The sequence below is a fragment of the Temnothorax longispinosus genome, chromosome 10, assembly GCF_030848805.1.
Source record: "Temnothorax longispinosus isolate EJ_2023e chromosome 10, Tlon_JGU_v1, whole genome shotgun sequence".
Classification (NCBI taxonomy): Eukaryota; Metazoa; Arthropoda; class Insecta; order Hymenoptera; family Formicidae; genus Temnothorax; species Temnothorax longispinosus.
In genome coordinates this window covers 19,358,389-19,502,567 of record NC_092367.1, presented here as the reverse complement: position 1 = coordinate 19,502,567, position 144,179 = coordinate 19,358,389, and the positions used below count along the sequence as shown (strand labels likewise).

Sequence of the window (144,179 nt, the reverse complement as noted above, 5' to 3'; positions counted from 1 at the left end):
TGCGCCACTGTAATAATACCATAAAATGTACTGACATTTAACCATGTTGTAGAGTTTTCATAATAATAAATACTTCTTTTGTAAATTTTAATGATCGCCTAAATCGTACGCACGTTTCACAATAGTGAATAAATTTATTAGCAGCTACGTTTACATTATTTTACATTTATTACTTTGTGTTCACTTACATGGACGAACTTGTTGCTCATTCCAGGTTATCGTAATGGAATGTAAGTAAACCAGCAGGTACCACGGAATATTTTCCAATAAGATTACATCTAACGCCTGCCAGTGATTGTTATACAGTTTAGTTACTAAACTGCCTCTTTCTTGGCCATATCCTAAAGAATTACGTAATTGTATATGAATTTATTACTACGTGGATATATAACATTGATTAATAAATTCAACCTTTTAAAATTATTTTTCAAATTATGCATTATGAATATATGATATATATGTATAACACAGTGGATTTATTTATAAAAGCCTTCTATAGAACATACCGATAATATATCTATTCGCGTAGAGGATTGAAGGATAATTTATAGCGTTACTCTTTGGTGCACTATGTACAGCAGCAATATTAAATATTCCTCTGCTGCTATGAGCCCTGATATCATATACCGCTATTTCATTTTGTTGTCCACCACGCAAGCTAACAACTTTTGCACTTGGCGGTGGCGTTAATTCATATATGTGATTCGTATTGTTGCCCGATATATCCACATAAATATTACTTAATGTTGCAAGCGGACATGCGCCTTTAAGACCCATTCCAAAAAATTTTCGTATTGACCAATCCTGTGCGAATCGGAGACGTGAATAATCGGCGAGTATTATAATTTGTAATACAATGACTTCATATTGATCGACTTACCTGATTTGTATCTGCCATTGTATCGTATATCAAGGAAACGGTTTGTCGCAGTTCTAAAGATGGCCTTGTGCAAGATGCGTCGCGACATATTGACCGAAAATGTATTCCAATGGAGTGGTAATTTGTATTGTGAATATGCGCAGAATTTAACAACGTAGCCAGACCTCTCTAGAAGAAAAATCAGATGTTTGACTAGGCAATGAATCAATTCACTTGGAGCAATATGGGAAGCAATGTGCGAGTACCTTGGAGTTGCAAGGCAACAATTTTTTAAATGGCGTTAGATTCTCGGTACAAACTATCTCCCTTGGTAACGATGAATAACGCAAGTGACTAGAATTCACTGGTCCATCCGTGACACCAGTGGGACGGAAGGTAAACTCTGGCGACATACTATTCGAGGCGTCAACAAAGTTCAGAGATGCACAGAGTAATCCAGCTAAGGCGTTTGTGAGACCTTTCCATTCATCGTCTATGCTAGAAAAGAAAACTCACACGTTACATATTACTATGTTTTTATAACTTTGTTTCTTACTCGATAAAATTTGTAACACAAGTAATCAAATTTATGTTTGACAATTCAGGCTACAGCGAGATATCGAAAAAAATTCAAGTCGTGATTACTGATCTCATATTCAATCACCTTATAATATAACTTCTGATATTTATCGTTTGTATAAAAAAAAAGTATAAAACTTCAGGACTATATTTCTCACTTTGTTATATCCCTGTTAAACCAGGCAGTTACTTCAGCACCAGGTCCAGCGTCGTAGAAAGGATATCCCCACTTTTGATAATTCCATAAGCCTTCCGTTAAAGTAACATGTAGCTCATCAACATTATGACGGCCTATGATCTCACCCAATCCCCTTGGAAAAAGATGCGAATGTTGAACTAGAATCATTATCATTTGTTAATCACAAATATCTCAAGCTTGTTCAGCAAAAAAATAATTTCAATTACTGAAATTATTATCTGCTTCTTATAGGAGTAATATATAATAGCATATAGGATGTTTTTATAAAAGATTATATTAGAGAAAAATTAAGTATTAAATATTAGTTATTGTCATTCTTTAATCATTAAATAAATATTAAGTGTGTAGAAAAAAATAATAGTACAAATTTGTCGAATACCAACGTGTTTCTACATGGTTCGCTGTCTCCCATATCGTAGTAAATTGGAAGTAGGCATAGACGTGATTACTCGACAGAGGCTTCAGCATTAATTCCTCGTCAAAGAAGTCGTTATACGCATTATTAATATTATTACAGGTTCCGATACCAATCAGGCCGGTAAGCAAGACGAGTACGTGCGAGGTTATCATGTCGCTTTGAGGTTAGGTCGCGTCGACTGACTGCTCACTTGAATCTTGAATCAAATTATTGCACTTTCTCGCGCGGCGAGTAATCATTCGAATATGACATTTCAACGATAGAAAATCATGCTGTCCCTAAATCGGCTGTGCTCCAAGCCGAGTGTTTGTTTGGCGCACGTGTCACCCACCAGTCGATCCAAGAACTTCAAATCAGGGCAGTCAGGGCTGTCAGCTGTGCAGTATAAATTTCAATAATTTACTGATAATTGTAACAATTTTATTTTTATTTGTTAAAACATTTATATAATTATAGTTAACAGGCAAAAGACTCATATGTGTTATATGTATTACTGGTATTACTAATCATATAAATGTGTTATGACAGACAAGATTTTTGATGCGGATCCGTTCTTTGTTATTTTACATTTACGTGATTCAAGCTGAATGAGGTTAGATTGAATCGGACTCACCTGGACTCACCTGTGACAGTACTGACAGTAGTGACAGTGCGTGGCTATTATTCTCTTGCCGACGTTTCCGATAATCGTTAACGACTAGAATGGAGTCCGACGAGATCGAGGTGGCCTCGAAATCGTCAGGGACGAATATACGAAATGATAAGAACGCTGTTATCGACTACGACGAAGACAGAGTAAGGTTAGAATTAATTGTGTCCGAGGATTGAACGTTTACGAACTTGCGTGTCCGCGTAATAATTGTCGTAGCATATGCTCTTTAATCAACAACCGCTTTTTGCATTTATCCATTTGAGACATTCAGATAAAGCAGATTTTCAAAACTTAGCTTACTGATGCTTGTTCGTAAATGTTCAACACTGCGTGCATTTGTTTAAGGAGACCTAAAAGGAAGATTAAAAAACGTCTAATTTTTGCCTCACTAAAGGACAAGCAATTGTTTTTTAAATTATCTTAGTTTGAGCCTTCTTTTAATAGGGTAGGAATGATAGTCAGAGGGAATAGTATATAGGGAATATCATATTAGAATAGTCATGTTAAAGAAGATTTCTTTTATTAACACGTTCAACGTTCAACGTTCAATTTTGTCATCAATGGCTTTGTTGTTTCAGCTGCACGAGATGACAGCGTCTTATTCCGAGATATCATTTGACTCGCAATCCTCACCACCCATCTCAGAACTGAGATCGCTTATTGATTCCCCGGACATTGACAGTGGAAAGTTTCTGGACGATAATTTAGATAGAATAGGAGGAACCGGCCACAGACCGGATCAATTGGATTTGAGAAGTAGGGATGACAGTCCGACAGAAGGTGACGATCTCGATCCACCAAGCTATCATAAAGCTATGGGTTACTTGCAACTGGAAGGAAGGGTAATGCAGGACGGAGATATGGTGTTGTTTGTGACGGAGGATCTGGAGAACAAGATCAAATTGTCCAGTCCTGTAACCAAGAAGGGAGAAACCCCGTCGTTCCCGGGATCTCGGAGTTCAACCCCATGCTTGTACAGGCAGGCCTTAACTCCGCAACTACCACCTCTTGATCACAATGTATTAAACGAGTTAGAGATGGAAGCTAGAAAAGTTGCAACTTCTGTGGACGCGCTGACTGAAAATCTAGCCGCGATTTTACAAAACGTGAGTCACTGGCCATACCGAGTTATATTCTTATTATATACGCCATGCGATTTTATACGTTTAAATTATTCGTTCTTGCTTCCAGGCATCAGCTCTTACAGTTGGTTGTTTAGAAACGTACAGAGATGCAGTGTGTAAGACGTGCGACGCTGTGGATCATAATATAAAGTCGATGTATCAATTAATGGCTAAATGCGAGGAACTATCCAAGTCGATGGGACCAATTTATAAGTTAGCAGAGCAGATGTGAGTATCAATTGTTGGCAAATATTTTTCTTTTAATTTAATCCAGGCATGTAAGAAATTATTCATAATTACGGAACATCCCGAAACTTTGATCATAAACTGTCATTAGCATTCTTATGAAATTTCTTATGGAGGCAGCAAGACTTATTTATAAAGTCAATCAAGAGCGTCTAATTGTAAATTACGATCTTAATCTGAGAAGAGAGATTTTGTTTTAATCAAGTACTAACAGCATCTCGAAGGGTGAAAATGAGGGAGAAAAGACGAGAGAGATGCTCTTTACAGAAGAAGGAGAACGCGCGTGTTTATTAAAACTTTCTTTGCTAGATGCTGGATCAATTATTAATCTTTAGAGTATCTGGAAGTTACCATAACGAATTCTAAACTCAGGGTTTCCTTAAGGGTTGTTATCTAGTCAAAAGAAAAATATAAAAAGAGAAAGATGAAAAACTTTCCGCGCTTCTCCTTTCATTTGTCCTTTATTATGAAGATTAACGTAGTGAAGATAACGAAAGTTCTTATTCTCGGAATACCCATCGTATTGGTACATTAGTATGGATATTTATGAAAATCTGTTATAATGTGCGATTATCTGAGCAGCAGTCAAGAAACAGAAAAAACTATGTTAACTAATTTCGTTGCGATGAATTGTCGTGAATATTGGAGTATTTCAAATATGAATTAGGTCATTCTTTACACGTACACACACATATACATTCTTAATTCTATCTTGACTTTCAGCAAGGAGATGAAGAGAATGCTGGAGCTGTTTGAGAGCGCGATGAATCTGTAAAGCAAGGAGATGCTACATGCTTATCACGATCACTATTAATTATACTATCACGCGCTTTTAGGTTCATAATGAAATGCAGCAGTTGTCATACGTTAATTTTTAATGCTCTAAAGAATATGTTGATGTATTATGACAAAATAGGATTACCTGCTGTACCTTGCCTTTTTAGAAAGCACGTGTGCGTATATGTGTGTGTATGTATATAGTTAATTTAAAAAAATGCTGTTAAAAAATAATGTTCATAGTACAATTATCGTTAAATGATACGTTTTAATTTATACATATTATGCAATGTTATTAGTTTTTCTATCATTATTTTAAATATACGCTGAAAAAATAAACGTTAAATAAAAAGCAAGCGATTCGATTCTGTTATGGTCATTCTCATTTGAAAGAAACAAATACATATTTAGTGTAATTTTTATTTATATAACCTGGGGTGTGTAAAATTGTAGCTTGTTGAGATCAAGGATTGAAATTCTATAAAAAAATAAAATGGAAGAAATAATAGCAACTCTTGAAGCACTCGTAACAACAAATGGGGGTGACAAAGTATACTGGCGAGTGGGAGGGAAAGAGAGAGAAAGAGAGAGAGGAAATTTGACAAGAAGCGAAAGGATGGGGATAAAACCGGGGGTGGAAAATGTTTCGGAAGGGTAGTAGCGACGTCTACTTTGTAACTGTAGACCAATACAGCGTACGGTGAAAGCGGCTCCGGATATCATATTCCAGGATGTGCATTAGAGGCGTTGAGTCGCCCGCGCCGTCGTAGCCGTCCCGTTCCATCCCGTATCCCATCGTCGGCGAGCAACTAAATACAATAACGGGATGGATGACTTGGAGGTTGATGTCGGGGGGTTAACGGCTTTCTCGACGGCGGCGAACCACTTTTCAGTCGCCTTTCTCGCCCCCCCGAAGTGATAGGAGAGAGGAATGGGGGAACGGGGCCGGTTCTCTCTGCTTTCCCCTTTTTGCACTCGAGGATCTCTCTCTCTCTTTTTCTCTCTCTCTCTCTCCTCCAACATTGCCTCGCACAAAAGCTGATATCAACGATATCGCGGTCGTTTCTCCGGCCGAGGTGCTTCGTATATGCAGCGCTTGATAAATGGAAATTTTGAAAAGGACCCATTAATCGTGACTGCGAGCTGAAAAATTGAGTAGCCCTACGAGAGAGTGATCTATGCCAAAGGAAGTGATTTCTGAAAAACAGATTATTACTAGGAAATTTATATTAAAAGATTTTCGTTCTTTTCTAATTGATTGTGTTCATGATGAGCCGAGAAACTATATAATTATGAATGTAATTTTAAATGTGTCAACTTTATTATTCCAAGATAACATACATGAGAAGAGGAAAATCTCTCCCCTTCTCTCTCTCTCTCTCTCTCTCTCTCTCTCTCTATTAGATTTATGTTATCTCTATCGTATTTATTTACTGTCGTGATATTTTTATTGCATTTTGATTCTTTTCATGTTCTTTTAAATTATATGGGATAGTTCCACTCTCTCAGTATTACTCGATTGGGTATCTTAATTGACAAATTGGATTAGTATGAGTTTTTTAAAAAGATAAACAGCAATAGTATACGAATCACGACTCTTATGCTTCGATGATTTCTTTTCTTTTAGTTTGTCTTATCGCGAATGAATTTTTAGAGAACTTGTGGCTCTATATATAGAACCACAGCGAGTAATTGCACGAAAAGGATAGTAAACTACTAACATTAAAGTTTAAATTTAATTTAAATGGTTCTTTTTAATTCAAAGATTTGTTTCTTTTAACTGTTTACACGATTCTTTTCAGAACTACCAAATTATTTAATACAGGAACGCTCGTGCACGCATAATTTTGTTATCAGTAAAATAAGTTGAACTTTGAGAAGTTATTTTTTCAATTCTATACGCTTATTCTTTCCCACGTTTCTTTCTATTATATTTACACATTTTTATATGAATTTATTATACTATATATGTGTATATATCTATCTTTCATTACTATTTTGCTGCAAAGACGTTTTTTTTTTTACGCACCGCGGAGGCTAGGCGGTGCACCACCATGCCGCTATAGAACGGCTTTCACGTTTTTCCCATACTCTGCTTCGTTTGAAAATTCCGCATTTATCTATTCTCGACGCGGCACAATGTCAGCGAGGAACGAGTAAACTGGTTTCGCGTCGTGTCCCAGCCGTGCTCATTGTAGACTCGGGCTGTAAATAATACCCGGCAAAAAGCCGGGCCCGGTCTGCCGCGTCGCGTCGCGACGCGCGCCTCATTTAACACATTCGTCCAGCGGTAATTATTAAAGCCACGATGATTTTAATCCCCGGGAACGCGCCAGAGAGGAGAAAAAAAGGAGCAGCGGGCTGTGCACAGCATGTACTGTGCCGGTGGCACAGCTCTGGAGAAGGTTCTCCCCCAGAGGGTGCAATCTCCAGAACTGAAATAGGGGCGGTTGAAATGGTGCAATTTACATTAATGCCTTACATAAACTCATAAAAGGATGTAATACATGTTGAACTTGAATCCATTAGGCCATTAGGGCTTACCTTTGGAATTCCCTCTTCTGTCCGACTATACCAATTTTTGAATTTTATAATTTTATTGAACCGCTTAGTTTTTCTTAATTAAATAAATGCAATTGACTGCACGCGAGATCACGTATTAATAAATATCTGATTCGGTACTATATCAGTAAACTGAAAAGGAGAGGATTATGCGATCTCTCTTTCTACAGTTAAGTCTCTAGCATTTAGTGAAACGCCATTTCAACAAATTACGAGATGTGGTTGCGGGGTACCGCCAAGGTGTCAGACTCCGACTCCATGCGTCATCATAAAACGAAAAAATTATATAACTACTTGCGGTTAATTTCCTCGAGCACGGTAAAATTAAACGTAGCGGTGGATTATGTCGCCTGATGGCATCGACCACGGCTCGAGTGTCTCTATAAATGCACAGAGTGAATGCGGGTCTGTGAGAAGAAGCTGGGTAGCTTTTGCTGAAGCAAGTGGCCTTGCATATCCACGTACAGAACTCTCTTTTTCTCGTTCTCCTCTTTTACTCTCTCTCTCTCTCTCTCTTTCTCTTTCCTAAGTATAAAGTGGTGCTGCTGCTGCTCGGCTCGGTCGACAATGTGCCTTCCAAAGGAAGAGAGAAAGATGAGCGTAATGACTAAATAAAAGATGGGACGACAGATAGCCGCCCCGTTTATGTCAGCTTCGGCCTCCACATTGTGCGTGTGTCGATCTGGCTTGGTTTCGTGGCCAGCAGAATAAAATCGCGTACATTATCTAAAATCTCTTTCTTCTATGTACCGAGGAAAGCTTATCACGACTTCGATTAAAGTTTAGATTTGAAGGAATGTTGCAAGGTATATTTTTTGCGAGCTAAGAAATTTGACATTTGAATTATTAAAAATAACATTTCCTTGAAATTAAAAAAATTCTTTTCTTCTAGATTCGATGTCTCGTTTAAATGCCTTCGACATATGTTTACCCCATATTTTAGAAATTAAAGCGTCGCCAAGCAAATACCATAATTCCTACACACACACACGTTATTTTTATCAATACTCTACATCTGCGAGATTCAAGTATTGTAGCTCGGAGAACTGCTGATCGCAATAAAAGTGTATCATTAACGCGAACGCGAACCGTTGTGTTATTTGCAACTATCAAATCAGATAGAGGTCGAGCGAAACTGCGAGTTACGTCTCTCATCCTCGATCGTAAAGTTACTCATTTCACCGCTTTGATCATTCGCCGTTTCAGCCGAGAGACTTTCTTAGTAAATTACTCAGAGACGATGCGCGCGAGTGTCCTCCCGAGGGAGCTCGCCCCTCCGCCCGCCTGGATCTCGCCAGAAGAAGATGCGAGATGAGGGGAAGGCGACAGAATCGGGACCGCATCTCTGAAGTGAGGATCCGCAGGGGAAGGGTTTGAAGAAAATGAAACGAATGGAGGAACGTGATGGTCGTAGAACGAGTCGGTACACGCGTTTCCGAGCCTCGTCGTGTCATTCGCGCGAAAAGAGCGGAATCGTCGCGTGCGAGGAAGCTTGCAAAGACAGGCAGGGCGAGGACGAGTTGGTGGAAAAAAAGGAAAAGGGGAGCGAAAAGAAAATCGCTCGACGGATCACAGACTGCTAATTAAAAAAAACTCGGCGTCGCGACGTCCCAACTCGCTCCCGCGCGAAAGGGTGGCGGCCGCGCTTCCCTTTTTGCGAGGCAGCAGCGTAAGAAACCTTTCGCCTTCTCCCTTTCATTTCCCCGTCGGCCTACCACCCTCTTTCGTTCGCCACCCTCTCACGCGCGCCACACACCTGTCTCGTCCAATAGCCAATGAATTACGAGAGCCTATCTCTCTTTTCCCGAGGAACTCCGTGTGCAGTCTCTCTTTCCTCTCACGCGTCCACGCAGACCGAGAGGAAGGGTAAAAATGTAGGGATCCCGTGTATGTTGCGTTATCCTTTTCACACCCTTCTTTCAAAGGCTTCCACCCTTGAAGAAGAAGAAAGTAAAAAAAAGGATTCTCCCTTTAGGATCCTCTTTAAAGGGAAATCCCTTAAACCGATTATACTATATAATAAAAGAGGCGCATCATTTTTGCGCGAAATTATGACGTCGATCTCGATTACCGTGTATGTCAAAGACTGATGATTTTTGTAAGATATCCATGTATAGCATCATGAGTAAAAATACGTTATTTGCAAAGTTGAAGGAGAAAGCAACATTTATTTAATCATGTATTACGTACGGAACTATGTTGAATAAAAATCATGTTACGTGACAGTTATACTTATATATTTATAGAAAACTAAAACATTATTAGTTAATACATAATAAAAATATTTATTATATAAATATTTGTCATTATTCTTACAAATAATAAATAATCCAAATATTATTTGATCATTAATAATTCAATAAACCCTGTTGTTTGAAGAAAAATATCTTATATCTTTATCAATTATAAATTACAAATTACATTTTTCTTCATTATCTGTCGTTCGAATATAATTTTGCTCGTTCCAGATTTTTTACTCTAAACTCGGATCAGTAATACATATAACAACGATACTTCTCTCAATATTTTAAAGACAGTCTATTAGAAACTCACTAAGAGATAATCGTAATGTAAAACTGTAGTATCTTATACTGCAAGAAACGCATATGTGTGTAAAACAATTAGGAAAACTTTATAAGTATATTAACAATAATAATGTCACACAATTAATTGATACTATTAGACACTGATATTTAAACATTAGTTATCGAATAAAGATTAATATAATAAATATCGTTTATATACAAAAATACATCATTTGGAGCGTTCAATTATTAGAACGAGCTAGATGCAATCTTTCAAGAAGATTACGAAATGTCCTTAAGTAATTATTTCTAACTAAAAAATTAGAATGTTATACAACTTTTTTTTTAAATCATTTTCAAAATTTATAGGAAAAAAGACGGATACGTTAATTGATAAACGCAACATTTTAAAGGCTAATAATTCTATCACATAAATATTTTGGATATTTTGGTCCAATGATTATCGATTTTATGATGATTACATTCATAGAAAATAAATCTTAAAAATAGCTATTTATATCTGAATTCGTAAAACATGATCAGTTAGATATTGATAAATGAAATGTGACTCATTGAATCAAAGATAAACCTAGAAAAGCGGCTAGTGGAAGGAAAATTGTTACATACATAAAAATATAAGCGCGCAAGTATTTACAATATATATACATGTTAAATATAAAATATATGTATATACATATCACACACAATAAATATATATATGCTCACACACACACATACACATCCTTATTTAAGTGTGTGTATTGCATATGTATGTATATATATAATATATATATATATTATATATATACATATGTATATATATATACATATGTATATATGTATATGCATATGAGCATGTAACATGCACAGTATATTAAAAAGTGCACTTGATAGTATTATATATACATATATTATATATTAAATATTACATACACACATACATACTCTCTTTTTCTCTCCCTTTCTTTCTCACATACACACAGATATATTACATTAAATGTGCATGCATGAGCATATATTACTTTTATTTGTACCCTATGTAACTCAAAAGGAAAAAATTGTAGATTATATGTAACTATTATTTATATTTTATACCATTTATGAGTAAGATATGCTCATTGATGCCTGAGGTAATTCTACTTTTCAATCAAGCGGAAATCTTGAATTTTTAACGCAGGGTGTCTATTAAATTTTTTCAGTTATAATACTTCTATCTGTTTATCTTTATTCCATGAGTCTTTTTTTATTATAGTCTAATTTATAAGCTAGAAAATAGCATTTCTTCTATTAAACACTTTTTTGCAATCGCAAACTGATCTGCTGATTTCCGTCGTTTATATCTGTGTCGATAACCATCGTTCCTTGTTAAATATTAAAATTCCTTTAAGTATCAGGATTATTATGGTCGAGATAAATTTATTTTGCAAACAGTTGGGATTTTTGCAAGTTCGCTGTCGTGTCGTATTACGAATTTATTCAGCCATACATGGTCTGCACACTGATTTGTGTCCCATAACAGAGGATATGGATTTATCTGCCCCCACGCTCTTTCATAAGCTAGTAATTTTAATTCTTCCAATACGCACGATACACAATCGCAAAATCCTTTTTCTGCTAGTTCTTTTACTTCTTTCAATAACGATCGTTCCTCCTCCATTGTAAAAATTTCTTCAAGTTCCTCCTCCAATGTAAAAATTTCTTCAAGTGGGGACCGTTGTCGGTTCGTCGTCTCTTGAGATAATTCTGCTTCGCAAATAGGTGATAATTTTAAAATTTCATCTCTGTTTCTTTCTTCAAAGCTTTTCAGCCAGTCACGTCCCGCCTGTTTGTCTGCATCCCACGACTCTGGATAATATTTCCCCATTTCGCGAGCTATTCTATAAGCTTCAACTGCTATTTTTTTCATTATGCAATTTTTGCAAATGCAATTCTTTTTTATCAGTTTTATGTATGTCAGCATCGCTTGTTCTTGCCCAAATGTAAACATTTCTTTAGATGAGAATTGTTGCTCACTCATCAACGCCTGAGTAAATTCTACTTTACAAATAGGCAAGAATAATTCTGCAATTTTATCGCTGTGTCTGTTTTTAAATTTTTTCAGCCACTCTGAGTTTGTCTGCTGATTTTTATTCCACGATTTAGGATATGGCCTTTTCTTTTCACGGACTATTTGATAAGCTAAATTTTTTAGCTCGTTCATTGAACAAGATACGCACATGCAAAGTGATTGTCTACATTTCGTTATCTGCTTCAGTAATGACACTTCTTCCTCCTCTGTGAAAACTTTTGATGTAGATACATTTTTTTCGTCTTCGTCCATTTTCTTTTCGTGGATTATTATAACTCGCAAATATTTTCAAGACAATAAGAAAGATGATCTGTTCGTCGACGACTGGGATGTCGTCTTCATTCAGTAAAATTTCCAATTCTAATGTATTTGCAGGATAACTGCTCTGTCATGTGTCTCAACAATAATTATTTCCCCTCAATTATGAAAATATTTCGAATATATTCCTACCGTGTGCACACGTTTCCTGTCCTGCGTCTACAAAGATGATTTTGTTTTACTTCAAAATGCTTCTTTATGTTCGCTGTATCTTTGGATACTATAGCCTCTATATGAAAAAAAAAATAAAAATTGTATCAAACTGTATCAAAATAAAAGTTTTATAATTATATATAAAAAGTTATATATCGTAAGATGAAGAAAATCGTTGGATGTTTACAGTATATATTTTATCCATGACTATATAGGCACTCAAAGATATGGTCGGCGTCAAAATGATTCAGCTCTCGTTTAGTGGTTCTACTAACGCGTTATCTGACATTTGATAAGAGAAAACTGTTTCCTACTTGTTCTAAAAGACAATTTTTCCAATGGATATCGGATCCATTTGAAGGACTGTCCAAAAAGGGTGTCTCAACCATTTTAACACGACGTGTCACTGAGAGAAAGAAAAAGGAAAAGACAGAAAGAAAAACAACAAAACTTCATAAACTTATAATATATAATTATATTATAACTTCAGATCTTAATTATTTTATAATATGTATAAATCTTTTCATAGATATTCCTTAATGAATAATTAGAAAGATTTAAAAATGTATAAGATGTTTATATGCTTACGAGATAAGGCGGCAAATTAATTTTGCTGATCAGCTGAACGCAGCACTGATACGTATGAACAGACAGCGAGTGAAATGTTGGAAAGGTAACTAGAGGTTTTCGCTCGCCTCTGTTTATTTGGTATGGAGACGAAGGTTATTCGAATATAGATAACTAACGTTAGGATTGCTCTGTTTGTGTTCTATACCCTAATACATCATATAACATATATTTTGCTTTTCTATAGGAACGGTAACTGCTTGTAATCTTGAAGAAGCATGCGCACGCGGAGCGAGAGATTGACGAACTTTAAGGAACCTTCAAGAGCCAATTAAATCGTTATTCGCAAATTAAGTTTTGTAATTATGAGTGGGCTTCGAGAAGTGGTCCCGACGTAGAAGGGTTGGTTGGTTGATTGGTAGTTGGGGATTGCAACCGACGTAACTCGAACTTTGCAACTTCTCAGTCGCTTTTTGTACAACTTTTCTTGTTAAGATCGCGATTATAAATTTTTGACTCGAAGCCAAGTATTTCCGACAGTCGTATATAACGACATGCACGATTTTTTTATAAAGATTTTTAAAAAATTCATGAAGAACTATAGTTATTGGCATGTACGTGTATATATATAATAGTTTTACCATAAGTTGTATTTGTGGAATAAGGAAAGCGTAAATGGCTCCTGAAAAATGGAGAAAATTATTTTTATTTATTTTAGATAATCAAATATAAGAAAGAATTATCAAATGTCAGAAGTATATCGATATGTTGATATTGTAAGATATTTAATTATGTTTTCAAAAGGTATCAAGTTATCGTTGACAAGAATATGGGACAGTTCTTCATAATTTATTGATGTTGCAATATCAAGAATGTGGTCATTTTCTTCAGATTTATCGAATTTCAATTAATTTGTTTGTAAACGCTTAATTGATTATGTTTTCTATATCTTAATTAATCTTATGGAGGCGATGTCTCGGTTCTAAATCTAAATCTAAATCTAAAGTGTTATATTAAATATCAACGCTTTGTTACTTCCGTTGGCTTCAAAGAAATCCGTGAGAAAAGCTTCAGTTTCGCGTTATGAAAAACGCATCATTAATAACTCGTTACATATATATGAAACATGTTAAAGCGTGTTAAGTTACAAAACATTCAACACCATCACAGTCGCCCAGCATCAAGAGAGGATCAAAAAGTGTCCCTATCACGTCGCAACTGGGATATTCGACGAGCACGCGGAACGTCCGAGGAACAACCGTTGCCGCAACGTGAAAGGGAAAAAAAAGGAAACAGACAGACGAGAGAGAAAGGGACAGGGAAACAGCGGTCACGCCGGGTGCAGGCGGGATGCATTGTGCAGGTCGGAGCGGCGGCGGCGAAGCGGAGCAGGGAGAGTCCGCTCGGTCCCTCGCATTTTCCTCCTTTTTCCCCCACGCTCGCGCGTCCTTCGCGTCTTCGCTCTCGCCTCTCGCCTCTCCGTCGCTCGCGGCAAGCCGCCGTCGCCGCCGATACCCCACAGAGTGGCACAGAGTCCCTTCGCCTTCGGTCCTATCTTCCACACGCCGACTTTGCCGCCTCGCTGCAACCGCCGCCGCGCCGCACGGTCGTCCCACGTTTCCACCGACCGCCTTTTTCAATCCGCTCTTTTCTCGCGGCGCATCGCATCGCATCGCATCGCATCGCACCACGGCGTGGCGCATTTTCCCGCCCCGCGGCTTTTCCTCGCTGAAACCGAAGAGAGGAAGCGGCCGTCGGATAGAAAACCACATGTTGCGGTTTTTCATGCCGCTCTCGTCCTCTCTCTTCCTCTCTCTCGTAACGCGCGAGATATCTCCGACGTGCCCTCTCCTCAACCCAATAGGTAAAACCTAATGGCATTTTTTATTTTCCCGGCTATACGAGCTGGGCGGGTCTAATGAGAATCCGACAAGCCTTCTATACGCGCCGAGTCGATCTTTTCAGAGAAATGCGCATTTTTTTTTATCATCGCGCGTTTGTCGAGCGGTTCTTCCTCGTGCAATTATTTCCGCGTTTAATTCACAAATCGCTGCGAGCTTTCCCCCGACCCTCTTCGATTCTATCGCGGGCGTAAACTGCATTACAGTTTATTATTCGGTTCAACACGCGTGCGTTCGTCGATATCCCACGCCGCGTGTAAAAGGATCTTTTTATCCCGTTCGCGAATAAAAGTGTTATTTTATCAGAAAAAAAATGCCGATCCTTTTTTTTGTACGACCCAGCCGAAAATGATCGAATCGACGTCGATTTGTGATATCGACGATGAATGGTCGCTGTCGGATACCGCCGCGGTCGATATTTTTAATCTTATCATAATTGTTTTGAGCGTTCTGTAAAAAGTTACAATCAAAAATACATCACGTCGATATTGAATTGGCCGCGTCTAAAATCACAAAATTATAAATCAATACCGACATTCGATATCGGCCATCGGCCGTATAATCGATGTATCGACGTTGATTCGATCTAATCGTTTCTAGCTGGGAACTCTGGGCAGTGCGACGAGAGAGCGAGCGAGAGAGAGTAAGTACTGTCGAGAAATCGTTCCTTTTGTCTTTCTTATTTCTCGATTTCGACAATTTGCTACAAGGATGCCAAGGATGTATCGTTATAGCAGCAACTGTAGGACACATTGCATTCAAATGCTTTCTCCTCTTCGCTCCTTCCTTCGTTGTCTCGGCTAACATCCTCTTACGTCCGCTTTGCTTCCACGAATGGAAGATAGCTCCGAGCTCCGAGTTCCGAGCGTTCCCTGCTCTCCTACGTTTCTTCCTCCTCCCTCCTCCGCCACTTTCCGTTCTTCTCTCTCGCTCGAATCTACGCCTATTCCGATTTCGGAATTGTCTTTTCTCTCTCTCTCTCTCTCACAATCTCTCGCTTTCTTCTTCGCGCCGCGCTTGGATGGTCACACCGTTCACGCTCCATTGCTCTTTCTCACTCTTGAATCACGCGCGGCCGTCTTCGTCGCGCGCGCGCTTACCTTCTCCCTCTATCCCCACCTCTCTCGCTCGCGCCCGCGCTCGCCTGCGCAGTGCTTCCCATTCCATCGTGCTCGCGCGGCCGGCACTCACTTCAGTCCACATCGAGTCGTCGCGCGTGTTGGTCGAGATTCTTTCTCCGCTCCGCTGCGGCGTGTCGCGCGTCGTTCGTTCGCCCGCTTGTGTTCCGCGTGACGAAACGGTCGGCGAAAACGCGCTAAGTACTTTCGGTAAAGACGCGTTCGATTTTGGGACGTAATCGAACCACCGTCGCGATCGTCGTCGTCGCCGGCGGCGGCGGCATGGATCCGCGGGGTGACGATCCGGCAGCGCGTTCCGCGTGAAGTGCGTCGCTCTCGATTTGGCCAACCGTCGCCGGATCGGCCAACAAGTGACTCAAAGTGAGACGTGAGCGTGAGACGTTCAGTGACGAGTTGTCGGCGCGCTTGACCGCTCCTCCATCGTTGCCGTTATTGTTGGTTGTTACTTGCTCCGCACCGCTCCGCTCCGCTTCGCTCCGGAGTCCGGCCTGTTGCGTCGCAGTTCATCCCGTGACACGGATATTTCCCGGGATCTTGGAGGATCGTCGGTTATCGGACAGCAGGACCGTCGACCAGACGTCGGGCCGCGCGACATGGACTTCGTAATATTAAAGGTAAGTTTTTTTCTCTCTCTCCCCCCTCGCCCTCGTTCGGTTCGCGGAAGCGCGCCGCGTCGCGCGCGCCACGCATAAAGGACGTCGTCCACCCTAGGCCCTAGGACATTCTTACTATCGCAACAAGTCGCGACGTACGTTTTTTTATCGCCGCTCCGCTATGGGCGCCAAACTAATTTTGAAATATCGCCGCACGTCGTTTGTCGTTCGTCCCCCTACGCGGAAAAAAAGTGTCAAATCAAGACTTACGGAGAGACCGTATGTACATGCGTACAACGTATAATCTCGAAACGAGGCTAGCTTGAATAAAGACATTTATATAATTAAACCAAGTTTTATATAGTTCGACCAAAAGAGAAAAATTAAAATTCTTATAAGAAGATTATAGATCGTTGCGCATATACGAGTATAAAAGTTTTGATTTGACACTTTTTTTTCTGTGTATTTGAGATAATCCTATCTCTCCAAGTGCATTGATATAAGCTAACTTGATTCGAGAATATTGCAGCGCGTAAAAAATGTGCGTGTTCCATTTAAAATATTCTTGCTATATATCGTGACATGCATTCCTCTTATCATCGTTACCGCGTAGTTATTTTAAATTGTTAAATTTAAAATATCGTTGCGCGTATAAATAATTTGTCTGCCTGTTCATATCATAATATTTCTCCCATCGCGATTATACGTTTTTCATTAATACAACTGCATCAATAGGATGCTATTTTGGAAAATTTTCGCCTGCGCTTATTCCACTTTAGTCGTATTACACGTATTTTATTACCCTCACTTTATAGTATAATAACAAATGAATGAACGATATATGTAATGAGTTGATAAATAATTCTTTACTCTTGTGGCTGTTTATACATATTTATTGTTGGGATATATAGCTTTAATTACATATCAATAAGAAGTACGTGATTTTTTACAACTGTCGTCGTTTTTAAAAGTGTTGGTCCTGTCGCGGTCGAGCACCTTTTTTCCGCTATCTCCGCAATACGTATCGGAAGGAAAACCGTTTCATTTAGCGAACGTCGCGTGGAAGCCGAATCGTCGAGATCGTCGTCCGTAGTCTGTTGATCTCTCAACGAGCAGACGCGACAAGAACTTGCCCTTGGAGGGCAACGGGACGCGATGCGACGCGACGCGCGCGTTATATTCTCGAGTGTTCATCGCGCCAAACGTGCCTTATCCTCGGTCCGTATCGCGGTACTCGAGACGAGTCGTGCGCGCTCGGCCTGTGTGTAGGAAGTTACGAACACGTTGCGCGAACAAAAACGAGCACGCCGCCCGTTAACTCGTTTGTATCGTGCCGGGCGCGACGCGATATCGAGCCTCGGTGTCGGTTACTATATCGAAACGCTTGTACGCCAAATTTATTTACTCCAGCAACGCGCTCCGTTCATTCCTTTGTACGGCTTTATTGAAATTTGTGCGTATTAACGTACTCTCTCTCTCTCGCTCTCGCTTTACTCATTTGTTTTCTAAGAAAAACGAGAAACATTGAAGGCGATTCAGAAATAGACTATCACTTGAGAATGAGCATCGTAACGGCGATACTCCGTTTCGCAAATTAACGCGAACGAGAGAAAAATACATGTCGTATATTGAGAAAGTTTACGTTATACTGTTAATTTTGCAGGAGAGAATGGTTAACTGTAGACATTTTTATATACGGCTCGCGATAAAATTGCGGTTTTCGCGCGTGTGATCGCGAACGTGAACGAGGGAGCGAATATGGAGCGTCACATTTCGCGGCGTGTCGCGCTGTATTAAGCAACAGCGAGTTATCAAGCGCCGTTGTTTCGAACGTCGACTGTGTGTCGGCGTTAAAGGCCGGCCCGGCCGGGCGCACCGTAGACAAGGACGAAATCGATTAAGCGCTGATCACATCCATTTCCGCGTTGCGATTTCAATGACGGTCATTCGGTGACACGTCGTCCATCTCGGCGAGATTACATTTTACACACACGACGTGCGCGCGTGCGCCCCGCATGCATCCCCAAAGTGTTCCCGGCCCGGCGCGGCGCGCAACGCATTACGATGCATTTACATCGCGAGTAATAATACACATGACGTTTATAGACGTAAATACCGCGGTCCAGACGTAAATACCGCGCCATTAAGCGACCCGCTGCCATTGGCGCGCCGAATAAGCTCCCGAAAGCGCGCCGATATAAAATGAATATTTGTATAACGTATTGCACAAATACGAATCGTGAGAGATCGGTGACGAGTGCCTCCCGCGCGCGCGCTTTCTCTCTCTCTCTCTCTCTCTCTCTCGAGTTATATATCGGATCCAATATACCCACCTACCGCCCGCGTAGCTCGCCGAGAAAAGATCCGACCTTATTTACCTTTCGCCAGTTGGAAATTGACACGGCTCGCCAGAAAACTATCGTTACTACGCGGTGATACAGTTACGGCGGCGCACGCGTATGCCCGTGACAGAAAAATATTGGACGGAATTACCGTGAGATTGATGCATTCGATAAAAATCGTCGCTCGTAATGGAAACTCTCCTATTTCCGTTTCCTTGCGAGAACGATATCTTGCGTAAATGTTCCGGAAGCAATTTTTGTGTAAATTCTCTTCTGGCTATCTTTTACTTCTAAAAGATTTTTGTTCAACATTCTGTGTTTACCTCTATATACATTATATGTTTTATATTAGAAATGAAATTTTTGAAATAGAGTTAATATTATTCATGCCACGATTAATTATAGCGCCAACGGTTGATATATTGAAGTGTTAATGTGTTTAACATATTAAAGGTTCTATTCTCTCATTCATTTTAATCCTATCCATCCATGCATGGGAAGGAAATTCCAGAGTTCTTATTGTTGTCTCCGTGCCGTTTCTCTTCGAACTCGACCCGGATCTTCGCGTGTATTTTTTTCCTCTACGTAAAAAAAGTTAAGGTGATCCAGATCTTGTGGGTGGGCGCGGCGGCATCGCTGGGAAGGGTTAAAGGTCCCAAACACGCGATCGTTTGCGTCGATGCGCGCCGAAAACGGCCGTTTCCAGACCGCGGTGCGAACAAGGGGAACGATTTTACGTCCCATCGCAGATAAAACGGTCCTCCGTTGGGTGGGTCAAGAGGTCAGGGAGCTCGCACTTTGCGTTCTGCCTGTCCTGCCACCTCTCCTTTTTTTTTCGTTAATTCTCTCGTGCACACCGCGGCGTAATTACTACCGACCGGACAGCGCGATGCTCCAGTTATCGTTGCATTTCCCGTCGGAATTTCTCCACAGCGAACATCTGCGTTTTCGGATAACGCGTTTCGCCCTCCCGTTCGCGCGCCGTCGCTAATGTATATTTCATGGAAAGCCCGGACAGTTTCAGTAATGTTACACAATTTTTTGTTCCTCGTGGAATCCTGCGTGGAAATATTTCTGACACATGAGCTTTCGAAATGGTGAAACATTTGCGTTAAATCCAGTTGCATGCAGAAGTGCCGAGGGATAATTTTATATGAGCACTTGGTTGAAATTTATCACTTCGTACTTCACTTGATAAAAATAATGCCACGCTCTTACGAAATGATAATTAGAACTATTTTAACATTTTTAATACTTTATTAACCAGCTTATGCAACTGATGCTCAACTATATTTAATACTTTATAACCATTGAATCACATGACACATCAAATTGCGCAAGTTTTAATTATAGAATACTCATAAAATCTTTTATAGCATTTTTATAAATACTTTTAACCGAATATTATTTTGTTGTGTTAAAGCGATATTTTTGAAAGAGTATGTTTCAATTTTTGCAAAATGATTATAATATTTTGAGCCATAATAAATTATGGAACAAAAGAACCGAATAATTTTTATAATGCTATATACACTCTTTATGATTTTAAAATCAGATACGATACTGCAGAAACAATTCTCAATAAAATATATGTAATAATCATGTTTACGTTATATTTAGAATTATGAATGCTATAAGAAATAGATATCCGTGATATAAAGCTGTTTTGATTTTTAATCTTTTATACTTTTAAATTCTTTCAATACTTTTCTATAACGTTTGATCGAAATGAAATTATAAAAGTAGCTTCTTATTTTGGGAGAAATGTTAGAAACATTGAATGTTTTTGAATTATATATTATTTTAGTTATATATTTCCTTTTCTTCTCTGTCCTCGGAAATTATCTGAAAATTGTCGATACGAAATTAAACATTTCATGTGGAACGACCTATGACATAGATGAAAGATGAAAGCTTGATTAATCACGGTTAATTCTGAATGACATTGATGCATCCCATTCTGACATTTTCCATAAGCTATCTGTAATGCATGTTTCGAGATATGGTTATATGTTATATGTGTAACTCGAAACCAAAGTATCACATATTTCCCCCAGCAGCGACTTTCCAGTTTTATGGATATTTTCGACGCGCCCCTCGGCAAGTCGTTTTGCGATACCAATACCTACTTCATTTCCAAGGGGTGCTGCTCCCGGATATAACCGCGAAAGTTGGTCGTACCGTCAGCGACGACGATGATACCTCCTCAGCGAGTTCGCGAATCCTCCCTGCAAATTTCTCTATAGTTGACGCGAACGGTTCTTACTCTGAAGGAAACGAGGAACGTACGCAAAACTTCTTCGTATAATGTGTCACAAAAATATCGCATCGCGATATTTCTGTTGAGTATCGTTCAGTACAAATCGTTCAGTACAAATATCGTTCAGTACAAATTACGAGGATGTACGCGTTGATTTATATTTTAAAATAAATTAATATTATAATATCACATTACGTCTCTGAATTTTACATAGTCTTGTTAACTAAATATATCCTATAATATATATATTTTTTTAACAATACATGTTAATAGTTTTATTATAATTTTACTTGGGTGGGTAAGAAAGATATATTTATTTGACAAAATATTTAAGTAAATCAATAACTCGGTGCAATTAGAAGAACATGAACTTTTATTGCCACTTTTTTACGATCAAAATAAAATTTCTTTAATGTTAAAATTAAATAGATGTGATATTTTGTATGTGAAGATCATCCTTCAGAATATTTTTAAATACACATTTATTTTTTATTGAGGAAATTTATATTTTAATAGGTATCATTATTCTGTTGCGCCTTCTTGTATTTAATCTTGAAATTACGATATTCGTAAAGTTTGTGTCAAATCGATAGAAGAGAGAGAGTAAAACGTTTGGTTTAAAGAGTTCCGTTACTCTGGACATGTGAAAGAGACGTGTCACGATTACGTGCTAGGATTCTGCAATGAGATACATAATTGATCGCAAAGGTCAACGCGAAGTTGCCAGTGGAAATTCGCAATTTCCGTTCAACTCGAATAGAAAGTTACGACCAGCTTGATAGAGTTTCTTCCTGTCGACCCCCCAAGATTTGCAGTCGCGAGTTCGTTGGAATTTCGAAGCTCGTCCTTGCGTCGCAATCGCAAATATGCTACGACATGGTATCGCAGTATCCACGAGCCGAGTGCATTTGCCTCGGTAAGTACGTTGCCATCATTATGGTTCAACCCACGCTTATCATTCCGAGAAACCAGGTGTACGATAAACAATGATAAACGGGCTTCCACGCGGAGCTGCCGGTGGTTTACCGCATATCAGGCCATTCGTCACGAAGCGAGATATAGAAGGGGGAGGAGCGTGACCGTTTTTTTTGTGGGGATACCTTACCGCGTGTTTCTTTTCATCCTGCGCATTATTATTTCCTTCGGGGAGCTAATGCTATTTAAATAAGGTATCCAAGTGCGATTTGTGTGTATACGCGCGTTTACTCGTGTCTCGTATAATTATTCGACAAATTCAGTACAAAATGCTGACGTTTTTAAAAAATTGAGTATATCATACGCATAAATTAAATATTACTTGTCTGAAGCGCTTAATTCTCCCAAATGTAATGCAGTCATTTATGCTTTATGCAGAAGATATAGACTTTCCTCCGCGGCGTGTACACAGTCGTGATCAAATAAAAAAATACACGGCCGAGCGCTTATATATACATACACAAGCACGATCTATAAGCGAGTATATGAGAAGGTTTAAATCTAGGATGAGAGCATTTATAAAAGCGAGGAACTCCGTGCACAGGGATACTCACCCACCACGTGCCGCATGCACACGCGTGTGCACTATCTCTATTTATCTCCGACTCGATCACGGCGCATTTATCATGCGGCTTCGTAGCCGCGGTCCCCTTTGAGGCGTCTGTGCCCTCAAGTTTTGCGCAAACACAGAGACTTTTTAATCGACGCGCGTCGCGGTTCCGCGAAAATTTTTCAAGGTAGACCGCTCTTTATACCTGAGAGTTGGCCCGATTGGCTAATCTTTTTTTATAAATCCAAATTAATCCATTTTTCAAAAGCTTAATTTTTCAAACGCTGTAATAATAAACATGCATGTTATGCAACATATGTTTTTAGCATATGTATTAGAAACGTTGAGAAAAATGTGAATAGATAAACAAATTCAACGCGTTATTTGTATAATTACTTCGCGTTGTGCTAAATTTTTCTATAATACATTTCAAAAATTAATAGGGGATGATAAATTCCTCAGAGGGAAATTGGAGGACGCTGCTTAATGTATTATTCGTCATTAGTTTTTGTTTGACGATCTGTCTCTACTTAATTTGTTTAGACTCTCGATCTTTTACGAAAGTTTCGAGAACTCGCAGATGTCGGTGCCGAGAGCGAAAGGGGATATAGAAGTGAACGACATAAATAAAATTTCCCGACGTACATAATGGGTCAAGAGCGAAGTGTCCTGTGGAGCACCACCGTTGGCGATAAACCGTTTAAAATAAGTGCCTGGCAATAAATGCTTACCCTCATGCACGACCTTATTGTGGCGTACAGTCAAGTGCGTTCTTTATTTCTTTCGTTTGCTGACGGCGGGAGTGATGTACTCGGGATTAATTATCGTTTCCGTCAGTTTGTCGCAATAAACAAATTGTTGACGATTGGTCATTAATATGCGCCACGCCCAATTCGCGGATTATAACTCCTCTGCTATGCAAATATTCAGCAGTCAGCTTGAAATTATTTTCGTCCGTGTCCGAGCCTGACGCGCGCGGAAAAATAGTATTCTATACGTGAATTAATTAAAATGGTGTGACACAAAAAAGATAAATTTACATAATTGTAATTTATAATATAATGTTATGCATAATAAAATATGCGTAACACATAAACATATTGCGTAATTATATTTATGAACGTGCGCAAATCACTTCAGAGAGATATTGTCTTTTATTAATCATACAGATTTAATTCAAAATTAAGAGTTTAACAAGATATACTCTCCCTTGAATTTTTGTATTAAAAAGGAAGTAATAATAATAATAACTTTAAATAATGTGCTCTGTTGGGAGCAGCATTATTACACATTATTTATTCGGATTGGCGCGTACGCACGTACAGCTGCCAGTCGCAACATCCGGCTTCCAAATTAATGAGGGTTCACTCGACACCTAATGAACGAAACGACGTGCGTACTCGCGCATGGTGTTTCGTGGTCTGGGGCGAGAAAAAAAAAGAGGAAATACGGGGTTTCGTAATCGGGACAATGTCGATCGGGTACGTTCGTAACGAGAGGAGAGAGGCGATCTTTCGACCCGCGTGCTTAAAAATGATCGTTAACCTTTAGAGGATGGGCAGATTTTTCATGACTTTTTATGATTTTTATTTATAACTTTTATATATGTGTTATACTACGAAAAATAAGCGACCCCGTGGAGTCCAAAAATAGTAGTAGGCTTTCCGTCCTCTAAAGGTTAAGAATCCGCGCACGTTGTTTCCGAAGTGGTGCACAATAAGGCAGGAAAGGTGCGGCGGACAGAGGGGAAGGAAAGGGAGGAAAGAGCGGATAAGAGGAGGGACGAACCGGGGGATAATGAAATGAAAATTGCCGCGCGAGAATCGTCACCGCGTGGCTTTCGAGGTGCCGCTGATGCATGCCCGAGAGTTACATGCCTCGTTTCGCGTTCTTCGCCGATTCGGACGATTACCCATCGTAATTTTCATAATGGCCATCATACCGATGGTGATTTTTATGACACGCTGCTCCTCTCTTGCCAGTCTCGCCATCGCCGTGTCGGAGTGTCGGCCTTGCCGCGTCGTCATCCGAAATCTCTCGGGGGCGACGTTCGAAGGGCGAGCACTCGTTTCAGCGATGCCCCGGAGACACTTTAACAAGGTGACGTTCTGCATAGCACGATAGTTATCCGTACTTATCCTCGTAGAATCCGTGCCTTAGGCACGTATATCAATTGAGATTTCTATTTTAATACCGTTATATTTATATAATTTAATATATAAAGATTAATATTGTAATTCAACTATAACGCTGTTTAACAAAAATGCACATGAATAAAGATAATTGTTTTTGCAGTTTTTTAGGCGGAAATATATGATTCCGTTTGTTAAATTGCTGTACGTCACAATTTTGAGAAATTTGCGGTTAAAGTTTACAAAAAAGAGCTGTTATATAACTTTGTATTAGTAAATATATTGCAAATTAAAATGATATCATATAAAATATGATAATTATATACTGTCAAATATCTGGACATCGTGCAATTAATATTTAAATTTGTCGGCAGCTTATTACTCGAGGCGAATAAACTGTTTGGTTCTCGGCATGACAGCAGAGTTGCTTAAAACACGAGGAAAATAAATAACTATGCGGGCTTTTGTTATCTTGTTGACTCTTTATGGATCCCTGGCATAACAGCAGTTCACCCTTATTGCCATAAAGTAAACAGCGTGTAATATTCTTCCTAACTGGAGAGAACATGAAAATGTTTCATCCAAGTTTATTCCATTCATCGAGTTTTATTTAATAGAAGGTAAAATAATTTATGCCAAAGTATGTCCTTAGAAATTTCGCATTTGCAAATTACTGCATTGCGCTCGTCCGAAATAACGACGGTGAATTGTGCTCAGTGTTTCCACGAGTATGACAATTTCTCGCATTTGTGCCGGGAAATGAAGCGCGCGCCGCGCGAGCGAGGATGTGAACAAACATCTTTTTTCCTAGAGAAATCTGGCGCGCCATTGAAACGAACATAAAAACAGTTGGTCATGAGAGATGCGGTTGCCGGCTGTAACGATTGAGTCTTGGCAACGAGTAGAATGCCCTTTTTTTTTAAGAAAATATGGCTCGCGTACCTGGCATTTTATTTATCTATTTCTCTCTTCCGCCTCGTTTTTGTTTAATTATCAAATCGTCCGTTTCGGCGAAAATCTTCATATGGTGTTTGTAGTATCGTTAACGGCATTTATTGACAATTATGTATTGGCTTGTGCAATAACTTATGAAATATACTTCTCGATGACAATTAGAAATTATTGTTAAAATTAAAAAAAAAAAAGATGTAGAAGATGTAGAGATATTAATTTGGAAGGAATAGAAATTTCATATAAATTCAGAACTTTTTGTTTACTTTTCTCTTATTGTTAGTAAGTTTTAAGTTTAATATTAATTGAACATTTTAATGGAACATTTTTCAACAAATTTTAAAGTATAGAAACATCGTGAAATTGGTTTCTTTAATCTCTCTCTTATATTCTGTACTTTTAACGTGAAATTATTGATAGAAAAAGATTTTACACTCATCTACCTTTTTTAATAGAAAAAGACAAATTAATCCACGATTAACAACCTCGTCTTTCTGAATTAGACTGATAACTCCTAAAGTGAGACTGGTATTATCAAGCGGTTACTGTATATGAGACGATGATTACAAGTTTTGACAAGATCACAAACAGGGATTTGACAGTTTTAATCGGAAAAAACTTGTTTACACAGGGCATACGTACACTTTTCGCCTCTCGGTTCGTTGTCCCAAAACGTTCGCGATTGCGAGGGGAGAACGGACTAGTAACGAAGGGTTACGACCCTGTTTTCCCGCGACGACGATGTCGCTAAAAATTATTAGTTCCATTCGCACCTCCGCTCCCTCTGGCCCCGTCCCCGTCGTTGTTTACGAGAAGCAGTAAAACACACCATCGCTTGTGCATACAAATGCGTTTTACGGATGTACGATATTTTCGCCGATTTCGAGACGACAACGGGAACCAAGGGCTGAAGACGGTGGAGAAGAAGGAGAGGAGAGTGCGCATTAGCCAGAGATGTTGCCGTTCCGGTAAGGAGTCGCACGTGACACCGTTGCATAAGAACAAAGGGATATGTAATAAGCGCAACGGCGCGCGGAAAATCTCCTCCGGCTTTGTTATCACCGAGATAAGCGGAAACGCGTGAGATTTGCGAGCTCCTCCAGAGCTACGTTTAATTTCTGCTGAGCGCGTCTTTGCTGTAACGCAACCGGGCGCACTCTCGACAAGCGCGTCGCTTGCATTTTGGAAAGCGCTGGATATTCTAGGTCTCCAGGAGATGGATTTTTTCGTTATTTCCTCTAGCTTACCGCGTATGAACGCGAAATTGTTGAATTTCCCGGAATATACGAGACGCGGGGCTGTACATATAAAAATTGCTTGCATTTATGATTAACTCAAACGAACAATTGCGAATTTAACGTTAGGAGAACGATGAATGACTAATACGGGGATTCGTTTGTTTTGCCGGCGATTTTTCAGTGAACATTCCCGAGACTTTTACAGTACTTACACCGTTTGGAAACTTCCGCACCGCTGCAGTTTCTCCTCGCGCCGATTCGATCCCGCGTAGAAAATTGTAATTTACATGGATTTAATCTTCGCAGGCGGGCGGCGCCGCGTGGTCAGGAATCTCCTCTCTCTCTGTTAATAAGATTTAATATCTCACTCGATAAAGGGAATCCTCGCTCGGGAGGGCTCGAAAATCATTAACATTATTTCTCGGGGGTTTCTCTACCGTTCACGAATTGCAACAAGTCAAATTAGAGACCGAGCGGCAGCCCATGCCGCACCCGTTTCTGCGCTCGCGCGGGATACGCGGGATATACGGGCGCGCACGTATTAAAACAGTGTCTCCCAACTCCGCCGACTTGTTATTCCGCCGACGTCTTCTGGGTGGTCTCGAAGTAGTCTCACAGATAGAAAGAATGTAACTTTATTACGACGCCACATGGCCGGAATACGAGAGTCGAAACGTGTCATGGCCACCGTTTTCCTGTACGTATAACCGACTGAACACTCTTAAAATGACCAAAACCGCGTTTAAAGGACAAGAAAATACGTGCACGCTTGGATGCACTTGCGTAGGTTTAGGTACGTGCGCACACGTATCGTAGCGGTAATCGCATTGAGATGTGAGTAAAACTCAGATTAAAAATACTTATCGATCTTCACACGTATAAGTCTCCAATTAAATTGAAGTTTCCATAAAGAGCGAAGAGAATTGATTTCTTATCTATTTATATCGTTTGATACTATATTCGCAAATAAGATTCTTTAACTTCTTACGTTAATCATCATCAATAAAATGACGGAATCCGTAAATTGCAAACCTTGCAGTCTCACGAGCAGAATTTTCTCTTCTCATTTTAAGTTAATGGATTAGCGTTCGGTAATTGAAGGTTCGCTCGATCATTGCGTCGACACGATGAGAGACTCTGGGGAAGTGCGAGCCGAAAATACGCGCGGGCGCGCGCATCGGTATGTCCATAAGTTTCAGAGCGCGTGCTGCGTACGCGAAATTCATTAGACGACGGGATCCACACGCCCGCTTTAATATCGAGACGCAATTTAAATGCATATCACGTGCCGCGTTGAGACGCGGCGGCCGCCGTCGCCGCCGGGATTATCATAACCGAGCAATTATCGTGCGGGAGTTTAGGACCGTTCGCGCTCGTTCACTCGCTCGTCCGCAGACACACTGGCGCCGGTTTACCTATCTCTCAGATCCGTCCATGCCTGACCATAAATTCGCGCTGGCGAATTTCCCAAGTTACACCCCAAGTTTCACGAATGACTAAGCACCGATAAATCCCCGTCGCGCGGCATTAATCCCACCGCGGACGAAGGACGACCGACATCGCGTCTCCGCGATCGACGTAAACGACTATATACCATTAGAATTATCGCTGATATAATTTATCGCCGTTTGTGTACCTTTGCGCTCGCGTGCAGTAATACCTGTGTGATGTTATATGGATATCTTGGGATTAAGTCGGGAAACGAAGAGAGAGTATATAGCGACTAGGGAGCAATAAAGGATCACATGAAACATTTATAAAGTCTGCTTTTAACATTATATTGCATTTTTTGAAAATTGATAATCTAAATAGCGTATAAATTGTGAATAAATAATCGTATTTTTTTCTCTTTTGTATAAAACAATATCGTTTTAATGAAAAAGTATTTTATATACAACAGTTTGTAAGCAAATGCCTAGAATTTATTCCCTTTTTTCGTTACGTTCAAGGATATTATTTGTATTATTGAATTGTCATACTTTTGATAAGGACTCGGTATATATCTGTGACGGGCGCGACGGTTGATCGATCGCGTGATATAGTTTTTCAGGTGTAGCTATATTGGGCTTGATTTCACAGTAGTTTCCGGCAGTAGTTTCCGCCACAACTTATGTGGATATGCGTGTTGTTGTGCGCTGACTCAATGCAATAGTACATATAGATAATTCCAAATTAATTAAAATAATTTGACAATATTTTTTGGCACAAGTTCTTTTTATTTATATATATATATTCACCCATTATTCAATGTAGAATATGTTTCCATATACGTATATATATGGAGATTGAGTCTTTAAATATTTCTATATCTATATACATAACGCTTTATTAATACATGATATGTTATAATTAGTACATTACATGTTAATTATTAATATTTTATAATATCCTTCGAAGGACGGAAAATCGTATTACTGCAAGCAAAACGAAACCGTGTGTTTTGCAGTCGTTCTTATGCAGCACGTGGTACACGTTATACAGACTGGATTCGTATTAGATTTAGCGAGGGGGCAGCGATGTGGCGCACGCGGTGCGACCGTCGACGATCGTATGCAGCTGGCGTTTATTATTACTCTAATTATCGCGTGGCGATGTCAACGCCGATTGTCGCTCTCGTACGTACGTACCACCTTGCCGGGGCGTCGCATTTCGACGCGGACGAAAATCGCTGATGAAATTTCGATTCGCGAAATGAGGAGAACGGGGTGACGAGCTGTGCGCACGACCACAACGGTATGAGCCATTGTTACCGCCTGAATTTGCCTGGCTGAGCAGATGCGAATTCCGCGCGTTTAACGCTAAACGTGCCAGAGCAAACGAACATAATCGAATGCCGCGTGTACTCGACTCGAGCTCCCTTGACCCGGCCATTTTCCATTAAGGGAAATACACGCATTGATATCCTTCGTATTTAACGCTCATATAAAAAATATCTTTTCTTATAAAGATTACTTACAATTTGTAATGATTTAGTTCTCCGTTATAATTTTATTGAGCATGGAAAAATTATCGTGCTCACGAAAAGTTAGTCTTCTAATTTTATTAGTCATAACTTTGATATCTTAGCGTTGTAATTTTGATATTTCAAATTTATTAATTCTCTGTTTGATTCTTGCAAGATTTTATTATTCTCGTTTTTATGAATGGTCGAAGCTGTGATATGTGTTATTGTTTTCCGCGCATTTTTGTATACAGTCTTAGAATCGCACATAAAAGCTTCGATAAAAGCATAAATTGTAAATCGTACATATATATTTAGCATTCCTCACGATTCTATTATTTTTAATTGTCGTTGCTGCAGCCGCAAACACAACCGAATACGCACGTCGATGTGTAAAGAGCACGCCGCTGGATCTGCAATTCATTTGCTGCTTGTCTTATAACAGGGGCGCTACATGGTACCGTAACAGACGGGGTGACGAGGAGGCGCGCAAGGTTCGTTAGATCGAAAGGAGATGATGAAATTATGTGTTTTAATTATTTTTTCGCCAGACGCTCTTGGGACTCTCGAGCTAATTGCCATTTGCTCCAATAAAAGGGGTATCTTGGGGCTTTGCCCCTCGCTTTCCGGCCCCCTTGAACCATCTCGCTTCTCTCAGACCACTCATCGTATCGACAATAATCACCTAATGATCACGCGAATGGTGTCTTTGCCGATTGAAAAATGATTGGATAAAAGTGAATCGATTTCTTCCGAAGGGAAGATATCATATTCTTGCTGCCCTTTTTTTTTGTCTTTTTCAAAGACAATTTTCTTAAACATCGATGAGCTAATGTTACTAGAGAATTTTTAACGTTAAATTTTTATTCGAAAATCTTTTTACCCTCAAGACGTTTTTCTTAGAAAGATTTTTTCAAATGTGTGAATATAATTTATAAGTTGAATTAATATTTCTTTAAATAAAAATGACAATAAAGCAGCTAGAAGAGATAAACGGGTTAGCTCTGAGTCACTTTGCGCGTAATAATAGACATAAATAAACCTTTAATAGAATCGTTCCCTTTGGTTTTTGTGATAAGTTGTTAATCATAGAAACGTTTACAATCGAGGCAAAGCTGGCTCCTCTGGTAATCTACTTTTGATACAGGAATTTATACCGTCGTCGGACAGTAACCTAATGTCTCCTCGTCAACGAATCGGCCAAAACTCTTGCATATAGCGCGGCATAAATTCAGTGCAATGTTGCTGGATAACGTTAAATCGCTGTTCGCGCGCGATCTTAGCTGGAATCGCCGATCGTTCGTTTCATTTACGATTGCGAGCATTGAAACTGGGATTGAAACCTAACACCGCGTTTTATCGCGTCGCGCGAGCGCAAACCATAACTTCATTTTACACTCTACCCAGAAGCGAAACCGACGGTAGTTCGACGTTGTCGACCGTAATCGCGCCCGCCGTGGGTAAGATCCAAATCAGCCGCTATCTTGAACTCGTTTTCTCGCTACGTCTATTTGAAGACCCGACGTAAATAGAGACATGAGTGTCGCATTTTTAGGAACTTGTTCTCCTCTTTGAGGAACGAAATTACTGTGAAGACATTGTTTATAAGACAATAATATTTATGAAGCAAAGTACCTAGCATTAAACTTTATATTTTTGATTCTCGTGGCAACTTAATTTTGTTTTTCGTCGGTTCCTTGGAAATATTCTGTGTATCCGCCCCTGATTTTGACCCTACATTTCTTCCCTCGTGTCTAAACCGCCCACGGCTAAGTGCGCTTTCGTCGGAGCGAAAAATTCAGCCCGAGCTATACGACGGTTGAATCCTCCTCCCGTTATTCTCGGAAAGAGGATTCAAGACGCGGGACGAGGTAGGTAATACACATAACGACAATCGTTTTCGCCGTCTTTCTCGTTTCAAAATCGGTGCGCCATTGCGTACGCTTTCGAACTCCTCTCCGAGACGCCCGTTATGTTATCGTATACGACGATGCTCTTCGAGAGAACTTGAATTTCATTAGGATAAATCTTTCACGATGAATACTCGGGGCTGCAATTCTGTAGAGTGCAATTTTCGTGCCACGCATATGCCTGCGTAAGTTGCGCGAGCCTTCGTATATTACATGTTCAGCGCGAGCTTTATCAATTACTATGTTAAATGAACTTTCAGTTTATGAATCAAGCATGCGCAAGATTAATAGTGTCGAGCTTTAAACGTCTAGGATACCTACTGAGCATGCCATCGATCGTGCAAAGTGGCACGGGGCTCAGGGTAACGGTCATGATTAACTCGAATATTAGCATACTTGCCCCGAGTTGCAAATTTGCCTCGAGTTACAAAAACAAATAGATACAACGGGACAAGTGTTATGTACATCGCGATTATTTATTCTAGACTATTCTAGAGTACAACGACATAAAAGGAATAGAGATATACCAGCAAATGTATAGTCATTGTCAACTAGTTTAGAATTTAGAATCGATGAATCAACGATCTTTTAAATTGAAATCGTTAATGATATTAACTAGAGGCGATATTTCCAATGGTCGGAGATCTCGACGAATATCAATGTAAATGCGCGTCTTTCACTGCGTCATTATTGCCGCGTCGCGAATTTGAGCGAAGATCACGATCCGACTAGCCGAGAACTTGCTGCTCTCACGGCACTTTGCGACGAGAAGTCGATCGATCTTGAAACACGACGAGGTCGAAGTACAGCAATTTTGCGCGATTAACCTCGCTGCCGGCTGACACATCGTCGTCGTCGTCGTCGTTGTTGTCATTATGCTTACGGATCGCCCGCGCTCGCTGATTAGACCCCGAAGCGTCAGCTATCGAGATAAAGGAGCGCGAGGAAGCGCAGGACGGAACAGTTTGACGAGCATCTCAAACGCGGGCGTATTAGACGCCCTGCCTACTAGTTAGACGTTGCTCCTCGTCTACTCTGCACGTACGGGATAATTACTAATTAACGTAACTGCTGCGGAGAGCTGTTGCCCGTCCCCGCGCAGCCATACCGCAACGGCTGCGAAAGCCGGATGCAACCATGTGCAAAACGGTGGGAGAGAGTGAGAGCGGGGGGAGGGGGAAAGGGAGGGATGCAGAAAGCTGATTAGATATATTTTCGTACGAGGTTCCTAATTACACAGATTATCCGCCGTTTACCGGCCGAGAAGCTAAGAGAGATTGCATTATGTCCAGTTCGAGGTTTGCCGAACGGTTGCCTCGTTTTCTCTTGAATTGCACCCGCAGGGTAACATTTGTTTGCAATACCTCCGTAATACCTCGCTCTCAGGTACTAACTTACATTGATAATGATCATAAAATTGATATAAATATCTATGATATTCTTAAGTCGTGATATCTGCGATACATTTAAGAATATATAGATTATACATAGTACCTATAGGATTATAAATAGTAGATTTAAATTAAAAAACGTGACAAAGGGTTAATGAATATTATTTTACTCGTCAGAGAATAAAATTCGCTGTAGAGAAATAAAATAATATTTGCAGCATTATATACATTTTTTTAAATATTATTTTACTTCTCAGTTATTAATAGATATAAATAATGTTGAACTTGACATTTATTTTTTTATTTTATTAAATAATGTAGAGATATGTGTATTTGACGAATAACAGTCTTCCATCTGTCTTTGAGTTTCTTGATTGATTTACCAAATCGACGTGAACCAATCGATTAATTAAAGCTATTTCTATTAAATTCATTAAGCAAAAGTTTAGCATTCGAGGAATAGAAGCATTCCTATACGTCATTCTTATTACTCTTACAAAATTTACTTGTCAAGATTTTTAATATTCAAAACAAAATATTTTTTAATGATAAAAATAATATTTTATTAAAATATTAGAAGAAATCATGATTTTGTGATTTTTACGGTTATTATGATTATCTTTTTTTTTGATTAGTCGCCGCATCCTGCTCACGTGACGTGAGAATTCTTCCATCGGTCGCCTCCCATGCTGGAGAGCGCCCGATGGAAACATTTACAGCGTGCCACAAACGATTGAACGTGCCTTTCGCGCGCGCGCGACTATTTGTACACATGTACCGCGTGACGCGACGTAATTCGATATTTTCGGAGCCGGTTCGAAAGTTGAGAAAAAAGACGGAACGCGCGGGGATTGCCAGGGCGGCAATTTGCGGCGTGACGGTTTCGACAACCCCCACGGCGAAGCGTCTGCGGGGGGTTTGCGTTCCTGTAACCCCATTTTGTATGTTGCACTCTTAGTCGTGTAAATGCCCGGAGTAGGGTGGAAGGGAGGGAACGAGGGGCTCTCCATCCGGCTTTTTCGAGTGGTGACAAAGGTGATAAAACGTTGGCTGAAATCGCGCGGGGCTTCCTTTTCACACTTAACGACACGTCGCGGCATTTTATTGCTGACGGCACGCTAAAAGTACGCCCAGTTCCGTCCGGATACGTTGTAATTAAGAGGCAGCAGGGGAGCGAATGAGAGGTCCGGCGATCTCCTCGTATAGGTGCTTGAATTAATCGTCGATCACGTCTGTTATTAGTCTTGGAAGGGAAATGTGCAGGGATATATCGCGTCCCTCTGGAGGAAACGTATATTTCTTCGGATTAAGATGGTTGCCCCCCTCAGTGATGTAGCAATATTTTATGATTAGACTTATCTTTATTTGTGGGAGCCCTACTTTTATGCTATTTATTTACCGGAAGGTAAACGGTTCAATATTAAAAAACATATTCTAAATTAATTTCTCGCTAAATAGAAATTAAAATCTGGTTTGTTAATAAAAATTATATTTAGATTTATTATCAATTAATATTTTATTTTTTTAAGTAATGTTTTACACTATTTCAAATAATGTAAAAGTCTGTAAATATTGATAGCGTCGTTTGATGGTGTAGCCATCGTATCCAGCACATTGTATAACACGCTTCGATCGAAGAAGCTCCGCGAAATTTTCGTTATTTACATTCTACGCGTAGCTAAACGTTTTATTTTACGTTTGCGCTTTCATAAAAGCGTAAAGTACCGTTTACCTTTACTTTCGCGGCAGCGTCTTAATTTTTCAGCGCGTCGTAAGCGCGGTTGGACACGAGAAAGCGCTTCCCGAACTAGAGGCGGACGATAAAATTCCTCGGACTCCTCGAGTCCTCTAAGAGTATCCACGACGAGCTATCGTAACTTCACCCTTGTAGCAAGGTAAGCCGCGCTATCTCGACCGGCTATGTACCGGAAGCTGGGCATCTCGCTCTCGCGAGTGAGAAGCTCGCTTTCTCGATGAAACCGACCTCCGCCTTCGTCCTCCTACTCTCTCCATCTGCCTGCTCCGTCCTGACGCGTTCTGGTCTTTTTGCTACCTATGCCACCGTGTCCTTCCCTACGGCTATCTCCTTTAACCTTGTGGCACGCGCGGTAGAATCGCCCGAGGATGGCCTCTACGCCATCCCGATGCATTCCGGTGACGAAGGTTTTTACAGCGGTGTGCCAGACGATTGGCTCTGCAATGATGATGTTCCGCTTCAATGCTGTTGCCCGACCTGCAGAACGAATTGTTACGATTAAACTTCACTGGGGTCAAGCACCTCGTGGAACAAAGATGAAAATAGATCTCATTTATTTTTTCATTTTTATAAAAATTTTATTATTTTCTCTTATTTTATTTTATGTTGACTTATAATTAGACGCCGTAACGAAGCACGAAAAGTCGTGGTGACGAAATACCTAGTCGTAAAATAAACGTTTTCAACACGTTGTGTTGTTTGTTTGTATGTTCTCTGTGTACGTGTTTTATGTTTGTGTCTTGACAATTAAATATTACGTTAAAGTAATATAGGTTCTTTTTTTACAAAAGAATACTTCAGTATTTGCGAAGCGTGTACAATTTTTCAAGCTACAGTAAATTTGCGAAAGCATAGAGAAAACCCATGGTATACGTGCGTAACATTATTTTCTTTTGAGAATATGACATTGCAGAGTTTTTTAAGTTTTAAACACAGTTAACGTGAAAAAAATAGATATTAGTTTATAAAATTTAATCATGTTTCAGGTTTTAACTTTTTTCGCTGTCTTAAATTTTTTACATTTGATTGAAACGACAAAAATGATTTCGCATCTTCAGAACCGTGAAAAATATTACTGAATTTTTTTACATATATGTTTTGTTGCTTCGAAAGCTACCAACAAGTTGTTGAAAAATGATACTTTACATGCAATGATCTTTAGTTTTTAAAGAAATCTTATCGAATTAACAATAAGAAAAAAGCGTAAGAACCTTCGTTTACGCGAGATTTAGATCTTTCGTATATATTTCCTGAAATATGTTTTGATGTCATTAGAAAAGTTTTATAAGTCTCTCTCTTTCGCGACTACTGATCGCAATATTCGAGAATTCTTGCTTTTATCTTCGTTTTAAAAACGACGGTTTTCTCTCCATGAAACGAGATTAAAATATAAAGCTGGTCGATAAGAAGCTTAATGGTGTGCTGTTTACGCGATCGCGGTTCGCTTTTTTCTCGTTGAAGGAAGTAATTAACAGAAAATTAGAAAAAGTAAGGGAAACAAATATCTACACATCGCGCATCGGCAGTAAATATGTTCGCTCGTTAAGTACGTGTTAGCTACACGGATACAATTAATATTTCTTGAAACAGGATCCGCTTTTTTGAGAAAGATTATGTATAGCGAGAATTTAATATGATTAATTATTGTAGTTTTGATGAGAAAATCTTATATCATAGGGATAAACGGGATCTTCTTTCATCGTGCTCTTTAAAGAAATCTGTATTCACGCCTTTTCACCATTCATTCTCTTACTTCTACAAATTCCACGTGTTCTCCTTTTTCTCCATTTCGTGCGCAGGTATGGTCACGCGAGGCGTCGTTCAACGCTTCTTCATCCTTTCACTTATCTTTTAACTTACGTTCTTCGCGGTGAAATTATCATGTCATCATTGAAACCCTTAAATGTAATTAACGTGGATTTATTTTGCAAGTGCTCATTTAAATGCGACATTGTTTTCACATACAGTAATTATCACAAACTATTATTTTAACGATGGCACACTACAGCAACTTAATCAAATTGCAATCAAGGGAGACGCGGACTCGTTGTTATCACTGTGCGTTCGCACGCAATCGAAGATGTCGTTAACGGATATTGATTTTTCTGTCGCGCACGTCTCGCACGTTCGCATCTACCGAGACGTACCTCGTTCTGTGGTCGATGCTCGTTAGAACATGGAAACTCGTTTAGTAGCGATAATAATGCGTACTGTCGATTGACGCCTCTCTGCGTCAATCGATAGTACGCAGCGAGAGGGCGAGACAAAACCTGAGTGCAAAACGTTGAAATTTCATTGTTTATCGATATCGACAGGATTTATTGATTTTGTCCGTTTCCCAAGTAATTGCGAAGTCCGATTTTGTTCTGTATACGAAAACTTTACGACAATTGATCCAATAGCAGATATTAAATTAATTTTAATATTTTAATTGAAGGAGATTCTTTATGTAAATTTCTCTTATCTTGGTATTATATCTTGTACTTTTAATTTATAAGATATTTGAATTGTAATAATGCATTTTTCATATCTGTATATATCTATTAATCTATATATGACAGTGAAGTGCCTTATCGTAAAATTTTCGATTTTTTCGATATTTCGAAATATTTCTATTGTAAAATGTATTGATGCACGCTGAAATGACAGTCATGGGATTTCATGACTAGAGATTTTGTGAGCAGTGAAAGCATGACGCGCAATGGTACTGATATAAACCTATACCATTTGACAATATCGCTTTTGAGAATCTCTGAGCGACAGTCGAGTAAAACCGACATTGAGAATGTGCGCGATTATATAATCGCCATTCTCTTCGTGTGCATCTCGTGTCGCCATTTAAACGTATCTACTCATTTGCACGCCTCCGCGCCGCATCGAGTCGTCAAATTAATTTCCACGAGTCGTTCATGCATACCATTATTGAATGCGCCTCCCTTCCCCCGCGCTCTTCGTCCGTCCCCTCGCGTCAGATAACGATTCCTCGGGTAAGAAAAATAGAGAACCGACCGTGCGGCAGTTGTCATTTGCAGCCGACGATTACTTTCGCGCCGTTGAATCGCGAATTTGTGAAAAACTCAAGTCTGACAGCGCGTGAAGAGTCTCGGAATTTCATAAATATCCAACATATCGATCCGATTTCCGACCGACGATGAGCGCGTCAGTTTTTTCTACTGAAATTGTGCCAATTGTAAATCACTCCGTCGAAGATACAGAGGTGTTTCAAGTTTCAAGTTTTCTGCGTTTTCTTTTTATAATGCAAAGTATTCTTTTTCTTGAGAGAATATTTAGTGGCATACCTAGTAGTTAAAATTACTAATAATTGAATGTGAATTTTAAAAGATAAATAAGAGACTTGAAATATAGACTCGAACAAAAATTTAGTTTATATGTCAATTACTTAGATATCTCGTACTGTGAAAATTTTTACATTTCACGTTTCAATGAGCAATCTGAATGTTTTATATCGTAGTTGCAAATTACCTTGCCGTTCCACCGCATGGCAGTGTAACTTTTGCTGTTCTCGAAGTTACCGTGAATGCTTGTAGCGCCATTGTCGCGCTTATCACATTGCTGTCAACTCTGTTTGCCGGTGTAACCGACGACGAATGGATGCATTACCTTCTCTATACCACGGAGCTTTGCATTTCCCTCGCTAGAAATGTGCCTAGTGAATCGTTGCCGCAGCGAAGTCGTATCGATACTGTATTAGCACGATGGATATTTACGGAGGAATCGAGGCTCTCTCTTTCTCTCTCTCTTTCTCTCGACAGTAGTCGGGGCGGAGAGTGCGAAGAAGTGGAGGAAGGAAGGAAGGAAGGAAGGAAGGAAAAGAGACCAGGGTGATTCTCGTATGAATATTCAGCTCGCATCGATGCACCATCGCCTCCCTCCTTGCGTGTGCTCTCCGATATATGTATAATACATACTCTTTATTCGCGCACGATGTGATTCGCAAGTCGTTGCGTTTGCGAATACTCGCTTATATCGTAAAGTTTGCTTTTTCTTTTTTTACATCCTACTATTTGTCGATAGCATCTTCGATGCTCGAAATATCTAGGACGGTTCAAAAATGTTTCGAAATGTCTCTTTTCCTTAAAATCTTTACGAGTGAAATCAGAATGAAAATTCTTCCACGTCACCAAATTTCGGGTTTGGTGATCGATCATTTGTGAGCCTGAAATCTATCCTCTGCATCGCGATACGTCTTTCTCGATGTTCGCTGCGAGAAGAGATAGCGATACGAGGGATGCCGCAGGCGGAACTAACGTAATTCGAAAACGAGATTTTTCTCATGAAAGAGTTCTTGTTCGGCAGAGAGATAATGGATCCGCGCCGGTAGAAAGGCACCAGTAAAACTTTGCCATGGAAACTGCGAGTTCCAAGTTCCGCCGTTGTGTGCGGTTATTTCGCATTCTGAATACGCGATGCGGAGAGATAAATAAATCGACACGCCTCCGAGAGGAACTTTGGCGCGATAAGTATCACCGACGTCGGATTTCCCTTTGATCGTTTTTCGCCGAATTTCAGTAGTCGTATTTTCAGTTAGTACTTTTAAATTCGCGTTTATGTGGTTTGTTTTTGGCAAAAGAAAAAGAACAAAAATGCGAATTTAAGTCAATTTGTCTTTTGCACATATCACAAAATTAAGAGAAAATAGTATTAGAATTTAAAATATGGAAGATATTATCAATAATGTGTCAAATCTCGAGGAGATCAAGAGCATTATTAAAAATAGATGGGATTATTTGAGATTATTTTTTATCTACGTAATGAATACACACAAAGACATTTTTTTGTACATTTTTAAATAATTTATTATAAGAGCTTTATTTTTTAGCACTTATAATCTTTTCTACCAAACCTTAACTGCGTTGATTTTACAAATGGATTCCTGCGGCATTCGCAGGAATGTGCATACATTATAACTATTCCCGCCGCGTCTAACTTTAATCACAATTATCGAAAGTATGAATGTACCATTTTAATTGTAACATTGGCCGCGATAAAAAACATATTTCTCACTCAGTTAAATATTATATACATTTATTATTTACTGTTAGTTATAGAAAAATTCAGTACAGTTAATTTAACACATAATTTCAGTTACTCTCTGTAAATTTGTCTAGGAGACGGGTTAACTTCATGTAATTTTATTGCGATAAATTCTAGTTATTTGAAAGAAAATGAACAATTAAAATAATTTGAAAGGAAAAGAAATGGAAATTAGGAGTGTGCCCTTATGTTTATATCTTAAATATCTCGAATCTTATGGTATTAATTTTTTCGTCACTTGTTTACACAATTTTACGTGATGAACGATGTTAGCACAATGTCGCACAAAATCGTTAGCGCCACGCACGCAGATTTCCGCGTTATACGATTTACGTATAAATAATTTAGCCGCGTGGCGCCGGCGTTATTTCCTGCCCGCGCGGATTAACTTCTTCCTGTTCTCGAAATTCGCGGATCTCCTCGTCCTGAAGGAGAAAGCAGCGCAGGAGAATCTCTCCCAGAGCACTTTGTTTGCTGAAGTGCTGTTGGAGATCGAGATCGAGAATGAGAGAGACAGCAAGAGAGCTTCGTGATATTCAGACTAGAGAGGATGAGTAGGGACGCGCGCTAATCGGATCACCCGGTATATGTGTGTGCTTCGAGTACGGCGGTTCCTGCACGGAACTCTGAAAGTGCCTTCGATCCTTGCCCCGCCAGACTTAACGGCATAGTTTATGAATTACGTTGTAATCACGTTAACATTCCCGTGTTGTCGTGCCATGCATTTCTGCGTGCGTGCGTGCGTGCGTGCGTGCATCTCACGCACGTGTGTGTGCGTGTACGACGCATCGTCGCGTCCTCGACTCGAGTGGTGATGTAATCAGATCAGGAGGATCGAGTCTCGCGTTCCGTGCGCGCTCATGGGATAGGTATATCTCGAGGATACTTTGTTGCGTGATTTCCGCGTAATAGCATTAGCTTGATCCCCGTGTGCGTAAACGATCGAAAATAATCGTCGTGTAAAACGCGCGACGAAGGATTTAGGTCTGTTGAAACGCGTCGAAGCGAAGATGTGTGAATCTGAAAAAATATCTCGCTTTCGCGCGAGCTTTTTGCTTATTTCAGCATTCGCGATGTGTTTCGACAACTTGGGCTGCCAAAAGAGATCGATTGCAATATGAATTTTCGCAAATACATTTTCGGCGGGATGATATATTATGGAGCGAAAGTAAAAGATTTATAATTCGTCCGCATCTGCTTTAAATATGGAGATATTTTTAATGTCGACCTCGCGAATTATAGATTTAATCTAGTTATACCGAACCTTTGATGTATAATAATTATTTTTAAAGTACTATTCAAAAGGAAGGGAATAGAGAAATTTAGATTAAAGTCCTTTTTTTTAGCTAAACTTTTATGAAGAAGCTAGCACGATATAATATCGCAAATTAAAATAATTCAGCAATTTGATTTCTAACAATAGAAATCAAATATATAAATTAAATTTTTTACATAATTTTATTTCCAGTTTTATTAAGAATAATGCTTAATATATAGTGGAGCTTAGATTTATAAAATTATTATTTAAAAGAAATCCATCTGAAATGTCTTGCGAGAAAACGCACGATTTCTGACGTATGTCTTGCGTATTGTCACCGCTCGGATTCATATATTGCTTGTTAACAACTATCTATTATCCTCGTGTATCTCGAAGAGTAACGGCAACTTAACGGTAAGCTTATCGCGGCGACCTCAAAGGTTGACCTCCACCTTCCCGACATAGAGCCTTGGTTGAAAACTCGCTTTCGACTTTCAAACCGCAGCCATCTCGACCCACTCATAGCAGAACTTGCGGCAGCCACAAACCGAAAGCCAACCGAACTTATTCTGACGGAAGATCTGGAACTCGAAAACGATCCTTCTAAAACGAAATCTTTGTTCCTTCCTCTCTCCTCTTTTCTCTTGCATTAATTCTTCTTCTATTACCTACGATTATTAGAATATACGATTATTGCAAGAAAATTGTCGACACTTTTGTTTCCTTAAGTACCATCAGTTATCGATAGACGATGAAGATGCTAAAATGTGACGACAGCATTACCAATAAAAGTGCCATCAGTTGGAAGTTAATCTTGGGAATAAAAATATCTTCTCTTCCTCTGAGAGATTTCCAGTATTTTATTTCTCAAGACATACTTGTTTTGACAACTGCATATGAATGAAGAAATATAGAGATGGAATTATCAATTCTTTTTGGTATCATAGCACGAGAGATTGTTCCAATCCCCGAATTTTTCTTCCCGGTGGTCGAATGACGAAGGTCGCGCCGCGCCGTCACATGCGAACAACCACGGTAATTTATTTCGAAGGGCGACAAGTAAATATCGCCTCGACAGAACGGTCGACTGAAAGTCCGCCGTTTTCGGTGGCAAAAAATATGGTGGATGCGAATCCGGGGGCCCCACCTTGTCTCTCTCTTTCTCACTCCATCGTCGTCCAGCGGATCCCCATATCCCTCGCGTTTTTCCGCCCCCTTTCTCCGTTTGGGAAATTCGTGCGCGCCACCGGTTGCTACGGGACTGATAAATCACTGGTTGGTTTTGAACGATCACGAGCCGTGTAAAACAACGATTTTTTCCACGCGACACACACGCGCACCGACAGTTCCGGTTTATCACGCCTGACGCCGCCGTATTCCTCGGAGCGAAATATGGTGCACGTCACATTTGTCGTTATTTTCAGACTCGACGTTAAAAAAGGCTGTAAGCGTCAAAAGGATAAACATTTTTGAGCTACTTCAAGTATTATTTATTTATTTCACGAAGAGAGAGAGAGAAAGACTCGCGGTTTTGTACATCGTAAATAATTTTTGGAGCACTGTCTCTCAACATGCGAAATATTATGTATATTTCCACATTTAAAACCCTATAAATTATGAGTGATATATTTGGTCAACTTTTATCTTAAAACTTATATATTTGCCTTCCTCAAAAATTTGCACATATATAAATTCACAAGTTGCAATCGAGTTCAATCTGTTTTGATAGCTCAAATTACCGGGACACATTGCGGCACAGAGTGTGTTAAAATAAGCAAAAATAATTTCATGGACATAACTTTTATGTCCAATTTTGTGTACGAGTGGCCAAGTGTCATAAGCGATTAATTCAGAATTTCAAATCCAAAGTACAGATTCTCCTCATCTAAACGTCAGTAATTGTGGCAATGCCGAACAATTTTTGCCGCGTGCCAATGATTCAGTCTCGAAATAAGCTGTTTCAGTGCGACGATCCGTGACAATTCAGACAACCGGCAGTGTACGGCTCTTGATTGGCAGTCGGGACACGGGAAAAACCGTGGTAGACAGAAGGACACTTTTCACTTGTCAGTTTCCGGGTTGGATTCCAGAGATTCCGCTCGCATTGAATGTACGTCGTTCCTCCTAGTGCCAATTTATCCCTCGGGGCTCTTTTTCTGTTTCTCTTCCTTTCTCTCTCTTTCTGTCTTTGTCTTTTCTCGTTCTGCTCTACTTATCCCTCTTCTTTCTCGTTGAACATGCACACACCGAACTGGACTGACCGCACCGAATGCGGCTGCATTTTGCGCCAGTGACGGGGTGTTCCTGCTCGGTGCAGCATCTGCACAATAGACTGCCTATGAACGTGAAGCTTCGAACTTATTTTCTCAGTGGCTCAGTGGGTCCTCGAAAGTTCCTAAAAACGCCGCCGAGAAGGATGCAAAAACTCGGCTTGTTGCAATCGATGTAACCCGAAATTTCTATCTATATTTGCATGTGCGGCCTCACAACGCGTTGTCGGAACGCCAGCTGTTTACTCGAATGCATATGGCAGCATAATACATGTAGCAGACGTGCATAACTTTTAGGCGTAACGCTTTCACATAGTTTAAAGGACCCTTCGTCCTTTATGTTAGACCTCGTTCGCTGTTTCGCTTTGCACGGTTTAGAGTTTCATAATGATTTTAATAGCAGTATGTACGGCGATAGTATTAATAACATGTTCGTGAAAGAATTGATATAATATAAAATAATGGAGATATAAAGAAGGAAAGAAGACTAAATAAAGGAATAAAATAAAATATGAGAGTGTAATATGAGACAGTTTTGTTGTCATATTAGAATCCGAGGTGTCATTTCGCGAATCTGATTTAGAGGGTTTCCGCAGATGTAAAATTCCTGACGCGGGAGTTGAATGGCGATGGGAAACTGAGGAAGCGCACGATTATGGGAAGGGAAGGTGTACAAGCCGGATATAACGTGAGATCTAGCTTCCGCGTGCCCTTCGTCGCGAACGAAAAGGGCGAAGCGAACGACGGAGGGGTGACGACGAGCCCGTCGAACGAGATATTTTTATCGGATCTTATGCCGGGGTGGGTGCGAGCCGCTTCGTAATCTCGGCGTTCCCGAAGGCGCGAAAGAGGGAGCGATGAAGGGATCGTAAGAAGGTAATAAGGGCAGCTCTTTGGGCCGCCGGCGCCGCCGCTGAGCACCGTCTTCTTTGTAGCTTCGAGGACTAGGGTCACCGGATATTATACGAAGCCCCTGTAATATTAATTAACAATAAAAGACTGTAGATAGATCCAATCTGTATACGAGAGTTAGCGAGAAGAAATATACCATAAAATTTTTATAATCTATTTTTTATAAACTTATAACAATTACTCTTTTAATTTTTTAAAAGATACTTTTTGTTTTACTGGAAGTCTTTAAATATAATACAGTTACAAAATTTCTAGTTAAAAAATGAAGTAACGAGTTCGCACTTGTGCTTTTTTTCAGATAGGGATCACATACATTTTATTATCATGAAAAGTATATTAGATCTCAATTTTTCTGAATAACAATTAATGTGAATGATATAAATAATAAAAACAGCAATAAAATATAATATTCTACTAGAAATAAATAGTGAAGCATATATTATTGCATAAATTCACATTCATGCAATGATTCAGTTTAATTATTTTCCATTTTTTTTCTTAGAGAAGATAAGGGAGACGGGAGGGATATAGAAGAGAATACAGGAAACCGGAAAAGTTAGATCGTTTGAAAATAGCGCGGTGCTCTGTTACAGTTGGTATATTCGACACGACAATGAAGGTGTCGAATAGGAAGCTAAAGTCTTCTCGAGCGCGTAAGTTGTCAGATCTCGCGAATTACCGTAATTCCTGAAATATTGCGTCACACATACGGGATTTTGCGGGAGAAGTTTCTCGTCGAAATACTCCGTAATCTCGGGGTCTTTCTGGGAAAGCGGTATAAGATGAAGTTACTGCGATTATGGAAATCGCGATTTGATTACGACTGTTATGTGATCAGACACATTGATACATTTGAAAAAGAGTGCGATGCACTTGTATTCTTTGAACCGACATGTTTGCAGAAAAAGATCTGTTCATAGAAATAGTTTCTTAAATTATGCAAAATTTTTTCCATCATTTCTTTTTATCTGCACTTAGAAAAGAACTAGAATTCGCCACAATTGCTATAGAATCATTCTTGCATAATATATTAAATACGGTGTGTGTGTGTGTGTGTGTGTGTGTATGTGTTACTATTATCTTTTCTCATATCCTTTAACGATTAGGCTTTTATGTGCGACGGAAGTATAAAACGACGTCTTTTATTTCGCTGAAAGCTCTTCATTTTTCTCCGGCTTGGAACATCGCGCGGATGATATGTAGCCGAGATACATAACTTTCTCGCTGGAATTTCTGTTATTTTCCTGGCAGCGTTCCTTTTGTAAAGAGGGGGCGAGGTGTAAAACTCGTGAGAATGTCGGAATGCAATAAGCGCGCGATCTTTCGGCTTGCATCAGATTGCCGTGAGACGGGAAGACGTAAAAGAAGAGGAGACTGAGAAAACCAAGAAAAGTTGAATCGATTCAGGATATCGTTTGCGATTACAGTTTCCACACCGTGCTTTCATCTCGTGTAACAGTTCGCGTAACGTTCCAAGTGTTTTGCGCGCTGCGAAGATTAAAAATATTAAATTGTCCAACTCGAATTCTTCCCCTGCAGTAGCCCTGGTGCATTACAAAAATTTCTTGTTATTGGACGAGTGTTTTTAACAGTGCGCTCAATATTTTCACAGATTCCATTTAATATCCGTCAAATATTCTCGATTATTCGCGCAAAATTTTATCGCGCGGTCAATTGCGAGGCGAATTACGAATCTCTCTCTCGTCACAGTTTGAAACAATTAAATCGACGATTCAAAACGGTGTAGTTAGTCGAGGGCCAATAAGATCTCCGCGAGTCAATTTTAAATCTAACAACCACGTTCTGTGTCGACGCTGACTAATCAGTTAATTCACGCTTGTGCTCCGGATGAAGAAATGGATCTGCTAGGACAATGGCGAACAAATTATCGGCGAGCGGGCGAGCTGACGTTAATGAAAGCTCGGTCAGTAGAATGGCCGTTGATTGGTCGGTTCGTTGCGTTTCACCGTAACGCGTGATTACGTGCTGTTTACATCGTGTCGCCGTTTGTATCCCGGTATATACCTACCGTTCGTACGCGCAATTTCAGCACGGGCCGACTGATAACCCTTCGACGGATAATCACGTCAGAACGATACCAGTGATCTTGCCCTACGTCAAAGGCTGTAACGAGGATCAACAATTGAATCGTTATCACAGGGTGGAAAGTTTCGAATGCGAACGGGAAGTTTTGCCGTAACGAAAACTATTTGAATTAATAAAATATAGTAAATCTTGGACGTTTATTGAAAACAATCTGAGTTGGAATTTTTTACTAATATATGTATTACAAATGTATAATTATAATATATTATAAATAACTGTCTGTAGTAACTATCTCATGATAAGAAGAGTGTATATATAAACTACCGCTATTACCAAAATTGTGTGATATCTAATAACACTTTAATTTTTCTCTTTTTTTTTTTACAAAGTAAAGAGTACTTTTTACAAAAGTTAAGAGAATATTTCGACTTACATAGTACGGTATAAATATATATTCTTTATATAGAAAACGTTTGACACCACTGTTGATGAGATAGATGTGTACCATTTGACGCGATCGTGAACGATCGCGTATCTTATCGGTACGCCACTCAAGTCTGCGTTCAAGATTGCGTTCCTAACGTCAATCTCTCGATCATTATCGGCCAGTTATCGTTGCGGCACCGATTTTTCTTTTATTCCTTCCGCGCTTAGTCATTCAGCTGTACGTCCGATCTTAATTGGCTGTCGACGGCTTTCCGCGGCACAGCCGTGTTATCCTCCCTCTGTCCATCTCCCAGTCGAGCGACCCTCGCTTTAATCGGGATTTCCCCGACAATGAGTGGAGGCGGCGCGCGTTCCTTCCTCGGAGAAGTGGAGAAGCGGTAAGAACGAGAGCTGTCGATGGAAGAGTTGGGTTAATTGGCGGGGCTCGTCGGCCGGCGGCGTCTCCCCCTTCGTCTACTCGCTTCTCTTTGCGCAGCGTTTTCCGTAATTTCCTGCTACCCGCGAGGAGCACAGGCGATTTCAGCCGTGGATAATAAACTCGAGCGAGAAGGAAGAGAATGGAAGAACTCGAGGAACTCTCCATATCTGAGTTTGGTTGTCGCTAGTTCTCGAAATATGCACGTTTCCGAGTTATTTTTGATCGAGAATATCAAATTCTATTCGAACGCGGAGTCAACTTTAACGCGATATTATTTATCTTCCGTATATCCTTATCTTCACTGCTGACCTGTCGAAAAATTCGTTGGAAATCGCTGAAATATCCATTATTCGTGCAAACACTTGGTAAAATATTCAGGTTTCTCTCTTAATGAATTAACTGAATCTCTTGGCTTCCAAGCGAATTAGTCCTTTTTTTCGTGCGACCCATTGAAAATGGATTATGTTCTCAGTCCGCGGTGGCGAATTATGCGAATAAAATAAACCCGCCAATTAATTTGCATTCTGCCACTAATCATCGAGAGCGGGACCGGATCGATAGAGCGCCGCTTGATGTCTTAAAGCGGCACGATCCAGCACGAGCGGCACGCGTTACCAAAAACCGGCTGGACGAGATCGCTCCGGTGGTTTCTGTATTGACGTAGCGCGGTTACGGCCACTTAAGGAGCCGGAAGGCCACACACTCGGTGGTTGATGTGTCTGAAGGGAGAGGCGAAGAGACGAGATGAAACGAGATGAGGAGAGAGAGAGCGGAACGCGCGCTTTGAAAGGCGCGCATTCAAGCCGGCCGGCCGGTCAAGCTCGTCTGAGAAAAAAGCGGAAGATTAGGATCGGCGTTCGGAATAGATTAAGAATGAATGAGAAATTTCCTTCTTTAACACCAAAGCGATCCTCTTCCTCCCATTTGCACGGTGTCTAATAACCCGGTGTTTCGTAAGCTCGATGATTTGTATAACAAACGCTTCTAAATCGTAATTATCTGTGTGAAAAAGATCTCTTTCTTTTTCTTCCGCGTCAGTCGCTTTATAAAATTCAACGATCTATTAAGATATTTTTTAATTACGTCCGATGGCGGCGTAATAAAGGTTTTCCTTCCTTCGGTTATTTTACAAAATTCCGTTCTCGACGAAGAATTTTTAATTACAGCGAAGTACGTTAAAATATCAGAAAATTTAAATTATTTGATGATAAAATAATTAATTAAACGTATGTAGTTAATACATGTTACATTATAAGGATCACGTTACATGATGCCTAAAAAATTTACGCAACGTTAATTTGCAATTAGCAAAATACGAGATCTTGAGCAATGCTTTCAGCATTTGAACAACCTCAAAATACTAAAGTTACTAAATTAAAAGTCTCTTAGCGTGCCAGCAAAATTCCGTGATATATTGTCGTGAAATTATATATATACATACCGCGTTCACCGTCGGGCGTTTAATATTTTCTTTTCGCTTCTGTAACGTTAGTACATAATTCACGACTCGTGAAATGTACGTATTAACTATCGGCCCGACCTTTATCAATAATCAAGAATTTATTCGCGCTGCTAATATGAAATCGTATAATTAAAATTTGTCAAATGTGTCGAAACACAACCGGCAAATATTTGAGCGGACGTTATTTGCCGAATTCTTCATCTGTCTGTCTGTCCCTATCGCGTTTGAAATTTCCTTGGCACGTCAAAAGCGCGTGAAAGCGACCACGCTGACGATAATTAAAGCCGGAATTGTGATTGTGAGCCATTATTTGTTGCGTGCTGAGTATTTATCGCCCGTCTCGATATAATTCATTTGCGGAAATTAGCTCCGTTGCGCTGCTCGACTGACGATGAGTGGAAGAGCTAAACATTTATTCATAAATTACGTCTAATCTATCGTTTCAATAACCTTTCGCACGTTAAACGTTTAACTATTTCTAAAAAATATTTTCTGTATTTGTAATGCGCGCATAACATTTCTTCGTTAAAAAAAATTGCATTATTTTAATTTTAATTTTAGTTATAATTAATAGTCACTAATTGCAGGACTTTCAAGAATATATAAGTGTAGTTTAAGGAGAATAAAGCTATTATAAACTTTAAAGTTCTCATGATAGTTTATAACGGACTAATAAAAGTTCTTAATCGTTTGTTTGGATATATTTTTCTACATTATAAATTATCGATTGATTCAATATCAGAGCCGTAGAGTACTTGTTTGGGTTCAAACAAGTTCCAAGTTTAATACGATCGTAGAGATTTCGTAAACATGCAAATTAACTTTGGCTGGTGGTCCGTCATCCATCTCATCGTCTTTTGCAGTTAGGAGAGCCACGCATTCCACCGTGTACAATTAACTCGCGGAATTTCCGATGCCTTAACGCGCTCGGTTCGCTTTATTGCGATTTAACGTTTGCAAATCGACAGCAGCGGACCGAATTTCCCGATTCTCGCAATATTCGCGCGAAGGAGGGACAAGGAGGATGCGCGTTTCGAATTGCAGAGTACGGTACGGGGCCCAAGTATTAGCGAGCTAACGAGCGCGCTCAGTTATTTGAAAGGCAATTCGCGCGCAACCGATTAAACAATGCGACACGGCACCGCTTGACAATGTAATTGCAGAGTATCCGGCCGATGGTTAACCCAGCCTGGTCGGGCTACAGTCCTCTCCAGTTTCAATCGAAATCGCACCGCCGGATGATCATTTCAACGGCACCGAACCGGCTTTTCGCGCATCTGCGAAATCATTGCTCCGTTCTTAGATGTATTCTACCCCAGGTAGCAGGATGACGTCTAAAGACGTCTTAATGACGTTTTATTGATGTTAGAGACATCATTATGACGTTATTAATACGTCATTTGACGTCACTCTGCTACCTGGGACGGTATCCTTTACCTTTCCATCATCAGAAAACTTTATCAGTTCTAGATCTTGTGGCCCGACAGAATGAGTAAACAAATAATTAAGGATAAGCTGATTTAGCTGACCTTACAATTTTTATAAGAAGACAGTAGGAGGGAGTTGAATGATATATCAATTTCATTTTTAAGTCTTTTTATGTCTTTAAAACTAGCGCAACACTTTCAGAATTTGTCAACACCGCGCGTGGATTTTTCCGCGTTCGCGAACTTTTATTTCTTTCAATAATATACGTGGAAATTTAAACGGATCGAAATAAAGCCGAGAGAGAAACTTCGGCGCGCGAGAGATGAGAATTGAACATGCCACCGCGAGCATGGCATCAACGAGACATCGTTGGTTTAATCCCGGAATTGTCTACATTGCACGCGTAAGTGCGTTCGACACATGTCGCTCGAATAGTCCACCGCAGAATGCTAAGCGTATGCACGTTCGCATAGTATAGCCGAGCCCTGACAGTGCGTGATTTCGAGTGGTTACGGTGCGGCGTAACGCAGTGCCGCGCATGAATAGTCAGTCCATCCACGATTAATTACGCGATTGACCGTCTCGTTAACGAGGCAAAGAACCGTGTTAAAATACATGATTCCAGTTCGCTCAATTATCGCAGTTATCACAAGTAAGAACGTGGATTGGTGGTAGATAGCGGCCGATATGGAGTGGAAATAATTATATCCGTGGGGTATCCAGGTTCTTTCACAACTGTAATATCTTAATAACGTTTAGAGATGAATTAAACTCAAATCATGTCATTAGATTTATTGTACGATAGTATAGTTCGCATGATTGTAATTATTCATAATTAATTTGAAGTGCAATAGCATATTTGTTGTAAAAGATATGCAAATTGCACTTGCGGAAAAATATAGTAACGGGTAATTAGACATCATTAAACCTTCAATTTTTTTATTATATTTTTTATCAATAAATATAAAAAAGATATAACTGGTCCTCTGATTTTATGATTTCTTCTGTGAATACCATATCAAAGTGCTTTTTATTAGTAGTCAGAGAAATAAAAATATTAGACTGATGTTTTTTTCAAAATTGATAATTAAATTATTTTTAACTTCAAGACAAGGACAGGTTGTCAGAGAGTTGCGACTGCTCTCGGTATCTCTCGCATCTTCTCATGTTTATGACAAACGTTACCGGCGTGGCGGTAGGTTGCATCGTCTCATTGTTCCATAGGGTCGACGGCATACACCCTCGGTTCCTCCGCTATCCTTTGTTTAGGGAGTTTTGAGAGACCTGGTGGTTTGCGGTTTAAGACGAGGTCAGAACCGTGGTAACGTTGAACTGCGTTCTCGGTTCCCTCCTCGTCTTTTTAAAGATTTACATCGGTGGCCGAGAGAGGAATTGCGGGATGAGACGAGAAAAAGGAGGCACAAGTAGGGAGAAAGAGACAGGGAGGCGCCCTGCGAGATTTTCTGCGGCACCGCCTGTCGCGTGTGTCTTCTACCCGTTCTACCAGACATAGAATAACACGCAGATCGTCATTCCGCAACTGTATTCAGCCTTCGTTAAATTGTTATAACAATTGTTATAATTTTGAAAAATTTTTGTATTATTATTTCTCGTTTGCTTGAAATTCCAACTACGAAATAAGATTTCAATCGATTATTGTTAAAATATTGTCTATAATTTTCCAAGATCGTAAACCGCGTACATGGAAAAAATTCTTACGTCAATTCTATTGAAAATATAGTTTTAGATTTCCGAACGATAATATTATAGTATGTTATTATATTTTTACAGCAGCGTTCCCTCTCATCGTTTTTCATGAGCTGTTATTTTCCCGATGTCTCTCCCCCTTTTATCGCGGAGCACAATCGCTAATGCAGGGACAAATAAACGAGATTTGCACAGTTATCAAAAACATGAACCGCCACACGCGTCTTACCTTTCCTTTTTAAGAGCCCCCAGTTTGCAATTTCGTTTCTGAAATTTTCGAGCCGTCTCTCGTCCTTTACGAGTCCCGCTTCGGCCGTCAACGACGTCTCGAGAAGATCGTAATCCTACTGTAATAAAATTCGAATTGTCGACGGACAAAGCGAGGGATTTATACCAGAGAGGTTTTCCCTTGGTTTTTCCTCTTTTTTTTTAACGGACTCGCCTTTCCCTCATTCTTTTAGAAACTTTTCGCCGAGCCTTCCCTCTCTAGTCTATCGGCCGCGACCATTATTATTGCCGCGGTGCAAGTTATAGCACAAGGGTAACTGTGCCTCCTCGCGCCAATTTCCGTGCCTTCGGCAGCGACTATCCAGCCAACGCCAACGCGGAGATGACGCTTAATTGCTTAGTCGTGTCGAGTTCGCGTGTTAATTGATTGGATTTCTTAGGGAAAACTTTCCTCCGCGATCGCGACCGCTCAAGTGCGATAGTATAATAACTGCCTCCCGAGGTTGGCGGCCGCGACAACGACAGCGGAATGAATAAATTGCATGAGACGGAGGTGCGATAAGTTTTCTAAGATTACAACAGAACTGTGCCAGCGATGACTATTCTTCATTAATCGCAGTTGCAATCTTCAAATTTGCGAGTAGTTCCCTTTCGAGCGATCTTGTAGACTGTTAGTACATAAATAATTATATAAAATTGCAGAAAATTTTTCTGAATTGATAATAATGAAAATTCTTTACCTACTTAATCTTTAACGAACGTACCGCTGTTAATTTATTAATACTTAAAATAGTAAACGAAACTTTTTACAATCTGTGATTTTAAAAAGCGTGATTCCAATATGTGAAATAACTCACTCTAAGTTGCCGGCCAGCAATGAAAACTCACTGGTCAATGGGTAAAAGACTTGACAACGTTTAATTAGAGAAATCGAATAGACAATATATATTATACACATATCGACATATTAATCGTTCGTATCGTCTTGTAAATTTTTGTCACGTTATTTACATATTGACTCGCGGTCTCTATTAGAAGACCAATTTCATCGTTGCGAAACACGCGCTGATAAATCGCGAGCGGAATGAGAAATAGCGGCGGTGCCGCCGTATGGAATGCATAACGGGGGACGTTCCGGGAGAGGATGGGCGACAGGGATCGGGAAAAGAAATGAAGACATCGCGCAGCTTGCGCGGGGAGGCCTTCTGGGTCGGTGCCCGGTGTCGCGAAGGCAAGAAAACTCGTGTACCGTGGATTAACGACGACACAAATCATCGGCGGCAGCTCGTGCCCAGGCCCGGGGCCTGCTCCAGCTTTGATTGAAAAGAAACGGGATTTAACGTCTGCGACGAGACAGAGGTGAACGACTCGAGATGAATCGAGCAATAATCGAGAATAGACGTGCTCCGTATGATCACGCTCGCTGAGAAAATATAATTGAGGCGAGCCTCGTTAACGAATCGATATCTCTATCGTTTTTGTGATTATTCCTTTGAAGATCTTTATCTTTTAATTAACTTAGCGAGAAATCCTCATTGATGATTTTCTTACGGTTGGCTTTACAACATTTGTCAGGTATTTGCGATTAGACTCGAACAAAATGTTCCAACACGCGCCAATAACCTTAGGATTCAGTCATATTTTATCGCGAATAATGAGGATTCAGAATCAGATGTAAGACCTTTGAGCAATAAAAATTGATATTATTGGAATGTGAAGCAGTATATAGAGGCGCGCGAAGGCAGATTTAATTTTTCTGTAAAAATTACTAATAATTATCATAGGTTTGATGAATATATAATCATCCATATGATTTATAGCAATATGAATGATAACGTCGTTTTCATGAGTTCCTTTCTCAAGAGACTTCTCTTTCTCACGCAAAATGGCATTAAGTTCGAAGCGAATTCTGAGTTATAGTTCTTTTCTTTTTTATATCACGTGTCACAAATCATTATGAATTACAGCTGTTTTATATTACGAATTTCTCTCTCTCTCTCTCTCTCTCTCTTTCTCTAGATGTTTTATGTATTGCATATTTTATCTTCTGTAATACCTTGCCGTACTTCAAAACAAGATTCGGCGTCGGTGAAGGATCGTAAGTTACTAGAGCGGGGTTAATGTTTCTGTCGCGCGAGTCGCGCGGTGAACGATCGCGATTCGCGAGAGCGCGGCAAGGGCAAAAAGCGGAAAACCGTTCTGCGCTGCGACGGCACTCCTCCAGCTCCGTCCCGGTAACTCTGGGTGGAAGGAAGAAAAGTCACGTGTCAAGGGGATTAACTGCCGCACAAATCATCGGAGGCGGTTCGTAACCAGCAAGCCGCTCGCCCGTGTCCCCTCTCGTCTCGGCCTGTGCAAGACGGGAATTCTAGAGCAACGGGTAGTACTCACGGCGATTGCTCCGCCATCCGCCGCATCAGGCGCATCGGTGGAGGCTTCCGGTAGGTGAGGGCCCATCGGACCCGGGGCAACGTACGGTCGCGGTGGTTGGTGATTGGTGTCCGTACTTTAGGAACGTGACCGCACGACACGCGGCCGGAATCGTCGGAATTTATCGTGACCGAACGCTTCCTTACTTTCGATTGATATAATATAATAGCGCCGCGGCGGCGAAAGGCATGCTATTGGGAATGATTGTGCGGGGATGATTAATCATTGTGCCGTTTGAGAGTTATTTTTTTATCCCGTGAATAGGATTATATGTAAAATTGCAGAAATGGGTTAAATGAGCTATTTTTAAATTGAAAATATTTCTAGAAATCTTTTTTAATTAAGAAATTAAGAAGAGGAGAATTCAGAATCGCACGATAGAATTATTACCTACAAGATAGAATGCAAATGTCTTAATCGTACATTTTCTTTTCACTTATTAATTTTTTTCATAGTAAAATTTTCTATAATGGATATATAAAACCATACATGAAATTCTTTTCATCTCTTTCAGTCTCTGTAATTTTACAGAAAGTGTTCATAGAAATCGATATTTTTCATACGTGCGTTATTTATTTTTTCGGCTATTTTTAATAAGTTTCGATGCAAAGCCCAGCAAAGCCTATACAGCTCGCGTCGCTTAATGGTATTTTGATTTCGTTGTTTTCATTGGCCGTCACGCGTCGATTTTGTCGTTTTCCGCCGCGCGTTGCCCAACTACAGAGACTCGCTATTATTAGCCGAATGTTTATTCGCCCTCGTCACTCTTGCACGGTATGATGCACCGCGTCGCATTCTATCGGAAACGTCATATTGCGTGCCACTCTCTCATTGAACGTAGGCAAGTCACGCAAATATTTCCTTCGATAACAAAGCTTAATCAATTTTAACGATATAATTATTGTTGTTGCCAGCTCTATCAATTCTCTTCTCTTAATTAGCTCGCATTCTCTTAATTCGTCACGAGCCTTTGATCTTTTATGCTAACCAACTCGTACGTAGATTATTAATTTCGATAATGCCGATAATGGCAATTATCTGATTTGACAACCATTGTTTGAGCATATCGTTTTTGTTCAGAAAATATCTCTACCGTTATTTTTAGACTTTCTAGGACGCTCCCTATAGTGCTTTGCGTACGTGTGCACGACGGTGGTCGTGTATTTTATTTCCGCACGACGGAAATTAGCCGGCGGAGAGAGCGGGTTGTTGCGCGACGTTAAGCTTTACTGGAGAATATCGCGGAATTATGGCAAAGATCCCGACCTGTTGGGGGCAGAGAAGTCAAATTCGATTAGCGCCCGGCAATATCTCTCCGCTCTTTCCCGTCTGGCACGGAGAACGGAAGTGTTGGGCTTGATCCACAAAGTTATTCTGTTCTAGATGCCTGAAACTTCTTGTTGATTCAATTAGGGTCGGTTGATAGAGTCGCTCGGAGGACGCAGGCATCGTTCTGTAAAACGCTTGCAAACGGTATCCATGAGGATCAACTTTAATATATTAATTTATATAATATTAATTTAACATATAATATGGGATACTAATATTATGGTATATTTTTTTTAGAGAGAGAGAGAGAGAGGGGAGGGGGAGAATTCTAGAGAGAGAGAGAGAGAGAGAGAGAGAGAGAGAGAGAGAGAGAGAGAGAGAGAGAGAGAGAGAGAGAGAGAGAGAGAGAGAGAGAGAGAGAGAGAGAGAGAGAAGAGAGAGGAGAGAATTTCTTCATTCATTCTGCCATTACATTCAAATATACTATTTCTGTTATTGAGTTTTCATACTTTTCAAAATATCCGATATATTTGTTTGCGGTGTGCGTGACGGTTGATCGGTCACGTGTTTGGATCGTATATAGTATTTCAGGTGTAGCGATTGGTCCTCGTTATACCTAATTTCGCACAACAGTCTCGTAACTCCGATAATTTACACGTGAGTGGTACTGTCACAGACTCTATATATGTAATCGTACATATGCATATATTCAAATATACACCAAAATTATATAAAACTTAAACGTCTATCCTCAAATGTCTACGACAACTGATTCAAAGAAGGAAATCGATAAAAACAATCTTTCAATATCAACAAACAAATAAATATTTATGATCTTGCTATCGGATCTCTTTATTCACGAAGCTCCAAAAGAAATTCGTAACAATACTATATATGATTTGATCAGTTTCGTGAAAGTTTCGTGAATCAGTGTATAGATATATAATCCAAAAGTTAACTAAAATAGAGCAACAAGATATTCCCACCAAACGATATTATTTATAATTTCCGAAAGTCTCATGTTTCCTCGAAATATAATCTCTTTATTCATCTTTACGGGAATATCAATGAAAATGTAGCACCGCGATGAACGTTAATTGTACTCGTGCTGATAGTCTGGATTCTTTAGAGGTGATTTGCGCGGTGTATACAGCGGAAATGTATATCACACGCGCGTCTACATTAATTCTCTCTCTCCCTCTATTTTGCAATTCAATCTGTGTGCGCAGGTCTATTAAGCCGTGGCTTTGATTGGTAGGGACCGAAGTACGTTAATTGGATAAAAATTAGCAGTCATTAACACAATTATCCCGGAGATGCGATTGATCAGATCGAATGTTTGTTGTGCGATGTAATTCGAGCGAAATACGATCGGACCGGTGTTTCATCACGATTGTCGCGATCCGACGAATATTTCGAGGTACGAAAAACGGAGTGACCGCGTGTCATTGTGCACCACGTGCAACGCAATTGATCATTGAAAGTGGAACTCAAAACGTCACGTCAATTTTAATATGATAAATAGAGAATAATCGTAATTGCATCTCAAAATACACTATCATATATCATAATTGTTAGCTTATCATATACATTTCACCGTATTTGTATTTTATTAACGTGACGTGATTTTGATTTTTGGATTGACGCGTAATTAATAGATAACGTTTGTTATGATGCTAGATAAATGTATATGCCACATTTTCATTTATATTACACAAGTATCAGATTCTTCCTTAATATATTGATTAATTGGGCAATATTATTGGAAATTATGTTGCATTGCTACTTGTAGATGTATCATGTACATGCGTCCAATGCCCGCAATCAGTACCTAAGCATCATCATTCTCCTGTACATATAACCAGGTATAGATTCCGAGGTGGACGCAATTCTCTCGGGACAATCTGCATACATGCAAAGATGCATATATGCAAATGCAGTCAGATATTGTAGACACAGTTGCTGGTCGTAATCAGGTGAATTAGCACACGACATTCACGTTCACGCGATGATGATTCACGCATAGTGTACACTTTGTCATCTATAATAGAAGAAACAGCTTTTCAAACATCCTAAAGAAATTGTCAGATATATGTTGCATATTGGTATAAGTAATACCAGCAATTAATTATCAAATTATGCGCTACCAATACAAATATTCTTTATTTACTTCGTTCTTTGAATCTCTATTACAAAATTCACATTTTTCAATATCCAACATCTGACTAACTTTTGTTCTTGAGAGTGTATAACTTTTTGTTTGTTTTTTACTTTTTTTAAAGAAAATATTGAGTAAATCTGTGTACATAATAAACTCAAATACTAATAAATTGTAGAATAATCAATAATATGTACAATATGTAGTTAATAACAGTAACTTATAATTGGGATGCAAAAAATATCTTGACGCAAGAAAGCTAGATGACTATTTTCGAGTTAAGAACATACAAAGCTTTTCTCTCTCTCTCTCTCTCTCTCTCTCACACACACACACACACACACATATATCTATATTTTTTTCAAAATTGCCATTTAGCTCTTCTACTGTTTCGTGATTTAGTTGTATAGCAAATGTGATTGATGTAACCACTTCAAATCACGATGTACGCTGACCATCCGCTCGAGTTTCACCCGGAGGATGTCGGTTGCTGCAGGTGCAAAGAGACCACATTTCCCTGTCTTCTCTGAATGCTCTCTTATGTTTACCAGTCGGCTGAGCATGTGTTTGCACGTATTGCTTCGGCTACGATAGAGAGGGGGAGGAAGGGTGGGAGAGGGAGAGAGAGAGAGACTCCCGAGGGTGAAACATCGTTTGGTCGGATTCAGCAATAGGACTGCTCAGTTTTAGGGTCGTCGTTGCAACGGGGGTGGACCTCGGAGGGTACGAGGATTGGGATGGGGGAGGACTGTACACTTAACTCTGATTGCAAGTGCGTATTATGAACTCCTGCGGGGGGGAGGGGAGCTTGGAAATGCATGCCGTGCATTTAGCACTGTGCTCTTGCTGTCCGGGGGATGTGGAAGGGTGGCTCTCGTCGCGTCTCGACGACGACGACGGCGGCGTTCATGCACGCGTGTAACCACGGGAACATGCACGTGCCCGTCGGTCTGTGTACATATTTGGCACATTCTCTCTCGTAGCGAACTCTCTTCCCGACCCTCATGGAAGAACTCGTCCTCGTTTGCGGTGTGTAGAACCGTCCATATGGTCACGGGGAGTATATTATGATTCGCTTCATCGCGTATGTGAATGATTGGGGAACGATGGTCGAGATTTCCGGCGAATCCGTGGATTCAACATCAGCCTTAATGTACCATTACCGTTAGGGAAGATATTCTGATAACGGACATTTTGGCTCAATTCGACGTTTCCCTAATCGTTCCTTTGTTTTGCTTGATCCTTTCGGATTCCCGGAGAGGATAATGTAATTTAGGTAACAGTTTGAAATTGTTGGAATACAAGTATAAATCGAATTCTACGTGGAAATTATTTTAATATTTACGCTTATATAAATTGAAGATCCAACTAGTGTGCAAAATAATTGATTTCTTTGTGACTATAATATTTTTTGAATGAATTTAATTTGTGGTTTAATTGCGGTGTCATTATTAAATTAATGACGTTATTTATTTATAAATAGGCACTTTTGAACTCAGTTTTGATAGTGACAGTTTCTCTAATTGTAAATTGCTTTACTTTCCAAAATAATTCATTTTTTATACGCTATTATTCATGTCACGTTATTACCATTTTTATTGAGTATATTTCGCAATTTAATCTCTTTCGTCTAGAATCCGTGAAATCGTCCTCTTTGGCTCGAAAACTCCATCGTCATGAACTTTCCTTAATGAATTAAACCGCTCTCGACTTAAGGACGAGCTTAACTAAATCCGGGATCGTGTCCTTAGCAAAGTTTCCCCAAAGTTCCGCTATTCGTTGTCGTGTGACTTTGTTTATACATTAGTGGAATTCACACGTTTCCACTTGTTCAGGATCTTATTCGACGATTATGGCATACATTAGATGAAAGTAAGTCGTAAAACGGTTCTTGACACGAAGTCTTTCGCAATTAATATACGCGTCTTCTTTATTGCCAGTTCTTAACGCGTGTATTCATGAATATTCATCGCTGTAAATCAAAGAGAGAATTTAGAAGTCGTTTGTCAACGTAGTCACTAACGGTAAAAAGTAAGTTGTGTATAAATTAATTTTTAATCGAAATTCGATAATTGCATTATTTTTCTCAAAAAAGAATACTTAACATATCAAATGTATATATTTCAAAAATAAATTTGTTATATATACGCAGAATAATATACTAAATTTAAAAAATTACATTGCATGTAGTAAACGTTTTCAAACTTGTACATCTAAACGTAAATATCTGCTTTTTTACAATTTGAATAGTTATTTGAGAAGCCAAAAAAAAATAGCTGTGCGATTACCGCTGTGCGATTGTTCGGTTAATTAGTGACTCATCCGATTTATTCGTTCGTTGATCCGTTTCCTTTTCGTCTGTGTCTAACCGTCTCATTATTCGGCTGTCATACATCAAATCCGCGCGCACACATTTGCCTGGGAAATTCGGCGGGCGCAAATCACGCGGTCCGTTTTCACGAGATTAAATTCATTTTACGCAAATTACCGGGCGCATTCATTCGTCCGTTCGTTTTCATCGCGCCGCGCCACGCCGTATATCACCGGCATGCGCCTCTATTCCCCCCTCGACAAAGGATGCACATTCAGTGCCGTACTGTCGCTTATCGTCGGGCAGCAATAGCAATTATGCAATGTGGACCGCTGGATAAATTTTTATAACTCGGCGCGAAGAGATTAATGCCACTTTTAGTGGAACAAAAATGAAAACGTTGCATATTCCTGAAATTAAAATGCCGTACCGGTGCTCGTTAGTCAGTGATGTACATAATTATGCAGTTACATTGCGTATATATAGTTTATAATTGTATAGCATAAACATAAACTATATTTAGATAGATTTTTAAATGCGGGTTAACAGAAAAGTTTAATTAAATGGACGATTTTATTTTTTGTATTATATAATCTTTTTCGGTAAATAAAAAAGTGTTGCACCAACAACGTTTTATTTTATTATGTCTGTGAAGTTGGCCCCCCTTTTTCAAAATTCGGAAAAATTTATTAGAATTCTGGATTCCCCAGCAAGAGTTCTAGAGTTCTCTATTTTATTAGTATTTTTCTTGGCATATCTTTTAATCATAAATAATCTCACGATAAAAAATCATACGTATGTAACAATTTTAACGATATCAGTGTGCAAATGTAATAATAATATATATTGAAATGGTTGCACTTAATATTAAATAATATATCACAACGGCCCTCGCAAAATTAATATTTGAGCATAGGGTATATTGTCCGCTCTACCGCAGTTCGGACACGGTCCCAGACGACCCAGACCTTATTCGTTTGCGTTTGTCGTGTTTTTGCTGTCCCCTTTCCCTCCTCGCCGCTACCGTCGCCATCTACCATCGCTTCGCAATTTTCGGGGGATGAGCCTGGTCCTGGTCGCGGTTTTCCCACCGCACTGTCGGGACGACACCAGCGATGAGAGTGCTTCTAACGTGGGAACCGCCGATGGGGGTAGCGGCGCGTGCCCTTATAATAGAGGCTTGTTTGCTTAATTTGGTGATTTACGCGCCGCGAGTTTGCACAACGGCCGGATTCTCACTGCTTGAATCCCGCTGACTTATTGAAAAGCTAGCTCGAGGCGAGTCCCGCGGGATAGATTAATATATAGCTACTTTCTCCAGGATTCTATATCGGTGATTTATGCTGTCCGTTTAAGGGAACCCGCGCGTCACACGATAAACTCTTGAATTATAATGCGTGCTAATTTCCGGGTATACAAATGTTTTTCTGGTCGATTGACTTTATTCGAAGTATCTGCCATGAGCAGCGGCACTTTCTCTAGAGTTCGCGGTCGCTCGTAACTCTAAAAATTATGATTTTGATTTCACATTTGAATAACCGCGGTTATTTTTTTTTTTATTTCAGGTAAGTGGGATTCAGCGGAATGCCGCGACTTTTTCGATATTCTGCGCTTCGACATCCTGCGTGAGGTCTTGCCATCTTCGCGGGCATCTTCTGGTATGTATTACGACCGATTCATGCCTTATTTCTAATTTTTTTAAAAAGATAATCCGATATATTTATCTCGGCGATATTATTTATTCTGGCTCGAACATTTAGATAGGGCTATGATCGCCCTGCGAATCGAACATTTTCGGTACTTCGGAATCGACTTTAACGTCATTATAGCTCTCGTATTTTATCTTGCGTATCGTTTCTTCTCCCGTATGTTCGTAAAGTTTTTTATAAATAAAGGACGCAGATTTCGGAACGATCGCCCCGGCATCGATTGCACTTCAGCGCATGCGGCGCATTTTGCTTTTAGAATCATGACAAAGCGACACAAACCGCAGACGACATCGTCTGCCTAAATGGAAGAGCGGAAGGGCGGGGGCGATAGAGGAGGAAGGGCGCGAAAGGGCAACGGTATCCTTTTATTTTTATTGACGACAGGTATATCGCGTTTTCACATTGTGCGATGATCGCAACGTGTTCACGTCGCGCGATCGAGATAGAAACGCCGATTCTTCTTTCTTTCAACCAAACGAGGGGGAGAAGAATCCTCTCCCTTCGTGTCGTGATATGAAAAGATGCGAATATGGAATATGGAATATGAGATAAGCAAAACGTACTCTCTTTGTAAAGGGAGTATAGTGAGAGTAAGAATCGTTTATTTGATATCGACAGATATTACTGATGTCCCTTTGAACAGCACGATCGGGATAAAAGGCAATTCAAAGTTTATGAAATTTATCTAAATTATATAAATTAATTTAAGATATGAATTTAAGTAGATTTAATCGATTTATTTAATGCAAAATATTACCGGAAGTGTTATTATATATCAAATATGTCTCACTTGTGTTTATTTTTTCTTTTTAATGTAAAAAATAATCTATGATTTATATTTTGGATGCAAAAAAGCGATTTTACGTGCAATTGATAATCAAAATCTTGATTCTGTTAAAAAAAAGAAAAGTGGAATATCAAGTAGAAAATATGTAATTTTGTGAACATATAGATAAACATTTTTGGGCAAATAAAATCGAGGGCAACATTGCTCGTGTGGCTTTTTTTTCAAAAGAAACGAACGATGTTGTTGAGGACGTATCGACGTATCGTCAAGTTTCAGTCGTAGAAAGTTTCGCCATTGATTAAAAAAACATTCGTCGTACCAGAGACAGAGAAAGAGAGAGAGAGAGAGAGCAACGGTGTCTTTCTTCAATTCTCACCGAAACGGAGGGGAATAGGAAAGGGGATGGGTGTTCGCGACTCTAGAAACAAGTCCTCGGTGGGTCACGCGAGGATTTTTCATCGCGAGGAGAGAAACAGGAAATGGAGAATCATAGAACGGAGGGAGGGAAGACCATGAAATGGCGGTGGGAAACGCATTTCTCCAGCGACTCGTCGAAGAGTGACAGAAAGTGCACAGAGGAAAACTGGAGCATATCTTAGCGACGAATGCGCTCATTGTCCCGTCATAGCCGGGGGAATCAGAGTTTCTCCTTCTTTCCTTCCTTCTTTTTCCTTTCTTCCTTCCTTCTACATCTAACTCTTCCTGTCTACTTCGGTGCTCTTTTTAAGCAGCCAGAAGAGCGAGCCGTGCGTTTCTCTGATACAGTTTTTTCATCGCCCTCTATCTCCTAATCTTTTTTCTCTCCTTTGTTGTCTCTTCACGAGAGAAAGAGAGAGCTGTGTTGCACCGGTCGTAATTTCTGAAGGTAACCCCGGGACTGCCAGGTCGGATATATACGCGAGTCTATCACTGCAAATGATTGAAAGAAGAGTAAGGCAGGGGAAAAGACGGAAGGTTACGTTGATGACAAGTCGGCTGGATAGAGGATATAGGTTACTGTGAGCAAGTGCCACCGAAAGGTTTTCATCCGAAGTAATTCGTAATGCTTCCAGATCCCCCCCCCCTCTATCAATCTAGCCGCTCCTCTTATCCTGATTATGTCTACGTGGAGGATAGAAATTCCGTTTGTTTCGCGACGCGTTCCCGCTTAGAGCACGCGATAATTAATAGTAATTTGCACTGCGCGCGCGTGGAGTTTGTGCAGGTTTTGCGAAGTACTCCAAGCAGTAGCGAGGACAATTAGATTGCAATCTCTGATTACAATTTCTGATTACAATCTCTGACTCTGATGGAAATTTTGAAGACAAAAGTGGAAATTGTGGGTATAATAGTAGTAATAATAACAACTTTATTGAGTGCATACTATAAGTTTATTTAGTTTAACAAAATTTACAAAGCTTAAGTAAAAATACCACGAATAATAAACTACGAATGAGTGACTGCAATGCTACTACAAGGCCTAACCAGAAAATTTAAGAAATTAAAAAAAACAAAATAAAAAATAATAAATATATATCATAAATGCAGAATTGCTAGATTGCCACATTCTTCTCCGTCAAAGGTTCTCTGATCATTTTGCAGTGAATCTATTCTCAGCAAAAATTTAGTCAGACGTCAATTTCTTCCATAGCTTTGAACTGTTTAGTTTTAGAAATTATTGTGGTTAATCGTCAAATTAGATTTCTGACGTTAAATAAAATTAATTTTCTTGAAAATGTTTAGATTTTTAATTAGAAACTGTTGATACATTTCCTAGCAAAGATTTTGAAGAGAATTTTGGCAAGCAATTCGAGTGAGAGAGATAATAGGATATAATGACTTATAACTTATTTTTTATGATTTGCTTTTTTTACATTAGGTATTGTTCGAAGCAACACATGACGAAATGTCAGCGGTTTTTTTTTGTTTTCTTATTTACTCGTCGTGGAGAAACATACATCATGATGAACTTTCCTACGTTTTCTTTTTCACCGTGCCCTGCAACAAGAGGTCTGTAGCAATGAAACAAGCACGGAATCATGAGACAAAGGATGTAGGTTACCGCGAACAGTACCTTCTAAACATTTCTCGAGTTCGCTACTCGCTATTTTCTTTTTTTTTTTTAAGTTAAACATTGTGGAAACGTTGCCTAACTATAACATAGGCTTATTTTCCGCGAACTCATCTTTATTTCTGCACCGGTTCTTTTTTCTATGGGAAGAAAAAATAGAACAGTAGTTAGAAGTAAAACTCTAGAAGCTATTTTTTATTTTATTTCACATTTGATTGTAATCGTGTTAATTTATTATATTTCTCGTCTTTCTTGCTTTATACTTTTATTTCCATTTCTGTCTGTTTCTCGATAGATTTATTACAAAAACAATTCATGCGATAGTCGATAGACATCTAAGTTTCGAAATCTAATGTCACTTTACATAAAACAATGATGCACTTTATTTATAAAAGCGCTTTTAATAGAGAATTGTCGATAAAGGAAAAGAACAAAAATTCGTATTCGCCAAAAGAACAGTGAATTGTGTTGCCAAAGATTTATGCTTCCGGACATTCGCGTATCCGGGAAGAAAAATATTGCGATCGAAAAAAGCCCTGCTAACCCCCGGCCCTTTATCCAGACACATCCTAGTGGCTTTCCGTGATGGACAACGTACCCGTGTAAGGTTTGCCTAAAAGTTTAAATTCGAGTTTAAATCTCCCCCGTGTTCGCCGAGGGATCAAAGGACAAGAGCGGGAGTAGAGTCCGAAGTTAAAAAAGATCTTACATTGCTTGTGGAGGAGCAATATAAAGGACGGAACATTGCTAGAGAACTTGAAAAGAATTCTCCGCTAATTCAATGCTTTTTGCTTCAAACTATTTGACTTTTTTTTAATACGAAAATTTTGTATAGTTTTATTATCGCATTATATATAAGATAAAATATAATTAAATATAATTATCAACAGGAATGAGACGTTTTATTACGGATATTAACTTAGAATACACACGAGCAATACGGTGAATTTTTATTTATCACTTATTGCGATTAATTTTATCAGATATTCTTTTACCGTGAATTCTGATTGCCGATAGATATTTGTAATTTTCTTATCTTAAAATAAAAAATTTGAGTCTTTTCTTTGTGACTGATGATGGAGGAATCGGATAAGTTGCGTGAAAACCTAAAGTCAACTTTAAAGCCGCCATCTGTTTCAACAGATCAGACAAGATCGATGCTCTCAAGATTACGCAAATCCGATATTAGTCTTGGCTAGGTTCAAGAATGAAAGGGATTAAGGCTTCGGAAGGCGGGGAAGAAAAGAAGCACAAAGAGATCTTGATCATTTGTAGAATTATCAAGAGTATTATAGATATGATTAATATGATACAACATCTTAGATAATTTGCACGCTTATTTATAAGTATATTATTTAGAGTAAGAATATTTTCTTTTATATCGTACATGTTAATTTCTTTTTAATTTTGTCTATTTTTTGTTCCTTATATATATATATAATTGGATTAGTAATATCAATTTATAACATCGTTATTAACTTGCGACGGATACTTGAATATTCGAGAAAGAAAGTAGAAAGTATCAATGCAAACGATAGTCTTTTCATTGAAAGATTTCGGAAGTGCGGACTTTGGCCATTTATAATCACGTCATTCATATTTCTTTCAACGTTCGCGAAACGGGGTATTAGCAGTTTCAATAGAGCTTCATTAGGAATTCAAGAAGCGTCGGGTCGGAATCAGGTCTCAATCAAGCCGTAGTACAGAAGAACTTTTCCCAAGGGACACAAGAGTACTAATAAAGATAATATTTGCCAAAAGTCAACGCACTAATGAAGTACGATCGAACTCGGGATTCGCGTTATAAGAGATACGCGAAGAAATTCAGTTATTAGCGAAACTTTGTATCAACTTTCGACCGCCAGCTGCATAGACTTTCGCTACCATAAAGTCGTTTATTCGTCCTCTTCTCCTCGGCCCTGAATAATTTCATAATATCGTTTGCGTGCAATTTCCTGTAGGAAACTCCATCTTTTCCTTCGTACGATTCTGTTCAAAGAGCAACCAAAATTTCTAAATTAAAAAAAATCTCGTCTTTAATTCGACTTAAAAATATAAAATGATTGATGTATGGCTTCATTTAATTTATGTATTAATTTCTATAATAATTCTCCATATAACAATGTTTTTTAATTAAATTGAATTAATGACAGACGAAGTTTTGTTACATATTACTAATTGGAGATAGTGAGATATTTTTAATAACTACTATTTTTTTAATGAACACTTTATGCAAATAATATAACGTAATAACATTGTTAGATATGTGGAAATTTAAGATAACATGAAGTATCTACGATACATAATGTCAATGTCGTATGCGTTTTACGAGACACACACGATGGCTCTTCAAAAATTCAGCATGCTTTCGTCAAGAATGGCGTGCACGGCTTAGAAAGAAGAGATCAAGAAAATCCGTATACAATCGAGGCATAAAATCCACCAAGTACACTGTCCTCAAAAAGTTTTCCAAGCACGACGAGCATAAATAAATATAATTTTATACAGGTTTCTACATAAACTTTTACATAGATCTTTGGGTAATAGAAGATCCAATCTTATTAATCGTATTCTACGAGAGAGAATTAGAAAGACGTGTAACTCTGTGGATTGGGAGGGAGACTTATCATAAGAAAATCAGCATCGCTTATTCCCTATTTTTGCATGACCTTAGACTTTTCGGCGATAGTGTATACTATAGGTACGTAGCGCACGCACGCCCGAAACAGCCGATTTGAAGTCCTTTATTGTCGACATGCGAGTTCGTGAATGGAGTATCGTCGAACAATTTGCCATTCTATCGCTCTCCGGAAAATCCCCGCAAAGTGTCCGGACGCCATCGTGAAACCCGCGCCGAATTCTTCTTTCGGCGACATTTCGGAACTTCGGCTCCGGAGAGAGAGACATCCAAAAGTTTCTCAGAGTAACGACTCGCTCGGATCCGCAAAACTCTGCCGATTTTTCCCGCTGCAAAAGTTCGCGTACTATCGGCTGTCTGGAATAATAAATTCAGCAACGTTGGTGGATTCCACCTCTTTCCACCCTCCCTTTCCCTTCAACGTTCCTGGCTGGAGTTCAATCCCAGTTCAAATTCAACAGCCTTCCACAGCATGATCTCAACTGGCGCGCGCGAAGGATGTGCATTTGTTTGCCAAAAACGCGATGGATGTAGCTCCGTATTTATATATCAAGTATACTCTCCCATCTCCTTATACATATATCGAATATAAGTAAATATTCGCAAGCTTTATACATACAAATTTTCTGATCAATCGATATCTCCTCGATACTTGTTTTCGTTTAATTTAATTAATTAATTAATTATTTTATTTTTGTCTTTATTTTGTCTTTTCTGTTCATTTTGTGATAAAATACTTTCATTAAGAAAAAAATCCTCTTAAGAGATTAAGTGAAGATTAGGATCTTGCTGCCGTATCGAAAGCCATTACAAGTCTCGGTCTTACTTCTGTAATTTTCCTCTTCACGAGACGAGTGCTGTAAAGTGTCCACATGTGTGACATCCATCCATATGGAGCGGGGCGTCGCATAATGTAAGAAAGATATATGAATGTAGCGGTGAGCGTTTTAGACGGTTGCCTTGAAAGAGGTATTAATATAAAATCTCTTAAATATTAATAGACAGGATGAGAGAGAGAGAGAGAGAGAGAGAGAGAGTCGACGAATAAAAAGTACGATTTACGATTTTATCTTTGGTGTAAAATATTTACGGTGAAACGAGAAAATTCTGTGATTTAATAGAAAATATTATTATAATATGTAATGTAACAAAGGTAAACAGAATATGAAAGAGAAATTATTATATAGATTCTGTTTACAATTAATTATTTAAGCTGATATATTATTGTTGACGAAACTGTTGTACAATATTTTAAGCTAATATTGAATTATGCTAGAAAAAAATTGGAAAATATTTTCAAATTTTTTAAGTAAAGATACTCGAAAATGCTCGTATGAACTTATATCCTGTCATTTCAACGATCCGATAGTTCGAATATTGCAGATGCGAATTTGATTGCAGTTTCGCAATGCTATTGCGCGCCTCGGGGCGCGCGATTTTCGCGATTTATCCATTTATCGAGCATGAACAAATGAAATTTAATAGGCAAGCGTGTCGAGGTGGCTCGGATCGATTATCAATCGGGATGCGTTTTACAACGTAGCAATTGCAAAATGCTCGTGGCATCGTAACTGGCCTTTATTCTTTTGTAGGTTTAATCCGTGTAATTCGAATGGACGTACACCGCGAGTTAACACTTTGCCGTCAGCGCGACTAATTCGATTCGAGCTCGCAAAATTGTTACACGCATTTCTCGCTCGCCTTTTCATTCGATTATCGCAATTTTCTTTCGCGTAACCGAGTATCGTTCCCCGAATTCATTTGGGTGGAAAATGAGAAAATAGGCGGAGAGGGACGACGTAATGATCGACCGAAGAATTTTCGCCAGTTTTTTCTGTTGAGAAAAAAAGATAAGTGATACCACAGTGTTTTCGAAAGTGGCCTCAGTTAAAAGCATCTTCAATAAATTGTCGAATAAATCGCAGGCGTTCGCAAAAATTTGCAAAACGTTCAGACGCGAGCAATTTCAAGAGTTACGGGGAAATTTATCGGCTGCCATGGATTGATCGAAAAATGAAAAAACGAAGAGTTGAGGATTTGAGTTCGAGGAAGGGTGCATCGTACACAAAAAGAATAGAGAAGTAGAGAAAAATAGAGAAAAGTAAGATCGACAGAACACTCGATGAAGAAAATGAACGAAAGAGAAAGGCTTAAAGGTAATTTTGCGCTGTGACAGACAGCTGACTCGCTAACAATCCCATCTTTCTTTCTTTTTCTGCTAATCGTTCTTCGAAGAATGCATGACGAGGAGTAGTATCGGTTAAAAGGTTATACGATTAAGATACTTCCGTGAACCGCACTCCCATCATTAAAAACAAGTTCTATAGATTAGAGCAATAAATTAATAACAATAGGTGGAAGCAATTAATTTGAAATTTGTTTATCAACATGTCATATGTAGTAAACTTTTTATGTATAATATTTATTCTCTTTTAAGAGATATTGATTATGGACTGTAGACTGATTAAAATGTATCTTGAGGATTGAACGTGCGTATGACTAATTCTCATAATCGTAATCTTGCGCATTTATGCGATGCGCCGATCTCGTCGTCGCGATTCGCCATCAAGCGCCTCCCGTTTGAAAGCTGCAAGACACCGTGAAAATAACCGGCGCGAGCCGGTCGCGTCCAAATAACTCGCCAGCCGCGGTTATAGTGTTATGTATCCGAGACACCCCACGCACGATAAACGCGCGGACTCTATTTTAGCGGCTCCGGACGCAGTACGCGCGAACAGATGTAAAACATACAGTTTCTGCGCGCGGCACGTGGCGCCCGTAATAAAGCAACGCGTCGCGTCGCTCGAATGCATGCACGCGTAAACGGGGTGTCCCAGATTTTTTATCTTCGTCTAGAGAAATTCTTTGAACAGTTTAGAAATTAATCTGTTCTTGACCAGAATGTCGGAAATCTAATTGTTTTAAATGAATACAAAAGCGATAAAAGATCTTAGCTACAGGATATAATTAGTAAAATTACTCTTGATTTATAATTCGGAATATATTCTTATAGATTATTTATTTGAAGATTTGTTACAAGGATGTATACGTCTCTGATATTAAAGAGATTTAGACTGATGATTTTTTCGGTATTATCATTAAGGTAAAACCGACTTCAAATTGATTAAAAGGCAGGTGATGCGCCAGTTTTACGACATCCCGTACGCTCGCTCGCGCGAACGTTCCACCATGTGCAGCGTCGATATATAAACGGATTTATAAATTTTTCGCTCCACAATTTTCCCTTTAGCTTCTCGGCTGCACTCCGAGCTGTCGTAAAGCTGTCGCCACCGCGTTGGATAATGGCGGTGCACGCGAGGCAAAGTGTGTTTGACATGCATCGTGTTTAACGACCGATCGAAAGGCATCGTCGCGCTGAGAAGATAATAGATTTTATCTAGAGAAAGAATAATACAGACACCTTTTGTTTTCGTATCGAGGCATGCAAAAGTAAGTTGTCCGACTTTGGAAATGTGCTGCTGGAGTAAATAGAATAGGAGTGTTATTCGAACAGTCTTTTATAATCCTGTATTATATTGTGTCATAAAATTATATAGAAACTTCAATTGCTTGAATGCAACAAGTAGTTAATTTTCAAGTAATAATCAAAATTGAGGCTTTATAATTATGTTGATAAGAGTTTTTTTTTTCGGAAAAAGAGCGCGTAAATAAGGAACACATTTGCAAGACTTGACAGGTTTCTTTTGAAGCAGCACACGCCGTTCTTGTATTGAAGAAATCATGTTCAAATATGGAACTTTTCCGCCCATGCTTTGTACACAAGGCATGAAATCAGCGATAAATGAAAAGAAAGAAGAAAAGCCAGTTATTTCCGACGGTTTCCGTATCAAGATACCGACTCAGCTATCGCCCGGGCTCTTCCGGAATCGGGGGAACTGTCGAAGTAAATGGAACGAGCGAGACAAAACGACAGGCAGAAGTCGAAGATTCCGTGGAAAGGAGACTTGTCGGAGCAGGATAAAAGAAGGAGGAGAAGCAGGAAAAAGATGAAAGTGAAAAGGAGAATAAGGCATGTGAAGAAGAGGGTTAAAAGAAGGAACCCCCGGGGAAACCGGAGGGAATTGGCGGGCACATGGATAAAAGGGAGCTACAGAGATAAAGGGATTAACACGTCGACGAAATGCGGTGAGTTCGACGGTCGATCGTCGTCGAAATCGTATTTGTTCGGGGTCTCCCTGTCCCTCCCTTCCCCCCCTCTCTCTCTCGTGCGCGCGCGCTGGCTCACTTGCTCACACGCAGCTTCTCCTTCTCCCCTTTCTCTCGTTACCGTTCTCCTGGTTCGCGTTCACTCCCATTCCGACCTGTCCGCCACTATCGACGGCGGCAGTGGGATTCTCGCGCTATTCGATTCCCGTTGCTCGACGGCGGCGGCGGTTTGGGAGCGCGATTCCGCCACGCCAGACGAGATTAGGCATTAGGCTCGATATTGCCTAACGAGAGCCGAACTCTCCTCTACCCTTCTCTCCAGCGTTGGAAATTAGAACGAGCGATGCTGTACCGCGCCCACATACCGAGGGATGAATTTCTTACACTTTGTCAATCTCTTCTTCTACTCGTGATATGCACCTTCTCGAACTAGTCAATCTGATTTTTTTGTTTTAAAGTTAGCTTGCAGTTCCGATTTTATATCTCTTGTGCGGCAATCAGATAAATGAGACGCAACGCTGTTTTTTATATAAAACATTGTATGCATCTGTTTATTTAATTTTATATTGTAATTTGGTGATTAATAGTATAATGTCAATATGTAATTAACTAATATCTATAATATAACATATACCTTTGAGTTTCTTAATTTTAAGTAAAAATAATTATTAATCAATGATCGTATTATATTTATACGCTTTAACATGTTATACTACAACAGAATACCAGTAAAAGGTGTATACAATAAACCTTCAGTGACCCATTATATGAACGGTATTAATAATGTTATTACTCAACAATAATAATATTGTTATTAATAATTATTAATTTTATCAATAATACTATATTAATATCATTAAAATTGCTTTAATATATTGATTAGCATACTAGATTTAATCATAATTAGTTCCAACGCGTTTACATCAGCAACAGAAAAGTATGGTCGTAACTTGAAAAGCATATTTCCTTTTTAACTGCGAATCTTTTGTGCGAAACTATTGGTGCACGTTATTGTGCCGACGAAAATCGTTCAGTTGGCTTTCGACTGGCTATTTCGGAGCTGCTTCGAAGTATCGAGATATCGTGCACAATACGTTGCGCAATGCTGTTAAACGCGACGTGCGATGATACAGCGAGAATAGATGGACGAAATCTGTCGAATAAAAGGGTTGGCATGTCAAAAGCCTTTTAAGAGAGATCAGACGACAGGATGCACGCGTTTCGGAGCGGAAAATCGCTCAGCCGGGTTTGTTTTCCGCTCGTAAACGGATACTTTATTGTAAAACCGTCTGTCATCTATCGGCCACGAGGTCGCGAATTGCTGTCGAAAATAGATTGGATATTTTAAGTGAGACGATTATTATCTATTGAAGCACTCTACGCACTCGCAATATTTACCAAGAAATCGTTCTTTAACAATGTCTGCATTAGTAGAGAAAGATTTTGGGAAATAATTTCTCGCTTCCACATGTAAAAGGAAATAACAATTAATTCTCAAACAATGACGTATGTAGGCTTTTCTCTTGTAATTTGCAACACGAATAAGTACTTGAAAATATTTGGTGAGTTATTTTCACACAACCTGATACTATCGGAAATTTGTTGAGCTTTGATTGATTTTTTCGCGCCATATCAAATCGGTTTATCTCTTTCTGCCTCTTCCTCTCTGGTGTCACGGACGAGAATTTGAGAGGCCGCAGAGAACGCAGAGTCGCGATAGATTCCAAGAGCAGTTTTATTGCGAATGTTCTATTAAAGTCTAATTTTTCGCTTCTATTTCGGCGCGTCATAGTGGTATCGATAACGAGGATGGAGCGAGACGAAGGGACGTAATATCGAGCGATTGTTTCTTTCTGCATTTTCGCGGCCGCGCGTTCGTACCCTATAGGCTTGTGCCCGGCGACAGTGCGTATTGTGTTCGAACGATACAAATCTGCGTTCAGTGGCTTTACCGTTCTTCTCTTCTTCTTCTTCCGTAATATTCGTTTGTCACCTTCTCTTCTCTCTAACCCACCCCCTAACCCTCCTCTTGCTTTTCTCTCTCCTTTGTTCTTCTTTTTGGTGTGCCATTCGGTGGTGTACAATGGCGCGCGCGACTTTATTAGAATTTTATTGGATTGCCGCGACCGCGCTTTCATTAAACTAGATGTTGCTAATTGAGCCGAGGCTTTAATCCTGTCTCTCCTTTTTTTCCCCAATTCTTTTTCGCCTCTTCTAATTTGCATGACAGCAACCCCCGATACAAATATGACGCGTAGCCTACGGCCTCGTCGATGAGATGCGCCGAGGACTGTTTTTCACATCTATCCCTTTGTCAATACCATCACCCCTTCTTTCTCTTATTTACTCTCTTCGTACACTCCCCTAGGACTCTCCGTTCGTCGTCACCTTTTCGCCTTCGACCCTCGTCGTACCTTCCTTTTATTTTCCTCGAACTTTTTTTTTCACCTTTCTCCTTACCACTTTTTCGCTCTCCACTTTCCATTCCTTTTACAATCCTGTTTTTCTTTTTCCGCGATAGCATTTAACATTCAGAAGGAATGAATGCGTCAGATACTTCAAAGAGGTTTAAACAGACTACATGGCTGCGATATTCTTCATGACTTTCCTCTTCCGTATCTCGTTACAACAGATGACTTCCACGTTTTGTATCTTTTTCTTCCATCCTCTTTTTTCTTATAAACTTCCTCTATTTTCTCTCCGTTGTAAAAACTTGCTGCTTATTCTTTCTCAACATTGTAAGATATTCGCGAGATCTGTGAATGTGATCCTCGAGCGGTATATCTGCTTGGTTGATTTATAACTTGGCTATCCGTGGTTCTCTTAATATTAATACACAGAGTGGGGCTCACCGAACGCTTCTTTAGTCACCAATTCTATAGTATATTTTAGTATTTTTTCCGTAATTAAACACAAATATTTTTTATACAATCTGTATCGGGAGAGACGGAGTCTAGCTTTACACTCGCTCGCGCGATAATCATTTTACGTTGTTCTCATTCATAGACTGAAGTATTGCATGCGGATTGTAATGATGATACACGGAAATTGTATTATGTTAAACACGCTATTAAATATTTATCCGCGAACGTGTTTTGGGACGCAATTAATAAATTCATCGTGCCGCATTCAGCGTTATTAGCGTTATTACCCACTTCGTATAATATTACCGGCGGTACTATTTAGCATCATTACTCGTGCTCGACGTACGTAATGGGACTCGAATTCGATTAATCGAGTTGGAGCACATCGGTTTTAAACATGCCGGTCACGTAGCGATGAAGTGCTAACGAAGATAGCACAAACACGCGCTCAGTTTCTGGATCGTTAAATATTCCAATGCGCTATCTCGACCCGGCTTGTCGCAGGGGATGCGTATATATACCTATCTGAACCGGCGTCTCTCGAAACAGGGTTGTCCTCCGGTATGATAGGGGAAATCAACGCCCTCGGCTAACCCTTAATTAAACGCCTCTCGTTACCCATTGGCCCTATCATCAATAATTTTAGTAAACCGTAGACCGAATGCTATAATTTCATTACGTTAGTCGTCCTTGAACTTTTCTACATGTACTCGTATTCCTTAGAGCCTTAGACCATATCGAAAGACCGTCACTGATCTGCAAATATATAGGAAAAGGTAAAAATAAAAAAGCAACGGTCGATAACGATATAGAAATATAGATAATCGAGTTACAAGCTATAGGAGACTAATAAATTCGTTTTCCGCGAATTAAATTTCGAGTTATCATGTTAACCAGGACACAAAACATGTTAGGAGGCAAATGCCTTTACGAGTAATGAAAGCGAAGAGCATCGCGGGAAAATGTGCAGTTTTAGCGACGAATAAGCATTAAAAAGAGTATTTAGCTGTCGCGGGAATTTCCTGTCGGAACGATGTTAATGGAGTCACGCACTTCGAGTTTCCGCGAGTACGTACCCGAAACTCGAGCTCGGGATACACTCGGGAAGTTTGTCGCTTTAAATAGTCCGGCATTGACTCGCGTGTCGCTTCGGAGGAAGTGGCCCTCGACCGCGTGTATCTTTTTGCGACGGCCGCGGCGGCCGCGGAGTTTTCCTCGGGAATAGCGGTTCCGGGGTAATTCCCGGGGGGATTTTTCGTAATTGAAAAACTTTCCAACAGCCTCGCTAATCCTTTGAACCGAACGTTAGAGTCCGTGAGCCCGTAAACCTCTCCTCTTTCTCTTTCTCTCTTTTTCCCTTCTTCTTTTAAGAAAACTTTACGCGAGTTTGCTTAACCGTTTGCCACTTGTGTAAGGAAACACGCGTTGCCACAGGTGGCATGCTTTTAATATGTGATATCATATTTTGATAATTGTATCGAGGGGGAATATCTGCACGCTGCTTGTTGAAATGTATATTAAAAGAAAATTACTGTAAATGAAAATCATTGGATATAATGGCGATTTAAAATTGGCATATTTGAGAAGCACTATATATGTATTTATAATGAAATATACTTATTATTATTACTTTAGTAATTATAGTGATATATTGTCATATTGTTAATTGTCAATTAAAAATAAAACTCCAAGGAAAGTGCGCTTTGCACTTTTGCAACGGGAATCCTGCGAACAAACTAACGGAAAGACGTGAAATGCTTTTATGACCAAGTACGACAACTACTTACAAGTTTTTTCAATAAATCTTGCGGTAATGACTGAGATATGTAATTAAGCGTTAGTTATATATAATTGCCTTCGTGGATAATAGTAAATTAATAACGTACTTACGTGTCCGCATTATACCCGCTGTGGCTATAAAATATAAGTATTATATTCCAACAAGTTATTATAAAGACAGTATAAAGGGGACATTAAGGGGTTCCCGTAAGGTGTAAACGGCCTCTCCGACGGCTGCTGCTTCCCAATGCACTAAATTTCTTAATGCCCGTCGTTAATGGCACGCGACGTGTCGATGGAAGCTTAGAGAGAATTTTACAACCCGATACAGGGCGTTCAGGCAAACGACAGTTAACTCTATAAAAAGTTTAATCATTACGAGATATTCATTCATTCATTATTACAGGTTTTATAAAAAGATGATTAATTAATTCATGAGGTGCAATAGTTGAACCCTTGGTTTAACTCTTTATAATAATGCGATCCATTATTTTTATGGGGGGTCAAAAAGAAGGATAATCTGGTATTTAGAATTTTCAGAGCAGAGAATAGTTAGATATTGAAACAAATTATTATTATCATCATAGACGAAATATTATGCTCTACAGAATACGTATTCCTAAATATATTTATTTCCTCTTATTAATTAAATTTTATATTTTTATATATATTATTTCATATTTAGATTTTAGAAGCAAGCATGGCATAAATTAAAGCTGAAAATAAATTAGAGGTTTATTTCAAGTCTCGTAGTGAATGTAAGATGAGTTATGATTAAGATGAATAAGCTCGAATGTCGTGACGCCCCACGGATAGAAAGGGAGTCCTAATCAACGGTACCAATCAGAGCGAGGCGAGAGATTAATAATCTCAGCGTGTCTCCGAGGAGGTAAAATGAGTTATAGATTGACAATTCAGGACCACACTTCGGTATTATATGAAGATAACTCGAGAAGAAAAAAATCGTGAGACAACCGTTGCAAAAAAATCCTGCAGCTTCGATATTTGTGTGTCTATTTGTCTATTACATGGAAACAAAACATAAAAGAATCATAAAATTCTCATTCAGACTGCAATTTACTTAGTTAGAGGAATAACGTTTTTTTCGAGTGACAGAAATTGTTTGATGAAAAAGAAAAACATTTGTTTGTTTACTTGCAAAATATTTATTCCAAAAACCGCAGCGAAATTGCGAGCTGGAAAAGCGAGTTTTCTTAATCATTCCACGCGAAATTTATTTTCGCGGCATTAGCAAAATGATAATTCTTCTTGTGATAATCGTTTGAGTCGAACAATGTTCCGTGTTTCTCTAATTAATTAATACCATGCTGATTATCTTGAAATTTAAATTCCGTTTAATCATCATTAACACCTCTGATAGCTGGGCGCGAACGATCCCCCGGAACAAAAACAAACATGGTAGTCGCGGTGGTGCGGCAGGGGCTTTGTCGCTTCGCGATGCAACCATCAGGTGGCTAACAACGATAAGCTCGGCAAGAAATTAGTAAATTACAGCGAGTCGTGGGGCGGAGCCTTCTGGGAGTACCGGGAGTTACGAGTTAGGTCTTTATTTCATCAGAGAGATGAAGAAAAGTTGAGTCTTCTGTTTAATCACAAATTAAACAAAAATAATATTTTACGAAAGACGAAAAACATTTAACAAATTATTTTTTATCTTGTTTTGCAAATGTTCAAAAAGTTCGTAACATTGAAAAAAATCAGAATCTATGTATCTTTTGATACTGATTGAATGAAATGAGTTGAATGAAATTTTGCTCACATACCTATACAATTTTACACAAAAAAGAACATTGTTGGAAATTGTTTTATTAAATCCATAAATATCAATGAAAACAATATATTGTCTTACAGAAAGATTTTGTAGAAATATTCCTTTTCCTTATACAAAATTATCTTAAAAAAATAAAATAAATTCATATACTCTAAATATAAATATAAAAATATATAAAAGCATATACTCTTTTTTTCTATATTTTATTAATCATATATTTTAATCATAATAGATATTTCTTCTGTTAGGATAATATCCAAGATTGATGTCAATGCTTGCATTTACGAGCTTGTTAATCACTTGACGATTCTGAATTACTAAGTTTCTCAGTTTGGTGGTAACAAAATATGTTACCTCTATTATAGGCTCATATCGTGTTAGGCGTGCAATTTAACACGTATCACGAAATCGCATTAATTGCGGCGTTCGAAGCGTCTCAAAATTCCTCTCTGACTACGGGACTAAATTTGCGTGCCTCCCTACGCGATTATCATCCTCGTCCGTCACACTTTCGTTATATCGTCGCGGGCACAGCAGGGAGATAAATTTCACGCCGTTATTAAGGGACACCCTCGAGACCGGAGTGTCTCATGGCTTCGCATCTGGCAAGGATAATGTTTCCCGTCGACCCTTCCTACCGTAAGAGCTCCCTGACATTTTTGTAAAAATGACATACTCGATGTTATAATACGTTAATGTAATTTGTATTAATATTAAATGCCGTTGGCATTTGTGTATTAAACATGAGGATGGCGTTCATAACATAAATAGGCAGAACTGTGTTTTTTCCAAGATTATAGGAAACAGTATCTTAGAAAATAATAACTATAAGGAGCTTAAATAATAATTCAATTAATTTTAAAAATACATTGAAAAATACTTTAATTTAAACAAAGTTTCCTGGAAAATTAGAGAATTTTCAAAACAATTTTTTTCAGAGTTTAAGTAGACATTCTGAAAAATTGCTTTGTCGTGTTGCCGTATAAATTTGCTTTATTTCAAAAGTTTTACTTAATTTTATTCGCACTATTAGATCATAGTTGATGCGCGTTATACATATTCTATTAAATTCTGCAATGCTGTAGTTGCATGATAATCACTTTTCGCTTCGAGATTGTCTCGCTGTGTAAGTATTAAGCGTATTTATTAGCTCAGCGTTTGCACGGAGAGCTCGAGGACGAGGCGTTATATGACTCAAGCGACCGTCGCGCGTATTCCCCTGTACCACGTGGCCACGCGGAAATTCCATTAACCGCCAGGGCAAACTCGGCAAATTCGTCGCGACGATCCCCTAACTTTGCCATCATCACCAATCGACATGCAGCTAACCTAATCGAGGCCGCCGCTTTAAGTTCCCCCGATCGAGGAAGGATCCAACGAAGCATCCAAAGCTAATTAAGAAATTGATAAAGCGACCTTACCGCTACGCGAAAAGTTCTTCCCTCCCGTGTTGACTAACGTGACCAACATTGTCATCCTACTCCGTACTGCACGCTCCCAGTTCCATCGACTTATTTTCGTTATTTTGTTATTTGTTGTCGCAAAGTTTCCGATAATAACGTCGAGATAGCGTCGAGACGTGTCGGATGAGCGGAAGTTACGGGACAGCGACGCGATTCGCAGAAATCTCGTCGTTGAGGAAACTGTGCTGCAATACTGACGACGAAGAGACGCGCTATCTCGCGTTTAGGCGTGCCCGCGTCTGAAATCGCATTAACCGGCTCCAGAACTCCGTAAATTTGTCGGGTCGGCGTCCCGGCGCGCGGCTGGGTCGGTTCCCCGACCCGGTCGAGCACCCCGATTCCGAACTCTCTCCAACTTGGCAGCGTGTCTGCGCACCGCATAGTCGGCTCTCGCCGGAACTTGGTGCTCCAGCAAGCCGACAAGAATACGGCGGCGGCGTCGATATGCATCACTGATACGGCGTTAATTACGCACGCGCCTTTCCAATTGCCTTGCACGTCACATTTATCATTCAACTAATCAGTGTCGGCATAATTAACCGTAATATTGCTATTTGGGAGAATAAGAGAGGGTAATTGTAACAGTTAAATTGAGAAAGTTTTGCGACGGTCAGTTATGAAATTATCGTGGCATAAAAAAGACTGCTAGCATTCTTGTGAAATTTGGGGATTGATGAGGAAAGTTAATTATTTTCGGAGGGTGTATTATTCCTGCCTCCCATTTTCCCTCCCATGCACACACTGACTTTTGCTATGGACTAACTATTAGTAAGTTAACTTCAAAAGTATTTAAGATAGAAGAGCTTTCAGGTTCAATTACCTAAAATCTTTTAAATTTTAATGTGAAAGGCTATACACTTGGTTAGAGCAGCGTTTAAATTTTCATTGAAGAAAAGCCTTTTCACGAAAGCAAAATCATGAAAGACACCACTCCAACTACCGAATTCCAACTTTCTTTAGACATTTCTTACCGCATCTGTCGTTAAAAAAAAAAAGGAAGAAAGATCGAGTTTCCAAGTTTCAGGCGAGTTGAAAACAATTCTCAATGGTACTTTTGCTCGCAAAGTTTTTATGTATTATCCCGAAGGAAACGGTACTTCGTCGAAATTTTTGAGGAACGGCCGAGGAGTACACGGCATCGGTGAATTTTCTGGTTACGTCTCGGTGAGCATCGGTGCGACAACAAGACGTTTAACGGCCCATCCCTGAGAGCGAAAGAAGCGCTTTCGACAGAAAAGTCCCGTTTCTCGAGATTGAACGGAAATTATACCGGGAGGGAAGAGGCCGACGACACGGAAAAGTCATTGCAATTCCCTCCGTCACTGGCACCGCATTCGTTGCTATATTCCTGGTTATACTTTACTAAAACTTAAGTATTATAACATAACATGATGGACAATCGAGAAATCGTGTATCAGCATTTTTTTATGATTTAAAGAACATTAGCCAGCTTTTAAAATACTTTCTTAATTTGGGGAATTTTATAAAATAATCAATAATAATTTTAAAATCGCGCATGCTTACAAAGGCATCACAAGTAAACAAAATTTCTCGTTCTGCTAAAAATCCGGCTGCTTCTCTCGCGTCAGACTCGGGCTGAGTATAGCAACTGAGACGAGGCGCAACTTAAGCAAGTCATTGTACTTATAACCTGATCGCCTATTAAAGATACTTCGGTAATTAACGTAATTATCTTGACGATCCTCTTCCTCTTCCAGCGTTCCATTCGACCGAACCAGACGATGGGACCACTCGAAACATCTCTTCGTTCTTCTCCTCGCGAATTCGCCTTTATTGTTGAGCGCGTATTTTATTTCCCAACAATTTCTGGAGCGGCTCATTAATTTCCGTCGAAATTATAGTCGCGCGATATCCAATTTACCGCTGTTAACCGTCGCTATATCGCCCACGTAACGTATTATTATATATATCGGAATTAAGGTTTTTAAACAGATGCAAAATCTGGAAGAGAGACTAGTAGTGACGTTCATGTAAAATATCACAGTATATATGTATATAAAAGTATACGTTTGCTTATTTATTTAGTGATTTAATTCGTTAATTGAAAAATTGTTGCTTATAACTTTTTTATATTCTACAATTGAAATAATATTCCCGAATTTGCTAAATAGGTATTTATTTTTTGGACTGTTAACACAGATTTATACGACACAAATGCATTAGCTTTTATTTGTATTCTTCTTCCTGCGAACCGCGACACGAATCGTTATTTCGTATTCTTTTCTTTTTACGAGCACCCGGTCATTTCCACGGTTGTTAAGTGTCCATAAAAGGATGATCTAGCGAACCCTTCCGGTTTAACTCAAGTGGATTTCGACACTACATACATGGCATCTCGTTTTTCATAAAAGCACTCAGAAGCTCAATATGAATCACGCTTTCGATATTGAGCCGCACTTAAATCTGAGTAACGTATTACGATACGTTTTATTTCAATAAATCAATAGTGCTATTGTTTATTTGATATTATAAATTAAAAATAACTATTTTTCCTTTCACATTATTTTTGCTTTCATAATGCATAGTAAAAATTTGTTTATAAGAATATCTTTTTTGTTTAACTTGTGACTGTGAACACGTGATAGTTCTGAATAACAGTCTTTACGAGCTTAGATTGGAGAGTGAAAAACTATTATTTTTCGAACAAAAGCTTTACAATCAACGGGAAATGTTGAAACTGTGTAATCAGTTTTTATTGAAAAAAAAGGCACTTTTTCATCTGAAACGAATCTCGAAAAAGCTTCAAAACCCCGTGTTCAAAATTGTCTTCTTTATTCTTATTCAAGACTGCAAAATATCGGAGGATCTTCCTATCCTTTATATCGATCATAAAATTCTACGACGGTCCTAAAATCACACGTTTCTTTCAGCAATATAAAAAAATGTTCTATATAGTTCAGCATATACATCGTCCAATCGTTTCTGTATTCTTTGATATCCAAGTCCGTACAGTCGCGCTTTTTGCGCAGTTTGAACAGACCCTGGACTACCGTAAACTTTCGAGAAAGTCGACGACCTCGGGGGAGTCGTTGTTTATCCACTTTTCGTAATGCTGTCTTTGGTTGGTGTCGTGTGTCGAGCAGCTCGAATTGATCGATGACGTGCTAGAGTGCATGCCAAAGGCTGTAAAAATCTAAGTGAGAAAGAATGAACCGATTATTCACCCTTGTTGTAATTATTATTATTATCATTAGAATCATTAGATGATAATCAACTTCTCACTGTACCTGGCTACACAATCGATTAACAATTTTTTAAATTTTTGTATGCGTATTTTGATTGGAACCAATATAAAATATCTTTTGCAATAATTATTATTGCTAAATAAATTTTTAATTATGAGATTAGATGGATCAATGAGATTTGAATAATACATTTATATTTAGCAATAAGTGTTACAAGATATTTAATGGTGAAAACGATTAATTTATTAGATATTGGAAAGGGATGATATTTATTATTTATTGTTATACAATAATAGTAATAATAATAAAATACGCGCAATGGAAGTGAATAATCGCTCAATTCTCTCTTTAGTTTAATTAATTAAACATTTTGAAGTCTCTCCGAGAATCCGTGTTTAATTAAACTGCTTCTCTTTTCATTAGGATTATCGTTTTTCCTAAATCCTTCGGTATTTATCTTTTCAATGTCGATGAGAAAATTTCACAGCGTCGATAGTCTACTGCTTCTATCTGCCTATCTCTACGAGAAAAGAATCGGAGATACCTACAGGATGTCAGTTCGAGCTTGATCGCGGTGACGATATGCACTACATCCCGCAATGAAGTGTCTCCGGGTCGATAGATCTAGTCGGTGCATCCGATTTAAACCCCCCCAGCGACGTTAAATGCGTATCGTGCTTGTTTTGCGACAGGACGTCAAGGGTGTTGAGAGCGCACAGCGTTGTCTCGTTCGAGGGTGTGCCGGCAATCGCTCTCTACAATCTCTCCCTCTTTCTCTCTCTCTCTCTCTCTCTCTCTCTCTCTTTCGTACGCTTCGCTTGATTTTACAGCCAGGAACTTCCCCGATTACTGACTATGCGACGCTTCATCGTTGCAAAGTGCGTTTTATTGTCCACTTGTCTTCCGTACAATTCGAAAATATTTTAAAGCAGACGTGGAATTTAATCAAAATATACCGTTCGAATTGTAGCGCGAGAGAGAATTTATTCTTTATCGTGTTTCAAGCAAAACTGCGGTGTTTTAGCAACACATAAGTATTTACAATATTGTAAGAAAACAGCTATAGCATATTACGATATATTAACAAATTCCAGAATCTAAAAATTTGTAAAAATTAAATTATTGGCTACCCATTTTTCCTTTGCGGCAACCGGTGTCTTCCGCAGTTATATTTACCCGTAAGAAGCAGTTTTATGAACCCAGGTATTAACGTTTATGATGTCGTCAGTCATCCCACAAGTCTATCCTGGTCTCCGCGCCTCGAAATCCCATTAAACCAAGGCTCGTTCTTAATTTGGTTTCTGTCGTGATCCGCTGCACAAAGGAGTTCGACGTAAATTCGATGGCGGTGTAACTTCGGAAGAGGCTGGCTCAAAAGGGAGTCAGGCTGAAGGAGGCGACTATCGTTTGTCCCTGTCTCTCACAGTATCAACAGCATTTCCCCGGAGCTTACACGCCAAAGGCACCTCCTGTCGCCATAATGAATATTAAATTATTATAAAATTATCGATATAGTTCCGCTACAATGGAAAAATTGCATTTCCCTTTAAGCGTGACGTGCTAACGCACTTGAAGATACAGCTGCGACAAGCCAGTGACGATCTTTAATTCTGTATGTCCTGAAAAAATAAAAGGAATGTGCCCGGGACATCGTTTGTAAACAAAAGATAGGCGCGAGCTAGAGAAAGAGGAGTGGAGAGTGCTTGCCAGCGCCCACCCGGCGACACATCTGGCGACAGTAGTAGTAGTGCAGAGACCACGAAAGCTATCGGTACCATTAATTTGTCTCTCGAAAGTATAATAAAGATTTAATCTCTCACTGTACTGACCCGAGTCGTGTATCCTCCTTTGAGATTCCTGATATTACCGAGAACGTTCATAACACTGCAATAATACGTTTACATAGAAGTAACTTTCAAAAATGTCTTGAAAAGACAAAGTGACGACGAAAGATTTTCTAGAGTTCTCTTACGAATGAATTAAAATTAATGTCTGTGAAGTTGGCCCCCCTTTTTCAAAATTTGCCTTAAAATTAGCCTTCTAAAAATTGGGATATCAAGTCTTTTGAACAAGTTCGAATATTTTTATTTAATGATATATGTTGAATGTGTCGCCATTCACATAACCGAACTGAAATTTAGGTATTCCTTTAAATTAATCAATAATATATTATTGAAATAAACGTGCGACCAATTATTAAACTGTTATGCGCTTAAAATTATCTAGATTGAATCTTTTATCCAATAAAACATAGAGGTGAACTGCCATTTTGATACATAATATCCCGGTTATAGTTTTGGAAGATGTGAGCTCCGCGACACTCGCGATATTATAAGTCACGCTAAGTAGCACTTTTCGCATCTTCCAGAAAGCAGGTATATAAGGTGGCGTAAAAGGATGAACAGACAGATCGAATGTAAGTCGATCGATCAACGGTCTCTCCTGCGACGCGACGTTCTCTGGTTTATGTATGGAACTGGCGAGTTCCGGTGGCATCGCGGTGGGTGGTGCGCCGAGGAAATCGTGGATAACGGGGTTGGTTTCCGCGGTGGATGGAAAAAGAGAGAGGGAAGGGAAATAGAGAGAAAAAAGGAAGCAGCAACCTAGGCGAAAGAAACCCTTCTCCCTCTTCTCGCTGGAGAAGATCGTCGCGGATGGGACCGATCGTAAATTATTCCGCACGTTTAGAGGGTTAAGCGAGTCGCGCACTCCTTTCAGTTGTTCTCATCCCTCCGCCATTCCGCCTTTCGCGACGCGCGATCTTCTACCCCTCGACGACGACGACGTAATGTGAACGGAAAAGAGTAGAAATCTATGGTACCATTAGCATCTCTTTTTCTCTCTCTGTCTTTTTCTCCTTTTCTACTTTTCGCGCTACTTTACATCGTTCCACATCTGCCATAATTTCGAGGCGTTGCCGCCTCTTTTTGCGTCCACTTTATTAAAATAGTAAATCGGTCGCAAGTAATTGCAATATTTGCAATATTATTCCATCCTTTTCCCTCGAAACGCTTCGAAATCTTGCACGTGTCGAAAATAGAGAGAAAATGCGCACTTCCTTTTAGAATTGAGTGAGAGAAGAGTGACCTTCTTTAGATACATAACAACCGTGAAAATGGGTAGTATGATATTAGTTAATTTAATACGAAGTGGTATAAGGTATTAGTATAATCGATAAGATATAATAAGATATAATCGATTTAGTTGACGCCAATTTTCACACGTAATCAAGATCATCACGTAACCGATATCAAAACGTATCTTGATGTCATTAAGTATTCTTATAAAAAGAAGAGCCATATATATTAAAGTGAAAGCGAATCTCTCTCTCTCTCTCTCTCTCTCTCTCTCTCAATCTCTCTCTCAATCTCAATCTCTCCTCTCTCTCTCTCTCTCTCTCTCTCAATCTCAATCTCTCCTCTCTCTCTTTCTCTCTCAGTCAATTTCTGCTCGATATCTTTTCGTAATATATCACAAGAATTACTCTAATCAACAAAGTTAAACTATTTTTTGATACTATGAATGAATAAATATAATCCTGGAATTTAAAGGAATTACTATAAATAATACGAATACGTATAGACTCTGTGTAGAAAATATAATATAAAACAATCAATTAAATTGTGGCAGCATTGTCAAATTCAGTGATTAAATATTCCGTATATTTTGGAACACTCAGATATTTCAAAGAGAATGGATAACTAAAGGATTAGGGATATACTAACCGGTATTGCGCGCGAGATAATTTCCGTGTCGTTGCGTCTCCTCGTTTTCATTGTGAATGCGGGAACGTGCGCCGATCTAATCAGCACGTCAGAAGCCGCGACGTATGCATCTGTTCTCCCCTCGTCGCTAGATGCACACGAAATTTCATTGTCCCGCGGCCACGCGTGTTTATTACGATGCGCCACTCGTTCCGATGCGTCTAAATGCACGTTGTCACCGCCGCCGCCGCTACCGCCGTCACGACGTTGCATCACGCATACCTTATGACGAGTCTGATCGTAAGCGATCCGCGTGGTGCGCCCTGAAAAGAAGAAAAAAGAAATGGAATTCCTGCGGGATGTCTACGCCCGTGTGCAAACTCCAACTCCCTTGACTGAGCGACGAAGACTAGACGGTCTCGTCATTTCTCTTTTTTATTACATGAAGCTATGTCGAGTAGTTTTCACTTGAATTGAATGAGAAGGCACTCCTTCCATGGAACTCAATATCTTAGATAAAATATTTCAGAGGCTTTGGAAGGAGATACAAAAAGAGATCCGCATTAATACATATTTGGATATTAAATAATGTTTAATAGATTTTAGATCAGATAAAAGAAGAGTAGACTCACGTACTCAGCTTTTATGCTGTAGTTACATCATATGTTTCTATTTCTCGACGCGTGATTGCAATTAAAGAAATTCTTTTTTCTTATTCTGCGAGAAATGCAAACAAGCTATGAGTCACATTGCATGAAAGCGTTTCGAGAAAAACGGTTAGATGTTTCGTTTATAATTACTCGCTAATATTTGTATGATCCGGCAAAGTAGTATACAATAATCGATCGTGCCTACTGTACGTATTTTTTTTACTTCTATATTATTTCGCATAAAATGATGATTTCGAAATCGAAAGAGAGAGAGAAAGCTTAATATTTGTATGTTAATAGATTCTCCACTTTTGAGATCTTTGTTTGGAGTAAGCGCAAAATGCGCACAACAAATTGAACATTTATCGCCAAAAAGAGTAACGATAGAATTATTGAAAAGAATACACAAAGCAAAAGTTTAATAGCAATTTAATCGCGATTTTACATTATATTTTCTACGCAACAAAACATGTATGTGTTTGACATGTGTGCATGTTCATTATTTATCGCAATTTTTTAGTCTCTGAAAATGTACATATTACTTTGATAACTGATTTCTTTATTTAAATTTTGCACGTAAAACTTGAATTTTCTCCAACAATTTTTATAATATTACGAAAAGATATCAAGCAGGAGTTGCGACTGAGAAAAGACTCGCTTTCGTTCTCATGCGGATCTTCTTTTTACAAGAATACGTCTCGATGGCATTGAAATACGTTTTGATGGAATTTATAAACTTCCGGGACGCGAAGAGAATATTTTTCTCGATCGGTTGGCTATATCGAGCGAGAACCGCGAGGAAAAATAGGGATATCAGGAGGCGCCGCGTAATGTTTTCCTTTCTCCAGCCGAGGCGTATCCGATGGAATATCGACAGATTCACGCGCGAATCCGCGAGACGAGCGAACTGCTGAATACATCGAATGCAAAAGAACAGCTTGCATTCGGAAGGAGAAGGAAAAGAAGAAGAGAATATCGGCCGTACGATTTCGGATCGAGAGATTAAGATTCGATTTTGTGAGAAAATTTGACATTTCACACTATCTTGTTCGCGAATTGATATCCTCTGGTCTAGTAGAAATATCGCAAATTAAAATCGAAAAGAAATATCAGAGAAAGATATATATGTATTTCGATTTTAGATAGCCATCAGTCCCAATCGAATATATCGTGTTTCATACAGAATAAATATAATTATTATAAGAAGAAAGTTTAATGGTTAGTCCTCACAAATTAAAGTTAAGGAAAAAAATTTTTTTATAGCATTATGAATTATTCGATTTTAATGTAATTAAGCGCCATTATTATATTATATTATTATTATTATATTATTGAGTTCTTTGTATCTATTTTATATCTTTTCCTAAATTATTTTTCCACGTAAAAGTTTATTTTTCTGTACTCGATTGATTTTACCGAATATTCCCGACGCTTCTAGCTAGAAAATATAAGAAAGAAGAGAAGAGAGAGAGAGAGAGAGAGAGAGAGAGAGAGAGAGAGAGAGAGAGAGAGAGAGAGAGATCTTTGCCAAAAAACGCGGATCTCATTTCTCTTCGTGCAGTGGAAAATGCAGCCAGCATATCGTGTTACAATGAAACAAAGCACTCGCGTAGTAAATCGAAGAAAACTTGCTTTGAAAGTTTGTATTGTCGACTTGTTAAAGAAACTCGCTAAGTCAATATAATTAACTTTATAATTCGGTGAGTTTCTTTGGCAAAGCTGACAATAGATAAATATTTAAAATAAACTTGTAACGTGTAACGGTGTTTTTGCTTGTTCGTAAAAGCTTCACCAGCTTGTTTTATCTTCCTTCTGTATACGACATGAAAATATTTTGTTTACGATGACATAAAGTTTACCGCCTAGTCGTGAATACAAAGTGAAACTTACAAGCGAAATTGACGTTAATCTTTCGTGAGACGGAAAATCTTTTGGGGGTACATAATACGTGCAGAAATATACACCATGTGTAAAATACTAGCATAAAATATTATATTTACTAGAGAGATGATTTATCTCTCAAAAGCATTAAATTTTCATTTTTCTTTATATATATTTTTTTATAAAAGTTAAAAATATATTTAACCTCTTTTAATTACGTGTGTTCGTGTATGTTTGTATACGTTAATACACGGAGCACTGAATTAGTATATCTTTTTCGAAAGCAGAGGAAGATATGCAAACAAGCTCCCCAAAAAAACGGCGTGAAAGAGAATAAATTTGCGAAAGCCCGAAATCCACCGCGCGTTTATCTCGTTTCTCATAGTTTCAATATCTCGTTAAAATCTGGGATAGGTTCCAAATTTTACGCGCTGTCGCGCTGCGCACTGCTTTATCCAGCCTATCTTGGCATCGCGCGTCAGATTATGGTTGATCCCAATCCAAAGGTCCGCGAGGCGAAGCGAGGCGTCGACGGAATCGTTTTACGTTTCGACAAAGAGCCGAATTGATCGAATGTAAAGAAGCACGGGCGCGAATAATTCGGAATGGGTGTCGGAAAACATTAAGAGGAGGGGAAGGAAAAGGGAAACGATGGTGGCGGATACCCGGCCGATTTCAGAACGGGCCCAGCCAGAGTAGCCAGACGCATATAAATTGGCTGCGCGGCACGAATCCCTTTACATTTTAATCGTGGCTGACGACAACGCCGACGGCCGCGTTGCCATGCTCTTTCTCGTTTTTCCTTCCTCCCTGTCAATTCTCTCCCCTTTCACCAATCTCTTTCCGCCTTTCCATCTTTTCCCAACACGCCAACACGTACCATCCACTCGCAGCTGCAAGCTCATCGGACGCTCGCGCTCGGAATGGATCTTCAGAGTCGAAAATAAAGAAAAAGATATGTCGTTTCAAAAGAAGGAATTTTTTCTTTATACATATATATTCTTTTATTTGTTTGTGTTTTTAATTACCGTTTAAATAACAAATCTCATAGATTGACAGAAAGAGATTGATACATATTGGAAAAATCGAGCAGATCCTATCCTTTATTTCTTCCCCTCTCTTGTTCCTTTTCACCTTCTCTCCTTCTTTCTCTCTTCGATCCTACTACATCTTTTTTTTATTATTTTGTGATCATGAAGCGGATTCTAGTGCATATTTTGATGTTTTAATTCGTGACAACAAAGTTTCTTTTAAGCGTGACACTTTTACTTTCTTTCTAATTCCGCTACGCCGTCTGCCCTCATCAACGTGAGACTCGCTACATATTTTTTAATCTCTTTTTACGACTGTGCGACTTTTTCCTTGGCATGGTACTTTCATTCTCTTTCCGACTCTGCTCCACCTTTTTCTCTCTCTTCTCACGATTATGAGGTTTTTTCTTCCGGAAACTCGCTGCCGCTTCTATCTCTTTGGGATTGCCGGATGTTTTTTTTCCTCTTTCGATATGACGCTTTCACTTTTTTTCCCGTATCGGAGACGCGTTGTCCGTCGTCTCTCTCGAAGGCACATTTCGCGATTCGCGGGTACGGAAATACCCGCATTGTGGAAAGCGACGCTATCGTGGAATAACGAAGGAAGAAAAGAGAAATATGAACGTCCTCGCAAGAGGTACATGCGATACTCGAAGGTTTTTCTGTTTGTGAGACCCGTGTCTGACCTGCGAAAGGTAAGAGTCCAAGTATCACTGTCGTAATCCACAGGAGCATTTCACGGAAGTGATATATTGAGCAAACGCGTGGCTTTTATCAGAGGGAACTGATAAAAGACACTGCTCGAAAGTATACTCGCTGTGTTTCAAGAGTGCGTCTAGTATTGTAGTAAATATGTGTCATCTATGATTTTTAAATGTTATTATTTTATATTGCAAAAAACAGCGGAATACTGACAACGTGAAACTTGGAACGTGAAACTCAATTAAATCAAAATCCTCATAATTAAAATACAGTATATCAATTAGTTATTATTTCAGCATGATGAGCGCTTCTAAATAGAAAGTGCTGAAATGCATCCAGGATGTGCAACTTCTTTGGCGTATGTAAATAATCGCTTCATCTGAAACTTCCCCTCTAATCTGTTATTGTCCTTATTAAGAAAATAATCTGATCAGGATGGCTCGCGAAACTAAATTTTATATTTTTTTCAATTATCTTATAGTCACCGTTGAACATATTTTGAATTAGCGTCCCCGTTAATATGCGAGCGAGAAAAATATGTTATTGACAATAGCAAAAATTGATTCATTGAAAGTATAAACAATTTCTTAGAGTATAATAGGTAAACGTACTCAGGTAGAATGTAAGAAAATAAGTGCTTTAATTTATGATCCAAGGTTGTTTTTGAGATTTATAGTAGGTAAGTATTAACATTCAGTATATTTTGTACTTTACCGGTTGCAATTTTATAGTGCGGATATATCGGCGCAATAACACATGGCACTTCCATCAAACGTATCTTACCAATGCACATATCACAATGAGCAATATGTAACCGCGATGTTGAAAGAGAGCGAAACATGCGTTTGCGCGAGTTTCAAACGAAAAGTTGTCTTGTATTTTTCTGTGGGAAATGGACATCTGTTAAATTTCTCTCGGCATTAAATCGATCGAGTTTAATCGTCTATTCTTTTTCACCAAGCAAAAACATGAAATTTGTGTGTTTCGATTCTCACGGTAGTATTTTCTTTTTAAATTACCTTACGTTTGCAACCCTAAGCAATTTTATGTTAGAATTTTTATTAGAGAAATAAAAGAGTTTTAAAAGTCATTGACTCTTCATAAAAAGAAAATATGCTATTCTTCACCAACTTTTTCGCAGTCAAACGCGATACGTTTCTTACAGAGTGATGATGTATATTGTGACCCAGCACTTCAGTTTGAATCGGATTATTTTACTATTAATTGGCTTATGGCCTTATCAGTGTTCGAAATTAGTTCAGCTTCAGATAATCTTCTGCTTTAGTATTCTGATTAGTGGTGTTGTGTCTCAAGTAGGTCCACATTTCTAATCATATTCTTTCTTATGGCCATTTTATATGTAATATTATTTTCCAAAAATTTTTAAAATATTTATATTTTATTTTTATTAATATATACCTAAATATACAAATAGTGAAATTAAATATCTACACTTTACTGTAATTATTAAAAGTTATTTTTCAAAAACATTTATTAATTATAGCTTGCAGTATTTATTTCTGCAGACTGCACTATTGATCTTATCCTTAAGGTTTTCTCTTTCGCATTATTTTTTTGTATGTACGTGATCGAATACAACTCTTTTCGAATTAACAGACAAACTGTAAGTTGATCTTTTAATGTATTTAACTAGATAAATAATGTCGATAAATTGGTTTGTGTACGTAAATTCTTTACAATATTTATACAATAAGTCGAATATCGAAAACTATTTTTGATGCTGTATAGATGAAATGGTCATTGGAGCAACTTCAGCGAATCTGTAACGAGCTAAAAGACGAAAAAGAAATCGATATCATGAAGAAGTGCGGGGACAATTCGAGACGTTATACAACTTTACTTATATGTAAGAAAGTATATATTGACATCTCTAGTACATTTGTTGTAAATAAATTAAAGTTATTGAATTATTAGCCTGGTTAACCACATGAGTATTTAATTAAAATATTTAAGTATTATATTCTAACAGAATGCAAAATTTTTAATTATAAAATTATATTATTATACAATGAGAAGCACATATAAATAAATATACATATATGGTGTATATATGTATATATTTGTTTATATGTGCTTTTCATTGTATAATAATATCATTTTATAATTAAATTTTGCATTCTGTAAGAATATAATAAAAATACTTTTTTCCATTATATATACTTTACTAGAACAATTAGTATTTTAAAAATTAGGATTAATTTAGCATTAATACTCGGAAGGAAAGTGGTAAAAGGGCAATAAATTTTGAAATGTACTTATACCATTTAAGGATACAATTTTTTGGACAAAAAACACAACAATTTATATAATTATTTTTTAAATGTCTTTAGGGCTTAATGTGTGCAACATAATTTCTATTGTTTTATTTCCATTTGTACTGTATATTTTTGATACTGTCCTCCGCATAAATGAATATCATCCAACAATAAATCGCCTGATACAGATGATTATACCTAAGCACTTTGTCGGCCGAGAAAATTATTATTATATAATTATCTTGCATTCGGGCTCAACGATTATCATAGGAGGAATAATACAGGTAGCAACAATGACGATGTGCGTAGCATACATTAAACATGCTTGTGGCATGTTTAGAATCGCCAGGTGAAGAAATATATGTAAGAATAAATGTAGAAATTGTAATTTTACACATAATTTTTTTCGTTTTTATTTGAAGCAATTTTATATAGACGAAAGCAAATTGGCTATTGTAGCAAAATTATCGCTATTATACATTGGGTATGAGAGGGATTAACTTTGTTTGTATAGTAAATTATTCCATATTGTAGGAAAATTTTTTTTGGTAAAGTAGAAAAATTCTTTTGTTAAAAGAAATATGAATTTTATTTTAAAACACAACAATCCCCCCCATCTTCAAAAAATGTATTTTGCTGTCGCAACTAGATCTTTCGATAGTAAAATAAAAATCAATGTTATATAGTTGATTGATAAATATTTACAATAGTTATTTTTAGCATATTATATTTACAAATCTTTTTTATAACAATCGATGTAATATGTGACGTTATAAAATATATATATATGTATATACATATATGTCAGTAAATCGATTTCTTTCATAAACTCCACAAAGATAATCATAATAATAACATTCTTTATAGTTATCGCATTGAGAAGGCAATAGCAGTAAATACGCTGAAAAATGTTAGTTTGGAGAACGAGATTATAATGTATAGAGAGATAATTCATGCCGTAGATATTCATCGTAAAGCTATAAAGTTAGTTAAATATTTAGTAACAAAATTATACAAAAAGAAATGTAATAATATTCTCTTCTTATTGAAGGGCTACCGCACTTTTCTTTTCTGGGTTCCAACGATCGCGTTTCGTCTTATTAATAATTGGAGTACTTACTTTAAGCCTGAATCTTTATGGAGTTAGTTTTTCTAACGTTATTAGATATATTTTCGGATAAGTGTTTAAATTCGAAAAGAAATGTTTTATGATTTTGTTTTACAAAGGACAGGCAAGAACTAGAAAATCAAATGGCTTGAAGGAGAGGGTTGTCGCGAGAACGAAATTTCTTTAAATTAAAGCTTATTTTCTAGTTCTTGCTTACATCTTGCTGGTAAAATGATTAATTATGAAACAAAATATTAATTCTGACGTTATATTTTAGGTTTCTGAAGCTATTTCGCACGATATTCATTATCTTGTATTTCACTTTCTAATCGTAGTTGATATGTTTGTATATGTGTTTTTATTTAACTATGCTGGACAAGAATTTATGGATCATAATGACCACATATTTTCCACTGCGTAAGAGACACTATCTATGCTTATAAATATATGTCAGTAATATTTTGACGAACTCTAGTATATTCGAGATTAGGAGATTAATTCATATAACTCTGTATAAAGATTATTATTGTATCTCCAATTATCAATTTGTTTTTCTGATCTTTATTTTGTAGATACAATGTTCGGTGGTATGTAACACCATTACACGTACAGAAGCTAATATTATTTCTCTTGCAAAGGGGTAACAAGACTGTCAGTCTTAATTTTGGCATAATGTTCGTGTTGTCCTTAGAATTATTTGCAGCGGTAAGAGATTATTATATGGCCTATGTTACGTGTAGCACGTTACATATATGTATATGTTGTGAATAAGTGTGTGTACATGCATGTGTAGGTACTATATATGAAATGCAGAGTATATATGGTATATATATGTACATGTATAAATATGATACACAGACACATGATACAGATATGTACATTTCATTCTAGTTAACGAAGGCATCGATATCTTATTTTACCGTTATGTGTTCGATGCAATAGCGAACATTTTTGATCCAACGACTGCAGTTGTATAAACGTATTGCAATTTCGCACTCAGAGAAAAAAATCATTGTTATGGCAACTTTAAGGTGACAACTATGCAAGTCGTATTCATAGAATTATTTTATATAGTTAAATGAACTATTTTATAGTTATTGCAACTAAATTAATGGTTAAGAGAACAAATATATAATTTTTGCACAAACTTTATTGGAGGAATAACATGGACTATATATTTATAATTCCACGAACTGTTTAATAATTAGTGCAACTAAAGTAAGTGGTTAAGAGGACTAATAAATAATTGTTGACTAAATTTAATGGGAAATAATAGTATTTTAACACTGAGAGACAAAAATTGTTGCTGTAACTATATGAATGTGAACAAATAGCACATTAACTTTGTTTTTATAGTTTATAGAAATTGAAATACTATAGTGAATTGAAATATGTAAATATTGTCATCAGACTTATTTACTATCGGCGTAGTGTATCATCTATGATTTTTAAATGTTATTATTTTAAATTGCAAAAGACAGCGGAATACTGACAACGTGAAACTTGGAACGTGAAACTCAATTAAATCAAAATCCTCATAATTAAAATATAATATATCAATTAGTTATTATTTGAGCGTGATGAGCGCTTCTAAATAGAAAGTGCTGAAATGCATCTAGGATGTGCAACTTTTTTGGCGTATGTAAATAATCGCTTCATCTGAAACTTCCCCTCTAATCTGTTATTGTCCTTATTAAAAAAGTAATCTGACCAGGATGGCTCGCGAAACTAAACTTTATATTTTTTTCAATTATCTTATAGTCACCGTTGAACATATTTTGAATTAGCGTCCCCGTTAATATGCGAGCGAGAAAAATATGTTATTGACAGTAGCAAAAATTGATTCATTGAAAGCATAAACAATTTCTTAGAGTATAATAAGTAAACGTACTCAAGTAGAATGTAAGAAAATAAGTGCTTTAATTTATGATCCAAGGTTGTTTTCGAGATTTATAGTAGGTAAGTATTGACATTCAGTATGTTTTGTACTTTACCGGTTGCAATTTTATAGTTCGGATATATTGGCGCAATAATACAAATGGCATGGCACTTCCATCAAACGTATCTTATCAATGCACATATCACAATGAGCAATATGCAACCGCGATGTTAAAGAGAGCGAAACATGCGTTTGCGCGAGTTCGAAAAGTCGTCTTGTATTTTTCTGTGGGAAATGGACATCTGTTAAATTTCTCTCGGCATTAAATCGATTGAGCTTAATCGTCTATTCTTTTCCACCGAGCAAAAACATGAAATTTGTGTGTTTCGATTCTCGGTAGTATTTCTTTTTAAATTACCTTACGTTCGCAACATTAAGCAAATTTATGTTAGAATTTATATTAGAGAAATAAAAGAGTTTTAAAAGTCACTGACTCTTCATAAAAAGAAAATATGCTATTCTTCACCAACTTTTTCGCAGTCAAACGCGATACGTTTCTCACAGAGTGATGATCTATATTGTGACTCAGCACTTCAGTTTGAATCGGATTATTTTACTATTAATTGGCTTATGGCCTTATCAGTGTTCGAAATTAGTTCAGCTTCAGATAATCTTGTGCTTTAGTATTCTGATTAGTAGTGTTGTGTATCAAGTAGGTCCACATTTCTAATCATATTCTTTCTTATGGCTATTTTATATATGTAACACTTATTTTCAAAAATTTTTAAAATATTTATATTTTATTTTTATTAATATATACCTAATATACACATAGTGAAATTAAATATCTATACTTTACTGTAATTATTAAAAGTTATTTTTCAAAAAGGTTTATTAATTATAGCTTGCAGTATTTATTTCTGCAGACTGTACTATTGATCTTATTCTTAAGGTTGTCTCTTTCGTATTATTTTTTTGTATGTATGTGATCGAATACAATTCTTTTCGAGTTAACAGACATACTGTAAGTTGATCTTTTAATGTATTTAACTAGATAAATAATGTCGATAAATTAGTTTGTAAATTCTTTACAATATTTATACAATGAGTCGAATATCGAAAACTATTTTTGACGCTATAGATGAAATGGTCATTGGAGCAACTTCAGCGAATCTGTAACGAGCTAAAAGACGAAAAAGAAATCGATATCATGAAGAAGTGCGGGGACAATTCGAGACGTTATACAACTTTACTTATATGTAAGAAAGTATATATTGACATCTCTAGTACATTTGTTGTAAATAAATTAAATTATTGATATATTAGCCTGGTTAACCACATGAGCATTTAATTAAAATATTTAGGTATTATAATCTAACAGAATGCAAAATTTAATTATAAAATTATATTGTTATACAATGAGAAGCACATATAAATAAATAAACATATTTGGTATATATGTATATTTATTTATATGTGCTTCTCATTGTATAATAACGTCATTTTATAATTAAATTTTGCATTCTGTTAGAATATAATAAAAATACTTTCTTCCATTATATATACTTTACTAGAACAATTAGTATTTTAAAAATTAGGATTAATTTAGCATTAATACTGGGAAGGAAAGTGGTAAAAGGGCAATAAATTTTGATATGTACTTATACCATTTAAGGATATAATTTTTTGGACAAAAAACAAACAAAAATTTATATAATTATTTTTTAAATGTTTTTAGGGCTTAATGTGTGCAACATAATTGCTATTATTTTATTTCCACTTGTACTGTACATTTTTGATATTGTCCTCCGCATAAATGAATATCATCTAACAATAAATCGCCTGATACAGATGCTTATACCTAAGCACTTTGTCGGCCGAGAAAATTATATGTATATAATTATCTTGCATTCGGGCTCAACGATTATGATAGGAGGGATAATACTGGTAGCAACAATGACGATGTGCGTAGCATACATTAAACATGCTTGTGGCATGTTTAGAATCGCCAGGTGAAGAAATAAATGTAGAAATTGTAATTTTACACATAATTTTCTTCGTTTTTATTTGAAGCAATTTTATATAGACGAAAGCAAATTGGGTATTGTAGCAAAATTATCGCTATTAATACATTGAGTATGGGAGCGATTAACTTTGTTTGTATAGTAAATTATTCCATATTGTAGGAAAATTTTTTTTGGTAAAGTAGAAAAATTCTTTTGTTAAAAGAAATATGAATTTTATTCTAAAACACAACAATTCCCCCCCATCTTCAAAAAATGTATTTTGCTGTCGTAACTAGATCTTTCGATAGTAAAATAAAAATCAATGTTATATAGTTGATTGTTAAATATTTACAATAGTTATTTTTAGCAGATTATATTTACAAGTCTTTTTTATAACAATTGATGTAATATGTGACGTTATAAAATATATATATGTATATACATATATGTCAGTAAATCGATTTCTTTCATAAACTCCACAAAGATAATCATAATAATAACATTCTTTATAGTTATCGCATTGAGAAGGCAGTAGCAGTAAATACGATGAAAAATGTTAGTTTGGAGAACGAGATTATAATGTATAGAGAGATAATTCATGCCGTAGATATTCATCGTAAAGCTATAAAGTTAGTTAAATATCTAGTAACAAAATTATACAAAAAGAAATGTAATAATATTCTCTTCTTATTGAAGGGTTACCGCACTTTTCTTTTCTGGGTTCCAACGATCGCGTTTCGTCTTATTAATAATTGGAGTACTTACTTTAAGCCTGAATCTTTATGGAGTTAGTTTTTCTAACGTTATTAGATATATTTTTGGATAAGTGTTTAAATTGGAAAAAAAATGTTTTATTATTTTGTTTTACAAAGGACAGGCAAGAACTAGAAAATCAAATGGCTTGAAGGAGAGGATTGTCGCAAGAACGAAATTTCTTTAAATTAAAGCTTATTTTCTAGTTCTTGTGCTTGCATCTTGCTGGTAAAATGATTAATTATGAAACAAAATATTAATATATTTTAGGTTTCTGAAGCTATTTCGCACGATATTCATGATCTTGTATTTCACTTTCTAATCGTAGTTGATATTTTTGTATATGTGTTTTTATTTAATTATGCTGGACAAGAATTTATGGATCATAATGACCACATATTTTCCACTGCGTAAGAGACACTATGTATGCTTATAAATATATGTCAGTAATATTTTGACGAACTCTAGTATAATCGAAATTAGGAGATTAATTCATATAACTCTGTATGAAGATTATTATTGTATCTCTAATTATCAATTTGTTTTTCTGATCTTTATTTTGTAGATACAATGTTCGATGGTATGTGACACCATTACACGTACAGAAGCTAATATTATTCCTCTTGCAAAGGGGTAGCAAGACTGTCAGTCTTAATTTTGGCATAATGTTCGTGTTGTCCTTAGAATTATTTGCAGCGGTAAAAAATTATTATATGGCCTATGTTACGTGTAGCACGTTACGTATATTTGTTATGTATAAGTGTGTGTACATGCATGTGTAGGTACTATATATAATATGATATGCAGTGTATATATGGTATTTATATATATGTACATGTATAAATATGATACACAGACACACGATGCAGATATATACATTTCATTCTAGTTAACGAAGGCATCGATATCTTATTTTACCGTTATGTGTTCGATGCAATAGCGAAAATTTTTGATCCAACAACTGCAGTTGTATAAACGTATTGCAATTTGCGGTGATATAGGTAAGTGTAAAAATAAATTTTTTCGTATCTGTTTGACTATTGGACAAGATTATCGAAAAAATAATATTTTTTGCTTTTTTAATTTTAACGCGTACTGTCCATGACATAAGACGTAAGTAGAGAGAAGTATTAGTTCATTTTTATATTAAATCGATTATACCTACAAAACCTGAAGTATCTTTCACCTTTGAATACCTAATATTAATTTTAATGAGAAGATTTCGAACGTTTTTTTGTCTAAGCAAGTAAAATATCAGCCACATGAATATTGCATAGACAAAATAATACATACTATTAACAAAACGCTGATGTCGTCATATTAGTTCGTTGTATGTACTATTTTAATAATCACAAATCCACGTGGTACGTTGCTTAAGTCTCGATAATCTCTATCTACTTCTTGCTTTTCGTTATTATGCAATATAATAAGAGATATAACAGGTGAACGTGTAATATTTATATACATTTAGAAGAGAAGCTGAAATACGAATAAACAGAATATGTTCTTTATGTTCGGACGAATAGATAATTTTTGAGTAATTTAGTACTAGAAGTATAAAGAACTCTTTATACTTCCAGTACCTATAAGAAGCTCGAAGAGCTACATTTCGTATATTTTTCTTGGTGATACTCATGTATGTACAGTTAACACGACACATACATAAGATGAATGAATCGACATGGTTCGTAAAGAAGAAAACGTATCACACGAATGTATACTATAGAATAAAACACATGAAATTGCCACGATGAGAAAAAATAACTGCGCTGAAATTCGATGAAGAAGTGTTGTGCAAATATTCTCTTTACGGGAAGTATAAAGCATCAGTTGAATTTCCCTCGACGTTGTATCGATCGGTTGCTTAATCACCCGTTTTTTTTCCGTGCAAAAACATCAAACTGCGAGTGTTCCAACTTTACGGTAGCAATTTGTCTATTATCTTACATTATACTTATGCCGAATTCAGCAATTTAGAATTTATGTTAAAGAAAAAAAACATAATATTCTCGATATTCGAGAGAGTGGAATATGCGACGTTTCTTCGACGTTTTCGCGGTCAAACGCGTACTGTTTCTCGCAGAGTGATGATCTCCATCAAGACTCAGCATTTTAGATTCAATCGGATTCTTCTGCTCTTAATTGGCTTATGGCCTTATGAACGAACAAGACTCGTTCAATTTCAGATAACTTTGTTTTTTGGTGTCGTCATTAGCAGTGTTATATACCAGGTATATCCAATTATGTCTATGTTAACAGCTGATTAGCTTATATTTCTAATTAGTTAACTAATTAGTTATATAGAAATTATGGTAATGTTAATTTTTAAATAAATATATTGATTTTAGTTCGCACCACTTGTGTTTATAAAATGCACTCCAGATCTTGTTATCGATGTTCTCTCTATCGCATTGTTTTCTGGTACGTTTGCGATTTCTTATCAAGTTTTTTGGATTAAGGTTCATGCTGTAAGTTGTGCTTCTACTGTGTTTAGATTCAATATTCTCGACAAATAAAGCTTTACACGTAAGATATATATATATCTTTTATAAATTTTATGCTATTAAACGATGTTAAAAGGAATTATTGTCATGATAGATGAAGTCGTTAATGGATGAACTTCAGCATATTTGTAACGATCTAAAGGATAAGAACGAGATTGCTATTATAACAAAATATGGAAACATTGCAAAACGTCTTACGGCTATAATTACGTGTAAGACAATATTTATTAACATTTAATCATCACTCGTAATTAAGCGAGGTAGTTTATAATTATTTTAAAAGTCGCGTCAATCACTTTATTACTTAATTTAATATATTGAGAGATGTCATGTCATATAATTAGAAATGTTAAAAGGAGAATAGAGAGAGAGAATAAAAGTGTAATATCACAATTCACGATAAGAATTTTTGTTTCTAATTATTATTTTAAAAGTAGAAAAATAAGTTTAAATGATAACTGGATACTTTGATTATTAGCTTGCATTAATTAGCAGTCTAGACTAGTTAATGCACGAAAAAGTTTGAAACGTGTAAATATATTATTTAGAAGAATAAGAAGCAATATTAAAAAAATTTTTTTTTATGTCTAGTGTTTCATGTGGGCAACATAAGTACTATTTCGTTACTAACGGTTTCACTGTATCTTCTTGATGCTGTATTGCTCGTAGAGAAGTCTGAATTACGTCGCATTTTCCAAAGAGCTATACCTAAATTCTTCATTGGCCGTGAAAAATATACGTATTCGGTATTTCTGTATTATTTGGGAGCTGCTTGTATAGGAGGTACTGTATTGCTAGGAACGGGAATGATGATTGTAACATACTGCAAACATGCCTGTGGAATATTTAGAATCGCCAGGTGAAGAAATAAATATAAAAATCCTTTGATTGCAAATATAATCTTATTTGGGCGCTATTTAAACAATCTCTATGTGGAAAGAAATGATCCTGTTGCAGGGTAATCTATTTTGGTATACAATAAGTATTATTGTGCTGTTCGGTTTGTTAGCGATATAATTTACAGAAAAACTATTCTGAGCGAATTAGATTTTTTAACTTACCTTTTCCGCTTTCCACATGATTGAAGAAATTTATCACGCGACATTATAAAATATCTTACAACAACGAATCCTTTCTGTGTGTCTGTGTAATTACAATAAAAAGTTTTTTACAGTTACCGTATCGAGAAAGCAATGATGGTAAATATGGAAAATATTAGCCTGGAAAATGAGATTATAATTCGTAAGGAAATAATTCTTGCCGTAGATATTCATCGCAAAGCTGTCCAGTTAGTATTTCTCTAACAACAATTATAAATACCTGTAATAATAATTTTTTTTGTTAAAGGTTCTCTACGCTTTTGTTCTCCACCTTTAATGGATTAATATTTTTTTTGATAATAATTAATGTGATTTGTTTGAGCTTTAATCTTTATAGAGTGAGTTTTTATGTTATTAATAGATATATTTTTAGATGATTGTTTTGATTTTGATTTTGTAATGTCAAAATTGAAAGATTATAATATAATATTTAAATTGAAAGGATTTTGTTGTAATAATGAAATGATCTCTTGTGAAATATCTATAAAACACAAATTGCTATTTATGTGTTTTAGGTATCTGAAACCATGTCACGAGAGGGCGATATCGGACAATGTTGTATTCATTTTATAATTACGGTTGCAATTTTTGTATATTTGTTTCTAGCCAATTATGTTGGACAAGAAATTACCGATTACAATAATCACGTATTTTTTACCGCGTAAGAATTACTGTGCTCATAAATGTATATGAGTAAATTTTTTGTTATCGAAAGAGAACTTAGAGTTTGTTCTATAGAATCCATTTACTCATAGCGATGATTGATACCTAATCTTTTCAAATTTTCGATTGGTTGCCTAGCTGTTACTTTATAGATACAATGTTCGGTGGTACGTAACACCTTTGCACGTACAAAGGTTGATACTATTTCTTTTGCAAAATGGCAGCAAAACTTTTCGCATGTCTCTTGGTGGAGTGTTGTCACTTTCCATCGAACTTTTTGCCACGGTAAAAGAAATCACTCTATATTGTTGCGTTTAATATATTGTGTATATTTGATATTCCGCATAGATAATACAAGACTCATTGCATTATTTTAGTTAACAAAGACATCGTTATCCTACTTCACCGTTGTATATTCTATGCAACAGTGACGTGAAAATATATCATTTTACAGCGTATTACAATTTGTAGTAGAATAGGTAAGGTTAAAAACAAGTAAACATGTGGTAATATAAAATGTCAGTTGTATATGTACAATATATCAAGGAAACTTATTAACACTTTTCTACATGATCTGGAGAATGTTTAAATCTCTTAAGATATCACTAGTATGGACATTTTATTAGTATAACTTGCAATATTTGTAATATTTTGTATTTCATTAACAATAGTTTCATACCTAGCATGTTTGTACGTAAGGCCAGTGATATTCCTTTTAGCCAACAAGCGTGCCATACGGATATATGCAATGAAGTGAAGCACGTAAAGAAGCGGTTGTCGTGAGAAAAGACAACTGCGTTTACGCACAGTCAAGTAATATCGCAGTATAGAATATTTTTTTAATGGGAAGTAATCATCGGTTGAATTTCCCTCGGCGTCAAATCGATCGATCGTTTAATCGCTTGTCCTTTTTCCCGTGCAAAGCATAAAACTGCAAATGTTTCAGTCTCACGATATCAATTTGTCTATTACCTGGTAGTACATTTATGCGCTGAATTGAGCAGTTTAGAATTTATGTTGAAGAAGAAAAAATATATAATATTCTCGATATTTGAGACAGTGCGGCATACGCAAACCTTCTTTGACGTTTTCTCGGTCAGACGTGTACTGTTTCTCGCATAGTGATGATCTGCATCAAAACCCAGCATTTTAGATTCAATCAGATTCTTCTGCTCTCAATTGGCTTATGGCCTTATAACGAACGAACAAGACTCGTTCAACTTCAGATAACTTTGGTTTTCGGTATCCTGATTAGCAGTGTTGCATACCAGGTGCATCCAGCTGTGTCTATGTTAAACAGCGATTGTTTTATGTTTCTAATTAGTTAACTAAAGACAGAAATTTTTGTAATTTTAATTTTTAAATAAATTTATTGTTTTTAGCTCGCAGCACTTGTGTTTACAAAATGCACTCCAGCTCTTATTATTAATGTTTTCTCTGTCGCATTGCATTTTATTACGTATGCGATTTCATACTATTCTTTTTGGATTAACACTCATGCTGTAAGTTATGTTAAATTCTTTATTGTATTTATATTCAATATTCTTGAAAAATTAAGCTTTACACAAAAGATACTTTTTATAAATTTTACGATACCGTCAAACGATGTTAAAAAGAATTTTTATTGCTATGATAGATGAAGTACTTATTAGATGAACTTTAACATATTTGTAATGATTTAAAAGATGAGAACGAGATCGCTATTATAACAAAATATGGGAATATCGCGAAACGTCTCACGGCTATAATTATGTGTAAGACAACGTTTATTAACATTTAATAATTTACTCGCAATAACTCGAAGTACATAGTTTATAATTGTTATAAAAGTCGCGTTAATCACTTTATTACTTAAGTTAATATATTGAGAGACGTCATGTAATTAGAAATGTTAAAAAGAGAATAGAATAAAAGTGTAATTGTCACAATATATAAGAATTTTTGTTTCTAATTATATTATATTAAGAGTACAAAAATAAATTTAATTGGTAACTGGATTAATAACAGTACGATCATTAGCTCGCATTAATTAACAGTATGAATTGGTTAATGCACGAAAAAGAAATGTATAACAATATTACCTACAATTAGAAGAAGAAGAAGAAGAAGCCATGTTTTAAAAAATTTTTTTTTTTACGTCTATAGTATTTCATGTGTGCAACATAAGTAGTACTTTCTTACTGACGATTTCACTGTATTTTCTTGATGCTGTCTTACTCGCAAACGAGTCTGAATTACATCGCGTAATGCAAAAAATTTTACCCAAGTTCTTTATCGGTCGAGAGAGCTATATGTATTTAATATTATTGCATTTTTTTCGGAGCTGCCTGTACAGGAGGTACTGTATTGGTAGGAACAGGAATGATGCTTGTAACATACTCAAAACATGCCTGTGGAATGTTTAGAATCGCCAGGTGAGAAAATACAAATGTACCAATAAGTATAAAAATATTTTGATTGTAAGCATAATCTTATTTGGTGGTATTTGAACTATTTTGTACATGGAAAGAAATGATTATATGTTGAAGGATAATCTAATTTTGGTAGAATAAGTATTATTGTGTTGTTTGTTTTGTTAACAATATAATTTACAGAAAAATTATTCTGAGCGAATTAAGTTTTTTAATTAGCCTTTTCTGCTTTCACATGACGATTGAAGAAATTTATTACGACAGCAAAGTGTAATAACGAATCGTTTTCCTTTCTGTGTCTGTGTAATTATAAAAAAAAAAGTTTTTTTACCGCAGTTACCGCATCGAAAAGGCAATGATGGTAAACGTGGAAAATATTAGCTTGAAAAATGAGATTATAATTCGCAAGGAAATAATTATAATGCCGTAGATATTCATCGCAAAGCTGTCAAGTTAGTATTTATCTAACAATAGTTATAAATACATGTATTAATATTTTCTTTTTATTAAAGGTTCTCTACGCATTTGTTCTCCACCTTTCAGGGATTACTATTCTCTTTGATAGTAATTAATGTGATTTGTTTGAGCCTCAATCTTTATAGAGTGAGTTCTTACATTATTAGATATACCTATTATGTATTTTTAGATGACCGTTTTGACTTTGATTTTATAATGTCATGATTATGGAAGAACCGTTTGCAATATAATATCTAAATTGAAAGGATTTTTCATTGTAATAATGTCTGAAATAATCTATTGTGAAATATACATAAAACAAATTGCTATATATGTGTTTTAGATATCTGAAACCATGTCACGAGAGGACGATATCGAACAATGTTGTATTCATTTTGTAATTACGTTTGCAATTTTTGCATTCTTGTTTATAGCTAATTATACCGGACAAGAAATTACCGATTACAATAATCACGTATTTTTTACCGCGTAAGATTTACTGTACTCACAAATGTATATGAATATAAAATTAATTGTTTACTGAAAGATAAGATTACAATTAGTTTTAGAATTAGCTTATGAATCCGCTTACTCATAGCGATGATTGATAAGCTACTTGATCTTTCCAAATTTTTGATTGGTTGCCTATCTATTACTTTGTAGATACAATGGTCGGTGGTACGTAACACCTGTGCACGTACAAAGGTTGATACTATTTCTTTTGCAAAATGGCAGCAAAACTTTTCGCGTGTCTTTTGGTGGAGTGTTGTCACTTTCCATCGAACTTTTCGCCACGGTATAAAAGAAATCACTCTATATCGTTGCGTTTAATATATTGTGTATATTTGATATTCGGCACAGATAGTATCATATGACATATTGCATTCTAGTTAACAAAGGCATCGTTATCCTACTTCACCGTTGTATATTCTATCTATGCAACAGTGATGTAAAACATATCATCTGGCAGCGTATTACAATTTGCAGTAGAGTAGGTAAGATTTAAAATAAGTAAACATGTGGTGCGTATAAAATGTCAGTTGTGTATGTTATGTACAATATATGAAAAAAAAACTTATTAACACTTCTTTACATGATTTGCGAGAATGTTTAAATTTCTTAAATACCACTAGTATGGATGATATTTCGATGACTTGCAGTTTGCAATATTCCGTCTTTTATTAACAATAACATATTAGTGCGCAACGCCAGTAGTGGTGTTTCTCTTGCCCAACAAGTGTGTCATTCGAAAGTCGACAATGAAGTGTGGAGCCCGCGCGTGAAACGGAGGGGTCATCGCGTGAGAAAGGACAACTGTCATGCGTTCGTGCGGACTTCGATTAAAATATTATCAGTATTTTATGTGGAAAACAAACGTTCGTTGAATGTCTGTCTGTTGGCGTCAAGTCAATCGATCGCCCGTTCCTTTCAGGCAGAAACATTAATTCGCGAGTGTTTCGATCTCACGGTAGTATTTTTTCTACCACCTCATATTATACGTTTTTGCTGAATTAGACAATTTGAAAATTTAAAAATTAGTACTAGGAAAATTTAAAAATTAAATATTTATATCTTATGAAAGAAAAGAAATACTCGTCGATTTCTTCTTGTGTTAGACGTGTGTCGTTTCTCGCAATGATCAGTGTCGCGCGGCATTTTAGATATCAGCAGATTTTTCTTCTTGCAGTTGGCTTATGGCCTTATCAGCAATCCAAACTCGTACAGTTTCAGCTGATGTTATTTTTCGGTATTTTGCTCAGCTTTATTATGTCCCAGGTACATTTAAATTCGTAAACATATTTGTAATTATATTATAATTTTTTTACTTTGGTTTTTGCGATTAAAATGTTCTTTTGAATACAATTTCACGATCGTCTGTCTATCTGATGTATTTGTGTTTGTTATTTTCATAATGTATTTGATATAGTTTATTAATTTAGCGGAAGAGTATATTATTATACAATTGCTATAATAAATGATAAGAATTACACGGAAAGAACGGTTTTGCTGAAGTATCTAAAAATTTAGCAAGATACAGATCTGAAAAAATTTTTGACATTTTAGCAATCATGTTTGATCTACATAGTTATTTTGATGGTGCAATAAAATTATTTTGTCAGATCTGTATCTAGCTAAATTTGTAGATACTTCAGCAAAATCGTTCTTTCCGTGATATGAATTGCTCATTACATTATAGTATATGGAAAAACAATCGGCTATTTTATATCTGCAGTTAAGTTAATCACGTAAAAAAGGCTTTTTTAAATTAAAAAATTATTTTTTTTAAATAAATCTATAAGTATTGATTGTAGCTTGCAGTGTTTGTGTCTGCCAAATGCACTATCGATATTGCTATCAAGGTTCTCTCAGTCGCATCTTTTTTTATTATGTATACAATTAAATACAGCTCGTTTCGAATTAACAATCAAATTGTAAGTTAGTCTTTTGCTGTATGCAATTAAATAATATAAATAATATATAGAATACATATTTTTGATAAGCTAGACTTTATACAAAATAGCTTTTTTCCAAATTTTCAACGAGATTAATCAAAAAATAAAATGAAATGTTGATATCAAAGGTGAAGCGATTATTGGAAGAGCTTGAACACATCTGTGACGAACTAGAAGATAAGAACGAAATAGCTGTCATAAAGAAATATGGAAACGAAGCGAAGCGTTTTACGGGCATAATTTTGAATCGAGAGGAGAGAATGTGTCAATCGACCGTTCACTCGAATGGTTCACTAATAGAATGGTTCATCGTGAATCTTGCGAACATCGCATTTTAATTAATGAATCATTTTAATATAATCTATTAATATATTAATATTGTGGTTTAATGTAGTATATATGAATTTTATACACAGTTTCTATATATAAATATTTTTTTTATATTAAAGACATGCACTAACTAAAATGCGATTCACGGCGAACCATTCTACTCAAATAGACGATCGATTCACATATTTTCTCGATTAAAACGTTATAATTTCTTGTTACGAGCAAATTCTACGAAATACGAAGAAATCGGAGAAGATTGGAGAATGCGCTCTTAGAGCGCTTTACCGAAGAATAAAGATCGCGCAGATAGACGTCGTTTGGACAAACAGTGAGTCGACAAACGACGCGAATGCGTTTCCATTAAGTGTACCAAAGCTCAACCATGATCGAAATCCGCTGATGTAAACAGGCGAAACTATCTATTCTCGCTCTTTCTGTACTGCGCGTTCGCCGTTTTTCATGGGGAGTTACGAGCGATAAATGGATTTACGATGACGATGAAAGAATGATCAGACGCGCGATCAAAAGCGACCGATAGGAAAAAGGCGCCACGCCGCGCCGCGCCACGCACCCTGCGCGTAAAATAAACTACAGGTGGGAAAAGGGAGGAAAAAAATAAAAAGGAAATACACGCGCGTCGACGGACTCGCATCCGTTAAACAAACTCGGCGACACGATCGGACTCGCGTTGCTTAACGAGTTCCGAACTGGTTTACATTGGTCATCCACTTTTAACTTTCGGCTCTCTCTCTTCGCTCAGATTGCATCGAAAACAGCGGTGCTTTCGATTCGTCTTTCATTCTCGTCCACTTTGAGCTTTTTTCCCCATCTAAAGCATCTCTCCTACCGTTTTATCCATATTATTTTTTCTCATTCGCTTTTTCCGCTTGCTGATGCTTTTTGACCGGCGACGTTTCTGTCATTATTCTCTCTTTCTTTTTTTCTTTCATTTCTTTTACTTTGACCGATATTTTTGACCGATACATGTCCGTTTTTTTTATTGCAGCGACTCAACTATGGTAATTTCTGTCGATTGGCCTTTCGACCATTCGATCTGATTTTTTTGTGCGGTAAAAAAAATGAAGGAAAAAGATGTATATATCATGAATGTTCCATAGAGTGGCCGATTCTCTTGATATATCACTTCCATTTTTCAATCTCAAGTTCTTGATTGATAATACGGTCGATACAGACAGTAATAATCGATGTACTTCAATATTCGAACGTCGAAACATGACGTCAGAATGCAAAATTGAAGCGTGACTTATTAATTTACATCAGGAATTATCCATTAGATTTGGATTAAGATTGTCACACATAATCTCTCTCGCGAGGACCGTGAAAAAGTGCTGAAAAATTGATCTTTTAAAATTCAGTGTTAATTAAATATATATGCATTTTAATCAGTATTATCTCATTTAATAATATTTAATGCTAAAAGACAATTAATAGAATATAAATTGTCATGGGATAAAATTAAATATAGTGGTATATTATACAGACGTTAATGTTAGATAGAAGATAAATTTTATGTATAAAATATTTATTTAACTTATTTTTACTGTTACGCCTATTTTTACTTTTACTGACACGTTGAAAATCTCGCTCGTCTTTCCGTTTATTTTCTCATGCTGATAAAAATTATGTTGGTACATTGTCGCGTAATACGCATGTAAGGTGTCACAAATCGCTATATTAATGAATAAACGAGCGCGTTTGTCGTGACGAAGATCAGCGCGAAAAACTTGGAGATCCTCTCGCTTTTGGTGTCATCAAATATATGACGACGTGGCTGACTACGTGGCCGCGTTAATGTACTCTTTCAGAACATGCTGAGCGCGCGTATAGACGGTTCTATTCAGGTGCAGATATTTATCGCGAAAGGCATCTCGTACAGAAAATACCGTTCTCTCGGGGTTACACTGGATTTGAACGGTAAAAAGCGCGAGAGTTTACGATTCGCGAAAAAGTGCGACGGAACGGGAAAAACAGCGGTATAACGAGACGAGTTAATAACTGCGGCTCGGCTTGGCGTAAACAAATGGATTTCCTGTCACGATTCGTATGGGAACTGCATCGTTACGCACTCGTAAAAATTGCCACGTCGATATCGCATTGGAATGCCTACATATTTGCTCCACTAATATTTTTCGGACAGTCTGTAAAAAGTGGTACTTACGCAGATAGATTGTCAACTCTCATCAAAAGACAAATTTTGTTTAAGTATAGACAATATTTGATCAAATTGTAAAAATTGATTACAGTTTAAATTATTACACGGTTGAAGATATGTCGATATTATTAAAGTTGGTAACGCTATCTAATTGTAAATTAGCTGATAAATTTAGTTCATTATAATTAGCAAGTTTATTAATATTAGAAATTTTATCAGCGGATACTATAATTGGAGAGAAATCAGCTTTCAACATTTTTATTTCGCAGTTGCATTCCGGTTTAAAAGTGAATTAAGTATGACATTTAGCAGTAGTGTAGTGATGTTACTCTCACTTGACATAAACGTCCAATTATTTCGATAATTTTTTAAATTTTTTAGCAATATATTAAATATTCTAATCAGTTGTATCTTATTAATTATTAATTAATTACATAAGTACATAACGCAAAGCACTACTTAAACTTTTTCATCAGTACATATAAGGAATCGTCTCCGCGAAAAGTAGCAAATCTATTTATGTACTTTCTATCTAAAAGGGAAATAATTAATTGCCTGCGTCCACGTCCTTTATCTCCACTCTTTAAGAAATTAGAGTGCAAAAAACTAAAAGCTATTTCTCCAACACTTGACGCTTTTTGACTTCTAATATAAAAAGAAAAAGAAAACAGGCGCCCTACAAGGCATCTCATTTCTAATATTGCAGAAATTTACCGTGGCACGTGACGATTTGTACAGATGACTCCCCACGTGCGGAATTTTTCTTGCAAGAAATCTCTCTTGATTGATCCTTTCTCCATCGGGAATGCCACATACGTCACTGATGAGTATGAACAAACGGATCACATGACGATTATTAACTTTTGAGAGACGCGATCTTTTAGATACGGTCAGCAACGCGTACCTTGAAATAGATAGTGGTAGTATCATGTCATGAAAATTTCTCAAATCTTATTACCTATTGTGTACCTAATCTTATATCTAGCATTCTAATGTTGATTTAATCGCTTCTTTATTTAAGTGTCATGTATCGTCTTCTTTAGCGAAATGACCGAAAAATAGCTTAGTTAGCTTCTTCAAGATTAAAGCGACACGGTGGTTCGAATTCTTCTCGAGACCGGGGGTTAACAAGCTCTGCGTACTTTTTCGCCGCACGACGGGTATCGCAGCCCCTGCTCATTCTTTTTACTCGACGCTCGAGCGTAAAAGCTTTTGGGGAGGTCAACCGTGCCCAACCGCGGACGTATCCTTAAGTGCAGCAGCACACATGACGTCTCTCGCGATTTGAAATTCCTCTTGGTCGCAACTTGTGCGTGCGCTCGACAATTTCACTTTAAATACATGACAAAAAAATGCAGGCATTTTGGAAAATAAGAGTTGCGGAATTTTACGCAGTCAGGATTATGGATTGTGGATTTGAAATAAGAAAAGGAAGGAATATGAAAAATTCTTCTTTATTTACTCATTATATAACCACAATTAGGCATAATTTTAGTATACGAAAGCATCGTGATCTGATAGGAAAATAATCAATTACAAAAATGTTTATTAATTCTTGTTATTGTGCGTCTTGTGCGTATTGTAAAAGTTTCGATTTATCATCCTTTGTCCCTCGTGCAGGAAACTGTTCGCTGGTCACATCAGGAAATCGTTGCTTTCTCAGCCCGTTCGTGGTCCTTCCGACCTTCGCGGGATAGGAATTGATCGAATAAATTTCAGAGACTCATCCGGTCACCCATAGTCGACTCAATACCGCACCCGGTGCGGTACATGTATATCTCCTATCCAATTCTATTTTGCCGCTATCCAATCACGATTCCATCCGACGTGTCTCCATCTCGGTCTCGATCGTCCCTCTCTTGAGGCGCACTTTCCACCTCTCGACCTCGGGGCTCCCATGGTCCACGTCCGTTCAAACCGAATCTCGCTTCTAACTCAATCTCTCTTTATCTCTCTTTCTATATCTTCCGCCAAATCAGGAGGAAATAAACATCGCGCGCTTCCGACGAACGAGGTATCGGGTTTATTTTGTAAAAAGGTACAAAATAATTTCTGAAAATCACCTTTATTTCATTGATAGTCTTTTCCTTACAATTATAGATAGGAATAGGAAAAGACTTTTCTTTAGCATGTTATCGTATATGAGTAGGTATATATGTCAAGCAGAGTACTAAATTTTGGATTATACAACAATAATTTTTATTTTTATCCGCTTGATGTATCGCATGTTTAAAATGTGTTTTTCGTTGATTTCATCGGAGAATGAAATTATAACTCGGCCGAGATAAACGTATGTAATCTATGCCCTCATCGTTTTCGCCGTTCATTATGCCTCTCATTTCGTTTCCATGCAGTGAATTTAATTTCATGACGCAGTGCTCCCGTCTCGACGAGAGTAGATTTTGTTTCGCGTGTGTTGAGTAATTGCGCATTGTACGATGTATCCTTTCGCTAATCCAGTGCGCACAACGCGCGAATTTCCGGATTTTTGCGAAGCGTCGCGGGAGATTGTATCCGCGACGCTTAAATTTTCTCGTCAGCCTGAAAGCTCCCTTGATTTAATTCGATTAGCGTCGTTCGTAATCGAGTTTACAGGCGAGTCCGGGGCGAGCAAGCCGCCATGTGTGGAAAACACGTTCACCGAAGCAAATCATAGTTATCTAGCACTCGTGATATCCGTCGAGGACATATATCGCACAAGAGGTGATGCATGTTTATTCATCGTGGGAAGGTCGGTATCATCGATCTCTTCGCCACGCGATATTTATACGAGGTGTGAAATTACAAGATCCATAATGTTACGCAAAAAGGATACGTATTTTATTTCCTATAATAGAAAATTTATATTTTACCCACATTCTTCTTTACGGCTGATAACTAATCGAACGATGCTAATTCCTCTGTACTTATCCATTCTCTTTGAAACGACGCCTTAGTCCACCTGCGACGTGCCGGAAGATCACAGAACGGCGAAGCACACGCTCTCATTGCCAAATTGCCAGACAGTGAGAGACGGTAACGAAGCACTTTAGTAGCTGCAGCTGAAATTTTCCTCAGTCCGTCATGTTCCTTTGAAACCCAGCCGAAAGCGATTTCGCGCTCGTGCTCGGGTACGCGGTGATCGATGCCCGGCCAATCGTATATTGGCCGCGTGGACGGTGGTTCGCGCGAGGGGGATGGTGGCGCAGGCAGGGGCGCAGATATAGGGTGGGTGACCGTGCTGTACCGTGCCGTGCCGACAGATTCCGATGGTATTATACATATATTGGGAGCGGAGAGCCCCGGAGGGCTCTTTGTCGCGCGCGCGCGGTTAGAACGAGGAACAAAGGACACCGAAATTAGTTTATTCCCTGATGGCCGCCGATATAGAATTATCAGGTATATCCGCCGGGGGTCCTCCCGCCTCGCGAGCGTATCGTTTAATTTCATTCGGTTCCCTGCAACGAGGGTCGCAGGGAAATTCCCGTCGAAGGCACTGATCATCGGCGCGACTTATGCGCCGGGATTACCGCTCGGCTGGCCCAGTTTTGACACGGAATAATAGAACGATATGGGACAATGGAACGCGCTTGGATTAATCTATTATGCACAGCGATGCGCATGTGACACATATTGTAAAGCAATGATTTAATATCACGTAATTTAGTATATCTAGATATAATTTGCGTAATATGTATAATAGAGACAACTTTACATCTTTTTCTCTTAAGAAACATAATGTTTAACGATTAAAATTTCTAATGCTGCCGATAAGAGAATGCAATTATAATATCTTGATATTATAAATTTCTTTGCGTATTTAAAATGAAATTTTGTAAAGATGTAGCTTGTTTCATTTAAAGTGAGAAAAATGTTTCCAGTTGCAAAAATGATTAGACATGGAATTGTATGTATAATAATAGCGTGTGCACGATTTCCTTGGCCATTTTATTCTTGACATCTGCAATGTAGAATTTTACAACAGCGGATCTTCGAGCGTATTATTATGGCAAGTTTAAAGTGAACATTGTGACAGATACGTTTGATAAGTGTTAAATGACGAATGGCCGTGTTTTTAAATGTATTCGCTTGCGCATATGTGGGTGCGTCGATACGTCGCGCGTTTTATTGCCGCGCGTATTCATTTGATATGATAAAAGAGGTCCCCCTTTTGCGACAGCTGGTACCCCAGCCCATTCCGATATTTTATCATAGTACGTAAAATGTCCCAACGAAGCAATATTCTGCCATCGATCCCGTAGTTTCAGGTGGGGACCAGCGAAACTTTTATGTGAAACGTGTCTAACAGACTGAAGTGAATTCGCGCAGCATGCTTGCCTGCTGGCCGAATATTTTAACGTCGGCGCGACCGCTGAGACACGACTGAAGGAACTGCGCGACTATACAATGTTATTTGAAGATATTTCAAACCCAGTTGTTTATAGACACGATTGTCTTTTTTAGTAGACGTGCTTTATTTGCATCTCTCGGCAAATACAGCTCAAATGAAATTACCATTGAAATAAAGTTAATTCCGACAAAAAAAATACGTTTCAGAAGATGACGTTAAGAGGTTCACTAATTCAACAAGAAAATGGTAATTTCGTCCGATTGTTAATTCACGACGAACGCCGAAAATTATTTCAATCGAAGCGGTCGTGAAGTCGTCTTCATTTCTGAGCTTACGAAATGGTTCGCGAACTCAAAAACATTCTCGCGAGAGCGTGAATCTGATGGCCCGAGAAGAAGCTAGGCCGAGCTTAGCCGCGATCCAAGAATCATCTCGTCGCGTCGCCGCGAATGAACTCTCGGAGGATGGCCTGAATTGGTCGGCGACACCGCCGCGCCGGTGATAGTTTAGATCTCTCTAGCGTGATAATATTGTATGTCGAAGCGCGGCAGTATTTGCCGAGGAACGGTCGGCTTTAGAAATACAGAAACTTATTTCGCCCGCCCGTTTCTCTCGCCGCTCGCTCGCGCGCCTTCTCTTTTCACCGCGGCCGCGACCGCCAGCTCGGCGTGCGGTTTCTTCACTCTTTTTTTCTCTCCACTTTTTCTACCTCTGCCTTCCTTTTCTTCTTCTTCTTCTTCTTCTTCCTCTCGACGATAGCTTCTAAGCCCCGTCTAGTTTGTGTCGGTCGTCGACCAGCGCGTCCCCAAACGGCTAACTACCCCTGGCCACAGGGATGGCGACGCCTTTGTGACGTGTGGTGGAAAAATTTCCTTCCTTTCGCACTGAAAGAAATTGAGAAAAGTCCGTGGAGAAGTTTTCGCGACGTCAATTCGCTTTCAGGCTTTGCTTTCTCGAAACCTCACCGAGGTCACGCAGATAAAATGTTTTTAAAAGTCTATGCTTAGACGCGTAAAGTCGATGAATTATATGTACTTTTTTAATCAAACAATTACAAATTTTTAGAAAGAATCTATATATTTTAGCTTATTTGTGGTAAATATTGAAGAAATTAATGCTCTCCATATTGATGAATAATACATACCAATGACAGTGTAAAAGAATCATAAAATGGAATTATTTATGATGTGCACCGCGTAAATCAGTATGGATATCTTTTTTTCTGAGATAAATACGTGTTTAGAATTCGTCTTTTTAAAAAACTTGAAGATATTTTTCGTTAAATCTATATATATTCGTAGCACTTGTAGCATTTCTCTTCTATCCTGACGCAAGATTAATTAACCGCCGTCCATTCAATTCTCGCGCGAGTGGGAACAGCAATCCCCGAACTATTCAACGCGAGAATGTTTGCTCCACAAGTAGAAACTGATAGCAAAGTTACTTCGGTTGATCGGCTCTGATTTGACGTAGTTTACGACCCGTAAAGGTCAACTAATCCGTGCGAATGGTCACTGACGACCGCGAGTGAATGAGCCATCAAACCGTAAAACAGTGCAGTTGTACAAACAGCTTTAACGATTATTAAATTGCGACTCCGTAATGCCTGTATTTAGACGGTATTTGTGTATACGTGCACATGTGTGAAGCGCTGTTTACCAGCTTTTATTGCGTTCACGGATATTTATTCCATATTCATTCTTTTTATTAGATCCTGCAATTTATCCATGCGTTTAACACGCCGACGCGCAGAAATTTATGAAACAATTCGTTTAATTATTGATGCGCATCAGGGTGACCCGTTGCTATTATCTGTCGCATTAATAAAAGATTGTTTCATAAATTTCAAATCGATTCCCCGTTAACGAGTTATCGTTTATGGCAGCTTTTTAACTTGACTATTAACTATCTTTTAATATTAATTTCGGCGAAAGAGCGCGGGTTTATCCGAAATTACGAAATTTAATTTAACGAGATTACTTAATATCGAGCATTAATTTGCTGAATTAAGCTGCCTCTTTGAATTCTCGGCACGATCGAGAATTCGATCATAGGAAAATAAGGTATTAATCACGCTTTTCAGTTTAAAGTCGATTACATTACGAATCACGATCGACTATCTACAAGGGACAGAGATTAATTTATACGAGGCCCCGCGCCGCGTTTTATAGCGTGTTCCGTTTGAGAAGAGAAGCAAGAAGAAGTTCAACCTTTTTTTTTACAAGATTGCTGCCCGTTACCGTATTAATCTCCCGGAATGATCCACATCTCGCTGCTGAAAGCACGGGTTCATGGATTTTTCCTCTCTATAATCCATTCGACGAGGGACTCGGACGGTCTGAATACTCGCGCGCGGATCGCCGACTCAGGTCGGATCATCCGTAATCAAATAGAGCGCAGATCAGCGCAGATTCCGCGTCCCTCCTCATCACCCCGCGGGCGTCCCTCCTTATCCCGACGTCGCTGATACGCATTGCGGATGAAACGCGACCGCGTAACCATGCATCTGACTAAGTTGTCGCTGAAATCGTCGTTAATTGGAAATCCGATTATTGTCACGAGTTTGCAGTCATCACATGAAGACGTAAAATTTTACGATATACGGTTTATCTATTATGAAGGTTGAAGATAGGCGATGTAAAAATTATTTAATTATTCATTCATTTCAGTTAATTGACGTATATAGTTTTGAGCAATGAAAATTAACGTTTAAACTGATTTACGCATTATAAACAATTCAATTCTCATTAAGCAGAATTATACTGATAACAATACTATTTATCTCGCACGCACGTCCATATAGTCAACCGATGCAGTTGTATTATCAAAAATTAATTAGTACTTTGTGATATATATAAAGTAATCAGGACTGTATATATAAAGCGTATTAACGAAGTATCTCGTTTTTGCCCGATGAATTTCTTGTCGCACGAAGTTTCTCGCTGGGGAGTAAAAGGAGAGGGGGAGAAGAGATAAGATCCCGGGCAAGATACATCATCGGCTGAAAACTAAATTAAAAGAAAGGAACGCGCATGAGAGAACCCTCGAAGTACACCGAGGTTTTCGATAAGCTCGTTTTTCGTGAGACGGCCGTCCCGACAAAACAGATGATCGATGTGCAAACACGTCCGAGTGATTCTTCTTCTTGCCGGCCGTTAGCGCCGCACTTATCGGCTCTTATCGCGGTAACAACGACGGGGTACTGTGGCAAACTCGGCGCCCCATTCCTTCACTGATTCAAGAATCTTTTTTTTTTCTCTAGCGAAAGCGTTCCGAGACTACTGATTAATGCTCGCCCCTCTCCCACATAATTCGATCGATAGTGGTTAAACCCTTCATCTAAGATGAGAGCGCTTTAATACGACCATTCTTTTATCTCTGCAGTAGTTTATAAAGCTCTGTAGCTATAAAGTGATATAATTAATGTTTTTGCTTACAATGACGAAGAGATGATAGTATTAAGTTTGTGACAATTATTAATTACGTTTTATTTATTAGCATGCAGCCAATATAATCATTTAATAATAATTCTACAATTTTTCTTATATTATTATTTTTCTTATATTTATTAATCTTGAACAAAGTGCTTTTTAGGTAAATTAAATAGTCTTGAAAACTTTTGGATAATAAATACATTTATTATCCAAATTTATTATACTCTAGTAATTATAAAGGTATTTTTTAATACTAATAATTAATTATTTAATTTTTATTTTAATTTGAAGCTCTCGCGATAATATATATATATATATATATATATATATATATATATATATATATAATTTAATGTAAATGATAGCGTAACGGTAGTAGCGTGGTTTTTGCAATTTAGAAGGGATGAGAAGAACGACTTTAATTTATCTAAAATAACTTTTTGCACAATTTATATGATATGATTCAGGAATTATTTCGGGCACACAACACTTGCTCTCGGTACTCTTTTAAGCCATAAAATCTCATTTTCCACGTGAATCTACGTTGATTTTGAGATGCCGCGTCCACTTCTCTACTCCGGCACCATCCTGTCGAGGACGACATTCTGTCATCCTCGGGCGCAGCATTTGATCTTTTGCAGGCCATTGTGGCCTCAGGGCTTTACGAGTCTCCCGTGCGCTATATCATGGATTCATCTCGGTTTACGAGGTCTCCAAATGAGGCGTGAGATTATAATAAGGAGGCAAATGGAAGGAAAATGCCAACGGCGCGACCTGCCCAGATTGAGAACGCGGCTCGCCCGAAAATCGGGTGATGGGCCTATTCTCTCCATTTATAATATTCCAAAAGTAATATTGCGAAATGATTGAATTTGTATTTCGTCAGAGAGAAATAATTTTCTTTTGAGAATTACACTAACCATATATTTACTTAATTGGCTATCAAAAGCGCCGTTTTATAGCTTCGTTCTTAGTTTCTGTATGTACGAGAGACTTTTTCTGCCGATTACGACGCATTAGCTCGAGGTGTCTTTTTACGAGTTTCCAGTGCAATCTGAAACTCTTCGCACGAGTTATCGCAAATTATGACACAAATTAAGACACGTACAAATTAAAACACGTACGGGTGGATGACGATGATTATACGCGTTACGATTACGAGCCGAATGACACTCCTTTCCCTTCCCTATCTCCATCACGACGTTACCTAACGAGACTCTTCAGGACTGCCTGCTGTCCCCTGCTGCCACCGGGACGCTTGATCGATGTCACCTAGATTTGCATAAATGTGTGCGCCGAGTGACGCTCGAGATGTCGGGTCGCGTATTCGGAGATTTGAAGGACTACGCTGAGAGAACTCTGCGAACATCGCTAGAGAAGCGGAAACAAGAGCGAGAAAGAAAGAGAGAGAGAGAGAGAGAGAGAGGGAGAGAAGTAGGAGGGTAAAATCTGAAGGAAGGACCGGATATCCGTGTAAGAAGCGGGAATCGGGTGAACATCGGGAAGGAGATTTAGGTTTGACGAGGGAGGACGGGAAGAGACAGGCCGCTTCGCTTGTCCCTGCCGGCGACACGACGGGCTCGTCGTAGATCGAGAATCTACATGACTACTTGGGAGACGAGTGCTTTACTGGGTGCTTCGCGGTGAGTCTATACTGCCTCCACAACTGAACGAAGATATACAAGCGTCTTTGCGGACGTGAGATTGAAACCAGCTGCGCAGGGGATTGGAGGATGAATTTTGACGAGATTAACCGCCGTCGTAAAAGATTGTCGGACCTAGAATAGGAACAAGTCTCTTGTCTCTTACTCTTGAATCGTTTTCACGTTATTGTCGAATAATATTCTAATTGTATTCTTGATTTTTATCAATTGTAATGTTTGAGGGTTGGAGAACATATCAGAAAGATTATTCCGTTCTATCGCTAACGATCGCGCGTTATTGAATTGGATTTTTTTACCGGAACGAAACTCGAAAACACTGGCGGTGGAATTGAGCAATAAACAAAAAAGAAAAAGATATTACAGAAATGTAAAAGTATCGTGTATGGGAGGATTATTGGACGTTCGGAGAAACTGACAGAGATAGATAGACTGCGGTAGATTGATTTCGTGAGATATTCGCGGAGAACAAACTCACTCTTATCACGCACAGAGGCTCATCTATATATCGGTTATGGATTACCGTAGATCGAGTTTCGCGATGATCTGTAACTCGGCCAACTCGGTGGTTCGTGGTGAATCGATGTTTCTCTTGCGATGTTTCTTCGGAGAAAAAGTTTCACTCGTCGAGAACGAGATAACGGAAGAAGTGTTTTAACTTCGCGAGAACCAACGGGGCGGATCTTTGATGTCGAAGTAAAAACAGAGAAACGGAACGCATTTAGAAGCAGGGTATAGTATGTACCTATACCTACGCTTTCCATAAGTGCTTCAATAGCGAATATCCATACCTTATATTTATTAGATCGTCGCATATAAAATGCCGAGTTTAAATCAAATTATTAAGTAATCTTCGAGAGAGAAGAAATTATATTTTTACAATCATAAAAATTTAGCAAGTGCACTTTTACGGAATGAGGAATTGTTATAATTTATTTCTATTTGAAAAAAATGATGTCACTTTAATGTGTAATAATTATCGAAATTATTTATTGTACAAAAGTTATTTGTTGAATTTTCAAAATACAGCATTTTTGGTACGCGACGAAACAATAGATACACCTGCGCGGATACTTTTATCTGCACCTAAATACCAAATATAGAGTATCTTACAATAATCTAAAAAATTTAGTGTGACGACGTATGAAAGGGATGCGTTGAATATGCTCTGTCACATGGTGAAATTTTTGAAGTCAGGAAACGTACACGAGTAGATAGAGCAAAACCAAAATGGGCGACCACTGAAGCGCGAGGAGCCAGTTAAACGAGACCTGTCTGCCAGGTGGTTTCGATCCGCCGCAGGATGCTATTTGACTGCGCGCTCGTCGGCTTATTGTGAATTCGAGACACGTCTCGAGATGCGAGACTGCTTCCCGGGACTCCGAGCATAATGCCTTTTCCGTCGAATCAATGGTTTTCTGGTGGCCGTACCTGATCACCGCACGGAGGATACGAATAGTCCTGTCCACATCTGTCAACGCCGAGTTTCACATCGTTTCTCGAACGCCGAGCAGGATTGCTTAATTAATTGACGTCGTCGTTGAAACTCGTTGATACATTCTATGAGCTTAAAATTAAAAAATTGTGAAGTTTACACGTCACTGTTTATGATGTCACGTTAAAAATAACTATTTGCAATGCTATCCGGAATTATTTTAGTTATAATCTTACAACAAGGAGATCATATAAAAATCAAATTGTTTCTTTATATTCTGCAATGTCTTTGCTTCTTTTTTTTTTAACAATTTTCTACTATTTTAAGAGAAATCTACAATCTACAAATATTTACTACGCTTGCATAGTGCTTTTAGTGAGGATATATCGTTTTCATGAAATCACACTCTACTTTTAATTATTGTTCAGATTAGGAAGACAATCGTATAGATTATAAAAAAAAAACGTTTTGTAGACTCGCAGATAAATCGTGGTTATGCGTTTTTACACTTTTTTTATTTTTTTGCGAAAACGATGTGGTGTTTTTGACACGAGTGCTTTTTCTGTTCCTCCGCACTCCATTGCAGAACTATTCGATTGAGCGTTATCGAAATTTGCATAGCCGCGCATAAGACGAGACCTTGCTTTGAAATACGATGGAATAAAGCTGGAGCCTAAGGGCGCACGTGGATAGATACTCGAAAAGAGAGAGACTGCGTATCTCCGCGGAAACTATCGAGGGTGCCTCGAATTTGCTTGAACTCGCTTATTCTATGCAGAGAAACCGTCCAAACGATGCGCCACTGTTGATATAACGTTGTAACGTGTATCTCGATGAAGGGTTGTCCTGTGTCGACCACCGTCATCGAGTTTTCATCAAGAGAACTCTACCATTATGATCGTTAATACTCAAAACAAATGTATACCTATATATACGAAACACAAATGTTTAAAATGCAAAGGGATTTTTTTAATGATAAAAGATCAGTTTAAGCAGAATTTTATTTGACATAAGAATTTTTTAACATTTTTATGTCAGAAATAAAGATATTTAAACGTACATATTTTACGAGATGATGTTAGCTGATATTAATTATGATATTTTGTAAGGAAAGGTAAAAAATTCCTAATTATTAAGATAATTATTAGATGGTAAAAGCGGACCGACATAGGTGTCACTGATAATTACAAATTAAGTCAGTCAGGTACATCTTCTGATATCGCTTATCAGTGATATAGGTGTTCTCAGACAGGTTGAGTTACTGTTCCTTCGATCTCCAGATTGATTCTCGTCAAGCGCACCTCACTCAACCTCGTAAACATCTTCAACGTGAAATTGATCCAATATATGACATACTTATGCAGAAGCCAACAATTAATATTATTCACAGAGATATATGTCACCTCTCTCATACAGTTAGGTATATGTAATGCAGATATATATTTTGATAAAAATATATTTGTACTAATAGGCAGAATTTGTTTACATATGATGATATTAATGATCTGCGTGATTCCAATCTTTGATCGATGCAGCGGTATACTTAAATACATGATACGTCCTAGGATTTAACGCGATCGCGAACAGCTATCAATCAGAGGATCAAGCTGATCCTTCGTCACTCAGGTACGGCTTGCAATATCGGCTGATTTCCGTCACCCTTTCACGCAGGATTGTGGGATCGCGATGTAAATTCGCTATCGTGCGTTGACACGATCCTGCGTAATCGAGCGATACGTTCTCATAATCGAAAGGGTTGGATGCGCGACGGGATTCGGGATAGGGATGGGAGGATTTTCTTGCTACCGACAAAATTGAAATCCGTCCGATCGTGGATGTGATATACAGCCTATGGCGGAAGAGATCGATAAGGTATCTATATAAATACCAACAAATGTCTTAAAACAATATTGATAAAATTCTTTTAGTCTTTAGTGCTCAGAGATTAAGAGCTTCATGATCAGATTCTGATTTTGATTTAAATTATAAATAAAGAAGCAAAACGATGAAGGCGCACACAGTCACATAGTTTCTAATATACAAGAATTGTCTATTTATTAAATACGCTCGTAACCAAATAAATTCCACATAAGTACGACAAAATTATTTTTCGAATGTCGGAAAACGGGTCATTATCTAATAACGTGACAACATGTCAATTTGCGTACATTGAAGTCAAATTTCGCCGAGAGAGAAAAGTCATGTAAGTTCGCTCTGCACCGCGAGAGTTATCACGCTACTCAGGCATACACGCTTATCGCCCGAAATATCGTTCATATAAATCTCGCGAAATTACGTTTCGAACGTATAGGAGAACGTAATACCAGAGCCATTAATAACATAGCACGTTACAGCCTGCTCTGGTACGCGTCCATCAAAGTTACAGACGCGTGTTGCGGTGGTGGCGGCAGCGGCAGCGGCGGCGATGCTGCGATGTAAGTGCGTGAGACGTCCTCGTAAGCGAGTAGAAGATATATCCGCTGCGTCCGACATGAGAGGGCAAGGGGAAGGGAGATGCGAGATGCGTGGATGGTCAGAGCGTCGGCAAAATTGAAACCGCACGGCGTTGGTGGTTGGTGGTGCGAGTGCGGATGCGGTGTTACACGCCGCGCGGCGCGGAGAGGCGAGAAGCGCACCCTCGTGCACGATCGATGGCCTCGGCTAGATCGTTCCATTATACAAGGATTTGCTCTCGACGACGTTGATGGGCTTCCGGGACGTTCCTACTTCGTCCTGAAAGCGCCCCGGCGCTTTAATGCGCCAACCATGGAAGTAATCATTCCGGAAGCGAGCTTTTTTTGATACTTCGCATTCGCGCTGGCTCGCTATGGTCAGAGATCCGTTCCGCACTTAAAAGATTTGAAAACTCCGTCGCTCGTCGGAATATAATGATGTGCTCTTGGCAAACAAATCGATTTGCATTGGTCATTATAAGAAAGTAAAGCGGAATTTATTTGATATTTAGATAAGTAATATTCATCCTATTTTATTAAGACGATTTATAAAAAAAAAAGATTTTAAGAGAATACGCTTTTAAACATTTTTATTTCTTCTCGCAAGAATTTTAAACAAGAAAACTTTGAAATGTTATATTAACGTTACACTTCGGTGAGATAGTTTCAAATTAGACTTTATATGTTATAAAATCCAAATAATTTATTTATATTTATTATTCAAATAAGTTTAAAATTTATAACATGTAGATAAGACTTAGGACATAATATTAATATTCTTGTTGCGATATAGATGACAAGTGGGAATGCTTGGGTTGCAACAAAAATATACTACTAAATCAAATTAATGGAAAAATTAACTCATTTTTTAACAATAATGCAAATAATGAATAATATTAGAAATGAAGATAATGGATAAACGGATAAAGTTCAAATAATGAACTAGAAAGAAATTTATTCGAATAACTCTGACCTCCGTACCAAATAAACAGAGACGGCAAACATGTTTTAGTCACGTGTACCTATAAGTTGAATACACATATCATATAGGCATGTGTATGTATAGTGAGATCCACTAGTTATCTGTCCAACGTTCAGTCGCATTCGTTTATACATTCGTGCTCCGTACAGTTGATTAATTTCTGTATGTGGAACAATTTTTGGCTTTTGTAAGTATATATATATATTATATATATGAGTATGTGCGTGTGTATGTGTGCATGTGTGTGTATATTTTATACGTCTTTTTTCAAGTTCTTTCCAATTCCTTAAGAAGTATTTACGAAAAGATTTGAATACATTTTCTCTATATAATTTTTACCATTATATACCATTTACGAAACTTTATTGTTTTTCTTTTTCTTTTCTTCAAATGATGTATACCGCACATCTTGAAAACGGTTGAAATTCTTTTTTTTCGATGTAAATGGATTCAATATTCACTTGGAAAGTTTTATTTCTTATTACAAGGTAGAAACAATATTTTTCTGTCAGATACGTTAGTATTGTAGAATCATAAAACAAAAACTGAATCATTTTGATGTCGATTATATCTTTGAGTATGAATAGTCTATGGGCGCGAATAAAATATATATCATAACAATTTAACGACTTTTCTCTTACGATATTGTAATGTTTATGTTCTATTATAAAACTTTTTTTTTACAGTTTACTGTAACTTTTATTTTTATTTCTTTTTTTATAGAGCCTATAACATTCAAAGATACAGCAAACATAAAAAAAACATCTCAGAGTAAAATAAATTTAACTTCAAGGAAAATAATGTAAGTAGAGATATATCCAGAACAGTTGATAATTGCGGAGATACAATTATTATTGTGAAACGTAATAGCAGTTTTTTAACTTCAGTCGAGTTACTCAATAAGATGTCAACCCGACCATCAAGCGAGTCACCGTTTTTTACGGATGACTCTACCGAGTCCTCAGATAGTTCAAAAGAGGAAATCGATGAATACAGAAGTAATGTATCTAAAATTTTCACAAAGAAAGAAGAAAGACGGTTGCTGAAAAAGCTAGTAGAAAATAAACAGTCAGTCTGCGTTTGCAAATCTTGCTCGATAGATCGTCTGAAACGTTCAGCTTATCAAGCAGCTCGTGAAAGAAAGAAATCATATCCTAAGTCGTGGAATAAGAATAGGCAAGCGGAATCACAATGGATGAGAAAATTCGAAGTAAGGCATAAGAAAATAATTTCCAAACTTTCTCTTGCTTGTAAAGCGGGATTATCTCAGGTATCGATGAGTCAACAGCAATCTTCAAGTAAAGAAAATTTGACCCCTCAAGAGGAACAACCATTATCGGCAGACACACTGACAAATGAAAAGTGTGTAACAACAAGAGTGCCACTTTCAACTTATAATTTAGATCATGATAGAAAAGCAGTTCATCCAGACTCGTGTGATACAAATAAGTTAAATTGGCCGAAATCTATACAAAAGTACAAAGATGAAATTTCAAAATTTTGTCTTGATTACGCGGAAATAAGAAGATCATCTCAGAAGTCGACGAACAAACAACAATCTGTGCTTAAAAACATTTTGACATCTCAAGAAAAACAATCGTTACCGACGGACGTATTGACAAACGAAAATAACGATAGCCTGATGATACCATCAGCTCCATCTTATTTAGATCATGATAGAAGGACAACTTCAGATTCGATTGATAATGATGAACAAACAGAATTAAAACGGATGAAAGGTTTAGCAAAAGAACCCGAATGTGAAATTTTAAAATGTGAATTTGATTGCACAACAGGATTATCTCAGTCATCGACGAACCAACCACAATCTGAGTAATTGCCAAACCAACCACACAATGTCTTATAAATTTAATTAAAGAAGTTAAGACATTTCGAGAGAAATTTTCACACTTCTAAAATTGTTGATGAAATTGATTTCCGTTGCTTCCGTTGTTCACTTTAGATGCGAATTTTGTTTTTCTCTATAAAATTAATTAATATTTTACAAGATTATGTTTATATTGAAATATTAATTTCTAATAATATCTAAGTAATTTTATTTTATATTTCATAAAATTGTAAGACATTTTTTAAAATATTGTATTTATCTATATTTTATAAAATTATATTATATTAAATTTACACTTTATAAAATATTAATATAATTTTATGAAATATATTCGTATTTTATAAAGTTTTATTATATATTGGATAAAAATGAAATTATTTGAATATTATAATACATTAGATATAATGTATGGGTAATTATATACATATACATATGTATGTTACATACCTATTGCACGTGGAACATATATACATGCAAACATATGTAAACACACATCCACGCATCTTTTCTGCATTTTGAAAATAATTTTAGTAATGATTGACTCTTTATTAGGGTTAAATTTTAGGCAATTTGTTTAATATAAGAAATTTTTATAAAATACAAAAAAAATTAGTTTAGTTTAAATATAATTACTTAAGAACATTTCATAGTTTTTTTTTAAACATTTTATATATAGCTTGTTCTAGCAAATGAACACTTCAAATGATGTATTTTCGTATATTGCGATGCTATTTACTACAGTTCTTGTTCGATGATTAACATTTATATAACAGTGACCATTATTATTGTCAACATATTCATAAAATTATGTTTTAATTTAGACGTATGCCTCTTTTATAGAGTATACACTATGTTATATATTACGATTTCCTTTGGGAAGAATTCTCAAAGGTATCAAGAAAGGTATCGTTGTTATACATATTACTGATTATATAGTCAAAAATCTAGGACGAGCAAAATTTTATTTAATTATTAGATAATAATGAAAAAAGATAATTTGTCTAATTTCTCCATTGATGGAGGTATTTTTCTTTAAGTAATTGTTTATTGTATTATAAATTTTATTTTAAAAACTTTATATTTAAATAGTTATTTAAATAATATTTTTTATTATACTTTTTTATATTGTAATGATAAATGTAAATTATATGAATAATTTTTATAAATTATATAAATAAATTTTATTGTTTATTAATTTATAGTGTATTTTAATTTTCTAAAGATGTACAAGTAATTGTCGTATAATACAATTCTTATATGTAATGTTTAGGATTGTTAATACGGATTATGAATATATATTATTAGAATACGAATATCTAGTTTAAAGATCTTTTCATGCACGCGCTTTAAATTGTTACCGGATAGAAAAAATGTGCAGTTAACGCGTCATTCGTTATACCACCTGGTCCCGCAGCGGCGGTGGATGCAATTATCGAAATGCAGGTACACGAGGGTGCGACATTGTCAGTTTTGGCTCGTCGTTAGTCGAATCGTACCGATAACACGTCGGCAGGATCGGTTACAAAACGATTCGTTCTATCAATCAGCTTGATTAAGCAATCCCCTTTTGTCGCTGGTGATTTCCAACGAGCAATATCGCCACGCTTTCCAAACGGCGAAATCTTATCCGATACCCGGGATAAACCCGCGGTCTCTATTAATTCACTGCGCTGGCGGTTCGATGTCGTCGACGATTTGCGAGTGGAATTAAATCCCCGACGAGTTTCGCGAAATACGAGACGACATTTCCAAGCAACTTCGACTGTTTGACGCGCGTATTTCTTGTTTTACGCACGCTACTAATAAAATCACACGAGTAAATTTTACCTTTTATACCGATGAGATTAAAATAAAGTAATCTACTTTTTATTCGTCAAATTTGACGTTCAGTCATTGTTCATGTACATTTTAAAAATTCTACCTGCATTTCAGTGATATGTACGAATACGTAACATATAATACAGAACGCTCTCTCTTTGCACGTCTAAAACTTTTATGTAAATAATTTTAAAAAGAATCTACAAAAATTACACGTCTCAATTTTTACATTATATCATATATATATTCATCAGTTTTTATCTCTTACTAGACATCACAAGCGCGCGCTATTTAACTTTAATATTTCACTGTTACTATTGACCACACAACTGTCAAAATATGCCATGACAGCCGCTCATGAAGTAAGTGCAGAGAAAGAACCAATCGGCATCGCGGAAAAGCGACAACAATACTTCGATAGATTCGAGTATCGATGACATGCCCTTTTTAGAAGAAAGGAGGATTCATATAAGGATAATTTTTTCACCTTTTAATATATAAACGAGATAAAAGATGCAAACAAATACAAATAAAAGATTAACCAATTACATTACATAATTTTTTTTTTTTTAATATAAAGTTGAGCGCCAGGTTTATCTCGATGAGATTAGAATAAAGCAAAAAGAATTACTCACGTCTTAATAATAAAATGGTGAGTCTGAATCGTCAAAGATTGCATGACATATCCGGATGCGTAAGTTATCACGACCAATTCGCGCATCTCTCGCCGTCATTCCGCCGTCAAACGTTGCGTTAAAGTCTACTGCCGCTACTGAGAGCTTATTTTTTCAAAGGTTAATAAGAGTCTTCTTTCGAAACCGCGGGCACGAGAGGGATGCACGGTTCGCTTGATGGGTTCTTCGCTGCCAGGTTTCTTCAGAATTTTCCTTCAAAGAACGAGCGAAACGATGCAAGGCGTTCAAGGAATAGTAAACCCTCGCAGTGTAAACTGTTTTACCATTTTTCTGCTTTAAACGACTTGGTACGACGCTAGATAACATTCGAGATGATAAAGTTCCTCTTAATTCGAAAACGTGACATTCGCGGATTTCTATGCTTGCTACAAATTGAAGAAAATCTCTCGCGGATATTACCGCATAAAACAACTGATTATATTATAATGTTAAATTTCTGAGAACAAATTTTTATTCAAAATTATGCTTGTAATTAAATGCTATAGTATTAGTTGTTTCACAAGAACAAAACGTATAATATATTCCATTATTTTAATTTAAATAGTAGATTTTACAGTATATGTAATATTTTCTAGCGTATTTTAATTATTACTTTCATTATTCGAGTCATATTTTTAAAAAATATACTTTCAAAGATCATGGAATGAGAAATATGAATGAACTCGAGGAAAAACGTGAGTTTTTCTGTGAGATTACACGGGGGAAGCCGGAGGGGTATTTTTGTTGGGCGCGGATGCATCATACAAGTTAAACATTAATGTGCAGTCGATCATCGCGATAACGTGCGATGAGCAACGCGTTATATAAAGAGTAACCAACGAGTGATGCGCGAAACCATTAGTGTCAGTATTGATAAAAGCTGTCTGGGACTGATGGTAATGAATTGGTATGCTTCGTGGGAACGCGGGATTAAAACTACATGAAAGCATTCGGCGAGATTGCAACTAGAATTAGTAGATACTATAATTATAGTACCGCGAAGTATTACAATTTTAATCATAATATATGTAGCTGACTGATATTTGCTTCACCTTTATTTTTTTCTATATATGCGTTACTCTTATCTAGACGAATGTACTTCTCAAATATATACGCGCGAGCTTGGAATATGCCGCTATCTTTCCTGGATACCGCATAGCCAAATTAAAATCATTATCCATTTATTACGCTTGCATTCGACAAGAAAATAAACCAAACGAAATATAAACATTAATAATTTAAGTGATTAACGTGTGAAACTGTTAATTATTAAAATAACTAACGTTAGTTATATCAATGAGTTAAGCGATTAACATGCTTTTATTGGCGCGCACGTGCGTCGAACGAGAAGAACCGATGATTTTGGAGATTTCCAATAAAGAGAAAAAGAGGGAAGACTTAAGAAGTTGCCCCTCGGTGAGAAAGGAGGAAAAGTGGAAAGAGGAACGACTTGACACGCTGGGAGGAGGGGGAAGAGGGGGAGGAAGGGTGAGCATCGTCGAGAGTTTTAAGATAACCGGGTGTGGGGTTGGATGAATGTCGGCGAATAACGAACGGGGGTTGGTGGGACACTTTACCGGGGAAATATGAGAAAAAAGTCTGTCGCGGATGCCCTTTTACGCGCGGCGAAAGGAAGAAAAAGAGGAATGCGCTTGATGGTGGAAGCTATCCGACGCGCGGGGGTGTTGGCGGGACATATAAAACAAAATTAAGATTTCAACCCCTTTACTTTGCTCGTGATTTTATTAGCATATTAATGGATTCTTTTATGCAAAAACATTTTTCGCGACGTAGCGTGCAAATTGCCTCAAAATGGCAAGACATACTGTAAAGTTTTTTTTAATAGTGCATACCAGTGCATACAGAGAATATGACCGATAAAATGTCAGATACTTAGAAATGTATTTCGCGAGAAATTTAGTGATCCTTCACAAAGATTTAAACGGAAATTAAATAATGTGACCGCAACAAACTTTTCTTCTTCCTTTAATTTCAAATGAGCTTATATTTAATCAAAATTAAAACATCCTTTTTTATATTATTTAATTAATTATATATTAGCACAATTGTATCACATTATTCATGTAGGATTCACAGGCGAATTCGAGTCTCTGTGAATATCTCACACCATGGCAAGAACGATAAGCGTGAATTCGAAAGTCCTCGAAGACATTTTTTATTCTGATGTCGTGGAAAGTACAAGAGACAAGCTGAGAAAAAACAAGCGTAGAAAAACGAAAGTTGGGCCTCGCGCGCGCTATTAAAGTCTGAAATTAATGTCGATCGTAAAGCTCGTAATGACTAAGAGGGAGCCGAACAGTACATCGCGCGGCATCCCCCGCTGTGCCCCGAGCGACTGCCGCTTATCTTGGGTAAGTTGCGCGAAGATGCCGGGAGTACGCGGAAGTGGGCGTGATCTTGGAGATTCATTATTACGCTGGTAAAGTAATAACGAAGTTGCGAGGCGGTGCGGCGACCGATACAAATTGCAGCGATTAATTACGGCCGGTATAAATTACTCGATCCTGGAAATATGTGTGCGTGAGGGAGGAAAGGGAGAGGCAGGGAGCCTCTTCCTGCAGCGAGACGTTTTTGAGGATCCCGGAAGAATTTATGCGAGCGTCGAGTTGCGTGATACTTTAAGAGTCATAGCTTGCGAGTTATTGCTGCGAGAAAGACTTTTGAAAATAACAGCAAATATAACAGAACTTTAATCTTTAAAGATCAAATATTGATCTCCTAAAATGTATATTTTATATATTTTATATTTATTGGCATTAAAGCAAAATATATATCTCCACATGCATATATGTATATATGCATATATATGTAACGTTTAATTAACGATATGTAGTCTACATCTTAATAGTTAATCAATTTACAATTAATATAAGGAGATAAAGCAACGTCTCATTGTTATCTTGCTTGAAATTTTTAACATCGAAATTTTAAATTATTATACATTTTACAAATATATTATTATAGAATATTGTAAAATGTGATAATTAGTTTTTTAATTAGCTTTTCATTAATTAGCCATTTATTGAATAACTTTTTTACGCATCCGGAAGTATTAAAAAAATCAGCATTTGCAACGCTTTTTTTCAAGTACTCAACAGCAATAGCATGCGATATTGCAATATACACGTACGCGATACATGATTACATTTCGGAATTTTACAACGTTCCTCTCACGCTTTCGCATTTTTATTTTCCGTAACACAATTCGCCCCGTTTTCGAACAAATAAATCGTTGGCGTTGCGCGGTCAATCGCGAACGCCGAAACTTTATCTTCGTTTTTTTTTCCTATTCGTTAACACGAGACCTTGGAGCGAGCAACTGCGCGGTTTCACGCATGTTTCCCGATTACTGGATATTAATTCGATTACCGATGCATGGCATAGTAGCAGCGCGACGAACGAAGCTATCCGCGCCTCAGCAAAATTCGTGGGCGAATTCGTCCGTTAAATTACAAATCGCCAGCTGTCGGCGCATCTTTTTTTTCCATGGGAATTACGCTACGAGCGATTCGGCTTTTCGATGATACTCGCTCCGTTTTCGCTACGGCAACATCAGTATACAACCTAACACGCGTTTGCGTTTACCACAAACTGTCATCCGTATATTTGTCCCGGCGCGGGCGATTCGACATAATTCATTTACGTGACGATTCGTCGGAAATGCAACGCGAAATTTAATGCGCGTTCGCATCGAGTGATTTATTTGCTTTACGAAAATCGGACTCGATGGAGGTTACTCATCGCTGAACATATTTATATTAGCTGAATATTTAATGCAGTGGATGTTAATGCAAATTTTTGTAGCGGTATCGAGCGTTATGAATTTAAATTCGCTTTTATCATTCATGGGAGTTGATAGAATTTTATTAGAAGTTTTACAATCAATTGGAATGCAGGGACTTGCAAATAGCGCGTCGTTTTTTTCATTTACTCTGAAGATATGACTGTGTATTTTTGTTTTTTTACTTAGACAACTAAAATAAATCATTTTTTTATAGAAGGTTAATTTTAATTTTTCTTACATTTTAAATTCAATTTTTGATATTTGATAAGCAATTATAAAGTACTTCTTTTTTGTATAAAAAAAATTGATTGATCGAGATTATTTATAATACGCATATATAATCTTCTATTTCGTCCACGTAGAAAAAAAGGACGTGCTTCCCGTAAATAAGTCGCTTCTCGATCGTTGCACTCATATGTCGCGTGTCTCGAGGAAACAGTTGTCGCTAGATAAAATGTCGAGGATCGTGACGGCAGTAGGTCAGGAGAGAAGCGGGCGTGGAAAAATGGAGGAAGCGCGAACGTGGCGAACAGGCGCTCGTTAATTTTACAAACTCGGTTAAGCACCCCAGTCTAGCGCATTCTCTTCCTTTCACCCTTCCCTCCTTCCCTCTCTCCCATCTCTAGCCTCTGTTTCCCTCCGGACGTCTTAACTCTGACACGATCTCTTGGCTTTCGTGATGTGATCCTACCTGAAAACGTGCGCACGTGGCAACAGGAAATGTGAGTCAGAGACATTTATTATTTCGAACTGCACAAGTGAGTATATTTAACTGTATCAACTGCGTGTGTTCTAAATTTTTTTTTATTATTAATTCTTTGATAAATTGAATTTTGTCGCACATATATCGAAAAAATAGAAAAATATTTTGAAAGAGTAAAATAAACGGAGGGAAGAGAACACCATTAGCCAGGGTTGGGAAATAACACCATTACCATTACATACTTGTTTCTTTTTGGTAATAAGCTAGTAATGGTGTTACCTTTTTTCATCTACAATTAAATGAAAATAGTAGCGTAGTTACAGTTTTCAGTCACGAAATTAACGGTTATTCTTATCGTTACCTAAACATTTTAAACCTATATGTACCGTGATATCTGGAAACTCCGTAGTAAATTCACAGAGAGGATATTTTCCCAATAATGCGGTCGAATATTAACTTCTTTTAAAACCTAGTAAAAAAATTCCAGTATAATTCAACAAATTTGTATTTTGATTCAAGTTACGTGATCTGCGTATACTAAAAATAAATATATGTAATATATCGTGCTAGAGAGAATTTAAAAAAACATTTAGATAGGATTAAAAATTCAAAAAATTTATTTGACACTGAAAAAAAATTTTTTTAATATTTAAAAAGCCTTATTTGAATACTCCTAACAACATATTTACTTAATATAATCACATATTTATTTAGAATTAGATAGCTTTACTTAAATTAAGTAAAAATATCTAATTCTAAATAAATATGTGATTATATTAAGTAAATATGTTGTTAGGAGTATTCAAATAAGGCTTTTTAAATATTAAAAAATTTTTTTTTCAGTGCATATTTATGAATATATTGAAAAAAAGTGAAACTTTTATTTGTATTTGCAGCATTTAAAAGTCTGTTTAAAATTTGTTACCGTACTGCGAACTGAAAGGGAGGAAGATATCAATTTAAAATAGTAGTTGTCGAATTGAATAGTAATTGTTGAAAGAATAAGATGGTGCACCGAAAGATGCATCAATTAATGAAACAATAGAACGCACGGATCGAATTGAGGGAATAATCGATATCGCCCTACATGAATGGAAATTCGTCGTGCGCGTTCAATTGAAAAAGCTCGCGAACGAGCTCCCGTCGAACCAGAAAGAAATCCTCGCGGGGTTTCCTTCTAGCAGCCAGCCGGTCCTGCGATCCACCGGGGAAAAGTTTCTCAGACGAAGAAACGTCCAAGGAGACCCTCTCCCTTTTCCTCGCGCGCACGAGAGCTAGCCAGAATCTCTTTCCGTCTCGTGATTCCGCGTTTGTAAGGAGTTCCAGGCTAATTCGCGATATCCTACGAAGACGGGACTCGCGACTCCTTCGTCTCCCACGTCCCCGCCCTTTCCTCCTTTCGTCGTCTTACCCCGTGCCGAAACTTTCCTCCCACGCGGAGAGAATTATTAGGAAGTTGGCCTGGCCGAAAGTCCTTGAAGGAAGTTGCGCGCGGAATCTCAGGGAGAGGAAAGTTTTCTCCGGCCGTGCTCGCGAATCTAAGGGTTAATTGTCGATTCTCCCTCCCCTCCGCCCGCCCGGGGCGGTTGTCGCGAGGGTTATATTTTAAGCGCTGTGGCCCGATTTTGCCGACGTCGGTTAATGCTAATTTCACCCTACCTATAGTATAATCGTACAATTATAAGTCTGACTCGAGAAACACAATGACACATCATTAGGGATAATGATGTCTCTAAGGGTGTCATTGTGTAATGGACAATGGTAATAGAAAAATAGTATAAGAAAATTATAGTTCGAGCAAGTTCTCTTCCTTTGACGGTAATATTAAAAAATAATCGTTAATTATAATGTCTATAATAATGGGCTAATTAATTATTAGTGTATCTTCAGGTTGCATCTCGATATCACGATCATGTTCACGAAGATATATGCGGAAATAATATTTCAATAATCTGCAGTAATGCCGCGCGCAAATTGCCTATTAGAGACCACTTGGTCTCCTTAGGGCCATGAGGTTAACGCCATGACATGACAATAACTGATTGCCGGATTGATTGATACATCGCGCTAACACGGAACTCGCATAGAGCTCCATAAAGTTCGTACCCCTTTTGATGTTATCGAGCCAACATACCTCCTTATTGAATGGAAACGTATTTTCACGCGATATTATTTATTGTATTTATTTTTATCCTATAGCTCCTCTACAAAGAATTAAATTTGTGACGCGTATCTGCTCTCTCTCGACGTGGCGGACGCTTTTACTTTCTCACTTTCTTCCCTCGCGAGAGACATTGATGAATAATATACGGAACGGGCTTTACGCGCCGGCGACATCGGACGCGATTTATAACGGAGCCCGGAATTCGCGACTGCACACGATCGCAGATGGAGGTGCAGGGACCTCCATGCAAGAGCCTCACAGCGCAGTGCGAGTTGGGAACCCCCCGCGCGATGCATCAACCCGAGTTAATTATCGTGTCCGAGCGACAGACAGCCGGACGAGCATAACGAGACCTCGGGACGACGACGACGACAACATTTCCCCACCGCGCCGCCGCCGCCGCCGTGCCGTCGGCGTCGCCGCGTCGTCTGTCTCTAAAAACGAATTCCGGAGCGAATTCCGTAGGCAGTCACCGTTCTAATCGTCGCTCTACCCCATCTGCCTCGAAAAATTTCCAGACGAAATTCTTTGGTCTTTTTCTTTTTTCCCGGAGTTCTAGTGAGTCCTCATCCCCCAAACTTTTTCTCGTTTCTAGCTTTTGCTCTTCCTATCGATGTCTTCATATTCCTCATTCAACTTCCCACAAAGAGATAGAATATCCTTTAAAAAAGATGCATCTTTTTTCTGATATTAAAGTATGTACATATATGAGTGTATTTGTTTTAATATAATGAAATTATTTATTTTAAAAAGGATATTTACTTTAAAATTATCGAAAATAAGCTTTTTTTGCGTGCATGAGATTTTTTTGTATAGATATATAATACCTATAGAAAACATTATATTTCAGCTACTAATATTCACAATTACAATGGACGAAACATAATAAAATATATTTATATATTCTCTTCCTAAAATGATTGATCCGAAAATCATGAACAATTGATTTCATCAAGGGGATCCGATAGATAGAATCTGAATTTATTTTAGAATTATTTATTTTATTCCCTAAAATAAATTTACTTAGAGGTTCTGTGATTTTTAATTGGCTCGACCTCTTTTCGCAGATAAAAGAATTTATTTTAGAATATAACTTATTGTACAACTTTATGTACAAATTTTATACATGCGTAGCCCGATAGGATCACATCAAATATGTCTGCGTAGGGTTTAATCGATGTAACTATTTCGGGAGCCTTCGTGGCAACGACACCGATGTTTGCATTCTTGACGTTCTCCTTCAAGCTCTCGTGTTCCGGAAGAGTGTCTGAGGCTTCCTCGACAATAAGTTTCCGCTGCGAGGAATATTGCGGCACGCATGCCTCGACTTTCTCTCCTCTCCTCTCCTCTCTTCTCCTCTCCTTTTCCACCTTATCCTCCTATCTTCCTCTCTCGTCTCGTGCTTTCTTTCATACGCCGCAAAAAAGCGCCAGTAGAATGGCGGCTTTAATTTTATGGAGATCGTATCGATCGCTTGGCTTGATGAGCTCAAGAGACAACGGAGGAAACTGCGGTTCCTGGGACAAATTCGGTGTTCTACGGTGGAATTTAATTCAACGTTATCGTTGACGAATTTTTACATATACGTGCAGCACTGTTTAAATAACCACGTTCTTTATTTTCCTGATACGTTTGCGACAAGATTTCTGTAACTATATCACTTTATATTTTTCCATGCAATTCATGTGAAACAGAGAGCAACCTCTCATTGAACTGATATTGAAAAATTACCAACAGTGCAATACAACGTTGCAATATTAATCTAAAAAAATAATTAGGGTACTGAGATAAATATCTGACTGTGAGTGCTCTTTTTTTGTCATTTATCGTAGCCTCTGCTTCGACGGTAGCAGTTTGGTACATTCAGGTTTTTCTCTCGGCAAATAACCACTCGACAACGGGAGGGTCATTAATGCACATGTCGCGAGGCTGTCGCCAGTCGATCCGCCGCGCCGGGTGGTGCGGATTTAGTCGAGCGGTATTAGTCCGGGCGAGTATGTTGCACGTCATGTTACACGTCGCCGACGACGACGACTGTAACGACGAGGACGACGAGGACGACGGGTCAGAGGCTCGCCTCTTTCGCTACGCCACTAGTGGTAGGTCGAAACGAGCTCTTTCAATCTCCTCAAGCTGCGGATTACCGGCGGTGACTTTGAAGGGAAACAAAAAGCCATTGTTGCTGATTGCGTCTGTTTGTTTTCTCGACCCGCCAAATGAACTGCCATGCCACAGGCGGAACGGCAGGGGGAGGGCAAGGCAAAGACACAATTTTAGAACGCGAAGAACAAGACGGCCTCGGCGCCTCAAGGAGGATCGCGCGTTCCATAAAATTTAATTTTCTTTCCCTCTTCTTCCTTCTCCTCCGCTCTTGCTTCCTCTTCCTCTCTCGCTCGATAGAGAAAGAATGTCGTCTAAGGACTTTAACAAACTTGATAAATCGGATTGCAGCCGCAAGAACGAGAGAGAGAGAGAGAGAGAGAGAGAGAGAGAGAGAAACGGGAGATGATTAAAAAAAAACGCAGGAGCAAGTTTCGCGGATAGTTGGGTCGCGGGTGTACCCTGCGAATTACGCTGTTTTTGCACCATTCATCGTGATTGTACTCGCCCGTTTCGTCGTTTTTGCGGTCTGCGCGACGTTAAGAAAACGTCCTTCGAACTTACTACAGAATTTCGAGTGCAAATTTGTGGCGCGCCCAAGGTCGGGAATTCCCCTACCATTTCGCGTTCGTCGCATTCTTTTAAAAGGCATCGCAATCCTTTTCAAAAAGCACCCTCTCCCTCATCTCGCTCTTTCCGATAGTATTATACATTTAACACGCGAAGTTTAATTTGTGATAGAGAGGAGGTTGCCGTCACGTCTACTCGCTTATTCACTTTTCTCTTTAGACGAGAGAAAGAATACGAGCGTAGAACTGCCAACATTTTCTTCAAAAGCTTCGAATTATAGGAGATCGTGGAGAATTAATGGCCTGGGTGCGTCGTCTTGATGGAGACGCTTAAAGACATTTCGCCGCGGACTCCGGGGAAGTATAGTTTAATTTTGCTCTAATTTGGTGGGCGTTTAATAGAAGCCTTTCTCCGTACTTCGTCATCTTCTCTCCATTTCCCACTCCCCGTTGCGTACTTCAACCGCTTCTACATTTCTCCGTCGTTCTTTTTACCTTTTACCGGAATACGCTGCGCGTTTCTTTTATACCTACGGTCTCTTTCGTTCTTTCTCTTTATATTATTTGTTATATTTATATCTCCATCGAGTTGCAACGCATGAAAATTGCAATTCTCAATTATAACGTAATAACTGCAGAATAATTTTGTAAAGTCTCTATCTTTTCCATCCCTACTTTCTTTTCAAAATTAGAGTATACATATATGTATATTAATATTGCGAGAATTGTGTAAAATCGAAATTATTTAATATCGAAAGTTAAAGAACTTCATTTTCGTTGAGACAGAAGGATATATCGTTGAGAGAAGGGGGAAAGGATTTTTTTTCTTTCATGTAGTGAGAAAATAAGAATACCTTATTGTGCATTAATAGCAGCGGAACATATTTTGCTATTTTCTTTCCTCCCAGACCAGAGTATACTACTTAAGTGACTTCTGTCGAAAGATAGTTACGGAGGCATATGAATTTAATGAGCAAAATCGGATTACCCGTTATCGTTGATGGAGAGGCAAGATTCCATAACGCGACGTCAGAGAAACTTAATTAAATGGGAATTCTTCAGGACATGAAGCAAAGCTGTATCGATAGTCTTGCATTTCGATGTGAAATGCATGAAATAAGTTAAGCGTTCTGCCGAGCGATATCACTTCGTAAAGTCGCTTTTTAAAAGATTACGACTTGCTGCGATAAGACGAAATATCAATGCCTTTAAGTAGCAATCTCAATTACGTACCTTTTTCAAAGAACATCTTTACAAATTTTTTACACTTTTTAAAATATTATATGAAAATGACGACGTATTTTTTAGGAATAGCAAATAAAAGAAGTTTCTTTAGAAGATACTAAACTTATGAGGAATAACTATTTAACAGTCCTTATATCTTTTATTGTTTTTATCATTTTTAAATTGATTTTTATTAGCGAGCAGACGAAACTGCGCACCCACGTTTCGCCTGCGATGAATGAAACTTCATTTTATACGATTCGGCGCAAGGATAGAATTAACAATCAAGTGGAGAAGAGAAAGAGAAAAGGATGAGAGTAGGAATATATATTATGAAGAGGTTCTCTCCGTAATTGACGTGGAATTCCGAATGTTTAGGGTCGCGCGCTGCGAGGATCGACCTCTTTTGTACGCGTCGCGGCGATCAATCGTGTTTATAGTAATTATTCAAATTAATACACTAGCGGGACGAACGCGAGAATGCGGAGCGTTTTCGAGCTATACTGCGAAAAACGGTTTGAGAGACGAGGAGAACGAAACACGCTGTGCGATCGGCGCCTGTTCTCTCGCTTGTTTTGGGATTCCAATTACTCTTCGAGCGACTTCCGATAGCGTTCTCGCGGCGTCAAAGGGTAGTACTCCGCTTTGAGACTGCTTTCGCAACTGATGGCAGGGCAACAATGTTGGTTTTACGCGACTGCCGCGAGATAGACTGGTTTCGCGTGGCAAATTAAAGATAAGTGTTCGATAATCGGTTAAGCGTATATATCTATTAATTACTATTTATAGTTGAAACGTATCCAGCAATAATCATCCATTAATAATGTATTATTTACTGGTAAAGTACTATTTGTATCGTTTTCGTAATTGTATTCTTCTTCATTTACGAATTTTTCGATAAATTTGATATCGAATTTTCCCCAACGATAATTTTATGCTGAGCCATTTTTTGTTAAAGTTGTTTTATTTAATTTTTTATACATTGTATGCCCACACCAATACTTATTGTGATTTTATATATAAAAAAAGAAGATATCTTTATTGTTACTCGCAACATTTGATATACGCGGTTATCTCAAAACTTATAGAGTCATCAAATTATTTCGACATTAATGATTACGAATATTGTCACACCTCGTCACCGACCTCGATAAGATTCACGAGCCGAGATATCTAAATATCTCGGAGGGTATATTTTAAGTATTCTTTTCCGACTCGCAATTAGGCTGAATCATTCCTGTCACGCAACCGAGTGTTACCATCTCGGTTTTGCCTCGATAACGGGTCAGAATAACAGCGCTTGGCGTTGTTTTATGTATACGAACAAATAACGATGCAATTAAGTCCTTCTTCTATCCTTCCTGCGCAGCTACATCTCGGCCGTACTCGGTAATTAAGATTCGCCCTGGTTTTGAGTGCAGTCGCGGGTGATGTCGAACGACGCGCGTTTTATACTGTCGACAATCAGTTTTGCAAATTGTTTACAGCAATTATCCCAATTGATTCTATAATTATCCCTCGATCTGGTCCGGAGTGATTTGCTCCGCTAAAGTTCCATCTCGCCTCGCCACTATCTATATGTAATTAGTGGATCCAGATTAATTATTCATCATCCTTCCATCGTGTAGGAATGGGTATTCGTAATTATTACAAACATAAAATCGTTAAAACAATGAAAGTGACGATATTAACAGTAAATCTTACAAGATTGAGAAAAAGATCGAGAATCAAATGATACTCCAAGAGATACGGCAGTGTCTCGTATCAAGTGTAAGCACCCGCGACAGAGACAGTAAAACCGAAAGTGTCTCCTGTACCTCAAGAATCGAGTTGATATTTATCAGCATTGGAAATTAATATCGTTTTATTATTTCCAGGCAATATTCGCGATTATTTTCGCCACCTCAAAAAGTCGCAAACTTCGATTAGGTTTTTTTGAAGCCCAGGCGAGCGAGCCGGTTTCTTGATGCGGATTGCGCATCCAACGGCGTCCTCGTTGCGAAGTTAGAGGCTGTTACACTTTGTTAATTGCATCATTTCCATCCCAAGCTTCTCTTTTCTCTCTATCTCTCTTTACTTCCTTCTCTTCCTGTTCTTCTCTTTCCTCGTGAAAATTTCGCGACTGTCGACGGTTGTCGTTAATTACTATCGCGGTCGTTTTTCCGCGAGTTTCCCAGCGATTCGCTTCCAGCGATTTACGTTCATACGAGACTTATCGCGGATTATCGCGTCTACGAGAACGCGTGTTTCGCAAAATTGAGCTGTTACCGGCGGAATTTCACAAGATCATCAAATTACATCTTAATAGATTCTTCATATTTTTTTCCGTGACATTGATTTTCTTTATGATGTATGGACATACATATTTAGTTGCAATTTTAATTTACTTCTTTTTTATCTCGATTTTTGACAAATATTTAACGTTATCTATTCGAAACGCAAAACATAAAAAATATTTTTTAGAAAAAAAAATACATCTCCCCATATTATCTTTAAATCAAAATACAAATGTACGATTTATAAGAACTAGAATTTGTTTTTTTTTTTTTTTTTTTTTAATTTTGTTAAATTTTCTTATTGAAGATTTTAGATATTTTTAAGAATTATTAAAATTTTCGTATAATTGTTTATTGTAATGCTTTATTAGCACACATTCTGCAAGAATGTATTGGAAGTAAAACATTAAATTAAATTGGGGAATTTGTGATGCTTTTACTTTGTACAAGATCTTTCTTGGGATATTTCGTTAGCTACGTAAAAGTACATTCGCGTAACTTGCTTCTTACTGCAGAGTAGCAGAAACGTCACTTGATAATTGATGAAAAGGGTTTCTTTCTTGAAAAATGCTAGATTTTTAAATCTAACTTAATTTCCTAATAAAGAGAACGACTTTTATTGTTCGAAACTTGCTTTGAAGTTAAAAATTTCCACTCCTTACAACTTTGCGCTCTTCGAGGCAAAGCACTTTTTTCTCAACGACAGAAATACACATCATATATACGTATAATCGTATAGTCACCAAGATCTTAACCATATAACCATTCACAAAAAACGGCAAATGAATTTTATGTTTTTGTACGAATGTATTTAAAAAATGTTTTCCCTACAAAGATATCACGTTACTTTAATTTTTTATTCAACTTATCTACTAATAGATATATAATTGTTACAATTTTCTTTTAACGAAGTAATTTGGCTAATAATCTTCGATTAGTTTAGTCTTTTTAGTTTCTCTCGAGACAAACCGGTTTCCATTTACATATTTATCTTTAAACGCAAATGAAGTTTTTATCCTTTATTTCGTGGCTAATCGTGCACATGACGCAAGCGTGTGTCGATCAATACGAAAATAAGGAAAATAAAAGTAGTAAAAGCGGTCAACCATGCAATCTATGTCGAGGTGCGTTAAATCGGGTATTAGCGATTACGCGTAACATATTGCTGTTTATAGACTGATCGATCGTTATTAATTACGCTTTAAGGAAGACACGTGGCGTGTACTTCGAGCGTTTATCAAGGCTTGTACCTTGGTAAACCTTGAAATATCAGGAAAATATAATATCTTTCTCTCTTCTCTTTTCTCTTACACGCAACACACACATACGCAGACAGAGTGTATAAAGCCTACCCATTTCCAGTGTCCGTTTCTTGGTTCGTGCACGGTCGCCAACCCGCGACCTATTATGTCTCGCGTGAATGGCAGTGAGTGAAAGAAGCCACTCCCGAGCGGCCATTTTCCGCGAACAAAGACGGTACCTATGCCGATTTTTTTTTTTCATATCAATTTCATCGCCGGCTCTAATTCGGTCTCATTGCACTCGCTTTTGTCCGCGTCGGTCTCTTTCTCTCTCTCTCTCTCTCTCTCTCTCTCTCTCTCTCTCTCTCTCTGCGCACCGTCTTAATCGGCTGTACCGAGGG

General features: G+C 37.8%; 7 protein-coding genes and 3 long non-coding RNA genes across 23 annotated transcripts in view; 7 read left to right on the top strand and 3 right to left on the bottom strand.

The window, feature by feature from the left end:
- Ova (ovaries absent) overlaps window positions 1-91 on the top strand; it is a 6,184-nt gene extending 6,093 nt beyond the window's left edge. The window contains exon 7 of the mRNA XM_071789808.1: window positions 1-91. This exon is cut by the window's left edge and continues 2,325 nt beyond it. The gene's annotated coding sequence lies outside the window, so the exon portion shown is untranslated.
- Pig-t (phosphatidylinositol glycan anchor biosynthesis class T) overlaps window positions 1-2,825 on the bottom strand; it is a 3,993-nt gene extending 1,168 nt beyond the window's left edge. Inside the window, exons 1-8 of the mRNA XM_071789809.1 lie at window positions 2,669-2,825; window positions 2,021-2,430; window positions 1,597-1,774; window positions 1,126-1,357; window positions 881-1,048; window positions 507-804; window positions 189-341; window positions 1-7 (exon numbers count right to left, since the gene is read on the bottom strand). The exon at window positions 1-7 is cut by the window's left edge and continues 240 nt beyond it. Coding sequence (XP_071645910.1) covers window positions 1-7; window positions 189-341; window positions 507-804; window positions 881-1,048; window positions 1,126-1,357; window positions 1,597-1,774; window positions 2,021-2,207 — 1,223 coding nt within the window. The 5' untranslated portion in view covers window positions 2,208-2,430; window positions 2,669-2,825. The remainder of the gene's footprint in view (window positions 8-188; window positions 342-506; window positions 805-880; window positions 1,049-1,125; window positions 1,358-1,596; window positions 1,775-2,020; window positions 2,431-2,668) is intronic.
- On the top strand, window positions 2,708-13,610 carry Borcs6 (BLOC-1 related complex subunit 6). Of its 3 annotated transcripts, none has more exons than XM_071789812.1 (4): window positions 2,708-2,850; window positions 3,286-3,813; window positions 3,899-4,059; window positions 13,295-13,610. In XM_071789812.1, the coding sequence occupies exons 1-4, from the start codon at window positions 2,758-2,760 to the stop codon at window positions 13,311-13,313; spliced, it is 801 nt and encodes a 266-aa protein (XP_071645913.1). In that variant the 5' UTR covers window positions 2,708-2,757; the 3' UTR covers window positions 13,314-13,610. The 3 variants fall into 3 exon arrangements, with proteins under 3 accessions (XP_071645913.1, XP_071645911.1, XP_071645914.1); XM_071789810.1 differs by lacking the exon at window positions 13,295-13,610 and adding an exon at window positions 4,801-5,219; XM_071789813.1 differs by lacking the exon at window positions 13,295-13,610 and adding an exon at window positions 4,801-5,219 and having other exon boundaries at window positions 2,714-2,855.
- Window positions 9,682-13,135, bottom strand: LOC139819974 (uncharacterized). Its single transcript, XR_011733856.1, has 2 exons — window positions 13,069-13,135; window positions 9,682-12,556 (listed from the first exon to the last, which is right to left on the bottom strand). It is a non-coding gene; the product is annotated as an uncharacterized lncRNA (long non-coding RNA).
- Window positions 13,611-33,626: 20,016 nt separating the features above from the next.
- On the bottom strand, window positions 33,627-100,400 carry LOC139820762 (uncharacterized). Its single transcript, XR_011734105.1, has 5 exons — window positions 100,264-100,400; window positions 86,706-87,007; window positions 84,157-84,449; window positions 36,880-37,024; window positions 33,627-35,603 (listed from the first exon to the last, which is right to left on the bottom strand). It is a non-coding gene; the product is annotated as an uncharacterized lncRNA (long non-coding RNA).
- Window positions 92,070-95,622, top strand: LOC139820745 (uncharacterized). The gene is made up of 9 exons (XM_071791250.1): window positions 92,070-92,261; window positions 92,453-92,572; window positions 92,698-92,815; window positions 93,300-93,573; window positions 94,092-94,208; window positions 94,276-94,366; window positions 94,610-94,749; window positions 94,905-95,037; window positions 95,224-95,622. Exons 1-9 carry the CDS (start codon window positions 92,118-92,120, stop codon window positions 95,272-95,274), a joined length of 1,188 nt encoding a protein of 395 aa, XP_071647351.1. The 5' UTR covers window positions 92,070-92,117; the 3' UTR covers window positions 95,275-95,622.
- LOC139820746 (uncharacterized) lies at window positions 96,469-100,893 on the top strand. 4 transcript variants are annotated; one of them, XM_071791252.1, is made up of 10 exons: window positions 96,469-96,923; window positions 97,164-97,235; window positions 97,353-97,470; window positions 97,950-98,223; window positions 98,730-98,846; window positions 98,914-99,004; window positions 99,241-99,380; window positions 99,536-99,668; window positions 99,860-99,971; window positions 100,082-100,893. In XM_071791252.1, exons 1-9 carry the CDS (start codon window positions 96,780-96,782, stop codon window positions 99,908-99,910), a joined length of 1,140 nt encoding a protein of 379 aa, XP_071647353.1. In that variant the 5' UTR covers window positions 96,469-96,779; the 3' UTR covers window positions 99,911-99,971; window positions 100,082-100,893. The 4 variants fall into 4 exon arrangements, with proteins under 4 accessions (XP_071647353.1, XP_071647354.1, XP_071647352.1 ...); XM_071791251.1 differs by having other exon boundaries at window positions 96,471-96,923; window positions 97,116-97,235; XM_071791255.1 differs by having other exon boundaries at window positions 96,798-96,923; window positions 97,138-97,235.
- LOC139820738 (uncharacterized) lies at window positions 100,750-108,809 on the top strand. Of its 9 annotated transcripts, XM_071791231.1 has the most exons (14): window positions 100,750-100,893; window positions 100,962-101,201; window positions 101,319-101,391; window positions 101,465-101,496; window positions 101,569-101,686; window positions 102,066-102,333; window positions 102,415-102,432; window positions 102,649-102,762; window positions 102,822-102,912; window positions 106,448-106,593; window positions 106,768-106,900; window positions 106,995-107,880; window positions 108,417-108,536; window positions 108,686-108,809. In XM_071791231.1, exons 1-12 carry the CDS (start codon window positions 100,750-100,752, stop codon window positions 107,055-107,057), a joined length of 1,440 nt encoding a protein of 479 aa, XP_071647332.1. In that variant the 3' UTR covers window positions 107,058-107,880; window positions 108,417-108,536; window positions 108,686-108,809. The 9 variants fall into 9 exon arrangements, with proteins under 9 accessions (XP_071647332.1, XP_071647325.1, XP_071647329.1 ...); XM_071791224.1 differs by lacking the exon at window positions 101,465-101,496 and having other exon boundaries at window positions 101,319-101,438; window positions 108,686-108,806; XM_071791228.1 differs by lacking the exons at window positions 101,465-101,496; window positions 106,448-106,593; window positions 106,768-106,900; ... (1 more) ...; window positions 108,417-108,536; window positions 108,686-108,809 and adding exons at window positions 103,090-103,235; window positions 103,390-103,522; window positions 103,615-103,716; window positions 104,620-104,739; window positions 104,874-104,891 and having other exon boundaries at window positions 101,319-101,438.
- LOC139820761 (uncharacterized) lies at window positions 104,901-106,251 on the top strand. The gene is made up of 3 exons (XR_011734104.1): window positions 104,901-105,651; window positions 105,985-106,100; window positions 106,161-106,251. It is a non-coding gene; the product is annotated as an uncharacterized lncRNA (long non-coding RNA).
- Window positions 108,810-122,225: 13,416 nt separating the features above from the next.
- LOC139820856 (uncharacterized) lies at window positions 122,226-128,229 on the top strand. Its single transcript, XM_071791443.1, has 2 exons — window positions 122,226-126,157; window positions 126,243-128,229. The coding sequence occupies exon 2, from the start codon at window positions 126,260-126,262 to the stop codon at window positions 127,190-127,192; it is 933 nt and encodes a 310-aa protein (XP_071647544.1). The 5' UTR covers window positions 122,226-126,157; window positions 126,243-126,259; the 3' UTR covers window positions 127,193-128,229.
- Window positions 128,230-144,179: the final 15,950 nt, after the last annotated feature.

Excerpts from the sequence above, each read along its gene's own strand:
- Borcs6 (XM_071789810.1), top strand. The coding sequence starts at position 2,758 with ATGGAGTCCGACGAGATCGAGGTGGCCTCGAAATCGTCAGGGACGAAT. Across the intron at positions 2,851-3,285 it reads TCGACTACGACGAAGACAGA|CTGCACGAGATGACAGCGTC; the intron begins GTAAGGTTAGAA and ends TTGTTGTTTCAG. Across the intron at positions 4,060-4,800 it reads TATAAGTTAGCAGAGCAGAT|CAAGGAGATGAAGAGAATGC; the intron begins GTGAGTATCAAT and ends CTTGACTTTCAG.
- LOC139820745 (XM_071791250.1), top strand. The coding sequence starts at position 92,118 with ATGATGTATATTGTGACCCAGCACTTCAGTTTGAATCGGATTATTTTA. Across the intron at positions 92,262-92,452 it reads TTAGTGGTGTTGTGTCTCAA|CTTGCAGTATTTATTTCTGC; the intron begins GTAGGTCCACAT and ends TATTAATTATAG. Across the intron at positions 92,573-92,697 it reads TTCGAATTAACAGACAAACT|ATGAAATGGTCATTGGAGCA; the intron begins GTAAGTTGATCT and ends GATGCTGTATAG.
- LOC139820746 (XM_071791251.1), top strand. The coding sequence starts at position 96,780 with ATGATCTATATTGTGACTCAGCACTTCAGTTTGAATCGGATTATTTTA. Across the intron at positions 97,471-97,949 it reads TTATACAACTTTACTTATAT|GGCTTAATGTGTGCAACATA; the intron begins GTAAGAAAGTAT and ends AAATGTTTTTAG. Across the intron at positions 98,847-98,913 it reads ATTCATCGTAAAGCTATAAA|GGTTACCGCACTTTTCTTTT; the intron begins GTTAGTTAAATA and ends TTCTTATTGAAG.
- LOC139820738 (XM_071791224.1), top strand. The coding sequence starts at position 100,750 with ATGAAGAAGTGTTGTGCAAATATTCTCTTTACGGGAAGTATAAAGCAT. Across the intron at positions 101,202-101,318 it reads TTAGCAGTGTTATATACCAG|TTCGCACCACTTGTGTTTAT; the intron begins GTATATCCAATT and ends TATTGATTTTAG. Across the intron at positions 101,439-101,568 it reads TTTGGATTAAGGTTCATGCT|ATGAAGTCGTTAATGGATGA; the intron begins GTAAGTTGTGCT and ends TTGTCATGATAG.
- LOC139820856 (XM_071791443.1), top strand. The coding sequence starts at position 126,260 with ATGTCAACCCGACCATCAAGCGAGTCACCGTTTTTTACGGATGACTCT.